Source organism: Salmo salar, chromosome ssa20 (assembly GCF_905237065.1).
Source record: "Salmo salar chromosome ssa20, Ssal_v3.1, whole genome shotgun sequence".
Lineage (NCBI taxonomy): Eukaryota > Metazoa > Chordata > Actinopteri > Salmoniformes > Salmonidae > Salmo > Salmo salar.
Genome location: NC_059461.1, coordinates 10,493,929 through 10,638,107, shown reverse-complemented (window position 1 = coordinate 10,638,107; position 144,179 = coordinate 10,493,929). Strand labels below are relative to the sequence as shown.

Here is a 144,179-nt window from a genome sequence, read left to right as displayed (position 1 = left end):
CAGTCGCGGCTCCAACATCACTCTACCATGCCGGCTCCACCGCCAGCATGGGATGTCCTTCGGCCGCGTGGGCATGAGGATCAAGTGGACCAAGCTGTCTGCGGATGAGTCACTGGAGGAAGATGTGCTGGTGTCCATGGGCTTCCACAAGAAGAGCTACGGCAGCTTCCTGGGCCGTGTCCGCCTGCTGGAGGCCGACGATGATGATGCCTCACTGCTCATCAGTGACGTGTCCCTGGACGACATGGGAAAGTTCCGTTGTGAGGTCATTGATGGCATGGAGGATGTCCTTCATGAGGTTACCTTGGAGGTGCAAGGTAGTGTAGGCTACAGTGATGGTAAATCTTTATCTTTTTACTTCCTTCTCCGGCTCAGCGATGGCCATCTCATCTCATCATCCCGCACATCACGTCACCACCCTCCATTTAATTTTGTCTTCACTGTTGTGTCTTTATGGTGTTGTTGTACTTTTGTTACCCTGTCAATAAGGACAGGAGGTTTTCATGACCCTACCCATAAACTACTGTTTGGTAGAAATGAATGGTTTCAAGACCAGAGCCAAGAAATAATGGTTTCAAGACCAGAGCCTGTTTCCTTATTTTCAACACCTCACCACCATTATATTGATTTATGTGTAGAAAGACAAAAGACAAAAAAGAAGACAGCTTTTGTTCATTTTTCAGAGTTTGTGCTGGTTATATTCACACAGCCTTACACTGCAGTACATGAAAACACATTTTCCATCTGAATTAATCCCACTCCGCATCGATCCAAACATCCTCCTTGCTGATACAGTACTATTTGCATAATCGTGAAAGGAGTCCTGTTCTTCCTTTTCATATGTGGCACAAATACGACCTTTTTTTACATTCTATTCATAAAACTGAGTCCGCCTGAATGTATTGAATACTATTACACGGTCATAGTTCCCATCTGGGCCAAGACCGCCTGAGCAGATTTTGCCCCAGTTTAAGAAAAGGGATCTTTATCAGAGAAAAGCTAGCAAGCTGGCCATAATGAAAGCAGGCTGGAATGACTGTCTATTGTTAACATTGGAACAAAGTCATGCCCAATGAAAAGCCTCAGTGCTGGTTGTGATTTTCCCTCATAGTAATCCAATTAAATGTTATCTTGTTTGCAGCTGTATATATCTGACAGTCAAGCACTCAGCTACTTAGGCTACCATGGGGTGCAGGCTTGTGTAAAAGATGAAACTACAGATGCAACAATCTAATGTGTTACAGGGGATTGTTTTTGCTTTATCGACTCTTAGTTGTTTCTTAACCACCAAGGGCCAAATGCCACCCTCTCTGTTAGCTAGCAGTGACACAAAGTACATTAACAAGAGATGAAGAAGTGCTGTTGAAGTCCAATTCAGTGCTTTTTTATTTTTACCTTTATTTAACAAGGCAAGTCCGTTAAGAACAAATTCTTATTTTCAATGATGGCCTAGGAACAGTAGGTTAAGTGTCTTGTTCAGGGGCAGAAGGACAAATTTTTACCTTGTCAGCTCGGGGATTCAATCTTGCAACCTTTCAGTTACTAGTCCAACACTCTAACCACTAGGCTACCTGCCGCTTTCCAAGAACATTGCATCTCCTAAACAGTATGTCAACAACAGCCACCTTTCCCTCACAGAATTTTACATTTTAGGCATTTAGCAGACTCTTACCCAGAGTGAGTCACAGTAGTGAGTCAATACATATTCATACTGGTTCCCCGTGGGAATTGAACCCACAACCCTGGCATTGCAAGTGCCATGCTCTACCAACTGAGCCAGACTGGACAAAATTTCACATGTACAAGGGATTACATTTGCTTGGAGGCCGGACACATAAAATACTGGTCAGGACAATAGAGGAGTGGACCAGCAAAGTCTGAGTTAAGGGAATTAATTCAATTACATAACCATAATACCTAAGAGGCTGTTTTACAGCTGTAAAATCACATAACTGGACCACCAAATGATTGACACCAGAGGTTCCATTTGCTGGACACAGTTGATGATTGTACTTTGTATTATAGTGCTTTGGAGTCTTGTGCTGGCCTAACGTATTTGCTAGCTTGGCTGTTACAGCCTAATTAAAACGTAAACAGAGTGAGATGAATCTTCCTTCCCTGCTGAGGGGCAGAATACCACAAAATGAATCAGTTAGCGAAGTCTGAATCCTCTCTGAAGGCGGCTGCTCTTTTATCACTCACCAGGAGCTGCAGGACCAAGAACAGCAATAGCTTACACTCACTAACATATACTATCAGAAAGTATGTCAGAAACCCCCAATCCCTCATGACTGGTCCAGTCTAGACCCAAGGACCACACACATTCTTCATCCTACTGGCTGGCTGGGTCTGCAAACCCACAGGAGGATGAGTGTGTAAAACATAAATCCAAATGTATCTGTATTCAGATGTGTTGTGTGTTATGTTGTGTTAGAGTAATATTCCTCTCCTAGAGTATGCTGTGATATACCGTGTTTTATGTGTGTCTGTATGTTTTAATTTACGGTAGATTTCCATGAACTGTATTAATATAACATGCATAACTATGCAATGGGTTTCTATCCACTGTGGTGATTCAATTAAGAAACATTCACATAAGGACACATTTTAAAAAGTACATGTCATAAAAAGGATAACAATTGATTCCGACTCGCTAATAGTTGTCTTACAATAAATAGTGAGTTCAGTTGGCATTTTCCTGAATGGGTGCTCCATTTAGCCTAAGAGCCAAATTAACTATGATATTAACCCCAGCTCCTTGCTCATTCGCAGGTGTGGTGTTCCCTTACTCCCCACGGCTGGGCCGATACAACCTCAACTTCCACGATGCTGAGCAGGCTTGCCTGGACCAGGACTCTGTGGTGGCCTCCTTCGATCAGCTCTACGGGGCCTGGAGGAGTGGCCTTGACTGGTGCAATGCCGGTTGGCTGAACGACGGCTCCGTGCAGTACCCCATAACCAACCCCAGACGGGCCTGTGGAGGAGTCAACTCCGGTGCGGGCCTGAGGAGCTACGGCCAGCGTGACAAGTCCAAGAGCCGTTATGATGTCTTCTGCTTCACCTCTGCCGTCAACGGTGAGTTTGTGTCTGCTTTATATGGTTGTTTTTTAGGTAGACATTGGACATGCAGTATCTATTATTTGAACAAAAGTAGTAGAAATAGATAGACATACATTACATTAGGGAAGAGTTCATCAGCATATCTAATTGACCTCTCTTTAAAATGAGGCAACCCAACCAAAATCCTCTGTTTTCCTTTGGCCGTCTTCCCCTCTCTGACCTCAGGCCGCTTCTACTGGCTGGTGCAGCCCGACAAGCTAACGTTCAACGAGGCTGCTCAGGCATGCCAGGATGACGGAGCTGAGATTGCCAAGGTGGGCCAGATGTATGCTGCATGGAAGCTGAATGGCTATGACCGCTGCGACTCTGGCTGGCTGGCTGACGGCAGTGTCCGCTACCCCATCTCCAGACCCCGCAGGAACTGCAGCCCGACAGAGGCGGCTGTGCGCTTTGTGGGATTCCCCGACAAGAAGCAAAAGCTCTTTGGCGTCTACTGCTTCAAGGGCCAGCAGTGAAGAGGAAAGGGCTTAGCCCTGAGCACCAAACCCATATAACCATAAATGAAAAACAACAATGACAACAACAATTCCACCAATAAACAAAAGATCCATGTCAGGACTTAATTTGCATGAAGTAGCATCAGCTTACCAATACTGTGATAATTGTTTTTTAATGAATACTGTAAAATCTCATTTTTCATACTGCAACGATCCAAAACTATTTTGTAAGCTGAAACAAGTGTTATTCCTTAACATTTTCAGTCATGTAATATGTTGCCCATATAATATAACAATAGCATTTTTAGTTATACAAAATGTTGGTCATATAATAACACGGCACTATGGTTGAAATGGACTGAATGAGTTACATCTTCTAAGGGCTAGATTCAATCAGATCCGCTTTAGCCAACATCTATATAGCGGTTGTTTTGGCGGTGTTGGAGGTGGAACTGCATTAGAGCTGTCAAATCGGTGAGCAGCTGGTCTTGATCATTGTTGCAAAGCTACAACCGTCCCACTCGCATTAAAATTGTAGGCTACATAGAAATAATGTTCTAACTGAAAATCATTCAATGAAATGAGGATTTCTATCACCCTAATCAAGGTGTCGATTACGTCTCACATTCCAGTGTTTGAACCCGGAAACAAGACTACAAAGGATTTCTCTTAATTCTACTCCGTGCAGCCAATGGCAACATCCGCTTTAGGTATAATGCCAGGAGCCACTTGTGGATTTGACAGCTCTAACACAGTTCCACCCACAACACCGCAAAAACAACTGCTGTTCGGATGTCGGCTAAAGCAGATCTGATTGAATAGAGGCCTTACTAACATGTACTGTGGCCTATCTAGCAGCTTATGAGCTAAATTGCATGAACATAATGACCACTGTTTGACTATGGCAGAAGTCTATTTTGATTCCAGTAACACTTGCACAGTAATGCTACCACAAAAAAATGTAAATATATATTTCAATCCGAATCTGAAGTGAATATTCATCTGAGCAGAGGGGCATTTCACAAAGGAGATTCAAGCTAGCAAGCTAACTTTCCTGAAACAGTAAACTAGGATATTGTTCCAAAGTTTCAGAATTTCAGAATTTCAGAAAAGTCTGCTATTAATTTACAGACCCTAATCTCTGAAAAACACCTTGCATTTTTGCTTTTATTTTAATGATAGCTTTCTCTCATCTGTGTCTAAAGACTTCCCCCTTACACCTCTACTAACAATCCTTTGGGGTACTTTTCAACTTTATGAACTGTGATCCGACATTAAAGTTTGTTTAATTTCTGTTTAAGGCATAAAATATATGTATGCGTGCCGAACTGTCACTCACTCGCCATAGCTAGTTTAAATCAATAGCCATACTGAGCAATTAGTGTTACTAATATACCTTTTTTGTTCTTTAAAAAAAAGTGTTTTCATTATATTTTTCTAATGATCATTTTATGTCACTATGTGTAGCATATTGCTTTGTCAAATTGTTTTGAATTGTACTTTTTAGCATCTCTTTTGAGAGAAAGACATACTCCACATACCTGCCCCTCACCCAAATTTCAGCTAAAAGTCAGTGAAGGAAAAATCTCAGCGTACTATAGGCCTAGTGTTTAAATACAATGACCTAGCCATCCATTCACAGCCAAGTGCATATCAGGATTGCAATACAATTGGAGTGAATCCTTGCAAACTAAGAGGAACTCTGATATTGGTATTTAACAGCAGTACAGAAACAGCTGTATGTCTGTAACACTGGAATGGCAGCCAAATAGGGATCCACATTGACAAACTGCTACTGTTGCAAAGGACTTGGGTTGATTGTACATCATCACCGAAGTTACGAGCTGCAAACAAAGGGCTTACATTACACTTCTCAGGGCATGCAACCCTCTTTAAGACCCCGTTGCTAGTGTCCAACAGTGCTTTAAGACAGTGCCTTAAACCAGGTGACCATTTTGGGTGATCCATCCAGGCCACCCAAGACCTGCTTTGAGAACTGCCAAATGTATAATTCTGGCAAAACGATGTTGAGCAGCTTTTATCTTCACACACAAATAAAAACGCAGGGTCTGACTTAAATCCTGACTTGAAGAGGTTGGTCCAGTCCAGACTCGAAGATAAAAAGAGTCAAAGTATTTCAAAACAAATACAAAGTGGGAAAAAAGAGAGACTAAAAATATTGCATCTGACTTGTGGTCTATATATGTTATTGCTTTGTATTCTCTTAGCATTAGAATACTAATGGTCCCCTAGGACATGCAGGAGGTCGACAACTGAGATCTGTGTTGACTGAAATCACAACCACTAGCCTATTGAAGCCAATATCTGCCAATAAAACTGATCATACAAATTATGGTGGTCATCTTTCTTTTTTTGCGTGTTGTATTTCGGCTTACCTTTTTCTCTTTCCTAGTTCTGGCATTGACATAGGTAGCATGTGGTTATTTGGTTGAACCTGGTTTACTAACTGCAGTTAGATAAAATGCACTGTTAAATAGATGGATACACATTACTCGGTGGAGGTATTATTTCTATTCTAATAGCTAGTACCTTTTTAAACAAAAGAACAAACTGAAAATAAAAACTTGGTAATAGATTTTTGATGCTGTGACTTTTTACCCTCCATGTAAAGGTCGTTTTTCTCTGTATTTCTGTTTTTGTTGGACCTGAACCAACAAGCATGAATTATGTTTCTATAAATGCTGAGGTTGCCCTTGGTGCAGTAGAAAGCTGTTTGCAGAGCATAGGAGTTCGCATATGAAGGAAATTCTCTCCTGTCTCCATTTTCAGTGTATCATGCAATTTTTGAATGAAAGTACATATCCTACATAATCCTCTAATACTGTGTGTATCGACCACTAGGATATAAACTCAGCAAAACTCAGCAAAAAAGGACCCTGTCTTTCAAAGATAAATTGAAACAATCAAAATAACTTCACAGATCTTCATTGTAAAGGGTTTAAACACTGTTTCCCATCCTTGTTCAATGAACCATAAACAATTAATGAACATGCACCTGTGGAACGGTTGTTAAGACACTAACAGCTTACAGACGGTAGGCAATTAAGGTCACAGTTATAAAAACTTAGGACACTAAAGAGGCCTTTCTACTGACTCTGAAAAACACCAAAAGAAAGATGCCCGGGGTCCCTGTTCATCTGTGTGAACGTGCCTTAAGCATGCTGCAAGGAGGCATAAGGACTTCAGATGTGGCCAGGGCAAAAAATTACAATGTCCGTACTGTGAGATGCCTAAGACAGCGCTACAGGGAGACAGGACGGACAGCTGATCATCCTTGCAGTGGCAGACCACGTGTAACAACACCTGCACAGGATCGGTACATCCGAACATCACACCTGTGGGATAGGTACAGGATGGCAACAACAACTGTCCAAGGTACACCAGGAACGCACAATCCCTCCATCAGTGTTCAGACTGTCCGCAATAGGCTGAGAGAGGCTGGACTGAGGGCTTATAGGTCTGTTGTAAAGCAGATCCTCACCAGACATCACCGGCAACAACGTCGCCTATGGGCACAAACCCACCGTCGCTGGACCAGACAGGACTGGCAAAAGTACTCCTCACTGACGAGTCGCGGTTTTGTCTCACCAGGGGTGATGGTCGGATTCGCGTTCATCATCGAAGGAATGAGCATTACACCGAGACCTGTACTCTGGAGCGGGATCGATTTGGAGGTGGAGGGTCCGTCATGGTCTGGGGCGGTGTGTCACAGCATCATCGGACTGAGCTTGTTGTCATTGCAGACAATCTCAACGCTGTGCGTTACAGGGAAGACATCCTCCTCCCTTATGTGGTACCCTTCCTGCAGGCTCATCCTGACATGACCCTCCAGCATGACAATGCCACCAGCCATACTGCTCATTCTGTGCATGATTTCCTGCAAGACAGAAATGTCAGTGTTCTGCCATGGCCAGCGAAGAGCCCAGATCTCAATCCCATTCAGCACATCTGGGACCTGTTGGATCGGAGGGTGAGAGTTAGGGCCATTCCCCCCCAGAAATGTCCGGGAACTTGCACGTACCTTGGTGGAAGAGTGGGGTAACATCTCACAGCAAGAACTGGCAAATCTGGTGCAGTCCATGAGGAGGAGATGCACTGCAGTACTTAATGCAGCTGGTGGCCACACCAGATACTGACTGTTACTTTTGATTCCCCCCCCCCCCCTCCCATTGTTCAGAGACACATTATTCCATTTCTGTTATTCCAGTCACATGTCTGTGGAACGTGTTCAATGTATGTCTGTTGTGAGAGGACATTTCTTTTTATGCTGAGTTTACAATAGAGAATGATATACATTGCCTTTGAAAAATATTCTGACCCCTTGACTTTTTCAACATTTTGTTACATTACAGCCTTATTCTAAAATGGATTAAATACAAACAAATCATCAGCAATCTACACACAATACCCCGTAATGACAAAGTGAAAACAGTTTAGAAATTTTAAAAAATACAATAAATAAATTCTTTATTTACATAAGTATTCAGACCCTTAGCTATGAGACTCGATATTGAGCTCAGGTGCATCTTGTTTCCACTGATAATCCTTGAGATGTTTCTACAACTTGATTGTAGTCCACCATTGGTAAATTCAATTGATTGGACATGATTTGGAAAGGCACACACCTGTCTATATAAGGTCCAACAGTTGTCAGTGAATGTCAGAGCAAAAACCAGGCCATGAGGTCGAAGAAATTGTCCGTAGAGCTCTGAGACAGGATTGTGTAATGGCACAGATCTGGGGAAGAGTCACCCCCCAAAAAATTGGCATCATTGAAGGTCCCCAAGAAAACAGTGGCCTCCATCATTCTTAAATGGAAAAAGTTTGGAACCACCAAGACTCTTCCTAGAGCTTGACGCCCGGCCAAACTGAGCAATCGGGGGAGAAGGTCCTTGGTCAGGGAGGTGACCAACAACCCGATGGTCACTCTGACAGAGCTCTAGAATACCTCTGTGGAGATGGGAGAAATTTCCAGAATGACAACCATATCTGCAGCACTCCACCAATCAGGCCTTTATGGTAGAGCGGCCAGACGGAAGCCACTCCTCAGTAAAAGACACATGACAGCCAGCTTTGAGTTTGACCAAAGGCACCTAAAGGACTCTCAGACCATGAGAAGCAAGATTCTCTGGTCTGATGAAATCAAGATTGAACACTTTGGCATGAATGCCAAGCATCCCGTCTGGAGAAAACCTGGCACCATCCCTACGGTGAAGCATGGTGGCAGCATCATGCTGTGGGGATGTTTTTCAGCGGCAGGGACTAGGAGACTAGTCAGGACCGAAGCAAAGATGAACAGAGCAAATTAGAGAGATCCTTGATGAAAACCTGCTCCAGAGCGATCAGGACCTCAGACTGGGGCAAAGGTTCACCTTCCAACAGGACAACTACCCTAAGAACACAGCCAAGACAACGAAGGAGTGGATCAAACATCTCTGGAGAGAACTGGAAATAGCTGTGCACAACACTCCCCATACAAACTGACAGATCTTGATTGGATCTGCAAAGAAGAATGGGAGAAACTCCCCAAATACAGGTGTTTCAAGCTTGTAGCATCCCACCCAAGAAGACAATGCAATTGCTGCCAAAGGTGCTTCAACAAAGTACTGAGTAAAGGTTCTGAATACTTATGTAAATGTGATATTTCAGCTTATTTGTAATACATTTGCAAAAATGTACAACATCCTGTTTTTGTTTGGTCATTATGGGTTATTGTGTGTAGATTGATGAGGGGAAAAAAAACAATTTAATACATTTTATAAAAGGCTGTAACGTATCAAAATGTGGAAAAAATAAAGTGGTCTGAATACTTTCCCGAAGGCACTGTAAAAGAAGGCTCTACTTTGTGCAACCCTGGCATGGATTTGACATAAAACACTTAAATTGTGGAGGAGGTTAGTGTGATCCATAATAAACTTGAAAAAATACAAAAGTTATAAACAGGGACATCTACTTACTATCAAGACCAAACCTATAGGAAATATGTGTATTTCCCCTTTATCTGCTCTGGCTGTTAATACTTCTCCATGGGAGACATGCCAGCTGTCCTTCAATTTACTCTTGTCATGTCCTGACCATAGTAAGTTGTTCTTTTCTATGGTAGAGTAGGTCAGGGCGTGTTTGTCTGTTTTTGTATTTCTATGTTCAGTTTCTAGTTTTGTATTTCTATGTTGGTGTTGTTTGGGTTGATCTCCAATTGGAGGCAGCTGATCCTCGTTACCTCTAATTGGAGGTCATATTTAAGTTGATGTTTGTCCCACCTGTTTTTGTGGGTGATTATCTTTTGAATAGTGTGTTTTCCTCTCTGCGTCACAATTTGTTGTTTTTTGTGTTTCAAGTAAATGTATGTATTGCATTTAGTTTCACGGAATAAATAAATATGTGGAACTACGAACACGCTGCATTTTGGTCCGATCCTTCAAACAGCCGTGACAAGGGAGAAAGCAGGACAGACTACACTTCTACTTTCATTGCTTTGGTATGCTTAGTGTCCCCTAGCCTACCAAGTAGAATAAAGGGAGCTTTATCTCCAAGTGGTTCTAACTGTAGTGAAATTGAATGGGGATACATGTGTTAGTGAAAAGAAAACCCAGAAGAATATAAGGGTGTTAATTACCATCCCATGAACCGATTGACATTCCACTTTAAGAGGTCGTGTGACAGCCTCTTCCAAGACTACTTAACGCACTGCAACCGCCAGGGAGATGGCTAGAAATAGCATTAAGGCCATAAAAAACAATGTAGAGGTAAATAGGGACAGTGCTTTTTACAAAACAGTCATGAGTATACAGACTGTGTGTGTGTCAGGGGTTTACATTTTTTTAGCATATTTTTTTAAACTAGGCAAGTCAGGTAAGAACAGATTCTTATTTACAATGGTGGCCTACCCCAGCCAAACCCAGACAACGCTGGGCCAATTGTGTGCTGCTCTATGGGACTCCCAATCACCGGATTTGATACAGCCTGGAATCGAACCAGGGACTGTAGTGACACCTCTTGCACTCAGATGCAGTGCCTTGCACCACTCGGGAGCCCATGTTTCATGCTCATCACTGAAATCCAGATTAAGGATGAGGAGATGCCACAGAAATGAATGAACAATTTACATGGCGCGCGGGTGATCTTAAGATGGCGCCGACAGATATGGCAGCTCTGCTTCTAGTTCATAAGCAACTTCAAAGTATTTTGTTTTTTTGTGTGTTCACAAGCATTTCGCTACACCCGCAATAACATCTACTAAATATATGTATGTGACCAATAGAATTTGATTAGACGCAGACGACCAGGAAACCAGAGAACGCCAGATCACATTTCCTTTCCAAAACAGAAGAGGTCCCAGAAAGCATCCGATATCCCAAAGAAACCGTGTGAGAGTCTTGTTTTCCGGAGCTTAGCAGCGGGACATCTGCGTTTCATGAGGAAGATTGAAGGATTTATTTCCCTGGGACATCCAGCGAGAGGCCTGTAATCACAAATCAAGTCTGCTCTAATGACAGAGCAGCAGTCTACACAATGAGAACTTAACAAGCACCTTGTCATGGAGCGCATGTCCATGACTTGTAGACAATGACACTGAAACAAATTATTGGTTGAAGAAAGACTCTTTATTGTATATCTTCAAGGTATAGCCAAGAATCCTGAAACAAAAGAGAATGTTGGATTGAGTAATGCATTCCGTTTACCAACAATACTTTGACAAAAGGTGCCAAAGTCGAGTGCTTGCTGTGCGTGCCATGTATAAACCTGCCCATTTAAACGTACATGATCTAGCAATGTGAAATATATTACTAGAATAACGATTGAAGTGTTGGTAGAGTATAATCACATAATTTAACCTACCTCGTGTGTTCGTCTGAAGTGCGACGCTGTTTCCTTGTTGAAGTGCGGGTGTGCATGAGGCACATTAGTCAACTTCTTCATCTGTGGGATTTATCGGCGGTTGGCATCCAACGTTATGGTGCATTACCGACACTTTCTGTACTGGAGTGTGGGCCAGAGACAGGGGGAAAAATAATCCTACCTGACAGCCCCGTTGCTCTTAAAAAAGATAAAATATTTGAGACTATATCTAATGATGTCCTACTCAATATACTCTTTAAACACATTTCCTGTATCCCTTATACTAGACCTCAACCTCTCTCTTTCTGTAACGACTGCCTTTAGAGAGAGTGGACCAAAACGCAGCGGAGTTAGTGTTCAACATATTTAATTATGGCCGTAACACTATTCAAACAAAACAAGGAACTGACAGCCAACACAGTCCTGTCAGGTGAAACACACTAAACAGAAACAATTACCCACAAAACCCCAACGGAAAAACATGCACTTATGTGTGACTCCCAATCAACAGCAACGAACTTCAGCTGTGCCTGATTTGGGAGCCACACACGGCCCAAAACAAAGAAATACAAACACATAGAAACAGAACATAGAACGCCCACCCAATGTAACACCCTGGCCTAACCAAAATAAAGAACAAAAAACCCCTCTCTATGGCCAGGGCGTTACACTTTCCCTCTGATACTGCCCATACTGTAGCAATACCTGCTCCACGGTCTCTGTTTCCTGGCAAAATCACAACATTTCCTGTTGGATGCTTTCCTATCACATTTAAGGACTTATTCAACTGGCTGTGTCCCACCATTAATCTTGTAAAAATAGCCTCCTCTCTTCTGTCCCTTCCTGCCGTCCTCCCCTCCTCGACTTTCCTCTGTACTTGAAATAAATGCCTGCACTTAGTATCTCTATTCCACTGCTCCTGCCATCTCTGCACCACCACTGTCCACATCAGGCTTTTTGCCTCTGCCCTGCTCATTGAAACTATAACATCAACATCCGCACTTCTAAGTGCTTGTTTAGCCAGTACATCAACTGCCTCGTTCCCCTCCAACCCCACATGGGCTAGGACCAAAGTAAATCTTATCTGTATATCCATCTGTCGAATCCTGCCATGGGGTTGTAGCACCTCATAAAGCAGGTCTTGTCTGCTACGTGACCTAAAGGACTGGAGACTCATTAACACTGCACATGAATCAGAGCAAATAACTATTCTGTCTGGCTTGACTTCCTCCACCCACTGCAAAGCCAACCGTAGGGCCATCAGTTCCGCCATATATACAGCCAGATGATCTGTAATACGTTTCCTGACGTCCACCCCACATTCCTGCGCTACAAATGCTTACCCAGTACGTGTCCTTGGATCTTTTGAACCATCTGTGTAAATGGCCACAAAATCCTCCCTCCATATCTTTCTATAGTCTCTCCAACACTTCTAGATCAACTACTGGAGGCGGGAGTAGCCATGGTGGATTTACAGGAACAGCTACCGTTGGGTTAAACTCCCTTCCATATAGTCCCATCTCCTTTGCCTGGGTATTACCTACCCACCCAAAGCTCGTGTTCTGTCTTTGCTTATGTTCCCAGCATGCTTGTAAAATCCCTTTTGCAGGATGACACATCCCATGTCCCTGTAGGTTGACCCAATAATGAATTGCCAGCTGCTGTCTCCTAATATGCAATGGCATGGCCCCCATCTCCACCTGTAGTGCAGCCACTGGGGCCGTCCGAAATACCACACTACCGCTTGGTAAGGATGTCTGGGCTACTGAACCATACGCTATACTGCCATAGTCGATTACAGATCGGATCGATGCAACATACCTGATCCTCAATGAGGAACGCCCAGCCCCCAACTCCTTCCCCGTCAGACAGCGCATCACATTTAGCACCTTCTTACACTTTTCCACAACTCTCTCAATGTGTTCTGCCCAGGTCAGTCTAGTGTCAAAGTACACCCCAAGGAACCTGAAGGCCACCACCATCTCTTAGTCTCTCCCATATAACCTCAAGCATCCTGGTAAAGAACACTGTCTGAGTTTTCTCTACAGAGAACCTGAATCCCCACATTAATGCCCACTGTTCTACCTCATCAATTGCTTCATGTACCTTCCTGACTATGTATGGCACATTTCTTCCCCTCTTCCATAAGGCCCCATCATCTGCAAATAACGACCTCCCAATATCCGGTTGTACCTGAGAGTAAACATCATTGATCATGATTGAGAACAACAAAGGACTAATCAAGCTCGCCTATGGTGTACCGTTATCCACCAGGTAGCTGCCTGATAGTGACTTTACCACCCTCACCTGGATAGACCTTCCAAACCCTCTCCTGGATAGACCTTCCAAACAGGAAATCCTTTATCCAGTTGTAAGTTCTCCCTCCTATCCCCATAATATCAAGCTTGATTTACCTCGTTCCACATCATATCATACGCCTTCTCTACATCAAAAAAGACAGCTACAACAGTATCCTTGTTCACCTGAGCCTTCTTGACCTCTGTTTCTAAGCAGAGCACTAGGTTCCCTTCCTGAACCAACTCTGATGTGGCGATACTAGCCCCCCACTCTCCAGGAAGAAAGTTAGCCTCTCCGTAATCACACATTCCATAATCGTACATACATATGATGTTAAAGCTATTGGCCGATAGCTTGTTGGCCTCATTGGGTCCTTCCCTGGCTTCCAGATTGGTACCACTACTGCCTCCTTCCAACTGTCTGGTAGTTTCCCCTCCTCCCACACTGTGATGTACAACACCAAAACCTTATCCAGTGCCTCATCATGAAGATGGGCCATTATAACATAGCCCACCTGATCTTTCCCAGGTGAAGTTAACCCTGCCTTACCTATTGCCCTTTTCACCTCTGCCATGGTAAATGGTGCATTCAATGCATCTTCCCTCCTTTCCAGTACTTTATTTTACCTTTATTTAACTAGGCAAGTCAGCCTAGGAACACTGGGTTTAACTGCCTTGTTCAGGGACAGAACGACAGATTTTTACCTTGTCAGCTGGGGGATTCGATCTTGCAACCTTCCGGCTACTAGTCCAATGCTCTAACCACTAGGCTACCTGCCGCCCCACTGCACACACATATTTCAGGATGCTCCTCTCTCATTTTCTCTCTCCCCCTCTGCCCCTCCTCTGACAAATGTCTAGAGCTATGCACTTCTACAAACACGTTGGCCATCATCTCTGCCTTCTCCTCATCTGTTACTGCCACATCCTTCTCACTCGTGAACACATTGCCTGACATATGTTGGAAGTTATGCGTCTTTTTCAGTACTCTAAATGACCTGTCCCTACTCCTCACCATTTTCCCACACTCCTCCGTCCACCATGGGACTGCTTTCCTCCTCCTCCTCCCGGAACTCTTAGGTATAGCCTCAGTAGCTGCCCCCACTAATGCTGTTCTCACCCAGTTATTCATACTATCCAATACCCACTCCACCCGAGGCCTCACATGCTCACTCAGCTCCTGAAACTGATCCCACTTTGCCCACCTCCCTCCGGCCTACTGGGCATAATATGGGGTAATGATCACTCCCTACTGTCAACTCCTCCCATACCTCCAACTCACAGATTCCTGGCATCGCACTAGATACCAGAGTGAGTTCCAAGGCAAACTCTTTCCCTGTGGCTACATCAATCCTGGTCCCTCGGCCATCATTCAAGCACACCAGATCTTTAATTTCTATCAGATTATCTATCACTTGGCCATTTCCCTCCATCTGTTTCCTACCCAGATCTTATTGTGGGCATTAAAATCCCCACACCATATTACCTTACTTCTATCCTGGCCCTCCACCCTCTCCAGCACTTCCAGGTCCAATATCTGACAAGGATTATAGTAGTTCACTACCACCCCTCCTCTCAACCACACCTCCACCACAACATACAGTAGTCCTGTTCGATACCTCCACCCAGCATCCTGCAGGGAAGTCCTTACTTTATGAAGGTGGCACCCCCCCTCCCCCTACAGCTCTGTCCCTACCAACCACTACATATCCCTGGATGATAAGCTCCATATTTGGTTTGAGCAATGTTTCCTGCACACATATCACAGGCTTAGCTGGCATATCTACAATTAACTGCTTGAATTCCTGCCCATTACCGAACAGTCTTCGAGCATTCTATTGCAGTACTACCACTATAACTATAACTATGACTCCACCCTCGGCTGATTGATGTGCATAAAAGTGGTACATGCATATATATTCACCCCCTTTGCTATGAAGCCCCTAAATAAGATATGGTGCAACTAATTACCTTCAGAAGTCACATAGTGAGTTAAATAAAGTCCACCTGTGTGCAATCTAAGTGTCACATGATCTGTCACATGATCTCAGTACATATACACCTGTTCTGAGTCTGCAACACCACTAAGCAAGAGGCACCACCAAGCAAGCGGCACCATGAAGACCAAGGAGCTCTCCGAACAGGTCAGGGACAAAGTTGCGGAGAAGTACAGATCAGGGTTGCGATATAAAAAAATATCCAAAACTTTGAACATCCCATGGAGCACCATTAAATCCATTATTAAAAAATTGAAATAATATGGCACTACAACATACCTGCCAAGACTCACGGACCAAGCAAGGAGGGCATTAATCAGAGAGACAACAAAGAGACCAAATATAACCTTGAAGGAGCTGCAAAGCTCCACAGCAGAGATTGGAGTATCTGTCCATAGGACCATTTTAAGCCGTACACTCCACAAAGCTGGGCTTTACAAAAGAGTGGCCAGAAAAAAGCCATTGCGTGGGTTAACTGCCTTGTTCAGGGGCAGAACAACAGATTTTTACCTTGTCAGCTCAGGGATTTGATCTTGCAACCTTTCGGTTACTAGTCCAACACTCTAAACACAAGGCTACCCTGCCAGCCATCAAGGAAAAAGCTATGTCTGGCGCAATCCCAACATCTCTCATCACCCCGAGAACACCATCTCCACAGTGAAGTTTGGTGGCAGCATCATGCTGTGGGTATGTTTTTCATCAGCAGGGACTGGGAAACTGGTCAGAATTGAAGGAATGATGGATGGTGCTAAATACAGGGAAATTCTTGAGGGAAACCTGTTTCAGTCTTCCAGAGATTTGAGACTGGGACGGAGGTTCACCTTCTAGCAGGACAATGACCATAAGCATGCTGCTAAAGTTTAAGGTTGAACTTTTATATGTCTTGGAATGGCCTAGGCAAAGCCCAGACCTCAATCCAATTGAGAATTTGTGGCATGACTTAAAGATTTCTGTACACCAGTGGAAGCCATCCAACTTGAAGGAGGCCGAGCAGTTTTGCCTTGAAGAATGGGAAAATATCCCAGTGGCTAGATGTGCCAAGCTTATAGAGACATACCCCAAGAGAATTGCAGCTGTAATTGCTGCAAAAGATGGCTCTACAAAGTATTGACTTTGGGGGGGGGGGTGTGAATAGTTATGCACGCTCAAGTTCTGTTATTTTTGTCTTATTTCTTGTTTCTTTCACAATAAAAACATGTTTTGTATCTTCAAAGTGGTAGGCATGTTGCGTATATCAAAATACAAACCCCCCTACAATATACTTTAATTCCAGGTTGTAAGGCAACAAAATAGAAAAATGCCAAGAGGGGTGAATACTTTCGCAAGCTACTGTATATTGGTGAACATATCGGAATTGGACAATACTAGCTAAAAATGGCAACAACGGTATCGGCCCGATGTCTAGATACCGTGCAAACCTATATAAGGTACATGACGTAATAACGGCAAAATGTTGCACTACACGTGCAACACAGCATTCCTAACCTAGCCCACAGTCATTTGAAAGAGTAAGAAAACTACAGCGAGACAACTCAAAGGCAAAATCCATTAAAGCCAAGATTATGGAATTCGTTGCCCTTGACAATCAACCATTCTCTGTCGTGGGTGATGTTAGCTTTCGCCGACTGGTCGAGCACCGGTACAAACTACCAGGTGCGCTATTTTTCAGATGTTGCCCTACCGGAGATACACAGTAATAGCGTCACTGCTATTAGTTTCACAACATACAGCTGAAGTCGGAAGTTTACATACACCTTAGCCAAACACATTTAAACTCAGTTTTTCACAATTCCTGACATATAACCCTAGTAAAAACTCCCTGTCTGAGGTCAGTCAGGATCACCACTTTATTTTAAGAATGTGAAATGTCAAAATAGCCTTCCACAAGCTTCCCACAATAAGTTGGGTGAATTTTGGCCCATTCCTCCTGACAGAGCTGGTGCAACTGAGTAAGGTTTGTAGGCCTCCTTTCTCGCACACGCTTTTTCAGTTCTGCCCACAAATGTTCTATAGGATGAGGTCAGGCCTTTGAGATGGCTACTCACATACCTTGACTTTGTTGTCCTTAAGCCATTTTGCCATAACTTTGGAAGTATGCTCGGGGTCATTGTCCATTTGGAAGACCCATTTGCGACCAAGCTTTAACTTCCTGACTGATGTCTTGAGATGTTGCTTCAAAATATCCACATAATTTTCCTTTCCTCATGATGCCATCAATTTAGTAAAGTGCACCAGTCCCTCCTGCAGCAAAACACCCCCACAACATGATGCTGTCACCACCATGCTTCACGGTTGGGATGGTGTTCTTCGACTTGCAAGCCTCCCCCTTTTTCCTCCAAACATAACGATGGTCATTATTGCCAAATATTTCAATTTTTGTTTAATCAGACCAGAGGACATTTCTCCAAAAATTACGACCTTTGTCCCCATGTGTAGTTGCAAACCGACATTATGTCGACATAGGACTCGTTTTACTGTGGATATAGATTTTTTTGTTCCTGTTTCCTCCAGCATCTTCACAAGGTCCTTTGCTGTTGATCTGGGATTGACTTGAATTTTTCGCACCAAAGTACGTTCATCTCTAGGAGACAGAACCCGTCTCCTTCCTGAGCGGTATGACGGCTGCGTGGTTCCATGGTGTTTATACTTACGTACTATTGTTTGTAAAGATGAACGTGGTACCTTCAGGCTTTTGGAAATTGCTCCCAAGGATGAACCAGACTTGGGGGAGGTCTACAATTTTTTTCTGAGGTCTTGGCTGATTTCTTTGGATTTTCCCATGATGTCAAGCAAAGAGGCACTAAGTTTGAAGGTAGGCCTTGAAATACATCCACAGGTACACCTCCAATTGACTCAAATTATGTCAATTAGCCTATCAGAAGCTTCTAAAGCCATGACATCATTTTCAGGAATTTTCCAAGCTGTTTAAAGGCAAAGTCAACTTAGTGTATGTAAACTTCTGACCCACTGGAATTGTGATACAGTGAATTATAAGTGAAATAATCTGTCTGTAAACAATTGTTGGAAAAATTACTTGTGTCATGCACAAAGTAGGTGTCTTAACAGACTTGCCAAAACTATAGTTGTTAACAAGACATTTGTGGAGTGGTTGAAAAACTATTTTTAATGACTCCAACCTAAGTGTATGTAAACTTCCGACTTCAACTGCACATACTAAAGATACAGTAGCACTGTCAAAGCTGTACAAAAAAGTCTGCAATCAAGCAAACACCGGTCACAAGCAATGTGTTTACAATACCGCATTGGTCATAAAGCATAATTTGTTAAACCGCAACTTCTGGAGTAGCTAGCTTTAGCTTGGTAACTGGTTAGCACCAATACAACCAGCCTGAAAACATTGACCAGTAGAAACTGCAGTCATTTTTATTATTCTTAGCAATGATTTAGGAATTCTAGTGAACAAGTATCAGCTAGGTTGCCACTTGTTGTTCGCCTATTGAAATTGAACTTCAGTTCATGAAAATAAATAGCTAGCGAGCTACTTAAACCTGTTGCCCAAAGCTAACGTTATAAGCAGCCAGCTAGCGTTATCTGGCTAGTGACGCTAGACCGGACCGGGTTATGTGGTGTGAAGCTATCCACAATAACGATTAGGCACAGTAGTGGAATTTGCATTTTGCCTTCAAAATAAAAGTGTGTCATTGACAGTGATGCAAATGAATTCAAATATTAGAATTATGCTGTACTTTTATTTTGAAGGCTAACCGCAAAGTCCACTATTGTGGCTAATCCTTATTGTGGCTATCTTCACATTGATGGGTCTGACCACCATTAATTAAAATAAGAACTGTCTTATAAATTTGGGTTATTTTAGATGATGACACCTAGCTATATAAATCCTGTTACAGCTCCGATCCCGTTAGCGGGATCAACAGCCAGTGAAAAACCAGAGCGCCATATTCAAAACCAAATCTAATAATTTCTATTTCTCAAACATAGGACTATTTTACACCATTTTATAGATACACTTCTCCTGAATCGAACCTCGTTGTCCGATTTCAAAAAGGCTTTACAGCGAAAACAAAACATTAGATTATGTTAGGAGAGTACAAAAATAACCACACAGCCATTTTCCAAGCAACTAGCATGCATCACAAATACCCAAAACACAGCTAAATGCAGCACTAACCTTGGACGATCTTCATCAGATGACACTCCTAGGACATCATGTTACACAATACATGCATTTTTTGTTAGATAAAATTCATATTTATATATAAAAACAGCATTTTACATCGGCGCATGACGTTCAGAAAATATTTTCCCTCAAATAGTGCCGGTGAATCAACAATCTACAAAAATACTTGTCATAAAAGTTGATACAAAATTAAACTGTCATTCAAGGAATTATAGATGAACATCTCCTTTATGCAAACGCTATGAAAGATTTCAAAAAAGCTTCACGAGGAAAGCACTCAATTCAATAATCTAAATACTGAGCTCAGAAAAATACACTAGGCTATACAGATAGCCGCCATCTTGGAGTCATCTAAAATCATAAATTGCATTAGAAATATTCCCTTACCTTTGATGATCTTCATCAGAAGGCACTTCCAGGTATCCCAGGTCCACAACAAATGTTGTTTTGTTCGATAAAGTCCATAATTTATGTTGAAATAACTCCTTGTTGTTCGCACGTTCAGTAAGCTACTCCAAATGTTGGAAGCGCGCGGACAATGTCACGACGAAAAGTAAGGAGTCAGCTAACCTGGAGTAAGTAAGGAGTCCAATAAAGTTGTATTTACATTCGTTCAAACATGTCAAACATTGTAAAACATCAATCTTTAGGGCCTTTAGAATGTGAAGATTCAGTAATTTTTCAACCGGACAGTTCCTGTGTCTTGAAAAAGGTTTTGGAATGGAGGATCCACTCTCTAGAACGCGCGCCAAGAAGTGATGTCATTCCCTGCCTCACCAACTTCCCCACCTTCTCATTCGGTCTCTGTTCATCGTAGACGACTCAAACAACTTTGTAAAGACTGTTGACATCTAGTGGAAGCCGTAGGAAGCATTATTACGTCACTGTGTATTCAATAGGAAACGACTTGAAGAGAGCCCATGCATCCAGATTTCCACTTCCTGGTAGGATTTCTCTCAGGTTTTTCCTTGCCAAATGAGTTCTGTTATACTCACAGACACCATTCAAACGGTTTTAGAAACTTCAGAGTGTTTTCTATCCAAATCTACTAATAATATGCATATCCTAACTTCTGAGTTTGAGTAGGATGCAGTTTAATATGGGCACATATTTTTTCCGAAATTGTCAATACTGCCCCCTATCCTTAACCTGTTGGGGGTAGGGGGCAGTATTTACACGGCCGGATAAAAAACGTACCCGATTTAATCTGGTTATTACTACTGCCCAGAAACTAGAATATGCATATAATTATTGGCTTTGGATAGAAAACACCCTAACGTTTCTAAAACTGTTTGAATGGTGTCTGTGAGTATAACAGAACTCATATGGCAGGCAAAAACCTGAGAAGATTCCTTACAGGAAGTGCCCTCTCTGACCATTCCTTGAGCTTCTTGACTCTGTTTATTGAAGACTGAGGATCTTTGCTGTAACGTGACACTTCCTACGGCTCCCGTAGGCTCTCAGAAGACGGGAAAAAGCTGAATGATATAATTCCAGCCCCAGGCTGCAACACATTAGCGCTTTTGGCAAGTGCTCTATCAGAGGACAATGGGCTGAGGCGCATGCACGAGTCGACCCCATGTTTTTATTTTCTATCGTCTTTGAACCTAAACACAGATTCCCGGTCGGAATATTATCGCTTTTTTACGAGAAAAATTGCATAAAAATTGATTTTAAACAGCGGTTGACATGCTTCGAAGTACGGTAATGGAATATTTAGAATTTTTTTGTCACGAAATGCGTTGTGCGCGTGACCCTTATTTACACTTCGGATAGTGTCTTGAACGCACGAACAAAACGCCGCTATTTGGATATAACTATGGATTATTTTGAACCAAACGGCATTCTGACGAAGAACAGCAAAGGTAATAACATTTTTCTTATAGTAAATCTGATTTTGGTGAGTGCTAAACTTGGTGGGTGTCTAAATAGCTAGCCCTGTGATGCCGGGCTATCTACTGAGAATATTGCAAAATGTGCTTTCACCGAAAAGCTATTTTAAAATCGGACATATCGAGTGCATAGAGGAGTTCTGTATCTATAATTCTTAAAATAATTGTTATGTTTTTTGTGAACGTTTATCGTGAGTAATTTAGTAAATTCACCGGAAGTTTGCGGGGGGTATGCTAGTTCTGAACGTCACATGCTAATGTAAAAAGCTGGTTTTTGATATAAATATGAACTTGATTGAACAAAACATGCATGTATTGTATAACATAATGTCCTAGGGTTGTCATCTGATGAAGATCATCAAAGGTTAGTGCTGCATTTAGCTGTGGTTTGGGTTTCTGTGACATTATATGCTAGCTTGAAAAATGGGTGTCTGATTATTTCTGGCTGGGTACTCTGCTGACATAATCTAATGTTTTGCTTTCGTTGTAAATCCTTTTTGAAATCGGACAGTGTGGTTAGATTAACCTCTATGGGACCGGCGGGACGAATTCGTCCCACCTACGTAACAGCCACTGCCAGCCTGTGGCGCGATTTTCAAAATCTTCAAAATCCTATTACTTCAATTTCTCAAACATATGACTATTTTACAGCCATTTAAAGATAAGACTCTCGTTAATCTAACCACACTGTCCGATTTCAAAAAGGCTTTACAACGAAAGCAAAACATTAGATTATGTCAGCAGAGTACCAAGCCAGAAATAATCAGACACCCATTTTTCAAGCCAGCATATAATGTCACCAAAACCCAGAAGACAGCTAAATGCAGCACTCACCTTTGATGATCTTCATCAGATGACAACCCTAGGACATTATGTTATACAATACATGCATGTTTTGTTCAATCAAGTTCATATTTATATCAAAAACCAGCTTTTTACATTAGCATGTGACGTTCAGAACTAGCATACCCCCCGCAAACTTACGGTGAATTCGCTAACATTTTACTAAATTACTCACGATAAACGTTCACAAAAAGCATAACAATTATTTTAAGAATTATAGATACAGACCTCCTCTATGCACTCGATATGTCCGATTTTAAAATAGCTTTTGGTGAAAGCACATTTTGCAATATTCTAAGTACATAGCCCAGGCATCACGGGCTCGCTATTTAGACACCCGGCAAGTTTAGCACTCACCATAATCATATTTACTATTATAAAAATGTCATTACCTTTTGTTGTCTTCGTCAGAATGCACACCCAGGACGTCTACTTCAATAACAAATGTTGGTTTGGTCCAAAATAATCCATCGTTATATCCGAATAGCGGCGTTTTGTTCGATGCGTTCCAGACACTATCCGAAATAGTAAAGAAGTGTCGCGCTTGGCGCAATTCCTGACAATAAAATTCAAAGTATTCCATTGCCGTACGTCGAAGCATGTCAACCGCTGTTTAAAATCAATTTTTACGTCATTTTTCTCGTAGAAAAGCGATAATATTCCGACAGGGAATCTCCTTTTCGGCAAACAGAGGAAAAAATCCCAAAGGCGGGGGCGGTCGGGGTCACGCGCATAAGCTAGTGTCTCTTGATGGGCCACTTGAGAAAGGCGATAACGTGTTTCAGCCTGGGGCTGGAATGACGACATTCTCTTTTTTCCCGGGCTCTGAGAGCCTATGGAATACGTGGGAAGTGTCACGTTAGAGCAGAGATCCTTAGTAAATGATAGAGATGGCAAAGAAGTTCCAGAAATGGTCAGACAGGCCACTTCCTGTAAAGGAATCTCTCAGGTTTTGACCTGCCATTTGAGTTCTGTTATACTCACAGACACCATTCAAACAGTTTTAGAAAATTTAGGGTGTTTTCTATCCATATGTAATAAGTATATGCATATTCTAGTTACTGAGTAGGAGTGGTAACCAGATTAAATCGGGTATGTTTTTTATCCAGCCGTGTCAATGCTGCCCCCTAGCCCTAACAGGTTAACGAGAGTCTTGTCTTGAAATGGTGTAAAATAGTCATATGTTTGAGAAATTGAAGTAATAGCATTTCTAAGGTATTTGAATAACGCGCCACGGGATTCAACTGGCTGTTGAGTAGGTGGGACGATTTCGTCCCGCCGACCCTAGAGAGGTTAAGGAGCTGTAAGATGATAATTAGCTAGCTAACTATAGCTATTGAAACAGATTATGTCATGTTATTTGATGTGTATCTTTTTTGACACGCAAAGACACAAATGGTGTTCCATAGAAATCCTGGTTGCAAATAAAACGACTGAACAAATGAACAATGAAACAGCACAGCAAGTAAGTGAAATAAATAGGTTTTGCTTGTATTGGGTACATATGTAAATGCCAACAAAAAAAACGTTTTGGTGTGTGTGTGTGTGTGTGTGTGTGTGTGTGTGTGTGTGTGTGTGTGTGTGTGTGTGTGTGTGTGTGTGTGTGTGTGTGTGTGTGTGTGTGTGTGTGTGTGTGTGTGTGTGTAACCTTTTTTTAACTAGGGAAGTCAGTTAAGAACAAATTCTTATTTACAATGATGGCCCGGATGACGCTGGGCCAATTGTTCGACTCCCTATGGCACTCCCAGTCACGGCCGGATGTGATACAGCCTGAATATGAACCAGCCTGGATATGAACTGTAGTGACGCCTCTTGCACTGAGATGCAGTGCCTTAGACCGCTTTGTGCATGTGTGTGTGTTAATTATTTAACTGTACTAGAATGCTTAAAAGGCCTATAAAATATGTAATAACAGTTATCGGTATCATTATTTTTGGTTAAGGAAAATATCGGTATCGGACAAAAATGTCCTATCTATTTTAGACTACTTTATTTCAGTGGAAGGATGCAATTTTTCAATGTCCCAAGTGCTGCTCAATCATCTTCAACAAGAATAATTATGAATAAAATTAAACATAAAAAAAAATATTTTCAAATTTTCTTCATTAAATGTTATCTTATTTATCGTCTTTTTATGTTAAATGCTGCACTTTTTATGAGAATATTGACTATTTTCTATACTTCCTCAAAGTCGTTGTCCACCCTGTTACTGGCACTTTAAGAAAATATATATTTTCTACAATGACATCACAAACAGGAAATGATGTGACTTCCTTGGTTGGGAAAACAACTATGGTGAACCTGGTGAGTATCTAGATTTCATACTATTACATTTTCATCATTATATGTTGGTGAGGTTATGTGGGAAAGCATAACTTGTCCACATTGTTAAGCAAAAATACAAAAGACGTTAATCAAATTTCATAATTTCAAAATATATTTGTCAAACACTGCAAATTCCTTTTCAAGTGGCAACCATTATCCTAGCTTCATCACGATCAATTGGAGCATAGTTGCTAATTTTAGCTCAAAATGTCCACCCTGTTATTGTCCACCCTGTTATCTATGTACTGTACACTTAACAGGGTGGACATTCACTCAACAGGGTGGACAAATGGATATCTTGCATTAATGTGTTGCAAAATGTGTTTTTGTTCATAAATTGTATTTCATATTTAGAGTATACATATCAGGTATAGTATTTTAATAATAAATAAATATCAATTGAATCAGGTTTTTATGAAGGAATGGCACCTCCTCTTAGTGCAGTTGAAAGACAGCGGCAATACAGAGAACGACGTAATGCTGACCCAGAAAGAAGGAGAGAGTATCTAGAGAAAGAGAGGGAGAAATGGAGGAAAGATAGACAGGGAAGAAGAAGGCAATAGCTGAACTCAGTGACAGAGTGTAGTGTGCAGAAAGGAAGAAATGGAGAGATTCAAAAAGGATACTCAAGGCCAAGGCTAGTGCGTTGCTGCAGTCCCAAACACTGCCCTCAACTCCTGAAAATCAGCCTGGGCCTTCAAGGTTAGTATAAGCTTAAGATAAGGCATTTAAGATTATTAGTTGCTAAACTTTCTGGATGTAGAGGAACATAAGATTAAGGTGGCGTGCATGCACCGGAATGGCATCAACAAATTCTTCTGGCCATGTCCAAAGGAAGATACACTGACGGACAGATCATTTGTCTGATGCCATTAACATGCTGTTAATAAATGCTCTGTGTAGATGGAAAAATCCACCTGGAAGTATGTGGAAGAGCATTTGGGGTGAAAGGGGAGAGATGGAATGAGGGGGAGCGAGAGAGGGGGAGAGGAAGAGAGGGACAGGAATGTGTTTTAATGCTAATTCCAATGATTTTGTACCGGCAATGTATTTTTGTGTTGTTGTTTTTCACAATGAATATGTAACTAAATAGCAGTTCCAATGTTGTTACTACATGTATTACTATGTAGATGTATATTCAGTGTTCAGGGTTTCATTTATGTTCTGTCCCGTTATAGCTGTCCACCCTGTTATCTTGGCATCTTTTTCAAATTAATTCAGTTACATTGTCAAATATCAAGGATTTGTGTCATGTATTTTAAAGAGTAAGACACAGCCAACACCACACAACTATAAACTTGGATAAAATATCATTAATACCGGTCTCAATTTAGAAAGATATGGTGCAAATTAGATAAAATTCTGTATAAAACCACACATTGTATACAAAATCTGTTATTTCTTTATAATTTGACCAGAACAAATGGACAGGGTTGAAAAGGGGACACAATATCTTTATGAAAATGTAAATATTATTAAAATAGTCCAATGAAATTAATTAAAGACAGTTAAGTGCATGTCTGTAACAGGGTGGATGTTACGCTCGTTGTTGGAATGAGACCAAGGTGCAGCGTGGTAGGCGAACATTTTACTTTATTTTAAAATGAACACCGTCAAAACAACAAAATACAAAAACGAACGTAAAGTTCTGCAGGCTACACAGCAGCAATACAAAATCAAGATCCCACAAGTAAAGGTGGGAAAAAAAGGCTGCCTAAGTATGATCCCCAATCAGAGACAACGATAGACAGCTGCCTCTGATTGAGAACCATACCCGGCAAACAAAGAAATAGAAAACATAGATTGCCCACCCTAGTCACACCCTGACCTAACCAAATAGAGAATAAAAGGGATCTCTAAGGCTGATTCACTGAAAATGTGTTTATAATTATCTAACTCTTAAGTGCTGCAGCTTGGCCAACATGTTTTTCTACAAGTCTAATATTTCCTTTTTATAGTAAAACATGAATGGAATACAAATTCTGAAAAACAATTTTGAAATGTTGCATGGTCCAAATGGTACTGTTTTGTTAACTCCACCCCATGATGCTTGCAATCTTTGAACATTCACTAGAACGCCTCCTCTCAAATTGTCGCTTACCTCTTTAGTGCTGACACTCACAGGCACTACCTTTATCACCCCTTTAATCCACTGCTTCCCTGCTAGACGGTTGATCAGTCCAGTTGCTCGACACCACCTTACACTTTCCTATTTGTTTCACTCTGAGAGATTTTTCCCTCCGCGCCATGTCCTTACAGAACACCAACAAGTTCTCATCTCTTAACACTTTAGCAATGACAACTTCCCCAAACAACTCTTTTATCACAGCCGTCGACCTTATCGGACTCATTGCCCCAACTCCCCCTTCCGCCCTAAACTTCAGAATCACTTTATGCTCCTCCTCAACTCCATGCTCCCCTTGCGTCTTATCTTCCCCGTCCTCTGCACTTTCTACCTCCGAACTGCCGCTGCCGTTGTAAACTATGTTGCTCTCCTCAAACTTCCTTTTCTGCCTCTATAGACCTCTCGCTCCCCTTCAAACCTCTGCTCCTTTTCTGTGCTGCTTTCTTTTTCTCTTTCTTACTCCCACCATTATTTGCATCACTATGCTTCACTTTCTTCTCCATCTCTCTCTCCTACCATCTCTAACCCAGTCACAGCACAGTCGTGCCGAAACGCCACCACACCGAGTAAAGTTTGATTGTTTGTTAATCAATGATTGATCGCTAGCCACAGCTTTCCAAACAGTGGTCACTGCTCCACGAAAACAAACTTTCAATCAACCCGCCCGAAAATGATTACAAATCTTAAACTGTTGTTTATGATGTTATATGTCCATGGGAAATTAGGCATTTATGGTAGAAATGTGTTTTGGGGCTATCATGATGGAACATTCCTAGCTGAAGGGAGTTCCTGGAAAGAAGTACTTACAGTAGGTGCTTAGTTGGGTTTTACCTGGGGAAGAGCAGGCTGGGCAGGTAATATGTTGGCTAGGTTAGAGTTATACCTGAGTTTTGTTATAGGCAAAGAGTTGTTGCCGGAATAGTTTAAACTGAGTATATGTTTCAGTTCTTCAAGTCTTTGTTAACATCCTGTTTGTTATTTTCTGTACAAAGTGTATTGGCCATTTAGTCCTGCACTTGTCAATATTGTAAATAAAAGCCTCAGAGAGGTGAGCACCAGAACATCCTGTCTGTCTCCTACTGTCCGATCCGCCGCTTCGGTTTCTTCTTCACACACCGGAAACCACAATCTAGACAAAGACTACATTTTTCGACCTATGTTATTGCCTACTGTAAGTAATGGCACATTACTTCACACCATTGTAGTTTTGTAGAGTATAGACATAGCTGGCTTCTCAATAAGCAGGCATTGGTGACCATGGACCTCAACTAGCCTGTACCCCTGCACACTGACTCGGTACTGGTGCCCCCTGTATATTGCCTCGTTATTGTTATTCTTATTGTGTTACTTTATATTATTACTTTTTATTTAAGCATTTCACGGTAAAGTCTACACTTGTATTCGGCACATGTGGCAAATAAAGTTTGATTTGATCATGCTCGGTGGAACTGAAGAGGGCACACTAACATCAACCATTATTTGTTTTAATACTGTACCACAGCATTGTTTAATACACGTTGCTGATTGGCTAGAATGGCATTTTAGAATGGACATTAAAACCAGATCATGGGACATTTAAGATATCGGGACACCTTGCAATCATGACGCAATATGCGCCTATACATGCAAGCCGTGTTTGCTACAAAGTTACAGAAAGCTAAATCAACAACCACACAAACTGAAATTGGATACATTGTAAACGCAGGTCCAATGAGGAAAAAACTTAGCTAGCTAGCATTGATTTGTTTCTTGCAGAAACATATTTTTTGATGATGGCCTTATATGGTGAGTGATGAACATTAATTTCTCCTGTCCCCTCCAATGCTAAAGCTGTCAAATCCTCCCAAGTGTTTCTAGTTTGACCAGCTGTTTTCAGCAACTGATATTTTTGAATCTGGTTGTCCTATTGGCAGGTTTGCTAGCAACAAACTATTTAGCAAGCTTCTAGCCTAGTGTTTGATGTGCAATGTGATCTCTTCGTAATTAATACTTAGTGTTGAAGAGTGTCCTGATGAGAAGGCTAACTTTTCTAGCTATGCCCGACAAAATCGGGCATTATCAGCTCATTATTATGGATGTATCCAAATGACTGTCAATGAATGTCAAATGAATGCTGTTGTTCTGGCTAAAGAGGTTGTGACTGTGTTAACCGTAGCTAACTGGCTAGCTAGCAAGCAAGGGATAAGAAAGTTGCCAGCGAGCAAGGCAACGGAACATAAAGAACGAACGACTGGGTGGCGGCCATAAATATAGAACTAATCGATCAAACGACTGGGTCACATCTCTAGCAACCGAAAGATGATAAAGTATATATTCTCTCATATAAATGAAAATATCACCAGAAAAGTTTTATTTCTACGAATAAATATGTATAAATGTAAATGTATTCTTCTTACTGTTTTCTTTGGCAACTGTGGTATAAGCGGGAAAAATTGCTTAATGTGACACGTCAAAACAACCGCTATGCGGATGTCGGCTAAAGCTTTCTGATTTAATAGAGGCCTTAGTCTACAATTGCCTGGGGAGCCTGGCCCTGGGGGTAAGGCATGCTATGTAAGGCATGCTATACCACACCCCAAAACCTTGATCGGCTAGTTGCATAGTTTTCAGTGGTCCAATGTTATGACAAGGAATATATGTTTTCCTATGTCAATGGAACATGTCCACTCTGAAACTGGGAACCTCGTTACATTCTCATTTGGGATTTGGTTTGTTGCAACACTTATGTCAACAGTAGACAATACAGAACAGAGGTGGATGGATCACCTCCCTGTCGTCTCAACAGCATATGAACAAGCACATACGGTTCACTTTTAGGGGACTCTGATGGCCATAGTCAATGCCTTTAACAGAAGAGGTCAAAAGCACATCACTTATCGGGTACTGAGCTCAGTGTGGCTCACAATATTGGTATGGGTTGGAATACTCAATGCCTTAAAAATAATGAAGTAAGGTATCAACGCCGACGTGCTGTACATTACCTTGGAAATAATTGACAACGCAGCGGGATGAGGTGGCGCCGAGTCCCTTTACAGAGTTCATTTTTCCAAGGTAATGTACAGAAAGGAGGTGTTTATCCTGCTTATACCATAGTTGCCATAGAAAACAATAATGAATGCACACCTTTACTGTTATAAATACTTTTTTTACATTGATATTTGATATATAAGTGAATTCATTCTTTCTCATCTTTTGGTTGCGAGAGACATGACCCAGTCGTTCGTTCGATTAGTTCGATATTTACAGATGTGACCCAGTCGTTTGTTCTTTTTTTAACCGTTGCCATGAACAGTGGCAACATTCTTATCCCTTGCTTGCTGCTACTGTAGCTAGCCAACTAGCTACGGCTACACAGTCACTACCTCTGCAGCCAGAATAACAGCAAAGTTTATTTCCGTTGTGTTTGTTTAACAGAAATACCATGCAGCCTTGCTTACAAGTTCGAACACTGGAATGTGAGGTGTAATCTACACCTCGATTAGGCTGATAGAAATCCTCATTATTTTGTTGAATGATTTTCAATTTGAGTGTCATTTGGCCTACATCTTCTAATTCTGAATGTCTAACGCAAGTGGGACAGCTGTGGCTTAGTGACAATGATCAAGAGCAGCTACTCACCAATTTGACAGCTCCAACGCAGTTACACCGCCAAAGGCTACCGCCGATAAGCATGATCTGATTGAATCTGGACCCTACTGTACCAAGCCTGCTTTCTCTATGTTTCACAACACAGACCTGTGCTCCAGAGCCAAGAGGAACAATTTAACACGTTTATGAACTCTACTCTTTCTACAATGTAGTCCATTTGGGCATAAGTGTCATTTTCTCCCCCCTTCTCATCTCTCTGTTCCATATGCCAACCATAATTCACAATCAGTCTATCAATGACATCTCCATGAATGTATGTCTGTAGGTGGGTTTCTGGAGTAAGCGTAATACACTTTCCAGATTCACATGTATTGTTTCTCCCTGCAAGGAGGTGTGCACAAAAGCGCTGGATAAATTACTTATAGTGTGCTGTGCAGGGCTGAAATCCATTAGGGGGCTGTGTTCAAATGTGATAATGGAGAATGGCCCCGGGGGGATGGCTGCCGGTTCCTATCCAACTGTGCTATTTTGTTAGTTTTTTCACGCTGTTTGTAACTTATTTATTAACTTATTTTCTACATAATGTTGCTGCGAATGTCTTTTATGACCTTATAATTTCTTATAACACTTATAACTTCTGGACATCAAAACACCTCAAACAGCACAAAGATTTTTTCTTTAACGAGTCCAACGCAAAGGATGTACTGCTTTCTCTGGAACAGGCCGAAATCCCTGTCATTTGCATGAGGAAAAGACTGTGAAAAAGGGGGCGGAGTTCGGGCTGCCTTCTGAGAATTCGTAGGTGAGTTGTAAAACCTCCACTGCCATCTGTTCTATTGGCCAATGTGCAATAAATATCTAATTTTCACAGAGTCATGGCTGAACGACGACACAGATTGTATAGAGCTGGGACGGAAAAGATGCGTCTGGTAAGACGAGGGGCAGGGGTGTGTGTCTGTTTGTCAATAACAGCTGGTGCGCTATGTCTAATAATAAAGAAGTCTAGAGGTATTGCTCGCCTGAGGTAGAGTACCTTATGAGAAGCTGTAGACCACACTATCTACCAAGAGCTGTAGACCACACCATCTATATTATTCGGAGCCATCTATTTACCACCACAAACCGATAATGGCACTAAGACCACACTCAAGCTGTATAAGGCCATAAGCAAACAAGAAAATGTTCATCCAGAAGCGGCACTCCTCGTGGCCGGGGACTTTAATGCAGGCAAACTTAAATCTGTTTTACCTCATTTCTACCAGCATGTCACATGTGCAACCAGAGGGAAAAAAACTCTAGACCACCTTTACTCCACACACAGAGACGCATACAAAACTCTCCCTTGCCCTCCATTTAGCAAATCTGACCATAATTCTATCCTATTTCATGCTTACAAGCAAAAACTAAAGCAGGAAGTACTGGTGACTCACTCAATACGGGACTGTTTTGCTAGCACAAACTGGAATGTGTTCTGGGATTCATCCAATGGCATTGAGGAGTATACCATCTCAGTCATCGGCTTCATCTATTACTCCAGTGTTAATGCTAAATTATAATTATTTTGCCTCTATGGCCTATTTATTGCCTACCTCCCTACTCTTCTACATTTGCACACACTGTACATATATTTTTCATATTTTTTTTCTATTGTGTTATTGACTATGCATTTGTTTATGTGTAACTCTGTGTTGTTTTTGTCGCACTGCTTTGCTTTATCTTGGCCGGGTCGCAGTTGTAAATGAGAACTTGTTCTCAACTGGCCTACCTGGTTAAATAAAAAAATAAAAAAATCAATAAGTGCATCGACGACGTGGTCCCCACAGTGACCGTACGTACATATCACAACCAGATGCCATGGATTACAGGCAACATCCGCATCAAGCTAAAGGCTAGAGCTGCCGCTTTCAAGGAGCGGGACACTTACCCGGACGCTTGTAATAAATCCCGCTATGCCCTCAGACGAACCATCAAACAGGCAAAGCGTCAATACAGGATTAAGATTGCACCGGCTTTGATGCTCGTCGAATGTGGCAGGGCTTGAAAAATATTACGGACAACAAAAGGATATCCAGCCAAGAGCTGCCCAGTGACCCATCACCAGATCCTCAAAAAGATCTACAGCTTTACCATCGTGAGCATCCTGACCCGTTCCATCAACCGCCTGGTATGGAAACTGCTTGGCATCTGACTATAAGGCGCTACAGAGGGTAGTGGGTATGGCCCAGTACATCACTGGGCCAAGCTTCCTGCCTTCCAGGACCTATATACTAGGCGGTGTCTGAGGAAAGCCCAAAACATTTTCAAAGACTCCAGTCACCCAAGTCATAGACTGTTCTCTCTCTCAGAATGGAAAAAGTTCCAAGTCTAGGACCAAAAGGCTCCTTAACATCTTCTACCCCATGCCATAAGACTTCTGAACAATTAATCAAATGGCCACTCAGACTATTTACATTGACACCCCCCCATTTGTTTTTACACTGCTGCTACTCACTGATTATTATCTGTCCATAGTCACTTTACCCCTACCTATATGTACAAATGACCTCGTCAACCTGTACCCTCACACATTGACTCAGTAACGGTACCCCCTATATACAGCCTCATTATTGTTATTTCATTATGTTACTTTTTATAATTTTTTACTTTAGTTTATTTGGTAAAGATTTTCTTAACTCTTTCTTGAACTTCATTGTTAGTTAAGGGCTTGTAAGTAAGCATTTCAAGCATGTGACAAATAAGGCTTGATTTGATTTGATATGGAGATGACTTGTGCCTCAAAGTGTGAGTGGGTTGTTTTAGAATGTGAACTGTACAACAATACGGAGTCTTGCTTTGGTAGCCATTACATTTCCTCTAATTAATTTGTTCTGTCATATCACTCACATTTTAAAATACAATTTATTAGGTACACCTTTCTAGTACTGGGTTGGACCCACTTTTCCTCCAGAACAGCCTTAATTCTTTGGGGAATTCTACAAGGTGTTGGAAGCATTCCACAGGGATGATGGTCCATGCTGACGCGATGGCATCACACAGTTGCTACAGATTGGACGGCGGTACATTCATGCTGTGAACAGCCCGTTCCATCTCATCCCAAAGCTGCCCAATTGGGTTGAGGTCTGTGGACTGTACAGGCCACTCAAGTAAATTGGACTCGCTGTCATTACAGGCGATGTTTTTCCACTCCTTAATTGTCCAGAGTTGGTGATCGTGTGCCCACTGGATGCGCTTCTTCTTGTTTTTAGCTGATAGGATTGGAACCCAGTGTGGTTGTCTGTTGCAATAGCCCATCCATGACAAGGATCGTTGAGATGTGAGTTCTGAGATGCCGCTCTGCACATCAGTTGTACTGCGCCATTATTTGTCTGTTTGCGGCCCGCCTGTTAGCTTGCACGATTGTTGCCATTCTCCTTCGACCTCTCATCAATAAGCTGTTTTCACCCATACGACTGCATGTTTTTTGTGCACCGTTTTCTTTAAACACTGTTGTGCATTAAAACATTCAGGCAGGAATAGAGTACCTCCTGGATAAATGTTGCATTGTCGCACGGAAGCAATGTTCAGGAGTTACTCAAGATTTTCAAGTGAAAGTAACTATCCCAGTTCAATGTCATGTCTTGCAACTACTGTAGTGCAAATGTTGAACAGCGCCACCGGCTGGTAATAAGTCTGTACTACTAACACAGGGAGGTCATGTTGACCAACAGAATCATAAAAGTCTAAGCTTACTTCTGAACATGAATTCATGGTTTGGAATATGGTTTGAAACTTAGCCTCTACCAGACTGGCACTCAATGTAATGGTGGTGAGCTTACAAACAAAGAGGAGCCTAAGTAAAATGTACAAACATTTATTCTTTTTGGGGGGTGACAGAGAGCAGGTCTTGTTTTCTTTAAAAATAAAAACACAAACATCCCAGACATTCACATAGTAAAATAAAAAGTTATGCTATGAATATAAAACATTATTATGTGCACTTTAATGCTAAAACACAACTGGCAAAACGAGACAAACATACAAGACAAAAACGGTTTTAAAAAGCACAACTGCTGGCGACGACACAAATTGATGACAGTCTTCAATTGTGACACACAAAATCTCTACAAAGTGTTTGGTAATATTGTGATGAGGACAAGGCATAATCAGCTGATTGAAGCCCTACACTTTGGTCCATTGTTGACCCCTAAATGTCAAACTATAAGGTAAATTTAGTGTAGTGTGTAGTAAAGGAATATCTTCATCACATTGACTAATACTGTGATGATAGCTGTCTCCTGCAAAGCCTGTACAATACATGTACAAAGTATTGAGACTGTAGTCAGGCCAACTGATTGCATCATCAGAATATTTCACTGATGAAATAACAGCTTGAAAAAATAAATTATATCACATCTCTTGTTGAAAAAGGTTTTTGTTCAAGTCTTTTGGAGTGTTTCACGGAGCACATTCTCTCAATTGTCATTTTGCATTGACCTAAGAAAACGGCACCCATTATCAATGTATTATATATTCTTTAAATATCTATTCATATACAGTTCGGAAGTCATTAAAACTCATTTTTCAACCACTCCACAAATTACTTGTTAACAAACTATAGTTTTGGCAAGTCAGTTAGGACATCTACTTTGTGCATGACACATGCAAACACATGTAAACAAATGTTTACAGACAGAGTATTTCACTTCACTGTCTCACAATTCCAGTAGGTCAGAAGTTTACATACACTAAGTTTGACTGTGCCTTTAAACAACTTGGAAAATTCCAGAAAATTATGTCATGACAACAACGTCAAGGTATTGGAGTGACCATCACAAGGCCCTGACCTCAAACCTATAGAAAAGTTGTGGGCAGAACTGAAAAAGCGTGTGTGAGAAAGGAGGCTTACAAACCTGACTCAGTTACACCAGCTCTGTCTGGACGAATAGGCCAATATTCACCCAACTTATCGTGGGAAGCTTGTGGAAGGCTACCCGAAACGTTTGACCCAAGTTAAACAATTTAATGCCAATGCTACCAAATACTAATTGAGTGTATGTAAACTTCTGACCCACTGGGAATGTGATGAAAGAAATAAAAGCTGAAATAAATAATTCTCTCAACTATTATTCTGACATTTCACATTCTTAAAATAAAGTGGTGATCCTAACTGACCTAAATCTGAGAATTTTTACTAGGATTAAATATCAGGAATTGTGAAAAACTGAGTTTAAATATATTTGGCTAAGGTGTGTGTAAACTTCCGACTTCAACTGTAGGTGTTCCTTTTGTCGAGGTGGGAAAGGGCAGTGTGGAGTGCAAGAGACTGCATCGTCTGTGGATCTGTTTGGTTGGTATGCAAATTGGAGTGGGTCTAGGATTTCTGGGATCATGGTGTTGATGAGAGCCATGACCAGCCTTTCAAAGCACTTAATGGCGACAGACGTGAGTGCTGTGTCAGTAGTCATCTAGGCAGGTTACCTTAGTGTTCTTTTAAAACATGTTGGTATTACAGACTAGGATTAAATATCAGGAATTGTGAAAAACTGAGTTTAAATGTATTGGGCTATGTTGTATGTAAACTTCCGACTTCAACTGTATATTTATCTTTACAAGACACGTATGAGATGGGATGAAGGCTGCAGCTGAGGACAAGGTACTGGTTATTTGTTCAAAACTGCCGTCACAAGCACTCTAAATTGATTGGATCGGCCTCCCCCATGTTTCTTTTTTCTTTCGGTGATCTGATTGGTCAGTGACGTTTGCCATCCAATAGTCCCAGGGCCTGCTCAGTTCCTCTGGTAAAGATGAAATCTTGGATTAAAAACTGCATAAAATACATACAGTAATCATGTTTAACAACAAGACCTCTATTGATGATAAACCCAAGGATAGATCCTCTTTCTTTGAAATGGGAGATGTATTGGGTACTGTGGATTCATTTGAGCGTTAGGAGCTGCGTAGCACAGACTATTTGAAAATGTTTTGTATTCTTTTGCATAACACAAGCGCAATAATTTCACAAAAGCTAGCATTTGTCTGTATCTTTTTCAACATGTTAGAGTTGAACAATCTTCAGTCTGTGTAAAATAGAGAACTGTCTAATGAATGCACTATTTGGTTCAAAGTTCTTCCCCAGCACACTCATGAGAGGTTATTTTTCTTTATTTTCCAGTAGCCAGCGGAAGGTATCCACTTTGGCGTTGTTATAAATTAGTGTCCCTTTATCAGAATATTCTTTGAAAAGGCACTTCATTCCAAGATTCCATCATCAAAATGGTAAGAAAATTTCACATTTCCTTTGGGTTTGTTTTTTTTGTTCCTTTTTTGTTAAAATGTATTTTTCTTTTTTCATTTGTAAAAGAACCCATCTCCACATGAGTGACAGTCATGCATTCCTATTGTGTAGGTTCTGCAGATTGTGAGCAGGCGTAACCTAGCCTAACCATGGCGATCACTGTCTTCTGTTTCGCCTGTTCACCGATCTCCTCAATCTCCTTCCTCGATGGTGAGGACGGTGTCGGGCCTCCGCCTCGTCGGACCGCCACTTGTAGTTAGTACTGCTGAACAGGCTGTAGCTCTGGTGCGTCCTTGAGAATACCCTTTGGGAGTTTGATGCTGAGGAAGAAACAATAGCACTTTGTCAGAAAATGTGGACTGAAAACCAGTAAACAAAGGTATCCTCACTAGAATAAGTCAATTAATCATACTATTGTACTTACGACTCATGCAAGCAATTTTGGGGATGTCCCATCGGCCATCTCCACGGCAACGGATGGTTGGCACATGCCTCTGGATGAAGCCGTCCTTACACTGGTACCTCACCAGAGCATTGATTTCATAGCGTGACCTCTTCCTGCCGAAGGTCTGAGCATTCTGTACCAAAGGGGGCTGATTACAGGCCACTGAGGAGAACACACAGGGGTAGATGGAAGAATGGATGGCTGAATGGATGGCTGAATGGATGGCTGAATAGATTAATGGATGGATGGATGGATGGATTGATTGATGAATGGATGATTTAATAATGTACACAGTCAGTGGATTGAAATAGCTCTCAACAAGGCACTGCATGTTTTACATTGTGTAGTTGTGGTGAACACACTCCCTTTTTTAAAATATGGCAAAAAGTATTGTTTTCAAAGAAAATAATAAAAACAACAACAAAAAACAACTTTGTCTTACCTGTGCCTTTCTTGCAGGTGAAGGTGAGGTGATAATTACAGGGCACATCGTTCCACTGGCCGTCCTCGTGCCAGATCATCACCACACAGTCCTCTCCAGACGAGAAGAAACTGTCCGGTTGGTTGGGGCGCCAGTTTTCATATTGCTGATGGGGGGGGGAAAGAAAGAACAGAAACAAACTATTATGAAAGGATGTCATCATCATCATCATCAGTAGCAGCAGCAGCATCATAATCATCGTCGTCCTCATCAGCATCCACCTCAGCATCATCAGGTTTAGGATTATGTTTATTTCAATATCTTGGTAGATATGGAGAAACATATTTAAAATCTGATGCAATACAATATAAAACACAAGTAAAATATATGATCAGTGTATCATCAATGAATCACAATCACAATAGGATCAGACCAGGGTCTCCGTAAATACAACTTAGAGATTTTCCACTAGCAAGTGTCTCACGTTGTCCTACCCCATACAATACAGAAACACCTACTCTGTCTCTCTAAGAATGACAGCTAACAGCATGCTGACAACACTGCTTATCTCTGGGGTATAATTGGAACAGTAGATATGGTCAGTGATAGTCCAGTCTTAAGCCCCCTCTAGGGCAACGGCAACACAATCAGTACATTCACTATCACAGTAAATCCAAAATATTGCTTACCCCTAACATGACCCACCAGCTCCCCCTTGCTATTGCATGTAAGTGTACCAAGTTAGACTCAATTGATAATAAAGGAACTTGGGCTTTTACCAATAATGTGTAAGATGCATTGTTTGATGCAGCAGGAGGGAGCAACACTGCTGTTGAAAATATAAAACAAATGCCATTGGTTTCACATTTGCAGTCTGTGTTACCAACAGCCTTTCAGTATGTATACTGAACAAAAATATTGCAACAATTTCAAAGATTTTACTGAGTTACAGTTCATATGAAGAAATCAGTAAATTTAAATAAATTCATTAAACCCTAATCTATGGATTTCACATGACTGGGAATACAGATATGCATCTGTTGGACACAGATACCTTAAAAGAAATGGGCCTCACAATGGGACTCAGAATCTCTTCACGATATTTCTGTGCGTTGAAATTGCCATCAATAAAATGCAATTGTGTTTGTCGTCCGTAGATTATGCCTGCCCATACAATAACCCCACCGTCACCATGGGGCACTCTGTTCACAACGTTGACATCAGCAAACCGCTCGCCCACAGGACGCCATACACGTGGTCTGCGGTTGTGAGGCCAGTTGGACATAGTGCCAAATTCTCTAAAACGACATTTCAGGTGGCTTATGGTAGACATTAAATTATCTGGCAACAGCTCTGGTGGACATTCCTGCAGTCAGCATGCCAATTGCACACTCCCTCAAAACTTGAGACACCTGTGTCATTGTGTTGTGTGACAAAACTGCACATTTTAGAGTGGCCATTTATTGTCCCCAGCACAAGGTGCACTTGTGTAATGATCATGATGTTTAATCAGCTTCTTGATATGCCACACCTGTCAGGTGGATGGATTATTTTAGCAAAGGAGAAATGTTAACTAACAGTGATGTAAACAAATGTGTGCATTTGAGAGAAATACGATTTTTGTGTGTATGAAACATTTCTGGGATCTTTTATTTCAGGTTATTAGACATGGGACCAACACTTTGCATGTTGCGTTTATATTTTTGTTCAGTGTAGTTAGGTTGGTGAGGCAATTTCTGAATGTGACAGCTGTATGTGATTCTTAGATTCCCCACACGGGGGCACTATTTTCCTTTTTCCTGTTCAGATCAATACAGACTTTTGACACATCTGTAACTATTATAATGGTCATGTTGTGGCCCTATAGACATCACAACAAAAACATTTTTAAAATAATATTTCTTATTTAAAGACGTGTTTACTTACAAACAAGATCAGGCAAAGAGTTGTAAAATGTACTGTCACTTTGGGTAAGCTAAATACCTTTTAATTTTCTCCCACTTTCAAACTGACTCTCCTACCCCTCTGTCTCTCTGACCACCCTCTTAACCTCTATCCTAACCCCCTCCTCCTCTCTGTCCTCTATCCTTACCCCTCTCCACCCCTCTGTCCTCTATCCTCCACCCCTGTCCTTTATCCTCACCCTCTCCACCTCTCTGTCCTCACCCCATCCACCCCTCTGTCCTCTATCCTCACATCACCCCATCTACCCTGCTGCCTCAGAGACCCCAAAGGATACTGCAAGACCCGCTACACTATGACATAATTGTACAGAGTTTTCTGAGAGAGGCTTCACTTCAAAGGTCAAATAAATCATTCTCTCTACTATTATTCTGACACTTCACATTCTTAAAATAAAGTGGTGATCCTAACTGACCTAAGACAGGGAATTTTTACTAGGATTAAATGTCAGGAAATGTGAAAAACTGAGTTTGAATGTATTTGGCTAAGGTGTATGTAAACTTCTGACTTCAACTGTACATGTAGAGAATATTTTGACACAGAGCGCTTTACATAGAGCTGCTTGGAATGCACTGCAGCATTGATCAGAGCTACCATCTCTCAGCGAGGCTTTTTGTTCAAATAGTCTGTTCAAAGCTCTGACCCCACCCCCCTTCTCCCCATTCCTTCCCTAAGGCCCCATGCAGAGACCCTGTTATTACGGTTAGCAAACACATCAGCTTCCTGCTCAGCTGACTGACTCAACAAACACCCGCTTGGGCAACCCAACAACAGCCCCCTGCATCCTCCACAAAATAATCAAACAGCCTCTTCATCCCCCCCCATCCCCCCCCCACAGTAGGATTTATACATGTCCTGAATTAATTGAGAATCAAGGCTGTGCGTGTTACAGTTGAAGTCGGAAGTTTACATACACCTTAGCCAAATACATATGAACTCAGTTTTTCACAATTCCTGACATTTAATCCTAGTAAAAATTCCATGTCTTAGGTCAGGTAGGATCACCACCTTATTTTAAGAATGTGAAATGTCAGAATAATAGTAGAGAGAATGATTTATTTCAGCTTTTATTTCTAACATCACATTCCCAGAGGATCAGAAGTTTACATACACTCAATTAGTATTTGGTAGCATTGCCTTTAAATTGGGTCAAACATTTCGGGTAGCCTTCCACAAGCTTCCCTCAATAAGTTGGGTGAATTTTGGCCCATTCCTCCTGACAGAGCTGGTATAACTGAGTCCGGCTGGTAGGCCTCCTTGCTCGCACTTGCTTTTTCAGTTCTGCCCACAATTGTTCCATAGGATTGAGGTCAGGGCTTTGTGATGACCACTCCAATACCTTGACTTTGTTGTCCTTAAGCCATTTTGCCACAACTTTGGAAGTATGTTTGGGGTCATTGTCAATTTGGAAGAACCATTTGCGACCAACCTTTAACTTCCTGAATGATGTCTTGAGATGTTGCTTCAAAATATCCACATAATTTAACTTTCTTCCTGATGCCATCTATGTTATGAAGTGCATCAGTCCCTCCTGCAGCAAAGCACCCCCTCAACATGATGCTGCCATTCTGTGCTTCACGGTTGGGATGGTGTTTTTCGGCTTGCAAGCCTCCCTCTTTTTCCTCCAAACATAACGATGGTCATTACGGCCAAACATTTCTATTTTTGTTTCATCTGAACAGAGGACATTTCGCCAAAAAGTACAATCTTTGTCCCCATGTGCAGTTGCAAACCGTAGTCTGGCTTTTTTATGGCGGTCTTGGAGCAGTGGCATCTTCCTTGCTGAGCGGCCTTTCAGGTTATGGCGACATAGGACTCGTTTTTTACTGTGGATATAGATACTTTTGTACCTGTTTCCTCCAGCATCTTCACAAGGTCCTTTGCTGTTGTTCTGGGATTGATTTGCACTTTTCGCACCAAAGTACGTTCATCTCTAGGAGACAGAACCCGTCTCCTTCCTGAGCGGTACAGCGGCTGCGTGGTCCCATGGTGTTTATACTTGTGTACTATTGTTTTTACAGATGAACGTGGTACCTTCAGGCTTTTGGAAATTGCTCCCAAGGATGAACCAGACTTGGGGAGGTCTACAATTTATTTTCTGAGGTCTTGGCTGATTTCTTTGGATTTTCCCATGATGTCAAGCAAAGAGGCACTGAGTTTGAAGGTAAGCCTTGAAATACATCCACAGGTACACCTCCAATTGACTCAAATTATGTCAATTAGCCTATCAGAAGCTTCTAAAGCCATGACATCATTTTCTGGAATTTTCCAAGCTTTTTAAAAGCACAGTCAACTTAGTGTATGTAAACTTCTGACCCACTGGAATTATGATACAGTGAATTATAAGTGAAATAATCTGTCTGTTAACAATTGTTGGAAAAATGACTTGTGTCATGCACACAGTAGATGTCCTAACCGACTTGCCAAAACTATAGTTTGTTAATAAGAAATTTGTGGAGTGGTTGAAAAATAAGTTTTAATCACGCCAACCTAAGTGTATGTAAACTTCTGACTTCAACTGTATATGTACACTACTGTTCAAAAGTTTGTTGCCACTTACAAATGTCCTTGTTTCTGAAAGAAAAGCACATTCTTCCATTAAAATAACATAAAATTGATCAGAAATACCGTGTAGACATATTAATGTTATAAATCACTATTGTACCTGGAAACGGCTGATTTTAATGGTATATCTACATAGGCATACAGAGGCCCATTATCAGCAACAATGAAGAGGTGACTCAGGGATGCTGGCCTTCTAGGCAGAGCTCCTCTGTACAGTGTCTGTTCTTTTGCCCATGTTAATATTTTATTTTTATTGGCCAGTCTGAGATATGCATTTTTCTTTGCAACTCTGCCTAGAAGGCCATCATCCTGGAGTTGCCTCTTCACTGTTGACGTTGAGACTGGTGTTTCTCAAACTATACACTATAATGTACTTGTCCTCTTGCTCAGTTGTGCACCGGAGCCTCCCACTTCTCTTTCTATTCTGGTTAGAACCAGTTTGCACTGTTCTGTGAAGGGAGTAGTACACAGCGTTGTACGAGATCTTCAGTTTCTTGGCAATTTCTCGCATGGAATAGCCTTCATTTCTCAGAACAAGAATAGACTGACAGGTTTCAGAAGAAAGTTCTTTGTTTCTGGCCATTTTGAGCCTGTAATCGAACCCACAAATGCTGATGTTCCAGATACTCAACTAGTCTAAAGGCCAGTTTTATTGCCTCTTTAATCAGAACAACAGTTTTCAGCTGTGCAAACATAATTGCAAAAGGGTTTTCTAATGATCAATTAGCCTTTTAAAATTATAAACTTGGATTAGCTAACACATCGTGCCATTGGAACACATGAGTGATGGTTGCTGATAATGGGCCTCTGTACACCTACGTAGATATTCCATAAAAAAATCAGCCGTTTCGAGCTACAATAGTCATTTACAACATTAACAATGTCTACACTGTATTTCTGATCAATTTAATGTTATTTTAATGGCAAAATAATGTGCTTTTCTTTCAAAAACAAGGACATTTCTAAGTGACCCCAAACTTTTGAAATGTAGTGTACGTCTAATATGTTTTTTTTCTTCTTCTGTCCAGCTTCTTATGCAAGAGATGATTTAATACCAGTTCTGTTAATACACTCTCTGCTCCCAGATAAAGCCGAGATACATTAAAGCTGACCACCCACCCAGGCCCACTACCCCCCCCCTCTCCTTCTCTCTATCTGCTGCCGTGCACAGGTGTTGCCCATCTGTGTGTCTGGCTGCTGGTTGGTGGCCCTTCCACCGGGTGCCTGCTGTTCTTCCTGCGGAGAGGGAAGAGGGGGGGAGGCCTGTACCTGTCTGTGCCTGTCAGCTCCTCTCTATTCCGCATCACTGACACCTTCATTCCTATCTCTCCCAGCTGAGAAGGGATCCTGCTGCAAACGGACACATCTTATCTCCTGCTCCCCAGGCACTCTCTGTCCTTCCCCCTTCCACCCTCCCCCTCTCCCCTGGTGATGGTTGGCTCTTATCTTTGAAGTGAAGAGTTCATCAGTATAACGTAGCTGAAAGTAGTAATTAACCACTTTCCTGTTTAGTGAGGGGAATCTGCAGTAAGTTTAAACAACCATAAACAAACACACTTCCACTTGTGCAGACGCATAACGCTACATACTGAGGCAAACCTAGTGGCTCTTTTTTTATTATTGTTAAAGTTTGTGAATGACAGAGATTGTTGTCAATGAGTGGCACCCAATCTCACTGGACATGTAGTGTAGCGTGACACCAAGCCAGTGCGCTCGTCCAACAGGGTGTTGAGGACAAAGTAGTGTACGTCATGAGAAAGTGACCACAGTGAGTTTATTTTTTCACTACTTCAGGATCATTTTTTAAAATGTAACCTTTCTTTAACTAGGCAAGTCAGTTGAGAACAAATTCTTATTCACAATGACGGCGTACGCCGGACAATCCCGGACAATGCTGGGCCAATTGTACGCCACCCTATGGGACTCCCAATCACGGCCGGTTGTGATAAAGCCTGGATTCGAACCAGGGTGTCTGTAGTGATGCTGAATTGCAGTGCCTTAGACCACTGCGCCACTCAGGTGATGGCCACCCAGATGATGGTGTCAGCAACATATTTAACAGGATTCAACACTGTTTATTGAGGCTAAAAAGTGTGAGAATCCCTTCTTACCATGGGCATGCTGTCGGTCCAGCGGAAGTCATTATCATACATCTTATCGTTCAGGCCGATCCATTGGTAGTCCTGTCCAAGACCTGGCGTGCATGGCACAATGAAACACAGGAGGTCAATGAATTGATTCCACTGCCTTATTAGGTGTCTTTCAGTCCCTCCATAAACAGGGAGAGGCGTTTTTAAATACATGCATCACTCTTCCTGTTCCAACTGCCTGCCTGCATTCTCTCTCTCTCTCAGTTGTGACGTTTGTCGTCTACTCTGCTGGCGCTGCCAACCAGCCAGAAAACTACTTTAGTCATCCACTATGCCTCTTTAACTATTGCTCCACAGCCCATATACACTGATGAGATGAGCAAATACTGACTTTAAGGCGAGCATCATGGGGATGCATGTGTTGGGAATCCCCTGGTGTTTCTGGAAATCCGTTCCAGATGTAGGATAATCCTACTATTGGCTGCTACCCTGCAGGGGTTGTGCCTTAAGAGGTATACTGTCTTTGACATGCCATAGAAGTAACTTACAGATTGTTCATACTGTGTTATTGAGCATTCTTCTCTGCAAGAGTGTCTGTCTGCTTGCCTGTCTGGTAATGCAAATGCTTTGAACTATTAGTTGGTTGTGTCTTGTGTGCAACTAATAGTGTTGTTTGCGTGTCGTGTACGTGCATGTGTGACATCACACTTACGGTTGACAAACTGCTGCTCATCATGGGAGAGAATGCTGGTGAGGTGTGCCCCCTGTACCCGACACTCCTTCTCCGCTGTATCCCAGTTCCTCCTCTGGGGGATGTACTTGTAGCAGTGTCCGTGGAACTTATGCCAGCCGTAGTCACATGTCTGAGTGTCTGAGAGAGAGAGAGAGAGAGAGAGAGAGAGAGAGAGAGAGAGAGAGGTAATATGATTAATAGATATAAAGGTTACACATATTCCAATAACCTTTCACTATTATTTCACTGAAAAATAGAATCTGCCCTAAGAATGTCCAATCTGTTCAACACCTGTAGGAGCCTGGTCCTATCTGCATGTTTATCTTTGTTTGTTACTAATCCTCCAGTGCATAACAAATAGATTAAGGAGATATTTGGGAGAAAGACAGAGAGCAGGGTACTGTGTGTCTGGCCTTGCTGCTATCTCGGACACACTAATTAGAGCTCTCGCTCGCTCTCTCTCACTGTATTTCTCTCTCAGGGTCAGGATATGGCTGCTGCCTCCTTTACCCCCCAGCACCACTAAACGAGTGGGGAGGTCAAACAAAGAAAGACACTTAGGGTCTACAACAGCAGGAGTGTCACACTAACATCCTGGATAGCTACGTGTACTGTCTACTGGATCTTCCCCAAATCAATTTAAGGTTATTATTCTTATGATAACTAATTAAAAGTGAAATACTGTAAGACTACGATTTTGGAATGTATTTTATATAGCTCTGCAAGGTGAATAGTTACAGGGGTTGGCAGGTCACATTCTGCATTTACTGCAGATATGGATAATTATGTTGGAAAACCCCTGACCTGGTACCAATTAATATTAAATAATATAGTTGAGCATCAGCTGGCAATTCCTACAGCAGTTACTGTAATTGGAACCAAGCCAAGGGTTTCCCAACGTAAGAATCTAAGTATGAAGCATTACACATTATTCAGCTATCAATCCCCTTAGTTTCTAATAGACACACAGGAAGAATAACATCTCCTAACCTCGTTACATAAGGGCTGCATTTACACAGGCAGCCCAATTCTGATATTTTTTTTTTTACTTATTAGTCATTTGGTCAGCTCTGAAAAAGATCTGATGTGATTGGTCCCAAAAATATTTGTGGAAAAAAATATCAGAATTGGATTGCCTGTGTAAGCACAGCCCTTTGGTAGCCTACACTAGTGGTTATCGATGTATCTTTTTTCAATATCAGATTTCATTAACCATTTTGATTGTAACCCTGTCATGATGCAATCGTGTGTGTGTGTGTTGTGTGTACTACTGTGACACGTATATTTACTATTTTCACTCTCTCTCTTGTCGTGGTTACTCCCTCAATACAGTTGTACAACCCGTTTGGATTAATCGTGGCCTTTTCTCTTTTTGTCCACTCTTACTGTTTCTCCTCTGGCACGAGACCCTTAGAAAACAGCTGGGTCTTAGCACACAGGATCTGCAGAGAAGCTATAGACTCAAATAAGATGCTATGAGTTGGTCTGGATGACATCCTTAGTCATTACACCCGTCAATGTCAACGAGTGTCCCGACCCAGGTTCTGTTGAACAAATCCAGTAATGTCTACTGATTCCTTTCACATTCCCTGCTTAAGGCCAGTGAATGATTGCATCATTGTTGAGCTGATTAAGACTTGCACACCTGTACTGGTAAATTCCTTTACAACTTGACTGGGTGGGTATCAACCAAATGTCTGATTTATTTATTAGGCCATTGTGTTTCCAGTCATGTGGAATTTGTAGAGACTGTAGCCCCTGGCAATGTGTTTAGTAACACTACCATATATCTTAATAGTATGAGTGCCTGAGGCTGACACTAAGGCCGGTAAAATGTGGATGTCCTGAAGACATAAATAAAGATGTTTATGACTCAGAGACTGTCTGTGAGTGGAAGCAGCAGGTGTTATGGAGAAGGCACTGAACAGAGCTGTACTGTGAGGTGACCATCACATTTCTACTCTTACGCCAGTGTTTTAATGACTCAGTCTCATCGTCTCACTGTATTTCCCAAGGGCTCAGGTAACTGATCACATATTAAGATAGATCACAAACACTATCTGGAGATATGTCACTTTTCTCCAACAATGCCAAATGTCTTTCCTCTGTTATCCTGTTGAGGACAGACGTTCCGCTAGCGGAACCCCTAGCCAACAGCCAATGGCATCGCACGGCGTGAAATACAAAACCAACTAAAATACCACAATTCAATTTTCTCAAACAATCAACTATTTTACCCCATTTTAAAGATAAGACTCTCGTTAATCTAACCACATTGTCCGATTTCAAAAAGGCTTTACAGCGAAAGCAAAACATTAGTTTATGTCAGGAGAGTACCCAGCCAAAAATAGTCACACAGCCATTTTCAAAGCAAGCATATATGTCGCAAAAACCCAAACCACAGCTAAATGCAGCGCTAACCTTTGATGATCTTCATCAGATGACACTCCTAGGACATTATGTTATACAATATATGCATGTTTTGTTCAATCAAGTTCATATTTATATCAAAAACCAGCCTTTTACATTAGCATGTGATGTTCAGAACTAACATACCCACCGAAAACTTCCTGTGAATTTACTAAATTACTCATGATAAACGTTGACAAAATACATAACAATTATTTTAAGAATTATAGATACAGAACTCCTTTATGCAATCGCTACGTCCGATTTTAAAATAGCTTTTCGGCGAAAGCACATTTTGCAATATTCTGAGTACATAGCTCGGCCATCAAGGCTAGCTATTCAGACCCGCCAACGTCGGGGCAGCCTAAACTCAGAATTACTATTAGAAAAATTGGATTACCTTTGCTGTTCTTCGTCAGAATGCACTCCCAGGACATATACTTCAACAACAAATGTTTTGGTTCCAAATAATCCATAGTTATATCCAAATACCTCCGTTTTGTTCATGCGTTCAGGTCACTATCCAAAGGGTAATGCGCATTTCGTGACCAAAAAATTCTAAATATTCCATTACCGTACTTAGAAGTATGTCAAACGCTGTTTAAAATCAATTTTTATGCTATTTTTCTCATAAAATAGCGATAATATTCTAACCGGGCAACGTTGTATTCATTCAAAGAGAAAGAAAACATGGCGAGTTCTCGTGACTGCGCATCTCCAGTCTCACTGTCCCCAGGCTGACCACTTACAAACTCTGCTCCTATACTTTGCCCAGAGACAGCAGACACCCCAATGGAAGCCTTAGAAAGTGTCACGTAACAGCTCAGATGCTGTAATTTTGATAGAGATGCAACAGAAGGACAACAAATTGTCAGACAGGGCACTTCCTGCATGGAATCTTCTCAGGTTTTTGCCTGCCATATGAGTTCTGTTATACTCACAGACACCATTCAAACAGTTAGAAACTTTAGAGTGTTTTCTATCCAAATCTACTAATTATATGCATATTCTAGTTTCTGGGCAGGAGTAGTAACCAGATTAAAATCGGGTACGTTTTTTATCCGGCCGTGAAAATACTGCCCCCTATCCCAAAGAAGTTATCTAAATTCAATGATCAGTGATTGTCACGATCGTCATAAAGGTCGGACCAAGGTGCAGCGTGTGTTGAGTTCCACATCTTTATTAGTAGTGACTTCTCCATCGCCTCCCTGACGGTCTCTGGCTCATCCCTCTGCTCAGCCGCTAGCTCCATGTGCCCCCCCCAAAAAAAAGAATCTTGGGGTTTCTGTGGCAGCGGACTGGTGACCTGCTCTTCCAAACGCCTGCGCTGCAGCATACTCCTAGCCAAAACCTCTCCCTGGTATCCCATTCGGGCTCTGGCACTCTCCACTGCTCAGCCGTCCGCCCCATGTGACCCCCCCAAAAGAATCTTGGTGTTTCTGTGGCCGCGGTCCCCGGCGTCGTCGCTGTCCCCCTATGCTCCTTGGCGACTCCCGCCAAGGAAGGTTCTCGTGTCCGACCAGGATCTCCTCCCATGTCCAACTCACTTCTTCCTCCAATGCACGCTGCTTGGTCCATTTGTGGTGGGATATTCTGTCACGATTGTCATAAAGGTGGGACCAAGGCGCAGCGTGTGTTGGGTTCCATATCTTTATTAGTAGTGAAACTTCCAGAAAAACAATAAACCAACAACGAAATGTGAAAGCAGTGGTGCAATATGCACAACACAAAAACAATATCCCACAAAGCAGGTGGGAACAGGGACCCTTAAGCATGATCCCCAATTAGAGACAAAAAAAACCATCAGCTGCCTCTAATTGGGAACCATACTAAGAGCACCAACATAGAAATGGAAAGACTAGAATACACCCTAGTCACGCCCTGACCTACAACACCATAGAGAACCAAGGGCTCTCTATGGTCAGGGCGTGACAGTGATGTATTTTTGTGTGAAATAGAAACCAGCACTGGAGCACCTCACACCATTGCTACGAACAATGACATAGTTTATTTTACTATGTCATATTCTCCCTTGTATGTACAAGTGATCTAATGTGTGGATACACTGTAGGTTGGACATAAAAAAAAAAATGAAAGGTTAGCTGGAATCCTGGAACAACCTAAAACCAATATCTGATCAAATTATTTGATTCAGCTGATATGTTCGACAGGGAGAGGCTCATACTGACAGATCCCATGGAAATTGTAACAAACATACCTTCATCACAGTACAATCCAGCATAGCTTGGGAGGCAAACACAGGTGATGGAATTCCGGCCGTCAATGCAGGTACCTCCATTGCGACAGGGGTTGGATTGACATTCATCAATGTCTGAAAATAATTTTGAAATAACATGGGTAGATTACACTGCATAGGAAAACAAAAAGAATGGGGGGGGGGGGCAAATCATATTTCTGAAGAACTCTATGAATTCAAATATTATGCAGATCCTACCATTTGTCAAATTTTGGCACATGGCTAATGCACCCAACCCTACACCAGTAAGCCACCAAAATGTGTCTTCTTTAAAATTCATTTCATTAGCATATTGAGAACTGATCATCACACTCTAAAACGCTTAGTCCACCACTGACTAAAAAAGATTCTTGGCATACCTGTTTCACAACGATCTCCACTGTAGCCAGGGGCACAGCTGCAAGATTGGTAACTTCCGCTTCTGTAGCAAGAGCCCCCATTCAGACAAATGTTCTCAGCACAGGAGTGGATGCCTGTGGTTTAGATTAGAAGTAAAACGAGAAAAACAAACATTCAATTGATTTCACATTCTAGAAAAGACAAATGTTAAATGACAAACGTTAAAAAGTATAATATGATGATATTATTTCCATAACACACAATAGCATTGTATTATTGACAACCATTTTTTAAATGACATACCTGCAATCTCAACTGTCTCACCAACAGTCATGTGGCCCAAATCCATTCTAGTCTCAGCTGAAGTGATAGTTTCCACTACCTTGATGGGGGGTTCACCCTCAACTAATGTAGGTCCTGATACATTATCATAGTCCACACTTTCCTCCTCCTCAGACACAGATGAAGGAGTGCTTTGGATCATAGAGACGGATTCTGTCTGGCTCTGTGTTTCAGCTGGCGATACAGTTGTGTACTCTGGCATTTCCCACATTGGCATCTTAGTGGCAGGAGTAACAACTTCAGAAGCCGTCTTTCCTTCGGGACTGCTCTCAGAACCCGCTGACTCAATTTCAGCCCTTGGATGCGTGAGAGAGGGTGAACCAGTGATGGCGGTTGCAAGTTCTGTCTGAGTAACAGAGAGGGATGGGGTGGTCTCCTCTGTTGTGTCACTCTCTGGCTTCATAGTGGAAACTATGGTCACCTTTTTCTCCAAGCTGCTTCCTGAGCTGCTTTCTGAGCTGGAGGAGGCCAATACTGACTGAGTCACAGATGGGTTTGACTCTTCCTCTGAGCTGCTCGATGAACTGCTCTCTGAACTTGATGATGCACTCTCAATCTTCTGAGTCTTTGTTGGGACAGTGCTGAGCATGGTTGCTTCTACCTCAGGTGTTGTGGTGGTTTCAATGAGGGAAGGTTTAGACTCAACCTGTAAGGGCTCTGTAATACTTTCATAGTCCACTTCTTCATCAATGTCTATCATTGGTGTTCTATACACTTTAGTTTCTAACACTTTCTCAGTTAGAAGAGAGACAATGGCAGGAAAGGCTGTTACTTTGACCTCAGCCTCTTGTTCGGAGCTGCCCTCTGCACTAGGAGAAGCATCCTCTGTTGTAGGTACCTGGCTTGAAGCTTCAACTTGTTCTTCTTCCTCTGATGTAGATAGTACAGCATCAGTCTTCGCTGGAGAGGCAGTGGAGACTAAATTTGACTCTGAGCTCTGTGCGGGTGTTGTTATAGAGTCAACAGACTGGCTTGGATCTTCCTCAGGCAGCATGGGACTGGTTGTGGGCATTGCCGTTTCCTCAGAAAATATGTCAGGTTGGGAACGATGGGTAAATGCGATCTCAGACAGGGCCTCTTGGAGCAAAGCCTCAGGTGTTGTCAGGTCTGGTTTGGGGGAAAATGTTGTGACAAACTGGATCATCACATTGGCCTCCGTTGTCACCTTAGTGGAATGGACAGAGACAATTGGAGGGGCTGTACTAGCCAGGAGAGGAGCTTCTGTGGCAAAACCGTCTGTGGTGAAACCCTCACTTGTCTGGTCCCCTGAGCTCTTGTCATCTGTAGAAGGTAAGATGGAGCTGGTTTCAGTATCATCAATAACTGATGGTTTGTCAGAGCCTGCTGGTCTCTCTGTTTGCTCAGTGACTTCACTCTCTTCTGCTGTTACAGTTTCCTGTGAAGATGTTGTAGCTTTCTCAGTGCTATACAGAGAATAAACTGTAGTAGTTGGTGAGTCTTTGGTAAACATATGAGGTGTCTGGTCACCTGAGCTCTCATCATCTGTATCAGGTAGGACTGAGCTCACAGTGCTTTCCATTGAACTGGAAACACCCGATGGCTGTTCCATGCTTGTTGATTCCATCTGTTTTGTTTCTTCACAATCAGCAGTTATTTCAGCAGAGGCGAGGTTACTCATTGAGTCGGTATTCTCTGTGCTGTACAGAGAAGACACTTTTGTAGTTGCCATCTTTTCACTATCTGCTTTTGTGGCCATTACGTGTGGCATTGCTGTGGTTGTTACTTGTTCAGTGGCAGACTCTTTGGTAGACATATCAGGGGTTTGATCACCTGAACTATTTTTGTCTGTAGAGGAGAGGACTGGGCTTGTCTCTGTCTCATCAATAACAGGAGTAGATGATGGCTGTTTTGAGCCTGATGGCCTCTCTGTTTCTTCTGTGACTTCAGTCTCTGCTGTTACAGTTGCATGTGAAGATACAGTAGGTTTCCCAGTGCTATACAGAGATGAAGCTAACGTTGTGACAGACTTTTTGGTAAACATATCAGGAGACTGGTCATCTGAACTCTCCTCATCTGTATCAGGTAGGACTGAGTTCACAGTGCTTTTCATTGAACTGGGAATGTCTGATGGTTGTTCTGTGCTGGTTGATTCCGTCTGTTCTGTTTCTTCAATATCACCAGTTATTTTAGCATATTCAGAGACTGGTGATGTGGATGTCTGCAATGGCTTGGCTGTGCTACTGTGCAAATGAGCTTCTGTTTCAAGAGACTCCTGGGTGGTCATTGGAGTTGTCTCATCTACAAAACTATCTTCATCTGTAGAACCTGTTTCTGTGTCATCAACACTTGGAGTAAAAGACTCCTCAGAGTCGGATGGTTTTTCGGTATGATCAATAGCAGCACTCGCTTCTGGTGATTTTGTTGTTGTCATTACATGTAGGACTGGGCTCGTCTCTGCCTCATCAATAACAGGAGTAACTGCTGGTCCCTCGGTTTGGTCTGTGCCTTCAGTCTCTGTTGTTCCAGATTCCTGTAATAATGTTGTTAGTTTCTCTGTGCTAAACAGAGAAAAAACTGTAGTTGTTGTAGTTGCATACTCTTTGGTAAACATAGCAGGTGTCTGATCACCTGAGATCTCTTCATCGATGGAGGTGAGGACTGAACTTGTGTCAGGGGCAGTGCTGACAGCTGTAGGTTCTCCCTCTGGTTTTGTGGTTGTTTGAAGAGCAGGTTCAGATTCAACCTGTGACAGATCTGGAATATTTTCATAGTCCGCCTCTTCCTCAATGTCTGGCAAAGCAGATGTGACCGCAGCGGAAGGAGGTGTACTGTACACTGCAGTGGCAATGTCCGTGACTAGAGAAGTAACAATATACCCGGTCGCTTCTTCCTTTATAGAGATACTGGTGGGAGTGCAAGTCCTGTTGACCTCACTGTCTTGTTCTGAGCTGACGTCTATATCAGTAGAAACTCTCTCTGTTGTAAGTCCCTGGCTTGAAGATTCAACTTCTGATTTAAATGGTATTGCTGTAGAAGCTGTGGCAACAAAAGGTGATTCTGAGCCCTGTGCAGGTGTGGTTACAGTGTCAATGGAGTCCCTTGAATCTACCTCAAGCAACATGGGACTCGTGGTGTCCTCTGCAGTTTTTTCAGATGAGAGGTCAGTGAGAGGATGTTGGGTAAATGCAATCTCAGACCTGGCCTGATGGAAAGATTTCCCAGGCTTTGTCATGTCCACCTCGGGGACAAAGGTTGTGACAAACTGGACCACCACATCAGGCATTACAGATGGCTCAACAGTGGAATGGACAGACAAACTCAGCTGGGAGTAATCTTTCTCTGTGTTCTCAGTGCTAAACAGAGACAACACTGTGGTAGATGTAGTCTTTTCACTCTCTGCTATTGCTTTTTCAGGTGACATTGTTGTGGCTGTTACCTGCTCCATTTTGACAGTACTGTCAAATGGAGAAACTGTGGAAGTTGCAGACTCTTTGGCAAATATATCAGGGGTCAGCTCACCTGAGCTCTCTTCACGCACGGAGGTTATTTCTGAAATGGACACAACTGATGGTTTCTCTGTGCTATATAGAGAAGACGCTGAAGTTGTAGCAGTCCTTGCAGTCTCATCTGTTACAGTTTCATGTGACATTGTTGTTACTTGTAATGCTTTCTCAGTGCTAAACAGAGAAGAAGCTGTAGCTGTAGCAGTCTTTTCACTCTCTGCTGTTGCAGTTTCCTGTGACGCGGTGGTAGGTTTCTTAGTGCTATCCAGAGAAGAACCTGAAGTTACAGAGTCTTTGGTAAACATATCAGGGGCCTGGTCACCAGAGCTTTCTTCATCTGTGGAGGTTAAATCGGAAATGGAAGCTACTGATGATTTATCTGTGCTATACAGAGAGGATGTGGTTTCAGAGGGTTTGGGTGTCCAAGTTGTCATTTCCTCCCCAGAGATGCCCTCCTCTGAGAATGAAGGTACTGGAGTTGTAACCTCTGTCACTTCACCCTTCTTAGTAGCTGTTGAGCTCGTGTCTGGGGTGGGAGTTGTGGTTTGGTAGGTCTCCACTACAGAGGCGGAGGTTCCAGAGCCTTCAAAGTCGTCATCTCCTGAAAACTCATCAACAGGCAGAGGACTGGTTGATTTCACAGTCTCTCTATCTTCCTCAGTGGACACTGACATCTGTTGTGTAGCAACAGCAGACACCACGGTGGCTTGCATGGAACTAGATAAAGTTGTTGTGTTCTCCACTTCAGAATGCTCATCAGATGGGCCTTCTCCTGCAGATGCAATAGTAGTAGGAGAAGGGGTGGTTGATAATTCCATCTCATCTGTCAGGAATTCATCATCCTCACTGCTAACTGTGGTCTGTGTGCTTGCATCTATGGGTTGAGTTGATGCATGGGATGATACAGGGGCAGAAGGAGTAGTCTCTGTATTGGACTCCTCTTCAGTGACACCATCTCTGGACAACTCATTAACAAATATATATGGTGTGGTGAAGGCCGTCTGAGAGCTGGACTCTGTGAAAACAGTTTTGGCTTGAGTGGTTTGAGCTACAGTGGACATGACCTCTGAATCTTCAACTTTTGTAGAGCTGCTTGTCGTCTCAGCACTTGCCTCTGCAGATATATTTACGGAGGTGACTGAAGGGATTTGTGATGTAGCCAGACTCGGTGGGTCAATTGTGGAAGACAAGTAGTAATCGGTCCCAGACCCTTCAGGTTCCTCTGTCATTGCAATTGAGGAGTGTGATGTCATGGTAAGGGCTGTGACTCCCCCTGCTTCCTCAGCAAAGATGGTGGGGTGGAATTGTGAGGAGGGGTCCACCATTGTCACAGTATCAGCGTCAATTATTGTGTCATCTTTAGCGATAATCTCAGGGGTTGTGGTCATGCTGTCCACAACAGTGGAGAACAGTTCGTCCTCATCTTTGGCCTCTTCTGTAAATATGATAACTGGGCTTTTCGATGGTTTTGTACCATGCAGCACCATGGTGGGGGTCTGGTTAGTTTTGGTTTGGCTGCTGGTTGAGGTGATGATCATAACCTGCTGGTCAGTAACACCCTGATAGATAATAGAGGGGATGGCAGTGGATATGGCTGACTGTGAACCAAAAGTCACTGTTGTATGGTCTCTAACAGTTGTGTGGTCCCTTGCTACAGTGTGGTCTCCAGTGGTTAAATGATCACTCATTGTATGGACTCTCATAGTTGTACGATCACTCACAGTAACAGTAACAGGGGGCTGTGTAGCCTCAGGAAAGATGGTGGTTTCTGTGTCTGGGCTGATTTGACCTTCGTCATCTGGGCCTGGTGTGCTTGACACAATGGATTCAGTTTGGCCTGTTGCCTCGCTGAATGTGTCTCTCTCAGTTGATGGTTGTTGTTTGGTTGTGAATACCATCCGTTTTGTTATGACATCGACACCGGTTGTCTTGGGAGTGGTGTAGTCAGAGTGAGGTAATATGGAAGTCTGAGAAGCTTGCATTATTGTTGACATTGGTGTGGTCATTACTTGTTCTGTTTTGACAGTACTGTCAAGAGAGGACAATGTTGCTGTGACAGACTCTTTGGTAAACATATCATGGGTCTGATCACCTGAGCTTTCTTCATCTGTAGAGGAGACTACTAAGCTTGTCTCTGTGCTAGGGAAAACTCTGAATATGGTAGCTTCTCCCTCAGGTTTTGTGGTAGTTTGAACAGGTGAAGGTAAATTGTCCACCATTTCATCAATATCTGGCAAAGTGGATGGTGTGAAAGTGACGGTAGTAACAAGTTGTTCTGAGCCTGATGTTTTCTCTGTAACTTCGCTCTCTCCTGTGGTCATTACAAATGGCAGTGCTGTGGTTGTCACTTGTTCTGCTTTGACAGTGCTGTACAATGAAGTAACAGTTGCAGTGACAGACTCTTGCGTAAACATATCAAGGGTAAGGTCACCAGAGCTCTCTTCATCCTTGGAGGTTAAATCTGAAATGGAATCAACTGATGTTTTTTCAGTGCTACACAGAGAAGAAGGTAAAGTTGGAGCAGATCCTGCAGTCTCAGCTGTTGTTTCATGTGATGCTGTGGTCAGTATTTGTGTTGGCTTGTCAGTGCTGAACATTGAAGTTGCTGTAGCTCTAGTAGTCTTTTCACTCTCTTCTGTTGCAGTTTCCTGTGACGCGGTGGTAGGTTTCTTAGTGCTATCCAGAGAAGAAGCTGTAGTTACATTGTCTTTGGTAAACATATCAGGGGTCTGTTCACCAGAGCTTTCTTCATCTGTGGAGGTTAAATCTGAAATGGAAGCAGTTGATGGTTTATCTGTGCTGTATAGAGAAGAAACAGAAGTTGTAGCAGTCCTTGCAGTATCATATATTGCAATTTTATGTGACTTTATTGTCAATACTTTTCCTGGTTGCTCAGTGCTGAACAGAGAAGAAACTCTAGTCATGGATGTGACATGTTCTGTTTTGTCTGTGCTGTATACAGAATACACTTTTGCAGTGACAGACTCTTTGGTAAACATATCCGGAGTCTGGTCACCAGAGCTTTCTTTGTCTGTGAGTGTTACGTCTGAAATGGAAGCAACTGATGGTTTATCTGTCACATCACTTTCCAGGGCCTGAGCTTTGCTAGAAGTAACCTCAAGCTCAACATCTGTTTCTTGGATTGTTTCAATGCTGAAAGAAAATGTGTTAAAATCCTTCTTTGCTGTTGCTGTACTAGACAGGGCAGGAGAAGTTGTGCTTGCAGGTTGCTGAGTAGACACGTCAGAGATGTCTTCACCTGAACTCTCGTCAGCCTCAGCTGTAGAGTCTATTGTCAAGTCCCCACTACCCTGCTCTGTGAAAGAGGCTGTGGAAGCCTCTGTTGTTTTATCTGTGCTTGACATGAAAGGAGATTGGATTAATGTGGATTTCTGGGACTGTGTGAACTCTGTTGAAGATTCAACACAAGGTGTTTCAGATGTGCTTTCAGTCTCTCTGATTTCAGTCCCATTGGTTGCAACAGTGAACTGGTTCTGTGGTTCAGTGGTGGTCTGCACTTGTGCCTCCTCACCTGACCCTTCTGCTTGGATTTTCTCCATGGCATCATCTGTTGGTGAGACTTCAGAGACCTCCATGTCTACATAAATGAAGGAAGTGACAAAGGGTTTTGATGTGCTTGCTAGTCCACTTGTTTGGTCCACATAAAGCTCCAGAGTTTCAATGTCTGCAGTGGGAGTGTATAAGGGTGTTTCATCTATTTCTTCTGTGGGTGTGATGACTGTTCCTACAGTTGTGCTTTGGAAGGGATCACTGCTGATTATTGGGGAGGAAGATTTGGTCATCACAGCTTCTGACCCGAGTGATGTTGCTGTAGCAAATTCCTTGTTAAACATATCAGGTTTCAGGTCGCCAGAGCTCTCTTCATCTGTGAATGTGACCACTGAGGCCGCCACATGTGAGTCAGAGCCAGCTGAATGTCCCTCGGTGCCTGTTAGTTCTTCTGTCTGTTCAACCTCCTTGGTTCCATCAGTTACCTCTGTGCTTACTGATTTTGTAACCATTGAGTCTGTTGAAGATGATGTATGCATTGGGGCTGTTGTAACAGCAGATGTGTCATCACCTGAACTCTCATCCTCTTTGCCCTCACTTTCTGAAATAGAGGGTTCTGTTAAGTCTCCACTTCCCTGCTCAGACAATGAAGCAGTGGCTGATTCTATTGTCTCAGCTGTGCTAGTGGAGACAGGATATTGGGTTGACATAGATGCTTGGCTGATCTGTGTTGACCGTGTTGAGGATGCAAAACTTGGAGCATCAGATGTACTCTCTGTCTCGTTGATTTCTGTCTCATCTGTGGCTACAGTGAACTGGTCCTGTGGATTATTGGAGGTCTCCACTGGTACCTCCTCACCTGAACCCTCTGTCTGAGTTGTCTCTTGGTCATCCTCTGTAGTTGAGATTCCAGATCTCTCCATGTCTATGGGTGTAGAGGTGCTGTGAGTAACCTGTGTTGAGGCCCCGGTTTGTACTGTCACCTGTCCAGTTGATGTATGAGGAGTGGTATAACTACTGACAAACTCAATTATCGTAGCTTGCACCTTGCTAAACATATCAGGGGTCTGGTCACCAGAACTGTCTTCTTCTGTACGGGTCACGATTGAACTTGATATCACTGTTGGTCTTGATGTAGTGTACGCACTAACTGACTCTGATGGGAATGCAGTTGTTGCAACAGATTCCTTGGTGAAAATCTCAGTTGTTGCACCACTTGAGATTATATCCTCTTCTGAAGTGAGGACGGCTATTGTCTCTGTTTCATCAATAATGAGAGCAGCTGATGACATTTCTGAGCCTGTTGGTTCTTCTGGCTGTTGTGTTCCAACTGTACTATACACTGGAAGAAGAGGTGTTGCATCTGACTTTGTAGTAAACATATCAGGAGTCTGAACTCCTGAGATCTCTTCTGGGATGGTACTCTCAACATGAGCAATGGTATCTGTGCTATGTAGAGAAGAAACTGTAGTAGCAGTAGCAATCATTTTACATTCTGCTGTTGCAGTTTCCTGTGATGCTGAAGTCATTACATGTCCTGGTTTCTCAGTGCTGAAGAAAGAAGTTGCAGATGTCTTTTCAATCTCTGCTGATGCAGTTCCCTTTGACGCTGTTGTAGGTTTCTCAGTGCTATACAGGGAAGAAGCTGCAACGATTGTAATCTTTGAAGTCTCAGCTGTTGCAGTTTCAAGTGATACTGTTGTCACTACTTGTCCTGGTTTCTCAGTGACGAACAGAGAAGTTGCTGTAGTTGTAGCAGTCTTTTCACTCTCTGCTGATGCAGTTCCCTGTGACGCTGTGGTAGGTTTCTCAGTGCTAAACAGAGAAGAAGCTGTGATGATTGTATTCTTTGAAGTCTCAGAGGTTGCAGTTTCATGTAATGCTGTAGTTACTAATTTTCCTGGTTTCTCAGTGCTGAATAGAGAGGACACTGTGGTGGTTGCAGTGTCTTTGGTAAAAATATCAGGATTCTGGTCACCTGAGCTCTCTTCGTCTTTGGAAATGAGGACTGAACTTGTGTTATCAGAAACAGGATAAACTGGAAGTTTTTCTGTGACTGTACTTTCTGCAATTCTTTCTGTGCTGTACTGAGAAGTTGCTGTGGTTGTAGTTTTTTCTGATATTGTTGAAGGTTTCTCAGTGTTATACAGAAAAGAAGTTACAGAGATTGTAATATTTGAAATCTCAGCTGTTGCAGTTTCATTTGATACTGAAGTCGTTACATGTCCTGGTTTCTCAGTGCTGAACAGAGAATAAACTGTGGTGTCTTTGGTAAACATACCAGGTGTCTGATCACCTGAGCTCTCTTCTATAGAGGTGAGGACTGAACTTGTAACAGGGGCGGTGCTGATGGTTGTAGGTTCTCCCTCAGGTTTTGTGGTTGTTTGAACAGCGGAAGGTATAGATTCAAGAAGTGAAAGCTCTTCACTAGTGTCATAGTCCACCACTTCAATAATATCTGGCAACGTCGATGATGTGACAGTAATGGAAACTAAACTTGTTGCTTCTGTTCTGTACAAAAAAGACACAGGTGTCACGGAAGAAGTCTTTGTAAAAATCTCACTTGTTTGGTCACCTGAACTCTCTTCATCTGTAGTGGTATATGAGGAAGTTGTTTCTGTGCCATCAGAAACAGAAGTAACTGAAGGTTTATCTGTGGCTGTACTTTCTGCAGTTTTCTCTGTGCTGTAGAGAGATGTTGCTTTAGATGTAGTGGTCTTTCCACTCTCTGATGTTGCAGTTGCTTGTGACATTGTTGTAGGTTTCTCAGCGCTATAGAAAGAATATGCTGCAGATATTGTCATCTTTGATGTCTCAGCTGTTGCAGTTTCATGTGACAATGTAATCCCTACATGCCCTAGTTTCTCTGTACTGAACAGAGATAATACTTTGGTGGTTGCAGTGTCTTTGGTAAACATATCAAGGATTGAGCTTGACTCTGTGTCATCAATAATGGGAACACCTGATATCCTTCCTGTTTCTTTGGTTGGTTCAGATTCTGTTATCTCAGTTAATACTTCCTGTGATATGTCAATCACTGTAGCTGATGTCCCCATCGGTTCCCAAGTCTGATCTATGAATGTAACTACGGGACTCATAGATGATTCTTGGGATGATTCAACTGTTGCAGATTCATATGACGCTGTAGTCCCTACAAGCCCTAGTTTTTCTGTACTGAATAGAGAGGACACTGTGGTAGTTGCAGTGTCTTTGGTAAACATATCAGGGGTCTGATCACCTGAGCTCTCCCCATCTGTAATGGTAAGTACTGATGCAATTGTCTGAACATCAGCACTCTCCTCACCAGTAGAGAAGATGACTGAGCTTGTCTCTGTGTAACTAGTAACATGGGTACCTGAAGGTTTTTCTGTGTTTGTGTGCCTCTCTGTGACTTCTGTGACATTCTCCACTGTTGCAGTCTCATGTGTCATTGTTGTTTTCTTTGTGCTATACACAGAACTAATTGTAGTAGTAGCAGTCTTAGTGTCAGCTGTTGCAGTTTCATGTGATGCTGTAGTCACGGCATGTTTTGGTTTCTCAGTGGTAAACAGAGAATATGCTGTGGTTGTTGTAGTTAGAGAGTCTGTGGTATCACTTGTCTGGTCACCTGAGCTCTCTACAAATGTAGAAGAGATAACTGTGCTCATCACTGCATCATCAATGATAGGTGTAACTGATGGTTTCTCAGTCTGATCTGTAACTTCACTTTCTCCTTTTGTGATCGTTACATCTGGCATTGCAGTGGTTGTCATTTGCTCTGCTTTGACTGTGCTATAAACAGAAGAAACAGTTGCAATGACAGGCTCTTTGGTAAACATATCAGAGGGCTGATCACCTGAGCTCTTTTCATCTGTTGCAGAGAGGATTGAGCTGGTCTCTGTATCAGTAGCAGAAGTTTCTGTGGCTTTACTCTCCTCTGTTTCATGTGACGTTGGAGATATTACATCTTTTGGTTTCTCAGTGCTCAACAGATAGGAGACTGTGCTGGTTGGAGTGTGTTTGGTAGACATATCAGGCATCTGGTCACCCAAGCTCTCTTCATCTGTAGAAGAGAGGACTGAGCTTGTCTCTGTTTCATCAATTATGTGGACAGTGGAGGGCTTTTCTGTGACTGATGTGTCTTCATTTGCAGCATTTCCGACTGTAATATCAACAGGTTGCTTAGTGGTAGTCATCTCAATCTCCTTTTTGATTGAGCTGAACAATGTAGGGCCACTTGTGGCTGTAGGCTCGGTGGGGAACATATCAGGAGTCTGATCACCTGAGCTCTCTTCGTCTGTGGAATCAAGGACTGAGCTTTTCTCTGTAACATGAAAAGATGAAGGTTTTTCTGAGCCTACCAGTTTCTCAGTCTGCTCTGTGACTGCACTCTCTGCAGTTTTATGTGACACTGTTGTAGTAATTACTGGTTTATCAGGGCTAAACAGAGAAGACAGTGCGTCAGTTGCAGTGTCTTCGGTGAAAACCTCACTTGCCTGGTCACCCGAGGTCACCTCGTCTGTAGAGGATAAGGTTGAGCTTATATCTGTTACCTCAGTATCCATTGCAGCACCACTAGAAAAAGCTGTGCTGATAGTTACAGAAGGTGAGACTGTTGATGATACATCAAACATTTCACTGGGTTCAATCCTTGATGATACTGTTGATCTATCATCCTCCTTTCTGCCCGTGCTAAACATAGGAAATGCTGTTGTCACAGGAGACTCCTTATTGGACATCTGAGTTGTCTTTTCTCCAGAACTATCTTCATCTTTGGTTGTGCTAGTCTCTGTGTCATCAATAACAGGAGTAGCTGATGGTTTCTCTGTTTGCTCTGTAGCCTCACTGGTTGCTGTTGAGGTTGTGGTCACATCCTCTTCTGTTTTGACTATACTATAAAGAGGAGAGAGATGTGTTTCCGTAGCTATGCTAGTAGACATATCAGGATCACCTGAACTTTCCTCCTGCATAAGATTTAGGGTAAGTGAAGGTTTACCTTTGCTTATGGTGTCTTCTAGTTTAGGTACCTCACTTGTCACAATTGTGCCCTGTGTGGTGTATCGGCTAACTAAGTTTAAGTGAGATGCCATGGTTGTCTTAACCATCTGAATAGTACTATATATTGGAGAGACAGTTGTTGCAGGAGATTCTTTGGTTGGCATTGGAGATGTCACTGGACTCTTAGAACTGTCTTTATCTGTGGAAGTGGAGACTGAGCTTGTCTCAGTCTCATCAATGATAGTAACAACTGATGGTTTTTCTGTGCTTCTTGTGCCTTTGGTGAATGCTGTTACCTCTCTTTCCATTGTTTCTCGTTGTGTAGTTTCTGCTGAACTTGTTCTTGGTGATGTTTTTGTGGATCCTAACAAAATCTGTTCTGTGCTGGATAATGGAGAGCTGGTCGTGAACATTTCAAGTGTTTGGTCTCCTGAACTCTCCTCCCCTGGTACAGAAATGACATGTGTTGCAGTAGTGTATTTCACTGTGGGAGACACTGAAGGCAGGCTAATCGTTGTTCCCTCTTGCTGGCTTGTCAAAGATTCAGCTGTGGTAGAGATCATTGAAGGTGATTCCGTGCTGCCTGCCTCTTTGGATTGCATCACCTCAGTCTTGATTGTTTCTACTAAATGTGCCTGGACACTTGTCATTGAGGGAGGCAGAGCGATGCTAGCTGGTTCCTGAGGAGTGTGTGTGGCCTGTGCTGATCCTTTCTCCTCGCCTGAGGTGGTGCCCTCAATGTCACTTATGGTCACTGGCACTGATACATCTTCAACATCTCCAGAAGAGGGTGTAGAGACAGACAGCAGAGGGGTTTGAATGGAGATTTCAAAATCTGGAAGAGCAGAGGTGCTCTTTGTTACGTCTGCAGTGTCAGTGTCATCAGTGGCCACGTGTATTTCTTTTGTAGGAGAAACAGAGGGACTCTTCCCCTTCTGGCTGAGTCACCTCAGCATGCCTGTCATCATCTTGGGGCTGTGTCCCTGACCCCTCCACCTCTTTGCCATACACAGAGGTGCTGATTTGTTGGCTTCCCTCAGGAGCCTTGGGTGCATACGCTGTTTGGCTTTGGGTTTGTTCTGAAGTTTTGCTCACTGCTGTGCCAGATGGTGAAACAGTGGACACTGCTTCAGTGGATGCAGTTATGACGTCACTTGGTCCCCCTGTGGTCTCTGAAACAGATGATAGACCCTCAGCTCTTTGCTCCGTTTTGGATGGAGTGGTTGCCACCGTTGTTGTGACAGGTGCAGAGGTTGCAGTCACATCTGTTTGCACAGCACGGCCTTGTGTGGTTCCCTCAACCTGCTCTGGGCTTGTGGTAGGAGTTGACTCCACATGAACCACCTCAGGCCCATAGTCATGAAAAAAATGATCCAGAGTGGACATCGACAAAGGCAGTGGGGTACGTGAGAATGGGTCCCCCGTGGACTCCAAAGAGGTCTCCTCATGATCAGGCTTATCTGGTATAGTATCAGGTGTCTCTATCAGAGAGTAATCAAACACAGTGGGGGTCACCTCCTCCTCACTGCCCCCCAGCGCAGTCACATTCTCCTCAAACTGGTCACCTCTTCCTCTCCCTGCTTCCTCCTCTACCTGTCTTCTCTCTTGCTCCAGGGTCACCTCGTGTTTGCCATTGATGAAGAACAGCGTTGGAGTCATGGTGACGGCAGCAGAGGAGAAGAAGTCAGGTTCTCCACTGCCCGGGATAGGTTCACCGTCCACCAGGGAGGGTGTGGCCCGGTCAGGAACAACAGGAATGACAGGGAACTGACCCAGGTCAGGCACCTCTGAGAACACAGGGAACTGACTCAGAGTGTCTAAAATCGGCAGAGTCATATCCACTGAAAAGAGAGAGGAAAATGGAGAGAAAAGTTGAGAGAGTGTTTGAAATACATGACAATGACACTATGATGAGCAATAGTGTGGCTAGCATTAGTTAATGCATTCGTTTACTCCTATTTACTAAATGAAAGTGATTGATACTGTGCACAAAATTAAGAAATGTGACATTTTTCTTTAACTTTGATTTGATTTCTTCCCTCATTCTCAACTATTTAAACACTCGGAGCGCTCAAATTCCATAACTACTGGAATGGCAATGACGGTCAATCTGACCGTTGATGTGTAAATATTACATAATAAATAAATGATTGCTGAATTAATGGATTTATTCTGTTACAAATGGTGATAAGAAACCTTAGGACACCAAATGTAAATTGCAATCAGTCAGAAAATATATTAATTGATGCAGAAGAGCATAGACTGTAAATACTCAATTAAGACGATAGTGTATTTTCTGACTGTAAGAAAACAGTTGCCTACCGAGCTGGCCTGTCTTAACTACACCTAAACTATATTGAAACTAATTTCACACATATAATAATAGATGTGGCTTAATAAAGCCAGTATTAAATTCACAATAGTCTGATGGGTGACAATAGTATAAATTGTCAAATAGAGAATGAAGAGACCGATGACCAGTGCAGCTTGCATTGAGAAAAAAAGGGAACAGAGATTATAAATAGCACTTCTTCCATAATCATCCTACAGAGGTCCATGCAGGTCAGACATGTTGATTGCTATACGCTTGCAGAAAGAGCATATTCCAAGATTTATAATGACGTTTTTTATGTAAAAAAAAATTGACAGATTAACTGATCGTCTCCGTTTCAATATATCACTTTTTCCTAGAATAACTGTGGCTCCTTTGAATGTTTGTCATCTGAGTAAACTACTGGTGACAATCAGTAATAGCCATTTGGGAAGAAATATCCTTTCCATTTTCTTCTGTTACATTCCATTATATTCTTACTGTAAAATATATGTGTGTTGACTGTGTTAGGGCAGGGCCTGTGATGTCTGCTAAATGATCAAGATGATTTCATTGGCATGGAGCAGCCATAGATTGGCATGACGCAGCCATAGCCTTGGCTACTAAGCACATATAAATACTACTCAATGTGCTATTCTGTTCTTTTGAAATAAATTGACTTGTATCATGTTTTTTATGACCTTCCTAAACAAAATATGAATGGATTTCTTTGTGATTGTGTATATTAACACTAGAAAGTCAGAGAGCATCATCATGATTTAAAACTAATTTAAATGTTTAATATAGCATGGATTATCTAAAGATTAATACATTTGATTTTGTGAGATGACATTCCTGCGATTACATGAATTGAAAAGCATTTTCCCAACCTCCACAGTTCTTCTGTCAGCGTTCAATGCCCTGAAGCTGTATTTAGTGGTAATTCAAATAAAACAATCCCATGTTTGTCCTACCTCCTGCAGTTTAATTAACTCTAGTCAGCTCAATGCTTTACAAAAACAATGAACCTGCATTCCTGTATGATAACATAGGCCTAGGGCATAACTGGGGGGTGGGGGGTAAAAAAGTGGCTAAATTCTGCACTAAGTAGAGCTCAACATCTTATCCCTGTTATGTGGATATGACTTAATGATTTTAGATGGTCACAGCATCTTCATGACCAAGACAGCACGAGAGGACTAGTGAATTTAATTGTCCAAGTAGAAAGTGTCTTACAATAAAGGTCAGCCTACAAATAATCAAAACATGAATCTTTGTTTTATGATTTAGACTTTTCCTAATCTTGAAAAATGTTGCCAATTTAACAGTGACACTAGATCTTCGTGGAACATCGCTGGCTGTTCTGGGTTTAGTGTTGCTTCACAGGTCTTATAAAAACTCTGTATTTCTGGTGGCCTGCCTTGGTTTGGAAAGCACACTGAGTGACATGCTTCACAAATTAACGTGATGTCATCTGGCCAACCTCACATTGTTTGGCACTGATGCTTCAATCAGGCTCTTACGGGGAGCATTATTAATCCATATACACTGAGTGTACAAATCATTAGGAACACCTAATGATTTGCTCTTTTAATGACAGACTGACCAGGTGAATCCAGGTGAAAGTGATGATCCCTTATTGATTTCACTTGTTAAATCCCCTTTCATTAGTGTAGATGAAGGGGGGGGAGACAAGAAGGATTTTTAAGCCTTGAGACAATTGAGACATGGATTGTGGATGTGAACCATTCAGAGGGTGAATGGGCAAGACAAAAGATTTAAGTGCCTTTGAACGGGGTATGGTAGTAGGTGTCAGGTGCACCGATTTGAGTGTGTCAAAAACTACAATCCTGCTGGGTTTTTCATGCTCAACAGTTTCCCGTAATTATCAAGAATGATCCACAACCCAAAGGACATCCAGGCAACTTGACACAACTGTAGGAAGTATTGGAGTCAACATGGGCCAGCATCCCTCTGGAGTGCTTTCGAGACCTTGTAGAGTCCATGGCCCTATGAAGTGAGGTTGTTCTGAGGGCAAAAGGGGGTGCAACTTAATTATAGGTAGGTGTTCCTAATGTTTTGAACACTGATTGTATACGGAGCATTGGGAAAGTATTCAGACACCTTCCATTTTTACACATTTTGTTATGTTACAGCCTTATTCTAAAATCGATTAAATGACAAAAAAAATCCTCACACACAATACCCCATAATGACAAAGCGAAAACAGTCTTTTACACATCTTTGCGAAAATAAATACTCAGACCCTTTGCTATGAGACTCGAAATTGAGCTCAGGTGCACTCTGTTTCCATTGATCATCCTAGAGATGTTCCTACAACTTGATTGGAGTCCACCTGTGGAAAAATCTATTGATTGGACATGATTTGGAAAGGAACACACCTGTCTATATAAGGTCTCACAGTTGACAATGCATGTCAGAGCAAAAACCAAGCCACAAGGTCGAAGGAATTGTCCGTAGAGCTCCGAGACAGAACTGTGTCGAGGCACAGATTTGGGGAAGGGTACCAAAAAATGTCTGCAGCATTGAAGGTCCCCAAGAAAACAGTGGCCTCCATCATTCTTAAATGGAAGAAGTTTGGAACCACCAATACCATTTCTAGAGCTGGCCGCCCGGCGTAACTGAGCAATTGGGGGAGATGGGCCTTGGTCAGGGAGCTCCAGAGTTCCTCTGTGGAGATGGGAGAACCTTCCAGAAGGACAACCATCTCTGCAGCACTCCACCATTCAGGCCTTTATGGTACAGTGGCCAGACGGAATGACACCCCACTTGGAGTTTGCCAAAAGGCACCTAAAGGACTCTTAGACCATGAGAAACAAGATTCTCTGGTCTGATGAAACCAAGATTGAACTCTTTGGCCTGAATGCCAAGCGTCATGTTTGGAGGAAACCTGGTACCATCCCTACGGTGAAGCATGGTGGTGGCAGCATCATGAACGGAGCAAAGTACAGAGAGATCCTTGATGAAAACCTGCTCCAGAGCACTCAAGACCTCAGACTGAGGTGAAGGTTCACCTTCCAACAGGACAACGACCCTAAGCACAAAGCCAAGACAATCCAGGAGTGGTTTCGGGACAAGTCTCTTAATGTCTTTGAGTGGCCGAGCCAGAGCCCGGACTTGAACCCAATCGAACATCTCTGGAGAGACCTGAAAATAGCTGTGCATTAACGCTCCCCATCCATCCTGACAGAGCTTGGGAGGATCTGCAGAGGTGTGCCAAGCTTGTAGCGTCATACCCAAGCTGACTCGAGGTTGTAACCGCTGCCGAAGGTGATTCAACAAAGTACACTGAGTAAAGTGTCTGAATTCTTATGTAAATGTGATATTTCAGTTTTTTTTATACTTTTGCAAAAATGTATAAAAAACAGTTTTTGCTTTGTCTTTATGGGGTAGTGTGTAGATTGATGAGGGGGAAAAAAAACAATTAAAATCATTTTAGAATAAGGCTATAACGTAGCAAAATGTGGAAAAAAATCAAGGGGTCTGAATACTTTCCGAATGTGCTGTATGCTCGGTGTAACACTGACCTTATTAAGCCCCTGCCCTTTGGGCTGAAGGTCCCTCTCAGACCCCAAGTCAGCTTAGGCCCTGAGCAAAGATAGACATCCTGTTCCTGCCCTGAGCAGATCCACTGGTTGTCAGTGTCTCCCCGGAGAGGAACGTGAGCAACATCCGTAGATCGGCCCACACAACTGCCTAAAGCCTTTGGAAAAGAAGTGCTCACGTGTCCCCTCGAGGCGCACACTCCCGTTTTTTTTTCTTCTTCTCCAAAATTTTTAACAAACTTTTTGTGCTTCACTCCCTGATCTGACAACACTAAAACTAGCTATAAAGCAGGTGGCAAATGGCTTAACACAGAGCAGTGTTGTGGTCTCTCTGTTATAGTGAACAGCTCTGCATTCTTTGGCTTGTGACTTGCAATCCAACCAACGCCAGTGTAGGGGATAATGGTTATTCATTCACTATTCACTCCTCCTCCATCCATCTCTCTCTCCCCCATCTGAAAAGTGGAGTTTCCCACAAGCTGTGGCTCAGCTAGATTAGTGGCTGGGAGAGAGAACACCTGCAGGAGTCTGACACCTGTTTAAGGCCAGTGGAGCCTGGGAACACAAGAGAGCAATAACCCAACCCCTCACACACACACACACACACACACACACACACACACACACACACACACACACACACACACACACACACACACACAACCCCCCTATTTAATCACCGCACCTTACCTCACTCGACAGCCCCAACTCACAACCACTCCCCTCCCCTTTCTGCTCCCCACTACCACAATTGCCATGGCTCCCCGTTTCCCTCCTGTCCCTTCCAGCCTCAGTTGCTCAGTGGCCGGTGCCCAAGCTCCTGGTGCCGTATTACGAATCTGTTCAAATAAAACCAGACGCCCACATAAACGCAGGCCAGCGGTGGCTCTGGAGGAAGAGCAGTGCTCCATGCTGAGGACAGGCACAAACGCTCTGTTGTGTGCAAATCATGAACTCAGCAACACAACTCACCAGCCCCACAGGGCCTTGTGTATCTCATTACTGCAATTCAATGGGCAGGTAGATAATGTGGTTGCTTTGAAGGAATCATTTTGTACTGGACAGCACATAATAAGGTTGGACCACACACTAAAACTTGAAGATCAAATTATAAGTGGACAAATACCAATGTGCGCTTATGGGATCTGTTTGTTCTTTCTGATCTGGGAGATGTGAATGATTATTCTAACTTCTCAAGCCCTTTGTTTACTATGACTCCAGTGAGTGCACAAAACAATATCTTTCAGAGGCCAATTTCCATAAACCAGGGGTTTCTTCTGTGAATGTCCTGGTTGCACCAAACAATACGGCACTAAAACACCCACTCTCTAGTCAGGTCACCACAACACCAGCTTGTTAGCTGTCCTTACAGAGCAACTAACTTTCACAGTCCCGTGTCAGAATTAGACATTCATCCATGGTTCTCAAATTTAAAAGTTGTTGCAAACATCAAATTGTTTAATGTTAAGTTCGGCATTAACTCTAAAATCTTAAGGTTAGGCATTAACTCCGAATGGTTAAGGTAAGAGTTAAGCTTTGGGATACACTTAAAACAAAAATCTCAAACAAACTTCCTATCGCTGGATTCAAACATGCAACCTTTGGCACCTGAGGCAGATGTTCATCCACATTTCTCAGACATCAAATGTCGAACCTTTGGAATCAGAGGCAGATGCTTACGCCCATCCGCCATCCCTGTCCACAGTGCCCTAACAAAACTGAATCCTACTTGAAGGTAACAGCACTCACTGTTGCCCCTAGTGGCCAGTTTCCACATCATCTCCCGACGCCCTCAGATATGGATGGATGTCGAATACTGACTTGTATCACAGGTGGCCTGGCTGCACAGAGAGGGGAGACTTTGCCTTAAATGTTTATCATAGTACAAATGTGTACGAGTACACACAGCAGTGTTCGAGAATATTGAACCGTTGGCTTGCACACTTTTCAAATTCTCAGCGCAGCTCAAGCAATTTCTCCAACTGTCAACATGTTCAAATAAATAGAAGACGTGTACCGGAGCGGCGTTGGTTGGGAATTGTGGGGAGGTGCGTCTTCGGGTGTGCATCAGACTATTGAGTCTCAGCATCTGTGGACTATGCTTTACGCTTTAGTGGTGACATCACCCCTGAGTTGGTGTTCAGGCTGCAGTGTGATGACAGGCATCTGTGCTTAGACAGGTAGGCTGCCAAGCCTCCTCCTTTGCTGCCAGGCTGGCAGAGGGAGTTACACACACACACACACACACACACACACACACACACACACACACACACACACACACACACACACACACACACACACACACACACACACACACACACACACACACACACACACACACACACACACACAGAGGGTGTGGCCTTGATCCTTGGTGTGGCTCATCTGCACACAGCTTTGGCTCTCTCCCCAGGTTGCACCAGCAGGCCTGCACTCAGAGGGAGAGGGAGTCCAGATCACCAGTACCCAGGCTCCATGGCAGCCATCCGCCCATGGCAGTCCCAAACCATATGTGTCTTGTACCACCGTGCCAGAACACCAGACTCATTTACAATTAGTGTAGCACCACATTAGGTCAGGGACGCTTGAGTGCATAGCTCTGGTTGGATGCTTAGAGTCACAACATTATTGCCATGCAGGAAACCATGTGTGTGCATGTATTCCTTCTCTCCTCATCTTTCTCTGCCTCAACTTTTTTCAAGACCAGCCATATCCTCCTTCTGACTTAAGGGCAAAAGTATAAAACATTCCCATATACTGTAATGTGAAGTGGGTGAGGTAATGTTAGACACATGTTAAAAGGCCACTTCAGGAGAAACTACTTGCCAATTTGCTTATGACACATAATAAGGATTGTATTGCCTTACACTGAACAGTGAGTGGCATTATGACTCATGGTAAAATATTATAATTATGCTATCCTAACTATACCCCAGCATTACTCAACAATTATGAGTGATTTAGCCTGAGACACACTGCCACTCTGTGCAACCATCATCCAACCAATAACCTGCCTACTAAGTCGTAAGACACTCCTGTTCAGTAATCTCTCCACTGGCCGATTGACTGTGAGGTGAGTTGTGGAACTCAATACACCGCATTCCGTTGTCTTACACCATTGCGGCTGCCTCCATGAAGGAGAATACCAGAGATAGCGAAAAAGAAAAGTGGGGGGAGTAAGCCTAAGCCAGAATTTACATAACTGAGGTTCCGGAGGCCTCACTGTTATGCTGACCACAAGACCTGTTAATACAATAAACAGCTGCATGCCGAGAGATTGTGGCCTTTTTCATTTTTCATTCAGTGTTTATTTCCCATTGACCCCCATGTCTGTCTGAACATCTGTTCAGCTGGACTGACTGACCGAGTTGAGGTGGTCCAGGCACTAAGCTGCAGTCTGTCAACAGATGTGGGAGAGAGGACCCACAGAGGAATTCGCTAGCTCGCTAGGGGGGATAGGAAAACAATAACAAAAAAACGGGTTTTGCAAGAGGTCCCTTGATAGGTCTAGAAGGGTGGACATGGAATATATACCTGTTTACTATTATTTAATCCAACGAGTTGATTGGAAGGCATGTTATTTATTTGTTTTTTGCGCTTTGTAACTACAGCGTATGATCATGTAAAAATCTGACAATAGGCTGATACTCAGGGCCTTTTCTTCTGTCATTTTCAAAGGGACTTTTTAAGTAGCCTACATGATTCTTTGCTTGGTCTAAGGTATTAAAAAAAATATGCTAAAGTGGCCTATATAGAGTAAAATGTTGTGATGATTTCAATTAAGGCCAGACAAGACACCCTAGTAAGGGTAATTTTTTCTCCCTTAATCATATCACAACTAACCTTTACCAGTTGAATGTGGACACAAATGTTTAACTTTTTTGTATTACAATTCGTTTTAAATATTGTACAGAAATATGCAAATGATGTGATACCTCATTAAATATGTGCATATTTGTATATCACAAAAAAAAACATTCTAGATACTGGATGAAGTCAGCCTAAATATGTTGGTTTCTTTTTGTTACGATACTCCAGGACTGAATGTATACATAGCTGTTTGTGGATAAAGACTTTTTTCATCTTTCCAGCAGTAAAATACTAAAGAAAGGTATGTAAAATGCATTTTTGGCTTATCTTATAGAAGAAAAATGTCATCCCCAAAATGTTTTGGACAACATATCAACAATTCTCTATGCATGTCTGGAGATGATGTCTAAGGATAACCACACACAATTTGGTGAATGCAGATGCTTCTGAGGCCGAGAACAATTTGTTGGCATGTGGGGAGAGTGAGTGGGAAGAGACTTTCGGAAAATGACAAAGACAAGTACACTGATTTTAAACTACCAAACACTTATTTAGACCCAATCACCATCTCTTCAAAGTAATTCTCTACATACAGTATAGTCCAGTTTGTAAAATTCTCTATGAAATGTGTTTTTGAATTGTGTGATTCAATTATGGAAATGATGGATGTCCAGTGGTGCCTGAAATGATTAACATCCTTGATAAAGATGAGCAATAATGACTGTATAAAATAAATAGCTAACATACTGAGCTACATGTGTATTGTTTGCTACAAAAAATAGGGAAATTATATGACATGAATACAATTGTTCAGAGATTTTGTTTAACAATTAATACATTTTCCTCCAAATTATTGACACCCCTAAAGATTCTTATAAATAGATTAGTCAAAATTGGTATTTGGTCCGATATTGCTAGCACGCAATCACTACATCAAGCTTGTGACTACAAATTTGTTGGATGCATTGCAGTTAGTTTTGGTTGTGTTTCGGATCATTTTGTGCCCAATATAAATAAAGTTAAATAAGGTATTGTGTCATTTTGAAGTCACTTTTATTGTAAATAAGAATATGATATGCTTCTAAACACTTCTACATTGATGTGGATGCTACGATGATTATGGATAATCCTGAATGAATCGTTAATATTGATTAGTGAGAAAGTTACAGAGGTTCAATAATCATACCCCCAAGACATGCTGACCTCTCACTATTACCAATAACAAGCATTTCTTGGCTGTAAGATGTTTGACCCTCTGTAACTTTCTCACTCATCATTATTCACGATTCATTCAGGATTATCTGTAATCATTTTTGAGAAAATTAGCCAACCCAGCGATTAATTTCCTCATCCTCGTTGGGCAGTAAGGGTGCTATGAAAAAACATGAACAAACACTCTAAATGTATTTAATAGTTTTTTCCCTCATCAATCTACACCCATAATGACAAAGCAAAATCTATATAAAAGTATATTCAATTTTTTTACTGATATATAACATTTACATAAGTATTCAGACCCTTTACTCAGTACTTTGTTGAAGCACCTTTGGCAGTGATTACAGTCTTGAGTTGTCTTGGGTATGACGCTACAAGTGTCGCACACCTGCATTTGGGGAGTTTCTCCCATTCTTCTCTACTGATCCTCTCAAGCTCTTGGCATTCAGGCCAAAGAGCTCAATTTTGGTTTCATCAGACCAGAGAATCTTGATTATCATGGTCTGAGAGTCCTTTAGGTGCCTTTTGACAAACTTCAAGCAGGCTGTCATGTGCCTTTTACTGAGGAGTGGCTTCCGTCTGACCAATCTACCATAAAGGCCTGATTGGTGCAGTGCTGCAGAGATGGTTGTCCTTCTGTAAGTTTCTCCCATCTCCACAGAGGAACTCTAGAGCTCTGTCACCTCCCTGACCAAGGCCCTTCTCCCCCGACTGCTCAGTTTGGCCAGGCGGCCAGCTCTAGGAATGGTCTTTTTTATTATTTATACTTTTGCAAACATTTCTAAAAACCTGTTTTTGTTTTGTCATTATGGGGTATTGTGTGTAGATTGATGAGGACATTTCTTTTTATTTAATCAATTTTAGAATAAGGCTGTAATGTAACACAATGTGGAAAAAGTGAAGGGGTCTGAATACCTTCCAAATGCACTGTAACATTCCATTTACATAAAAGATAGAGATTTGGTTGTAAAAAGGCAAACTTTTTGTTCATGGCACATTAATTCTACTGTATTTTAATGTGTTTGTTTCGGTAATGACAATTATACCAGCTCTATTACTGTACTTTTAAAGTGATATATCTTGAAAACATGATTGCTGACATGCAAAACAATTTGGGTCTATATCAACAATTGACTAATGAAAAGCAAATACCAAAAGAACGTTTTTGGTCAGAGTTTTTCTTGAACCTTTTTAGATATTTTTGGGGGTGGGACTGCAATTTGCACCATGTCTGTAGAATCACCCATATATGTAGAGATGCATGATAAACTAGATAGCTAACTGTGTTGTCACCCATGAAGGTGTGTTCAATCATCTAGCATAGTTAGCACCCATGCTAAATTAGAATGCTGTTAGCGTATTCCAAAAGAGGACAGCTTCACCATTTGCAAAGCCAAAAAACTATAAACATTATAGCTCCAATTATGGTTGGTGTAAGCTTTGAAGGTAGTAAAATCCTGATGAGAGATGTTCCATAAAGGTACTGAAATGAACAACAACCAAACCAGATGCTGATGTAGCAACGCCTCTATGCGTATGTCTGTGTGTGTGTGAGAGAGAGAGAGAGAGAGACAGCAGCACATGCATTCTCCTTGGCTGAGAGTCCAAACCCCCACTTCAGGACCCTGGACAGCACATGGTCTTACTGTATCTGCTCAAAAACCCTCTACTGTACATTCATGTGCATTGACAGAGAGCAGCAGCACAGTATGCTATAAGTGTTAACACATGCCTATGTTACAGACAACCACTCTCTGTCACATAGGGCCTAGGCCAAAACATTAAGAGCTGTTCTCCACAGTAAAACCTAAACATGTACGGTGCTTATGTTTTCAATAAGCTTTTTAGCAAGTCAACAGTTTGAAAGTGATCAAGTTGAAGTCACACCCCAGTAACAGTAGCCTAACACATCTGACCTCCTACCAGAGCAGACATAAAGGATTCCAGACAGGGGCTGATCTGAAGAACTAGTCCTTATGCACCACATTACTATGTAGTAGGTCTAATCCTATTACAGGAAGTACTGGTCTTTCCAGCAAACTTTATCTACCACAATTAACTCATGCAGACAACATTACTGTCAGGAAAAGAGACATCATCTGGAGAGCTACTTGGAGTTTGACCTTTATATAACAAACTTTATATAGGTCACTGAACTCTGAATTGTTACAGAGCAACGTTTACCTCAAGTGTCTAACCTATATCATATAACCATAACATTGCACTTAATGGAATATAGTGAACAAGAGGTATTCTTCTTACCTGACTCGTTTTGCTTCTGCTCGTCAGCATTGATGTTGATGACTTGGATGGGGAATCCATCTGGGCCCACAGTGGCTGGAGCGCTGGTGGTCAAGGGAGTAAATGTGAAGTACTCTGTATCGATATCTGTGGTGGTGTCTTGGCCTTCAGTCAAGGATTCACTAGGGGACTCAGGAAAGTGAGTGGTGGACTCTTCAATGACCTGATCACCTGAGCTCACATCCTCAACTGACGTCTCACTGTCGATGAGAATGGCGGCTGCTGTTGGGTTCACTGAGGAAGATTCCTTAGAGGTCACGGTTGCATGTGAAGTGGTGGTAGTGGGATCACTTGGTGGGTTCTGTGTTTGACTCGCATCCTCCTTGTACAGAATGGCTGGTGTCTCTACATCCTGAGGAAGAGGTTTCTGTGTGGGCTCAGCTTTAGAAGCGCCTTCTGTCTCAGCCGGGTGAGTGACAACTTGTATGATTGAGTATTGGGATGAGGGTGTGGTCGTGGCATCAGTTGCTGAGCCATCTAAAGGATTTGATGATGACTTTATTGGTATTGCTGATCTCGTAGTTCCTGATTGTGTTGGGGTGGTGGTCTCCATGCCGGTGTTGGGCTCTGTATCACACACGATGGTGGTAATCATGGTTGTTTCATCCATGACAGTGGTGGGAGAGGTGCTTGTTGAGGGATCGTCATGCACCGCTTGGGTTGGCGGAACGGGTGGGGTACCTTCTACAAATCCTGCAGTTCCAATCTCACCAACATAGTCTGGGGAGGGGGTCATTGAATGAAGGCCCTCCTCAGAGTATGGCTCTCTTTCTGGGTACACTGTCGTGCCAGCGGGACTGGATGAATCAGTGTGGGGGCTAAGTGTGCTTCTGTCCTCAGTGTTTACTGTCACTGTAGATGATGCCCTTGGTGTAGGTGACAAGGTGACCGCAGCAGTGGAGCCCAGGTCAACGATGGTTTCGGGACCCATTCCAGTGCCCTCCACATCTTCAGTGAATAAGGTCACAACCATACTGGGAGTGACAGTGGATATTGTGGGTGGGGTAGTTTCAGTGATGACTGCATTAGGGGATCCCTCAAGGACCTCTGCTGTTGTGGGCGGGGCAGTGGCCTCGACTTCCCTATGATCAATGAGTTGAGAAGAAGTTCCACTTACAGACGCATCTGGAGTGGCGGAGGCCATCACCATTGTGGAATCGTCTGTGGTTTCAAGAGTGGAGGGCTGTTTAGTTACATGTAGACTGGACTCATATGTAGTGTTCTCAGTACTAACAGGTTCATCTTTAGTTTTCTCAGTGGTGATTGGTTCAGTTGGTTCGGTTGTCGAAACTGATTGGGTGTCTATCAGGTCAGAGGTAATCTCTGCAGTGATCCCTTCCAGGGTGGTTTCCTCTGTGTTTCCGTGAGCAAACATGGGTTCTGTGCTTGGAGAGGCCTCTAGAAGAATGTCAGGCTGAACTGTGCCCACTTCGATCACATAGTGATTTTCTGGTTCTTCTGTGGGCTCAACCAATCTCTCCCCAGACCCTGTGCTCGATGGCTGGGCCAAGGCGGTATCTACGGACACTTCAGGCGTGGCATCTTCTACCTGGACGACTGCAGTGGCCTGAGGGGGAGCAGGGAAGGTAGAATCACCAGGATGTGGACTTCCTGTTGTGGATGGAGCTTGGAACGTGTCTCCACGGGGAGGGACCGACTCCACATGGCTTGGACTTTCCTCAAAGTTATCAACGTTGTAATCGGGGAAGGATGTTGTTGTGAAAATGTCACCATCTTGTTTTGCAGCGGCAGTGATGTGTGGTGAGGTCACCTCCTCAAGATCGCCTTCATGTGTTACCGGGGTGGGGCGAGGCGATACCATGCTGGTTGAGAAGATAGACGAATGGGCTGCTGTTTCGTCTGATTCTCCGGTCTCTGAAACAAATTCAAAACTTGGGGTCTGAGTAATGCTGCCTCTGTCCAGGGGAGAGAGAGCTGTGGTGGGACCAATGGCGGATGTGGCCAGCATGGGGGGGGACGTGGTAGCACCCTCCACAGACACTTCCACCCAGGTCATCTGATTTATCAGCTTCTTCCTAGCTGAGGATAGAGAAAGATAAAGTGTATTACTGTCAAATAAATCCCCAGACAAAAAAAACAGCAGACCAAAATAACCAATGACCAGCATTGGAACATTTTACCAGGCCCAAAAATACTTTGTTACTTAAGATCAGAGTGATAAATAGACAGTAAATGAATATCCCAGCGTTTTATTTTTGGACCACATAACTATTTAATCTGGGATCTTTCATTCTATTTTCAAACTATCCAGTTCCTGTCTGAGGCTCCTTGGCTGGCACCAGAATGGCACGTTTGTCTTGGCTATACCTTGCCAACTCACTCAGTCCACCAGGTTTCACACAGCACTACCCACTCACAATGCAGCACACACACTGTTACATGGCACAACGCCAGTGTAGACTTCAGTATGAACCCTACAGTTAGAAGTAGTCTTTAGAAATAACATGACACTTAGAGAGACATCATTGTCTTGTGGGACTTACCCACAAAGCTTTGACAGCTACTGTTTCTACCCCTGGTCCAATAATAAATTCACCCTTACTCTCTAAGAAATAATGATATCATTCTGAAATGGTATGGAGGAGACTCTGGAGAATCGGCTTTGGAAGGAGTTTCACAGCATCCACCCCAGAGACTTGTGATCATAACAAGGGTGGACATTACCAAGCAATGGTTGTAAACTGTATCTTGAAGTCCAATATTATCATGTTGAGCCACTCTGAATGTTCTTTTCCCCCATTCCCACCACTAACACGGGCTAATTTACCTCGCTAAGGCAGATAATGTAGGTGAGGTCATTTTCAAAGCTTTCTATTTCAGTGCACACTTTGAACATTCATTTTACATTTCCTATTGTGTCTATGGGCATTCGTGGGGCCATTTAAGAGTAAATTAAACAGCATATAAACTTTTCGGCATCTTCTGTTGTGGTTTCGTGGAGTGGCCCTGAGTCTTGTCTTCTGGTCTCTTCCATGCCTGTCCTCCCACAGTCTCTGTGTTTACTAGTGTTTCCCTCCCTGTGGTCCAGCTCCTGATTTTTATATTTATTTGTAGTCACTTGGTCTGCTACTCCAGTATTCATAATAAATAGACTAATCATAATTATGATCCCTCCCTATAAGTTACAGCACCGTTTGAATAATAGAGGTTAAGCTGCTAAGAGACTGAGTTCCTCCCAGACTGCTTTGTGACTGGATCAAAGCTTGATTGTTCAGAAGGCACATCCTTGCTTGTTATCACCCTGTCCCAATGTCTGACCCCCTCACACTCTTCACTCATACTCTTTCTCTCTCTCTCTCTCTCTCTCACTCTCTCGCTCTCTCTCTCTCATATACTGTACAGACACAGGCACAGACAGTGTGACAGTTTCAGTATTCTCTCCTCAGTGGCGCGACACAGACTGTGTAAAGCAGACAGCAACTGTTCAGCATTACGTACTTGCCCTCCTTCTCCACACAGCTATCTCTAATGTAAGGTTTGAGAAACTTTTTTCACTAACAGGAGAAATAGACCCTGGTCTATAAGAAAGCAGAGGGATTGCATTATCTCACTGATGTTTGTGTGCGGTCACTTTTACTGGGGCCTTTGTTTTCTCCAGTCCAGGGACCAATTATCCCTCCATTTTCATCCTCTGCCACTCTTTCATCTAACTGACTAATGTTTATACAACATCTTCTTTGGTGTTTTTGTGTTCCTGCAAAGGGAAATTGTGAAGAATTCCAGCCAATGGAAAAGGGGTTACTTGAAAAGCACTTAGGTGAGAACAAAACCAAAAAAGCACTGAGAGCGCTAAAATGGAATACACAAAGCGGGAGGTCAGGGTGCCCTGTTTGTGTGACCTCCTAACCCTGTGGGGACTTATCACACAGAGAGCTAGCGTCTCTCAGGGAGACCCAATAGCCTGGTAGGGGGCAGCTTATCTCGCTGACCCTCTTTTAAAAAGATGGAAAGGCCAGGTCAGAGGTCACCGAGGCTGACTGGCTTTAGAAGTCCGGCCAGGAGCTTCGTCCATTAACCTAACGTCTGTTCCGATAACTACCAAGTGAGAGCGATGGAAAAGGGGCAACTCTGACAGCTGAAACAATCTGAAAGAGGAAGAAAGAGAGAGATAGGCTGACAGGTGCTGTATCTGCACTTTTCGTCACACGGATATAGTCATGTTTAGATGCAGTTGATCTAACTTCGATCAAATAAGTACAGTGCCTTCAGAAAGTAATCATACCCCTTGACGTTTACATTTTTTTGGGGGGGTGGATCAGCTTTAATGGATTGTGGCTTCTATCAATGTAATTGTCTGCATCATTTCTAATCCCCTTTATATAATGTTTTTTATTTGTAAATTATTATTTCCATCTTTACTATTTTCCCCCTTAACCTACCACTCTAATTGGAGTAAACTAATTAAATATATGTTCCTTCTTTATTTTGTTGTGTTACACTCTGAATTCAAAATGGATTAAATCAAAACATTCTCACCCATCTACACACAATACCAGATAATTACAAAGTGAAAACCCATTTTTAGACATTTTTGCCATTTATTGATGTATTCACACCCCTGTGTCCCGACTTTGCAGAAGCAATTTTGGCAGTGATTACTGCTGTAAGTTTTTCTGGGTAAGTCTTTAAGAGTTTTCCACACCTGGATTGTGCACGATTTGCCCATTATTATTTTCAAAATTGTCCAAGCTCTGTCAAATTGGTTGTTGATCAACCATTTTCAGGTCTTGCCATAGATTTTCAAGTAGATTTAAGTCAAAACTGTAAGTCGGCCACTTAGGAACATTAATTGTCTTCTTGGTAAGTAACTCCAGTGTAGATGTGGCCTTGTGTTTTAGGTTATGGTCCTGCTGAAAGGTGAATTAATCTGCCAGTGTCTGGTGGAAAGCAGATTGAAACAGGTTTTCCATTAGGATTTTGCCTGTGTTTAGTTCCATTCCATTTCTTATTTATTCGGAAAAATTCCCCAGTCCTTAACGATTACAAGCATACACATAACATGGTGCAGCCACCACTATGCTTGAAAATATGAAGAGTGGTATTAGGAAATGTGTTGTATTGGATTTGCCTCAAACATAACACTTTGTATTCAGGACAACAAGTTAATTGCAAGTTAATTGCTTTGCCACATTTTTTGTTGTAAATAGGATGCATGATTAGGATTATTCTTTTTTTTTACCAGGCAAGTCAGTTAAGAACTAATTCTTATTTTCAATGACAGCCTAGGAACAGTGGGTTAATTGCCTTGTTCAGGGGCAGAATGACAGATTTGTACCTTGTCAGCTCAGGGATTTGAACTTGCAACCTTTCGGTTACTAGCCCAATGCTCTAACCACTAGGCTACCCTGCCGCCCAGGCTTCCTACTTTTTCCTCTGTCAATTGGGTTAGTATAGTGGAGAAACTACAGTGGCTTGCGAAAGTATTCACCCCCCTTGGCATTTTTCCTATGTTGTTGCCTTACAACCTGGAATTAAAACAGATCTTTGGGGGGGTTTGCATCATTTGATTTACACAACATGCCTACCACTTTGAAGATGCAAAATATTTTTTATTGTGAAACAAACAAGAAATAAGACAAAAAAACTGAAACCTCCCCAAAGTCAATACTTTGTAGAGCCCCCTTTTGCAGCAATTACAGCTGCAAGTATCTTGGGGTATGTCTCTATAAGCTTGGCACATCTAGCCACTGGGATTTTTGTCCAATCTTCAAGGCAAAACTGCTCCAGCTCCTTCAAGTTGGATGGGTTCCGCTGGTGTACAGCAATCTTTAAGTCATACCACAGCTTTTCAATTGGATTGAGGTCTAGGCTTTGACTAGGCCATTCCAAGACATTTAAATGTTTCTCCTTAAACCACTCGAGTGTTGCTTTTTGCAGTATGCTTCGGTTCATTGTCCTGCTGGAAGTTGAACCTCTGTCCAGTCTCAAATCTCTGGAAGACTGAAACAGGTTTCCCTCAAGAATTTCCCTGTATTTAGCGCCATCCATCATTCCTTCAATTCTGACCAGTTTCCCAGTCCCTGCTGATGAAAAACCTACCCTACAGCATGATGCTGCCACTACCATGCTTCATTGTGGGGATGGTGTTCTTCATTGTGGGGGGGTGATGAGAGGTGTTGGGTTTGCGCCAGACGTAGCATTTTCCTTGATGGCCAAAAAGCTCAATTTTAGTCTCATCTGACCAGAGTACTTCTTCCATATGTTTGGGGAGTTGCCATGTTTCTGGCCACTCTTCCGTAAAGCCCAGCTCTGTGGAGTGTACTGTTTAAAGTGGTCCTATGGAATGATACACTAATCTCTGCTGTGGAGCTTTGCAGCTCCTTCAGGTTTATATCTGATTAATGCCTTTCTTGCCTGGTCCATGAGTTTTGGCTGGTGGCCCTCTCTTGGCAGCTTTGTTATGGTGCTATATTCATTCAATTTTTTAATAATGGATTTAATGGTGCTCCGTTAGATGTTCAAAGTTTCTGATATTTTTTAACAACCCAACCCTGATCTGTACTTCTCCACAACTTTGTCCCTGACCTGTTTGGAGAGCTCCTTGGTCTTCATGGTGCCCCTTGCTTAGTGGTGTTGCAGACTCTGGGGCCTTTCAGAACAGGTTTATATATACTGAGATCATGTGACACTTAGATTGCACACAGGTGGACTTTATTTAACTAATTATGTGACTTCTGAAGGTAATTGGTTGCACCAGATCTTTTTTAGGGGCTTTATAGCAAAGGGGGTGAATACACATGCACGCACCACTTTTCCATTTTTTGTTTTTTTGAATTATTTGAAACAAGTAATTTTTTTTTCATTTCACTTCATCAATATTGGACTATTTTGTGTATGTCCGTTACATGAAATCCAAATAAAAATACATTTAAATTACAGGTTGTAACACAACAAAATAGGAAAAATGCCAAGGGGGATGAATACTTTTGCAAGGCACTGTACAATGTTGTTGATCCATCCTTAGTTTTCTCATATCACAGCCATTAAACTCTGTAACTGTTTTAGAGTCACCATTGGCCTCATGGTGAAATCCCTGAGCGGTTTCCTTCCTCTATGGCAACTGAGTAATTAAGAACGCCTTTATCTTTGTAGTGACTGAGTTTATTTATACATCATCCAAAGTGTCATTAATAATTTCATCATGCTCAAAGGGATATTTAATGTAAAAAAATATATATTTTTACCCATCTACCAATAGGTGCCCTTCTATATGAGGCATTGAAAAACCTCCCGTGGTCTTTGTGGTTGAATCCGTGTTTGAAATTCACTGCTCGAATGAGGGACCTTACAAATAATTGTGTTGGGTACAGAGATGCGGTAGTCATTCATGCAACTTATTATGTTACTTGTTAAGCACATTTTTACTCCTGAACTTATTTAAGCTTGCCATAACAAAGAGGTTGAATAGGTATTGACTCAAGACATTTCAGCTTTTCATTTTTTATTAATTTGTAAATATCTGAAAAACACTTTGGAATTGGGGTGTTGTGTGTAGACCAGTGACCAAAAAAAATCTAAATTTTATCCATTTGAAATTCAGACTTTAACACAACAAAATGTGGAAAAAGTCAAGGGGTGTGAATACTTTCTAAAGGGACCGTATATTATGAAGTATTTTTACAGCTTATATTTGTATATTTTATGAAGGAGTATGTGAGTGTTTTCTCTGCTCAACTGCACCAATGTGGTTATCCAAGGCTAGCCACAGAGAAAGAAAACAAAACCTTTGTCCTGCCTTGAAGTACAGTAATACAGGTAATAAAGCCGGACAGATAATGATTGTGTAGGACTCTCCAATAAACTATTGTTAAATAAATCATTAGTATCAGATTGGGCAATGCATCGAGTTCAAAGGCAGCATGAGTTTAGAATGATGATTTCACACTCCTGTTAGCCAATCCCAATTTGGTTCCAGAGGTAATGGGTGGTAACCCAAAAGGACATGCAGTGAGGTCAGTAATTCACTGAACAGGGCTACACAGTCTAGCTCTAGCACAAAACGCACAACGCTCTACATAGGGGTCCGTTTCATCTGTTTTGTTGAAGGTATCTTCTATCAACAAACAAAAGAAACATGAAAGTGATCATGCAAATAAACCTAACAATTGATTCAAGATGAGTTATAGACATTACATTGCAAGAAGACTGTTTTGTAGATATTTCATTATTTGTGTCAGAGAGCGTGCTGAAAATATGAGGATTGGGGAGGGGTGCAGGAGCTACACCCTAAGAGCGTAACATCACAATTACTCACAGCGCTGGCCTTGAGCAAAAACACTCAACTCTATGAGTAGTGTGCTCATAGAGTGCTCTTTCAAATCCAAAATGTAACATTTGCACATAGATGAGAATATAACAGTAAAATGCCTATGTATGTTTACCTTTGAAGCAGTATGCTCCCAGCTGGGTGATGGGTTCTGGGAAGCCTGTCTGGTTCCTGTAGCGGTACAAGGTCCTGACGCCCAGCAGACCACCGCCACACTGCATTCTGGGTACCGCGACGGGGTGGCGAGCGCTGCCGTCGGCCAGCCAGCCATAGTCACACCTGTCCAGACCCTGTCTCCAGGCGGAGTGGAGCTGACCCGGCGACGCCAGGACAGCGTTCCTGTTCTCACACTCCTCCTTTGCCTCCTCAAACGTCATCTTATGGGTCACAGGTGCGTAGTACACCTCACCTGAGACAAATAGGGATTACATGTAAAAGGCAACTTTCTAGTGACTGAGCATCAGGATGTTTTAATAAAAAGTCTATGTTTGCCATGACTGATTTAGTGTGCTAAAATACTGAACTGTAACTGCTAACACTAACCATAGTGTTATCACTAAGTTATACCTACATTTGAGTTCAGTCCTCACTATTATAAGCATTTGGATTTACCTTTTCATAAACTTCTATGTGACAGTAATATATCCAGTCGATATGGATATGGGGGAATGACTTATCCTTCCAATTTGACCATGGTAGCAGTTGCATAGAGATATAGACCCATAATTACAACCCAGTGTCAATGCTGTGGAGGGCTCTGGGCCCAAACGTTCTCCCACTAATTCATTTGGGACTACAGTACAGCATTCATTCCATTATCCTGAGGTGGGCTAGCAATGCTGACTATGTGTTTGCACTCACAAAGACAGTCTGTCTATCATGCCATTAGGTCCCCCACAGTGGGTGTGGCAGTCCATAGTTAATGTAGTCAAATTAATTTATCAAAATGTAGGCCCAAATATCTTTAGTCTCACGCCTGCACTCTTAGAAAACAAGGGTTCCAGAAGGGTTTTTCAGCTGTCCCCATAGGAGAACCCTTTTTGGTTCAAGGTAGAACCCTTTTCCAAAGAGGGTTCTACCTGGAACCAAAAGGGTTCTTCTACCTAGTACCAACAAGGCTCCCACCAAGGTTTCTCCTATCGAGACCTACGAAGAACCCTTTTCGGTTCTAGAAAGCGCTTTTCTTTCTAAAAGTGTGCCTTCAGTTTAGTGGCGTGAGGAGCGATGTAAGAGCTTATAAACGAGCAATGGGGCACGCTGCAACTGAGGTTCAATTTGTCATCAGGCTCAGCATGGAGGATACACAAAGAGATGATAAAGTGTACTGGCAGCTCTGAAGCTTTTCCTTTATGGTGCCAGCAGCATTTAAAGCTCCCATTATCACATAGTTTCTGGTGTCTTTTTTTGTTGTTGAGCCTTTTAGAGCCTGGTCCAATGTTGAGACTGACAGCTTGTCTCTGTTGATCGCTGTGATTGTCGGGGAAAAAACATTTGGCACTTTGCTGCTTGTCAAAGTTACATAGAGTTACTGTACCTTTCACTCATTTCTATTTACATACCCCAAAATATGTTATTAACAGTCAACAAAACAAGAAATAGCCCAGTAAATATTTGGAGAGGAAATGCCTCACCAGGTATATTTACTTGCTTACATTAAAATACCAGACAAAGACCTAAATTGTACATTGTCACCTCTTTCCATCTTCAGGTGTAGAGAAACTCACTTCTCCCCTAACTAGCATCAGTGTACTCAGCACCTGTGCGTGGTTCCATTGGATGTGCTGATCCTGCATAGGTTTTCATTGTATGTATCACTAGGCCACTATGTACCACATTTTGCTCTCTCACCATTCAGCTTGTCCACATAACAGTACACATCATAGGTCTCTGTGGCCTTTCGGGGTCCATATGTCCTCACCCCAGGCTTCCCCTGCAGGTTTCCATAGCAGCCAGGTCTCGGTCTAGTGATTGGGTATCTAAACATGAAAAGAAAAGATAAGATAATGTAATTGATCTGCAACTGGAAATGTCATTGTGTCAGTCAACCTATAACCTCACACCATAAAATTATGACAAAGACAAAAGGGACTGGCAGGTGAGTTAGAATACAGCTGGAACTGTCACTGGCTTGAACAAGCTCAGTATATGTGCAGTTCACATTCAGGCCAATGACAACTATAGCAGTGTGTAAACCAAGCAGTTTTATACTTTAGGCCCTGTAAAAACCAGTTACCAGTAGCCTGGGAGCCAGTCCTTTTCTGATTAAACCAAAGATGTCTACTTTGTCTTTGACACAAAATGGACTAGAATATACACTGCTCAAAAAAATTAAGGTAACACTAAAATAACACATCCTAGATCTGAATGAATGAAATAATCTTATTAAATACTTCTTTCTTTACATAGTTGAATGTGCTGACAACAAAATCACACAAAAATAATCAATGGAAATCCAATTTATCAACCCATGGAGTTCTGGATTTGGAGTCACACTCAAAATTAAAGTGGAAAACCACACTACAGGCTGATCCAACTTTGATGTAATGTCCTTAAAACAAGTCAAAATGAGGCTCAGTAGTGTGTGTGGCCTCCACGTGCCTGTATGACCTCCCTACAACGCCTGGGCATGCTCCTGATGAGGTGGCGGATGGTCTCCTGAGGGATCTCCTCCCAGATCTGGACTAAAGCATCCGCTAACTCCTGGACAGTCGGTGGTGCAACGTGGCGTTGGTGGATGGAGCGAGACATGATGTCCCAGATGTGCTCAATTGGATTCAGGTCTGGGGAACGGGCGGGCCAGTCCATAGCATCAATGCTTTCCTCTTGCAGGAACCGCTGACACACTCCAGCCACATGAGGTCTAGCATTGTCTTGCATTAGGAGGAACCCAGGGCCAACCGCACCAGCATATGGTCTCACAAGGGGTCTGAGGATCTCATCTCGGTACCTAATGGCAGTCAGGCTACTCTGGCGAGCACATGGAGGGCTGTGCGGCCCCCCAAACAAATGCCACCCCACACCATGACTGACCCACCGCCAAACTGGTCATGCTGGAGGATGTTGCAGGCAGCAGAACGTTCTCCATGGCGTCTCCAGACTCTGTCACGTCTGTCACATGTGCTCAGTGCGAACCTGCTTTCATCTGTGAAGAGCACAGGGCACCAGTGGCGAATTTGCCAATCTTGGTGTTCTCTGGCAAATGCCAAACGTCCTGCACGGTGTTGGGCTTTAAGCACATCCCCCACCTGTGGACGTCGGGCCCTCATACCACCCTCATGGAGTCTGTTTCTGACCGTTTGAGCAGACACATGCACATTTGTGGCTGCTGGAGGTCATTTTGCAGGGCTCTGGCAGTGCTCCTCCTGCTCCTCCTTGCACAAAGGCGGAGGTAGTGGTCCTGCTGCTGGGTTGATGCCCTCCTACGGCCTCCTCCACGTCTCCTGATGTACTGGCCTGTCTCCTGGTAGCGCCTCCATGCTCTGGACACTACACTGACAGACACAGCAAACCTTCTTGCCACAGCTCGCATTAATGTGCCATCCTGGATGAGCTGCACTACCTGAGCCACTTGTGTGGGTTGTAGACTCCGTCTCATGCTACCACTAGAGTGAAAGCACCGCCAGCATTCAAAAGTGACCAAAACATCAGCCAGGAAGCATAGGAACTGAGAAGTGGTCTGTGGTCACCACCTGCAGAACCACTCCTTTATTAGGGGTGTCTTGCTAATTGCCTATAATTTCCACCTGTTGTCTATTCCATTTGCACAACAGCATGTGAAATGTATTGTCAATCAGTGTTGCTTCCTAAGTGGACAGTTTGATTTCACAGAAGAGTGATTGACTTGGAGTTACATTGTGTTGTTTAAGTGTTCCCTTTATTTTTTTGAGCAGTGTATAATTGATGGTCATCTTTTTTTTTAGGGGGTAGATTAGCTTAGTACTGCAGATATATTGTAGCTTCCATCAATTGAATTGTCTACATCATTTCCAATCCCTAATATAACAAAATATATTTATATACCTGTTGGGGCTCGGGGGCAGTATTGAGACATTTAAAAAAAATATGTGCCCATTTTTAACTGCCTCCTACACCAACTCAGAAGCTAGGATATGCATATTATTAACACATTCGGATAGAAAACACTCTGAATTTTCTAAAACAGTTTGAATGGTGTCTGTAAGTATAACAAAACTCATATTGCAGGCAAAAACCTGTGAAAAATAGATCCAAAAAAATGTGAATTTTGTGACTGTACTATTTAGTGTCATTGTTTTATAGATACCATAGTGAGAAAGGATTCATTTCGCAACACCTACGGCTTCCACTAGATGTCAACGATCTTTATAAAGTTGTTTGAAGCGTCTATGATAAACAGAGAGCAAATTAGAATCCAAGGAAGTTGACATGTCATCACTTCATTTTTTTGCGCCTGCGCATAAATCTGAGAAACGTGAGTTTGTCATCATTTTTATCTAGACATAGGATAGGTTGTGTGAAAATATTACTGATGTTTAACATTAAAAATGGACCAAAAGATTAATGCTAAACAACATTTGACATGTTTGAACGAACATAAATAGATTATTTACTAGTTTTTTTTTAGCTTTTCGGCGTGATTTTACCAGCCCCCCACCACGTTTTGTGGGAGCATAATGAACGCTAAGTACTTGGTGTTATTTGGACATAAATTATGAACTTTGTCAAAAGAAACCACATTTGTTCCGGACCTGGAATGCCTTCCGGACGTGGGATCCTGCCTTCTGATGGAGATAATCAAAGGTAAGGGGGTATTTACAATGTTATTATCGATTTTAGATGATGCTAACTGTATAGCATAGCCTGTTGTTCTTAGCATAGCACCCCGTTTATTGCAAAATGTGATTTCCCAGTAAAGTTATTTTGAGATCTGGCCATTCGGTAGCAATTACGAGATGATAATATATTATTCTTTGAATGACAATATTATAATTTACCAATGTTTTCGAATAGTAATTTTGTTATGTTCACCGGAAGCATTTCAGAGAAGAAAAAAATTTGAATTTCACGCTACTGTAAAATGCTGTTTTTGGATATAAATATGATCTTGATGGAACAAAAAATGCATGTATTGTATAACATAATGTCCTAGGAGTGTCATCTGATGGAGATTGACAAAAGTTAGTGCATAATTCAAGCTGGTTTCTGCTTTTGGTGACGCCTGACCTTGAATTGAAAATGGATGTTTGTACTTTTGTGGCTATGTACTGTCCTAACATAATCTAACTTTATGCTTTTGCCGTAAAGCCTCTTTGAAAATCGAACAATGTGGTTAGATTAAGGAGATGTTTATCATTTAAATTGTGTAAAATAGTTGATTGTTTGAGAAATTGAAATTATTAGATTTTTGATGTTTTGAATTTCCAGCCTTGTTAGCAATCCCGGCTCGGGGTTCATTGCTAACCTGTAGCCCCAACAGGTTAAAATATATTTTTGTTTATTATTTTCCCTTAACCCTACCACCCCTCCGCTAATTGGAGTAAACGAATGGACAATAACACTTCAGCTTCTATTTCCAGCTTAAACATACTATATACATTATACAGACACAATGTATTTTACAATAGTTATCTTTTGTTTGTTTTTAAATCCCATCCTTCAGCTACCATCAACCCCTCCAATCTATCTCTGAAGACCATCTAGTATTTCTATTTTGCCATATATTTTTAACTGTGCTGTTCATAAAAAATTCTGAACCTATATACATTTTATGGACACAGTATATTTTACATTAGCTATCTTCTTGTTTTTAATCCCACCCTTCAGCTCCACACACAACCCCTCCCATCTATCTCTTAACACCATCCATTTTTTATTTATATTTGACATATATTTTTCAGCTGTGATGTTTCACAAATGTTCTGAGCCTTTCTATTCTCAAAGTTTCTACATATTGTAAATTAAAGATAAAAATATTTGCTAAAAGTTTTATTATATTACTGATCGATTGACTATGACTTTTCTGTCACGTCCTGACCATATACTTAGGTTTTTTTGTATTGTATTTGGTCAGGACGTGGCAGTTATGTTTGGTTATGGTATAGTGGGGTTGTGAGTGTTGGGGTAGGTTCTAGGTTAGGTATTTCTATGTGGAGTTTAGTGAGTGTATGTTTGTTTGGTTAATTGGGGTTGGGACTCTCAGTTGAAGGCAGGTGTTGTCTATCTGCCTTTGATTGAGAGTCCCATATAGTGGGGTGTGTTTGTTTGATTTTTGTGGGTAATTGTAATTTTGCACTGTGTTTCGTTTCACCTGTGAAACTGTCACCTTTCTCCTCTGAGTGTTTATTTTGTTTTGTCGTTTCCATCTAAAATAAATATGATGTGGAACAGTCAACCTGCTGCGTATTGGTCATCGAGTGATTTCGACATATCTTCCGATGAGGGAGAATACGAGGAACGTGACAGAATTACCCACCGACAACGGACCAAGCAGCAGAGGAAGGAGCAGCACAAGGAGAGGCACCAGGAGAAAGGCTATCTGGAGTCATGGACTTGGGAGGAAATCCTGGACGGGAAAGGACCATGGACTCAAGCTGGGGATTATCGCCGCCCACAGTGGGAGATCGAGGCGGCGAGAGCTGAGAGGCGCTGGTATGAGGAGAGGGAGCGCAACGGACACGGGAGGCAGCCCCACAATTTTTTTGGGGGGGCACACGGGGAGATTGGCGGAGTCAGGTGGTAGACCTAAGCCAACTCCCCGTGCTTACCGGAAGCAGCGTGGTACTGGTAAGACACCGTGTTATGCTGTGGAGCGCACGGTGTCCCCAGTGCACGTTCAAAGCCCGGTGCGCTACATACCAGCCCCCGCAAGTGCCATGCGAGTGCAGGCATCGAGCCAGGGCGGATGGTGCCAGCTCAGCGCGTCTGGTCTCCAGTGCGCCTCCTCGGTCCAGGGTATCCTGCGCCGGCGTTGCGCACTGTGTCTCCAGAGCGCTGGGAGGGTCCAGTTCGCCCAATGCCTGCTCTCCGCCCGTGCCGGGCCAAAGTGGGCATTCAGCCTGGAGTGTGGGTAAAGAGTGTCCGTACCAGAACTCCAGTGCTCCCCCACAGCCCGGTTTATCCTGTGCCTCCTCCTCGGACCAGGCCTCCAGTGGGTCTCCCCATCCTGGTTCATCCTGTGCCACCTCCCAGGACCAGGCCTTCAGTGGGTCTCCCCATCCTGGTTCATCCTGTGCCACCTCCCAGGACCAGGCCTTCAGTGGGTCTCCCCAGCCTGGTGAGTCCTGTGCCACCTCCCAGGACCAGGCCTTCAGTGGGTCTCCCCATCCTGGTTCATCCTGTGCCACCTCCCAGGACCAGGCCTCCAGTGGGTCTCCCCATCCTGGTCCGTCCTGTGCCACCTCCTCGGACCAGGCCTCCAGTGGGTCTCCCCATCCTGGTCCGTCCTGTGCCACCTCCTCGGACCAGGCCTCCAGTGGGTCTCCCCATCCTGGTTCATCCTGTGCCACCTCCCAGGACCAGGCCTCCAGTGGGTCTCCCCATCCTGGTCCGTCCTGTGCCACCTCCTCGGACCAGGCCTCCAGTGGGTCTCCCCATCCTGGTTCATCCTGTGCCACCTCCCAGGACCAGGCCTTCAGTGGGTCTCCCCAGCCTGGTGAGTCCTGTGCCTGTGCCCAGGGCCAGGCATCCATCATGTCTCCCCAGCCTGGTGAATCCTGGGTCAGGGCCGTCGGAGGATCCGACACCGGGGTGCGGCCCAGAGGATCCGACACCGGGGTGCGGACCAGAGTATCCGACAACCTCTTGCGACCCGGGACTGAGGGGAGCTGCCTGTGACCCAGAACCGGGTGAGTCTGGTCACAATTCTAAAATAAAGTTGATTAACTATGACTGTGATGATTCTGCCTACAACCCAGAACCGAAGGAGTCTGCTTACAGCCTGGGACCGACGGAGTCGGCCCACGAACCAGAACCAAAGAAGTCTGCCTACTGTCCTAAGCCCAACAGGTCTGTCTACGGTCTGTTGGACAGTAGGCCAGAACCGGAGCCACCTCCAATAGAGGTGGGTTGGGGAGGGGGGGGTGTAGCACTGTGCCGTCGTTGACGGCAGCCACCCTCCCTTCCCTCCCTTTAGTTAGGAGGTTAATTGTGTGTTGTTTTTTTTTTGTTTTGTTTTTTTCTGTTGGTCTTGTGCATTCAGTGTATGCACCTTTAGGGGGGGGTAATGTCACGTCCTGACCATATACTTAGGTTTTTTTGTATTGTATTTGGTCAGGACGTGGCAGTTATGTTTGGTTATGGTATAGTGGGGTTGTGAGTGTTGGGGTAGGTTCTAGGTTAGGTATTTCTATGTGGAGTTTAGTGAGTGTATGTTTGTTTGGTTAATTGGGGTTGGGACTCTCAGTTGAAGGCAGGTGTTGTCTATCTGCCTTTGATTGAGAGTCCCATATAGTGGGGTGTGTTTGTTTGATTTTTGTGGGTAATTGTAATTTTGCACTGTGTTTCGTTTCACCTGTGAAACTGTCACCTTTCTCCTCTGAGTGTTTATTTTGTTTTGTCGTTTCCATCTAAAATAAATATGATGTGGAACAGTCAACCTGCTGCGTATTGGTCATCGAGTGATTTCGACATATCTTCCGATGAGGGAGAATACGAGGAACGTGACATTTTCAAATCAACCAGTAGTGTTATCTGCAGAGTTAGCTCCAGGTAAATGTTGCACTTCTTCAGCCATTCCTGGACCTGTGACCAAAAACAAGCTACATATGGACAGTACCAAAACAAAAGATCTAATCATTTTGTCTCTTCGCAGCGACATCTGCAAAGCTGGGATGGTTGTGTCCCCCATATATATATATATATATATATATATATATATATATATATATATAAAACATTCTATTGGTTCCAAGAATTTAGCATAATCATTTAAATTGAAAAATTATACGTTTTGAATCTGGCGTTGTTTTGCCTATCAGTTCATAAACCATGTGGCATGGAATCGGTACATCGAAAATCTCTTCCCAACTATTTTGCAATATATATGGCACAGCTGTCAATTTTTTGGTCCTTAAATGAAACTGGTATACTTTTTTATTTGTCACAATTTTCTTTCACCAATTTTGGTCTTTAATGCAGGGCCAAAAGACAAGTTCCATACTTTTTCCCCTTTCTACTTGCCTCTTCTATTTTTGCAGTAATGCTGCAATTAGTTGGTTGTAATTTTGGGTAGAACAGACATTTCCATATATTTTTGTTAGCTGCGTGTGTGACATAACTCCACCAGTCCTATTTATGATATAATTGAATGTTTCTTTATCAATTAGTATATTTGAGTTTAACCACAGTATTTGTTTTACTATTTGTTCTGTCTTTTCTGGTGGATTAAACAGACCAACTTTCTATTTCTTGTTTTAGAAATAGCGATATTTTGGAGATTATTTCATTTTCTTACCTAACTGACAGATCTGCGATCCAACCTGCATCACAGTGGTCAAAGCCGTCCTCATACGCTGATTTCAGCTGGTCAGGCGTGGCAATGGAGGCTCCTACGGTTTGGCAGGCCTGGACAGCGCTCTCATAGTTCATGGTGTACCTGCTGGTGCTTGCCCGGTAGTGAAACACAACACCTGGGAATAAACACATAAAGACAAATTAGGTCCTGTGTAAAAAAAGTAAAAGAGTACAATTGAATCAGGGGTAATGTCTAAAGCCTTGGTCACATTGCCTGTTTGAAGTGACTCAAATCAAAATTGTTGCATATCCAATTCGAATCTGTTCTTTTTCCTGCAGTCTGAACAGCCAAAAAGCACATGGAATCGGATATTTCAAGCCACATTTCAAACCACCTTCGTAGATGGTTTGAAGACAGATACAAATCTGATTCCATCTATGGCAGGCATTGTTGTCACCTTAGCTTGCTACATAACTTCTGAGATATCAGCCTGCACTACTGCCCACTCACCCGTCATTACAATGAGAACTAGCGTAGCCATGTCAGCAAATTACTTCTGTCTGAACACACACATCCGATTTGGCCACTTGTAACTTGCCGATTGTAGAGTCAGCATTCCCAAACGGATTTGAAAAACTAAAACAATTTGAGCATTAAGGCCTGCATTGTGAACAAGGCTAAATAGCACAAGTGTGAAATAAATCAGGGTCTACGTTTCTTGTGATGATACAGTATATTACAATTTAGTGGAAGATTACTAGAATCCTCTGCAATGACCACAAGATAACTCTGGATGATTTATAGACGATGCCATGGCCCTGACTTCCCATATTTGCGTAAGTAGACTGACTGATGCCTTGATTATAATTGAAGCGAGTTGGAGAGATGGGCAGTTGGGTCTCTGTGAAAGCCAAAGCTATCCCATATCAACCCATACCTGTTTTCAACATATCCCAAATTTGAGCTATGTCTCCCAGATAAAGTAACTCCCAAAATAAAGATGGGGGAATAGAGGCTTATTAAGTTAAGATTTACACCACAGTTCGCTACACAGTTAAATGATAGTGCAGCGGTAATCAGCGGTAATCAGTCTGGTAATATGAGGCTATGGTGCAGATGGCATAGCTTTGGAACTGTTCTATCCAACTTGGAACATAGACTACAAACAACAAGATTCTACTTTTATGGTAACACCTTATTGATGACTGACCGCAACGTGTTTGTCTTTACTCTGATCATGCAGTTTTCCTGATGAGAAGACTCAACGAGCCTATCCACTACCCACTGTTTACAATCAGAAACTGTCTTTAAGAAAACCCATATGAGATACATCTCTAGTGAGAATGTGTGCCTATTGCACAAAATGCAGGAAACCCCTAGTCTACAGTCAACACATGTGCTCCTTCATTTCATCTTTACTGATTGGCACACTGAGGGAAAGTGCTTTGATTTGTCACTAAAACGTATCCGCCACCGCCCAATACATTCAAAGCTTGGCTCATTAACTTCAGAAGTATTAATATTTCTCCAACATGAACTTACCAGGGTGTCAATGTGCCTAGAAGATTTTTGCTCCAGCATAACGGAATGAGCAGAGAAACTGACTATACTTATAACTGTAAATGTTTTGAGTGTGGATTAAGTAAGCATCAGCAAAACCGTTATGCCAAATATAAGCGTCATACCAACAACAACAAAAATTCCATAGCACACAAGACTGAACTGGGCATACTATTATAAGGTTAACCTTCACTTGACCTCTTATACATTTTAGAGAGGTGTAAATAACAGTGGTGAAAAGAGAGAAAAAAACAGATGACACCAACCGTTGACATTGAGGTTGACCGTGTCCTGCGTGTCCTCGATGCCGTACATGACCTCACAGCGGTAGGTGCCGGCATCGCTGGCTCGGAGCTTCACCATGGTCAGAGAAGAATCCCCCACATCCTCTGGGTGGCTGGGCACCGACACGCGGTTCCTGTAGGTGGAGCCTATTTTAATCTTGCCATTTTGGGCCACCAGCACTGTGGATTCCTTTTCCCCATCCATTTTGGTCCATTTGATGCGCAGGTAGTCGGTGCTGGGGGTGGTGCCATTGGCGTTGATGGTGGGCATGGTAGTGGGTATGGTGGAGAAGTGGCACGGCAAAACTACCTTCCCCGAGAGGGAGCCACTCACGGGCCTCGTCATGGTTAATGTGTTGGAGACTGGGAAACAAAGTACAAAAAGTCTAGGTAAGGCAGTCAAAATAGATGATTGTCAAGCAAATAACTGTCAGTCTCACGGTAATTGACCGTTAATTAACATGAACACAATTAGCATCTCCTGGCTTCCACACATAGCCTACAAGCTACTGATGCAGACTTTTGGAACATCTACATTTTAAAAAGTCTAATAAATCCCTGTAATATAGCCTACACCATCACAATAAATCCATTATTTATTTTAGACAGGTCTAAAGAAGCATGATATGAAGAAAATGTAGTCTATTTCAGAAGAACCTAATAGCATATTTTGAGTTGTCCTTATGTTAGGTCCTGATCTGGCTATGCCAAATTGCTGTGGGCTACACTAGTTCATTTAGCAGACAAGATTTGCTTAAAATTCCGTGGCATTATTTTGTATTATTTTATAGTATGAAGAATACAATTGAACAAAGCTGAATAAAATATAAATATTTTCTCTAAATTATTTAAGGAGGGGGCACATGTGGTTATACTGTGTTGAGTGGTTAACATAAATAGGTGCTCCTATTTGCTTAATTTAACGTTATTAATGTAACTTTAGTTGTTCTACAAACGTTGGGCTGTATGTTTAGATGTTTAATACATTGTAAGGCTGCATGATGCGACTCGAATGATGATTTGAAAAAGTTACTTGAAAGGCGTGAGCTCTGCTTTGTTTTTTTGCGCAGGCTGTACACACTACATGTCTTTCATTCACAATTTGACAAGAACTTGATAGTGCCTCGAATTTCACGGTAGCATCCCCTTTGTGGCCGTACAGCACAAAAATCCATGCCTTTTGCAGCCAGTGGCCGTTGTGCACTTGGCCCGGAGTGCTGCGTTGCGCCCTTCTTCCTGAGTGCTGCACGCTCCTAAGCACCTCTCACTCACATGGCTCTCCATCACGTGATCGGGTCTTTCTCATAGGCTACAAGTGAAGACAGACACATTGGGGACGCAACTGCGCTCATCCTTATCCAATTCCGAGGTGCATATTGAAGATATTGGAAGAACTGTCCACATTTACTTTTTGTCAGCCAACAAGATGAGTAGGCCTAACGAACAGCAAAATCACTAGCCTATATCAATCTATTATCCCCATAGTACAAAAGTTTACCTATTCTATTCCGTGCAAGAAATACATATTCCTAACATAGTCTGGGACATTTGTGGGATCCCAAATTAATACAAACACTAGCATCAAAATACCTTTTTAATGTTTTAGTTCTAGTTTTTCTATTTCTATGTTGTTTTTTGGGGGTTGATCTCCGATTGGAGGCAGCTGGTCCTCGTTGTCTCTAATTGGAGATCATATTTAAGTAGGAGTTTTTCTTCCTGGGGTTTGTGGGTTATTATATTTTGAGTAGTGTTTGTTTCTCTCTGCGTCACGTTTTGTTGTTTTGTCATTTTCAGTTATTTGTGTATTGCAAAGTTTCACGGATTTAATAAAATGTGGAACTATAACCACACTGCACTTTGGTCCGCTCCTTTCGACAGCCGAGGCAACAACAAGAGAGACAACACAACACTACATAAAGAGAGACCTAAGACGACAACATAGCATGGCAGCTGCACATGACAACACAGCATGGTAGCAACACGTGTTGCTATGATTTGAAAAAGTCACAAAAGGCAGTTTATGTTGGGCATCATTCTCAAGTGATAATATATAAGTGATAGGCTAATATTGTCACCCATCAGACTATTCTTGATTTAATCTTGTCTTTATACATACTAAATAATATACAGTACCAGTCAAAAGTTTGGACACACCTACTCATTTAAGGGTTTTTCTTTATTTTTACTATTTTATACATTGTAGAATAATAGTGAAGACGCCAAAACTAGGAAATAACACATATGGAATCATGTAGTAACCAAAAAAGTGTTAAACAAATCAAAATATTTTTTAGATTCTTCAAAGTAGCCACCCTTTGCCTTGATGACAGCTTTGCACACTTGTGAGTATCTCAACCAGCTTCATGAGGTAGTCGCCTGGAATGCTTTTCCAACAGTCTTGAAGGAGTTCCCACATATGCTGAGCACTTGTTGGCTGCATTTCCTTCACTCTGCAGTCCAACTCATCCCAAACCATCTCAATTGGGTTGAGGTCGGGGTGATTGTGGAGGAGTTTCCAAACTTTTGACTGGTACTGCATGTGTGAAATGTGTTTTGACTTGGAATGGGCCATTATCATGCACCTATCTCGAAACAGGGACAACGGGAAGAAATACATATCATCTAGGTACTAAAATAGCGAATGGAGGACGCTTTTCCCGTGGTTCATTTTCATACCAGTCAGGTAGGCTATACTCCTGTTGTAAAGATAAACTATGTGCTTAATATTAGGAAAGTTGAGAAAAAAATATAGTAGGCCTTGCCCATAGAAAGCTGATGGGATGCACCTCTTTTTAGTACAGGCCATCACTTTGTTTTTGCATAGCCAATAGAAATGTTGCGCAACATGAGCTCATGGGCTCTCATAAAGTGTTTGATTCAATTTTCGAACACATTTTCTTTGAAGTCAAAGTGATTAGAGGGTAAATAGAGTGCTGAATACCAGGCAGTTAGCAAGTTTGGTAGGCTACTGAAGACCATCAGCAGCATCAGAGCTTGGAGAAGCCGAATTACCATGAATGAAGGGTCACATGCAATTTGACTGCCTTCATGACTCGTGGCCGCCTGTGTGGCAGTAATACGGTCACCGCAACAGCCCTAGTCATGTGTTTTTGTTCTACCTTAAGATATTTTTAGTACTACATTGATTTTGATTACTGCATTGTTGGGTTTAGAGCTTGCAAGAATGAAATTTCACTGTACTTGTGTGCATGACATTAAAACTTAATACCAGGGTTGATAAATAGGCTAGGACCTGGCAACAACAATTGTAACATGTCATTAATTACCGGTCATTTTCTATTTGTTTATTTCTATGTTATGACCTGGCTCAAAGGCTATACCAAATCAAGTATAATGTAAGGACATTGTAGTAACATACTTGTATCTATTACGTCCATGTACCTACCCAGGAGCAAGCAAGCAACTTAATGTAAAGTGGTTCACCTTTATGATGACTACGTAGTTACAATGTAACAACCTTTGCAGATAATACGCTGACCAGGCGAAATTAGGAAACTGGAGAAAAATATGTATAACTATTTTTAATGACATTGTACTTACAATGTAACAATCTTGACTAGTGACTAGGTGACAGGATAGATAATGAACAGTAGCAGCAAAGTACAGTATGTGATGAGTCAAAATAGTGGAACAAGATTTTTCTGTAATTACATGGTAATAAAGTTGTAGCGCTATCAGTAATTACACATGTGGAATAGCCTTTGGATGTGTAATTACACATTCCCTGTTCCAATTGTGTGATAACTGATAGAGGCACAACCTTATTACATGTAATTACATAGAGACTGATGTAACTACTATGTTGTTACTACAGTTATTACTGTGTAGTTAAATAATAATAGGGGCAACTTAATGTAAAGTGGTACTGTCAAGGGCATTGCTATTTTGCTATGAACTTTTCATTCAATAACATACAAAGAGAGTGTTACATTTACTCCAAGACTATGTAGAAAAACATGGATCATTGCACCAAACTGGCCCTTGGAAAGTCAATCATCATCCTAAAAATGATGGGTGGGGAGCCTTCCAGTGATACACTGTATATACAGAATGTGCTGTATAGAAAAAGTTTATTACATAAAATAGTGTTCCCCACAAACAAAATAGAGGTCAAACAGGAAAGGCCTGTCTGCATCCTTGAAAGTTTTTCCACAACTATACAACTTGTCCTGAACCATAAGACCAACTGATTAATTGATCTTCCTGGGTATCAGCGCTAAAAAGATTGGCTGGTTTCCCAAACACAGATTATGCCTAGTCAGACTAAGAAGCACTTTCAATGGAGAATGTAGGGTAAATGTAGAGGACGTGAGTCAGGTACATGGTTGCTCATAGTCTCGTGATGGGTAGCCATGCCTGCGACTTCAAAATTATTGTTGGCCCTCTGCCCAAAGTCTAACGGTCAAGAAATTGGATTCTCCTGTGTGAGACCCGGGTTCAGATAATGCCTGTGAAATTAGCATCGCATCTGGTCATTCTAGACCAATGTTTCCCAACTCCAGTCCTCGATTACCCCCAACAGCACACATTTGTTGTGTTTCCCCAGACAAGCACACCTGATTCAACTTGTCAACTAATCATTAAGCCCTCAATGAGTTGAATTAGGTGAGTTTGTCTGGGGCAACAAAAATGTGTGCTTTTTGGGGTACTCGAGTACTGGAGTTGGGAAAACACTTTCAGGCAGCAGGTCAGACAGGCAAACAGTCCTCTGGAGCAAGGTTATTCACAACTCCCTATCTTTATTCCTTTGTATAAAGTTATCCACACAGTGACTCCTAGTCTCGGTCGATGTGCCAGTTAGAGCCACACTACACACAGTGCACACCCTCACAATGCCAGACACAATGTCAGAGCAACAGGCTGAATCACCCTAGGCCACCGGAACAGGATTATCCCATTGGAGGGAATCGACGAACGCACCGAGCAATAGTGTTCAGAATGTTGTGGTAGTGGTGTAGGACAGCCCCTAAGGCATGAGCCAGGGCTCTAGACAGAGGGACTTATTAGAGCTGAGAGGTGAATCCAGCTGTTTTAGCTGAATCTAGACTGGGACCTGGGCTTGAAAGGTGTCCTGTCTGTACCCAGAGATAGGGCCAAGGACCTGAGGCTCTAACTGCCAACTGTTGCCTAGCACAGGGCTGACCTTACCCTGCTAGGCTAGCAGGGCTGAGGGCTTAGGGTCACGGACTTGGTGCAGTATGCGTTACTTGAAGACTGGGGTGAATACTTACTGCTGTGAGACATGGAGTTGTAACAGCAATAATTACAGAATTTGAAACCAGTACAACACAATAGTTTGCAATTGACTGGGGGTCAAAAAGTTGTGTCTGACCACTTGCAAAACACCCAGAGAGAGAGAGGGAGAAAGAAAAAGTAGTAGTAGTAGTAGTAGTAGTCAACACTTACCAAGCCCAGATACAGTTTGACACAGGCAGTATAACCACAGGATATGTTTTACATTCAGTATCATCTTGAGCCTGAAGGTGGGATGAAAACACAATGCATTAATTGATAGTTATAATGAGACATACCACCGTCTGCTATAAGGTCTAACAAGACCCAAGTGGGCAAAATACACATTCAATACAGTGATGATTCCATAAAATTGCCATGTCAGCATATTCAAAGGTGAGTGGTGAAGCTAACTGGATGATAAGGGAATCCTGATAGGGGGAAATTGGATGCGGTGTCATTCTACAGCCCAGAACGAGCGTCCATGGTCTCTACTGCTATTATCATGCCCCAAAGGTGCTCTAAGGGTAATTTGTCAGTCTGGTCACTTCCCCCGAATGCATGGGTGGTGAGATTGAGAACCCCATGGAGGTATCCTCCTGTGGAGTCAAGTCACAAACGTGTGGGATAAAGGGGCACGCTGAAGAGTGCCTGTGAGTGGCCTCATTTGCACCGAGGCTATGTAAACACGATTGAAAAGGTTAAGGTTACACATTTATCTGATATCACGCGGTTCTTTGAGTGGATCGTGGGAGAGTTCAGGGCGGGTAAACTCTACGTGACATGTTATTTAGTGATACGAGTCTAGAGGTGAATCAATACACTCAACCCTAAAAATAACAGTCATTGAAAGAAACAGGCGACTTGCGTCTCTTTATTTATTTTTTTAGAGGGGAGGGGGTAGTCAGTGAGCTGTAGCCTATGTATTAATCTGTAATTTGTCTGTCTGTGGCGCGGCATCGCGTTCTGTCATCGATTTCTCGATATCATTAGCCTCATTCCAAGGCAAAATTGCTAGAGAGAGCCGGCTGGGTGGACGAGATTATGCCTACTGTCTCATTAACCAGTGTATAGCGCGCCATAATTTGGATAGGCTTGTTTTACAAATTAACTATTTTTTCGATAACCATTTAAACTGTGCATGAATTCACAAATAGGCTTACATTGTGTGTTTTATTCGTTCTCTGCTTGTGCATAAAAGCGCAAATGGGCAAACATGTAGTTTATACAATTGTTGAAATCCTCAATACATTTCTCAGTATTTGGGGAAATGAAATGCAGTCATGCTGGGTGAATAATATAAGAATACTCCATTAGCGTCACTCGACGGGTGTATAATTGGTTACAGGTGTTTGTCGCATATGAGGATAAGAGAGGGGTTGCCATTAAGCAGCTATTGCTGCACCTTGCTACGAGTTTGAACTGTGAAACAGAGATTATTTTAATTGTCACCCTTTCCCACTACGCTATATATGAAAACAGCTGTGGGCTACCCTATGTCAATGTTGCTTACTTTTAAGGACTTGATATGACCAATATCATTAGAATATAAACTTTCAGAAAGGTGGCGCGTAATTGAGTGGAACGGTTTCACCTATCAGGCTACACAGTCTACAGAATAATACAACATTTAGTCTTCAAATGTGGACAAACTGTGAGTTAGTCTACACGGACAAGGCAACGTTGCCTACAAAGCTGCACGTACTTAACTGTGTTGCCCAATGAGGCTATCATCCGCAAACGATGCTCAAATAAAACATCTGAAAATGTAACTTGTCGCTCTAGATTATATTTGTATCTCTGTTCCAAGACAATATATAGGCAAATAGAGAAATACAATATGATAAGCCTTGGAAAGGTCATTATAAAGGCTCATTAATGTTTATAACACATTCTAAATCATAGTACCTGGATGTTTTAAGTAAATTTAAACTTCTTGAGGATTTCAACAATTTCAACAAAGCCTAATACAAATCCTAATTAAATAATTCAAATTATAATAATAACAATACAAAACATTACCTTAAACAAGGTTTTAACTCCATGAAATAGAAAAAGAATCAGTTAATATCCTTACAATTCCAGTTACTACCATGCGTAAAAAAAGTGACCAAGAATATGTTATCCGCAAGTCCGGCGCTTAGCACTTATTTCCCGGGCGCGCGGTTCCTCTCCAATCACTGCTGCTGTGTTAATTTGTCAGTGTTTGAGAGGAGGAGCGCACTGCCCATCCGAAAATTGAGTGGACACTTTAGGGAGGGAGAAAAAAACATAATTTGACCCTCTGTCCAACAAGAACATCCTCATCCGATAAGATTGTTGCTACATCACACACATCACTTGCACTGGTCGGACCGTTCTCAATGGAACAGTTTGGACCCCAGACGTACTCATCGTTACATTTAAGAAATACAAAATAATGATGTACCGAGTGTACAAAACATTAGGAACACTTGCCCTGTCCATGACATAGACTGACCAGCTGAATCCAGATTAAAGTTGTGATCCCTAATTGATGTCCCCTGTTAAATCCACTTCAATCAGTGTAGATGAAGGAGAGGAATCAGGTTAAAGAAGGATTTTTAAGCCTTGAGACAAATGAGACATGGATTGTGTGCAATTCAACGGGGTATGGTAGTAGGTGCCAGGCGCACCGGTTTTATTGTGTCAAGAACTGTAACGCTGCTGGGTTTTTCACGCTTAATAGTTTTGACGACTGTGGGAAGCATAGGCGTCAACATGAGCCAGCATCCCTGTGGAACGCGTTCGACACCTTGTAGAGTCCATGTCCCGACAAATTGAGGCTGTTTTGAGGGCAAAGGGGGTGCAACTCAATATTAGGAAGGTGTTCCTAATGTTTTGTACACTCAGTGTATGTTTCAATTAAATATTAAAATGATCAACCAGAGCCATTATATTTTTGTCCATACCTTGATCCAAGATATTCCGTAGATGATTAACGAATTCCTTTGGAATAAAAGGGTGTCCAAAATGATGTTCGGCGGAGAGCGATGCTACCTAAGGCCGTACGCAAAGGAACAAAGCCTGAACGCCTTATAGGAGCAGCTGTGCAGATTCAACTGTCCCAATATAAACTTACTTGTGCTAGCTAACAGGTTGGACACCACACTCACAACTGTAGAGGGAGAAGGTCGCCCACTAGACAACATTTATATACAGCCCTATCGAACCAACTGGGCTACAAATGATGCAAAAACATCAACATTTGCGCAACAGTTTATTCCTGCCAACCATGCGGTCCGGGGAATTGGTGATAAATAAAACGAAATCTCATGTTCTGTACAGAAATATAATAAGTTAGTAAATTCACTAATAACTATTGCAGTATTTCATTAAGTTCACAATGGACAACGCAAATAAAATGCCAGCGTTTATATTTGGGGCATTATGGTTATCTAACTACAACTGTAGGTTAGGCAAATTTACAGCTCTGATGTGGTCTGGTAACTGAGACAGACCACTGACATGACCCGACAGAGCCAGTGAGTGATCTGACAGTAAGTGAATTGCCCTTTCCCTGTGCTTCTACACAGTGGAGAGGCCGGAGCACACTTAGTTACCTCCTGTCTGATAATCCCGTTCATTGGCTACTGCCAGATAAAGAGGCTGGATGGACCTCTGGGGAGGTGTGTGACCAAAACGGTTAAAAACATTGCGAAATCATTGTCAGAGGAGCCTGTTCATTCTAACATCCCCAATAGATTTGATTTCACATGCAGTCCTTCTCATGTAGCCTGTCGACGATTTAACATTTCCTAAAATAGTTGCCGATATGTGCACTGTACTTTTTTTTGTTTGGGATAAATCATATATTTCTCAGGTGTAATATCCCACATCTCCATAAAATATTTCATAATGAAGAAATGCGTGGCCAGGTTGATGATCATGTTTATCAAAAATAGTTCAAAGTTCTTGTTTTTGAACCAATGACTGTCAACTAAAAAATAATAAAGGTGATTTAATATAACATGAATGTAATGATGTTTCACCTACTTTTGCATGACAACATGTTTACATGGGAAAAAATGGGACCACCACACCTGTTATGTGCTTAGATATGCAATTAGACTTGAATTTGGTAAATGATCATTCATTAAATAAAACTGACATTTCACTATCATTATAGTGGATACACGGTGGGAATGTGTGTGTTCCTTCGCTGTAAAAAGTATGTGAATGATGTTGCCTACTTTTGCACTGTATTTGCCTAGTCAGTTCTAGTGTGCTGACCGATGTCTGAACATGCAAGGTTACATCTGTCTGGCATTGGAATGCCGATTTCCCCTTGCATGACATCTCAAACAAGCTGATTTGTCTCGAAACCTTTGACACTTTATGTGTTGTGTGAGACCTGCTTAAGTCAGACATAGAAGACATACACGCCATAGTGAATTTCTTACTAACATACACTTTATTTAAGTAGTTTATATGAGATACACTTTTTTTTTTTAATAAAAAGAGTTTGATCTGTATTATAATTAACTAACAAATCAAGTGTTTCTGTTATAAAAACAGTGACATTTTTTATGGGGTGAGCATTTCACAAATATTAACTTCCTCTTCCAAATTGTACAGTGGTATTCCCCTTGACAAGAAACAATAAATCAAATTAAATCAACTGGTTTTGTAGAATCTCTCTCAAAATCAATGCACTGCATTGACAGTGGTAAATCACTAGCTAAATTTCCATCTGATTGGCGACAGATTTTCATGAATATATTTGAAAATCTCCATAAAACAATATGCACATTTTCCCACCAAATATTTGTTTCAATCAAATATACTTGTTGCGGATAAAAGGCTGTGTGCGTAATAACATAGCACATAAAATACCTTTTGTGCTTATCATGTTTCAAGGTAAGACCCAGATGCAGACAACGTTGAATTAACAACAGTTTATTAATCAAACAGGGGCAGGCAAAAGACAGGTCAAGGGCAGGCAGGGGTCAGTAATCCAGATAGGTGGGGCAAAGGTACAGGACGGCAGGCAGGCTCAGTGTCAGGGCAGGCAGAAAAGGTCAAAACCGGGAAAACTAGAAAACAAGAACAATCAAGAGACAGGAACAGAGGGGAAAACGCTGGTAGGCTTGACGAAACCAAACAAACTGGCAACAGACAAACAGAGAATACAGGTATAAATACACAGGGGATCATGGGGAAGATGGGCAACACCTGGAAGGGGGTGGAGACAATCACAAAGACAGGTGAAACAGATCAGGGAGTGACAGTATCCACCGGGGTGTCGGCGTTGGAAATCCACGATGAGGCCTGGGTTCAGGATGTCCCTGGCGGGGACCCATCACCTCTCCTCCGGGCCATAACCCTCCCAGTCAACCAGGAACTGGAAACCCCTGCCCCGAGGTCGAACCTTCAGGAGACGCCTCACCATGTATGCTGGTTGGCCGTCAATGAGACAAGGGAGAGGGGTGAGCCTGGAAACAGGAGACAAAGTGCTGTGAGACATGGGTTTAACACATGACAAGTGAAAAGTGGGGTGTATACGAAGGGTACGGGGCAACAGAAGACAAACATCAGAGGGGCTAATTTTTAGAGATGGGAAATGGGCAGATAAACCGGGGGGAAAGTTTGCGGGATTCCACCCGGAGAGGCAGATCCCGGGTGGATATACCTTCTGCCATACCTTCTGCCCAAGATGATACCGGGGAGCTGGGGTCTGATGGCTGATACCCCAGGGAACACTCAAATGGCAATAGGCCTGTGGCAGAGCAGGGAAGGGTGTTGCAGGTGTATGCCACCCGCACAAGCTGCTAGCTCCAGGTAGTGGGGTTGGCGGAGACCAGGCAGCGCAGAGTAGTCTCGTGGTCCTTGTTGGCTCGCTCCGATTGGCCATTGGACTGGGGGTGGAACCCAGAGGACAGGCTGGCCGACGACCCAATGAGGGTGCAGAACCCCTTCCAGAACCGGGACGAGAACTGAGGAACCCGGTCAGAGACCATGTCCACGGGCAGTCCATGGATCCGAAAGAGGTGCTGCACCATGAGCTGGGCCATCTCCTTGGCTGCGGGGTAGTTTGGGGAGAGGAATGAAGTGGGTGCTGCGCCTCCCAGACCTGTTTCCCTATACCCCAGCTGAGTGCCATCACCAGGTACGAGGTGGGAAGGATGGTCTCGGGCTCCAGGGTGGTAACCGTGGGGCTATAATGGCAAGACTGGGCATCCAGCTTGACGTTCTTGGACTCCGGCCAGTAAGAGAGGTAAAAGTTGAACCAGGTAAACAGCAGGGCCCATCTCGCTAGCCTGGAGTTGAGGTGCCTGGCAGTGCGGGGATATTACAGGTTTTTGTGGTCGGTCCACACAATGAACGGATGTTCTGCCCCTTCAGCCAGTGCCTCCATTCCTCCAACGCCATCTTCACCGCGAGAAGATCTCAATTCCCCACATCGTAGCTCCTCTCCGTGGCGTTGAGGCGGTGGGAGAAGAAGAAGTAGTGATGCAGCTTAAGGTCCAGGGCAGAATGTTGTGACAGGACAGCCCCCACTCCAACATACAAAGCATCGGCCTCCACCACAAACTGACGGGAAGGGTCAGGATGAACCAAGACAAGAGCAGTGGTGAAGCTGTGTTTGAGGTCCCGGAACACCTGGTCAGCAGCAGAGGACCACATGAACCGAACCTTGGTAGAGGTGAGTGCAGACAGGGAGGAAACTGTAACCCAGAAAGGGGATGGTGGAGCGATGGAACTCACACTTCTCCTCCTTCACAAACAGCTGATTGTCCAGAAGGCGTTGAAGAACCTGCCGGACGTGGAACACATGTTCTTGGGGGGAGTGGACAAAGATGAGGATGTCATCAATGTAGACAAAGACGAACCGGCTCAACATGTCATGGAGAACATCATTTACCAGAACCTGGAAAACAGCAGGGCGTTGGTGAGGCCAAAAGGCATGACTAGATAGTCATAGTGGCCGCTGGCCATGTTGAAGGCGGTCTTCCACTCGTCCCCCTCTCGTATTCGCACCAGGTGGTAGGCGTTGAGTAGATCCAGCTTGGAAAACACAGTGGCCCCCTGGAGCGGCTCGAAGGCCGAGGAAATGTGTGGTAGCGGGTAACGGTTCTTAACAGTAATGTCATTGAGTCCCCGGTAGTGAATGCACGGGCGCAGGGTCTTGTCCTTTTTCTCCACGAAGAAGAATCCTGCGCCAGTGGGAGAGGAAGAGGGACGGATAAATCCTGCTGCTAAGGAGTCCCCAATGTTGGTCTCCATAGCCTTGGTCTCCGGTCCCGACAGAGCATACAGACGTCGCTGGGGCAGCGTGGTGCTAGGGAGAAGGTCAATCCCGTATTCATAAGGTCGGTGCAGTGAAAGCGAAGTGGTCCTTGCCTTGCTGAACACCTTCCAGAGGTCCTGGTACTCCGTGGAGATGGCGGAGAGGTCCGGGGCACCTTCCGAGCCCCAAGGAAGATGTCCAGGGGCAGGTTGTGCAGACTTCAGACAATGGGCGTGGCAGAACGGACTCCAGTATATGATGGCACCCGTAGACCAGTTGAAGAGGGGATTGTATCACTGTAGCCAGGAGAATCCCAAAACCACGGGAATCTGAGGAGACTTGATGAGTGGAAATTGAATAGTCTCGCTGTGATTCCCTGACACCCGTAGGGGCGGCAGGTAGCCTAGTGGTTAGAGCATTGAACTAGTAACCGAAAGGTTGCAAGATGGAATCCCCGAGCTGACATGGTAAAAATATGTCATTCTGCCCCTGAACAAGGCAGTTAACCCACTGTTCTTAGGCCGTCATTGAAAATAAAAATAAAAAAGGTTGATGGGAGTGGTATTATCAGTGACCCAGTCTATCTAGTGCCTGTCTAGTGCTCTAACATCCATGGGAATGGAGAGGGGCTGAGTGGGGATGTTCAGCTCGGAAGCCAGGGTAGAGTCCAAAAAGCTGTCATCGTCCCCAGAGTCAATGAGGACCTGGTGGATTTAGACTGGTTTCTCCACAGCAGAATGACATGAAAAGGGGTGTGAGCAAGGGAAGCAGAAAAGTTCTCCATATGGCACACCAGAGTACTCACTTTTACCGGTGAGCCTGGTCTTTTTAAGGACAAGAGGGCACAAAATGACCAAGAGTCCAGCAATACAGACAACTCTTCGTGTTGATCCTGTATTGCCGTTCCGCTGGCGACAGCCCAGCTCTGCCTAGTTGCATAGGCTCGGGAAGTGGTGACTCAGCCGTCTTCGTCGACTCTTGGGGGAGGTCAGGAAGCCTCGGGTTCTCTCGGCAATGAGACCATTGGGGACTTCCGGGGTGACTCGGAGGCCAGGTGGAATCCCTGGACGTGCGGGCGAACATGAATTTCCTCTCCCTCCGTCGTTCCCGTAATTGCCCATCGATGCGGATGGTCAACGCGATGAGGAAATCGAGATCTGTAGGTAACTCCCGAGCAGCAATCTTGTCCTTAACCTCCTCCGAGATGCCATGCAGAAACATATCGAACAGCGCTTCCTGGTTCCAAGCCCTCTCCGCTGCCAACGTGCACAGTCTGCCACACTGCGGGAGTCCTGCCGAAGCTGGATTTGCTTCTGGGCAGCTTCTCTCCTGGAGAACGGGGCATCAAAAACCTTCTTCACCTCTCCCACAAACTCCTCCAGACTAACGCATATGGACGGCTGTTGTTCCCATACAGCAGTAGCCCAGGTGAGAGCCCTCCCGGACATCAGCGTGATGAGGTAGGCTATCTTGGAGCGATCTGAGGGGAAGGAGGACAGCTGAAGCTCGAAGACGAGGGCACACTGAGCTGTCTGCCACACTTGGCTCTCTATTGAAGCATTTCGGTGGAGGTAAGCAGGGCTCCCGAGAAGGTGGAGAGACCGATGAGACAGCGTTGCTAACAGCTGAGTTACTGAAGGTCTGTGGGGTTACCACCGTGGTATATATATATATATATATATATATATATATATATATATACACTGCTCAAAAAAATAAAGGGAACACTTAAACAACACAATGTAACTCCAAGTCAATCACACTTCTGTGAAATAAAACTGTCCACTTAGGAAGCAACACTGATTGACTACATTTCACATGCTGTTGTGCAAATGGAATGGACAACAGGTGGAAATTATAGGCAATTAGCAAGACACCCCCAATAAAGGAGTGGTTCTGCAGGTGGGGACCACAGACCACTTCTCAGTTCCTATGCTTCCTGGCTGATGTTTTGGTCACTTTTGAATGCTGGCGGTGCTTTCACTCTAGTGGTAGCATGAGACGGAGTCTACAACCCACACAAGTGGCTCAGGTAGTGCAGCTCATCCAGGATGGCACACCAATGCGAGCTGTGGCAAGAAGGTTTGCTGTGTCTGTCAGCGTAGTGTCCAGAGCATGGAGGCGCTACCAGGAGACAGGCCAGTACATCAGGAGACGTGGAGGAGGCCGTAGGAGGGCAACAGCCCAGCAGCAGGACCGCTACCTCCGCCTTTGTGCAAGGAGGAGCAGGAGAAGCACTGCCAGAGCCCTGCAAAATGACCTCCAGCAGGCCACAAATGTGCATGTGTCTGCTCAAACGGTCAGAAACAGACTCCATGAGGGTGGTATGAGGGCCCGACGTCCACAGGTGGGGGTTGTGCTTACAGCCCAACACCGTGCAGGACGTTTGGCATTTGCCAGAGAACACCAAGATTGGCAAATTCACCACTGGCGCCCTGTGCTCTTCACAGATGAAAGCCGGTTCACACTGAGCACGTGACAGACGTGACAGAGTCTGGAGACGCCGTGGAGAACGTTCTGCTGCCTGCAACATCCTCCAGCATGACCGGTTTGGCAGTGGGTCAGTCATGGTGTGGGGTGGCATTTCTTTGGGGGGCCGCACAGCCCTCCATGTGCTCGCCAGATAAAGCCTGACTGCCATTAGGTACCGAGATGAGATCCTCAGACCCCTTGTGAGACCGTATGCTGGTGCGGTTGGCCCTGGGTTCCTCCTAATGCAAGACAATGCTAGACCTCATGTGGCTGGAATGTGTCAGCAGTTCCTGCAAGAGGAAAGCATTGATGCTATGGACTGGCCCGCCCGTTCCCCAGACCTGAATCCAATTGAGCACATCTGGGACATCATGTCTCGCTCCATCCACCAACGCCACGTTGCACCACAGACTGTCCAGGAGTTGGCGGATGCTTTAGTCCAGGTCTGGGAGGAGTTCCCTCAGGAGACCATCCACCACCTCATCAGGAGCATGCCCAGGCATTGTAGGGAGGTCATACAGGCATGTGGAGGCCACACACACTTCTGAGCCTCATTTTGACTTGTTTTAAGGACATTACATCAAAGTTGGATCAGCCTGTGGTGTGGTTTTCCACTTTAATTTTGAGTGTGACTCCAAATCCAGACCTCCATGGGTTGATAAATTGGATTTCCACTGATTATTCTTGTGTGATTTTGTTGTCAGCACATTCAACTATGTAAAGAAAAAAGTATTTAATAAGATTATTTCTTTCATTCAGATCTAGGATGTGTTGTTTAAGTGTTCCCTTTATTTTTTTGAGCAGTATATATATATATATATATATACCCTATATTTACCCTATCTCAGCTCACTGGTCACCATAACAACACCCACCCGTAGCACACACTCCAGCAGGTATATCTCACTGGTCATCCCCAAAACCAACACCTCCTTTGGCCTCCATTCCTTCCAGTTCTCTGCTGCTAATGACTAGAACGAATTGCAAAAATCGCTGAAGTTGGAGACATATCTCCCTCACTAACTTTAAGCATCAGCTATCTGAGCAGCTTACCGATCGCTGCAGCTGTACACAGCCCATCTGTAAATAGCCCATCCAATCTACCTACCTCATCCCCATATTGCTTTTATTTACTTTTGCTCTTTTGCACACCAGTATTTCCACTTGCACATCATCATCTGCACATCTATCACTCCAGTGTTAATTTTCTAAATTGTAATTACTTCGCTACTATGGCCTATTTATTGCCTTACCTCCTCACGCCATTTGCACACACTGTATATAGAGTTTTTCTACTGTGTTATTGACTGTACATTTGTTTATTCCATGTGTAACTCTGTGTTGTTGTTTGTGTAGCACTGCTTTGCTTTATCTTGGCCAGGTCACAGTTGTAAATGAGAACCAACTGGCCTACCTGGTTAAATAAAGGTGAAATAAAAAATTAAAATGAAATATATAGTGAACGTGCCCACTATGTTATTGGCATGTGCGCTCTAGCCAACAGTTTAGATACATGTAGGTCTAGACTACATGATGAGATTATTATGAACAAAAGAGCAAGATCATTTTTATTTGTCAAAAGGCAGCCAAGCATCGATGATCATGCCACCAGAAGCAGACCCTCGATATTTATTGGAAAAGAGCATCAAGATCACTCTGCACTTCCATAAATTATTTAATCTGTTCATTAGTTATTTAATCAGTAGCCTAATAAACTGCAAGAATTCCCAAGTCGTAGTGGCAGGACCACTCACCATATCATCACGTTACTCCAAGTTTACTTCGATATGATGGTTATTATAACAATATTTGGGCATAAAATCGTATCCAACAACATTTCTCACACAATATATTTTACCAAAACTAAAATATCCCATCATTTCTAGCTATTTTGTTTTGTCTACATTTGTAAAGTTTGCCGATACATATTCTGTTACCACCAGGCCATTTTTTATTCGACATGTACGTTACTCAGATAAAACGGTTGGAAGAAAACCAGGTTATAGACAAAACAGTCTGTCTTCCTTCAGTTTGGCTGTGATGCTGCGAACAACCTCGAAAGCGCATCCAGATTGGCTGTCCACTACTGCAAATACGAAAGTCATATATCGTTTAGTTTCCTTGTGCAAAGTTAACACTAATGACAGCCCTTAAAAGCAGTCATTGAAAAGGGGCCTCTGTTAATCAAAGCTGACAGGCAGGTCTGGTTGGCAGGCTAGCTGTGCAGGCTAATTGTGTGAAAGCACTGCCTTGTCTCAGGGACTCCTCAGACCAGATGAGAGCTGGAGCAGAAGTTATCGGCCTGTTGGAGGGAAGATGGTCCTAGCCCCCTGGGGGCACTTTTAAAAGTGTTATGTGTCTTTTGCATGCATGTCTGCACTGTAATCATCCCTGGGCTCACCGCCAGTTACCTACTATACCCCCTCCCTACAGCTTGCTGGCCTAGACTAGTAAACCATGAAAACAGATGACGGTAGTTTGTGTGTGTGGTTTTTGTGGGGAGGGGGGATGGGGAATGAGGCAGGGGAGATGCAAATTTCTGATCTGCTAGAGCTGCCCCGGTCAAGTGTAAGTGCTGTTATTGTGAAGTGGAAATGTCTAGGAGCAACAACGGCTCAGCCACGAATTGATCGGTCACACAAGATCACAGAACGGGACCGTAGCGTAGCGCGTAAAAATTGTCTGTCCTCGGTTGCAACTCTCACTACCGAGTTCCAAACTGCCTCTGGAAGCAACGTCAGCATAATTACTGTTCAACGTCAGCACAATGAAATGGGTTTCCATGGCCGAGCAGCCGCACACAAACCTAAGATCACCATGGCAATGCTAAGCATCGGCTGAAGTGGTGTAAAGCTCGCAGCCATTAGACTCTGGACCAGTGGAAACGTGTTCTCTGCAGTGATGAATCACGCTTCACCATCTGGCAGTCCGACGGACGAATCTGGGTTTGGCGGATGCCAGGAGAACGCCACCTGCCCCAATGCATAGTGCCAACTGTAAAGTTTGGTGGAGGAGGAATAATGGTCAGGGCAGTTTTTCATGGTTCGAGCTAGGCCCCTTAGTTCCATTGAAGGGAAATCTTAACACTACAGCATGCAATGACATTCTAGATGATTCTGTCATTCTAACTTTGTGGCAACAGTTTGGGGAAAGCCCTTTCCTGTTTCTGCATGACAATGTCCCCTGCACAAAGCGAGGTCCGTAAAGAAATGGTTTGTCGAGATCGGTGTGGAAGAACTTGATTGGCCTTCACTGAGCCCTGACCTCAACCCTATCGAACCCTTTTGGGATGAAGTGGAACGCCGACCGCAAGACAGGCCTAATCGCCCAACATCAGTGCCCAATCTCACTAATGCTATTGTATCTGAATGGAAGCAAGTCCCTGTAGCAATGTTCCAACAACTAGAGGAACGCCTTCCCAGAAGAGTGGAGACTGTTATAGCAGCAAAGGGGGAACAAATTCCATATTAATGCCCATGATTTTGGATTGAGATGTTCGACGAGCAGGTGTCCACATACTTTTGGTCATGTAGTGTATATTGTTTGTAAACAGTATATTGCAAATATATTATTAATCATCACCCACATATGTAATTGTTTAATAATCAATCTCCTCTTGCACTCTAAAAATAAAAGTTTCCCGGTGTATCCCTTAGGGGTTCTTCAAACTGAAACTGTGGGGGAACCCCTATACGTTTTTGAAAAGCCATTTAAAAGGGTTCTTTAAAGAACTGCTTTTAATGGATCTTCGAACAACCTTTTGGGGTTGATTTTTGAACTACCCCCCTCCTATTATTAATAATAATAATACTAATAATAATAATACGCTTAACAACACAAAAAAACAAACTTTTAGTTGTCAGTTGTTTATTATGATTTTAGTGGCAAAGCAGAAGAAGAAACTATTCCAAATATGAGGTAAACACCCAGCAGAGCCCAATGTCCAATGGGTATACCCTCTAGTGTGTTGATGTTCTCCGTATCCATAGACATCATTATTTTGAGGGGCATGGTTATCGTACAGGTTTCTTGTTATATTCATCAGAGGTGTAGGGAGGATGAAGTCTGTGAATCCCAAAAATAGTAATTATACAGATAATTAACAAAACATGCACATGACAGTATTCATACCTTGGTTTTTGTGGTAAAATGTGAATGAATAAAACTTTTGATAATGGTTTTCATACACATACCTTGTCCATAATGTGGAGGCCTATGGGATTTTCATTGAAGAGGTAAGGGACAGACGCCTCACAAGTCCTCAACTGGCAGCTTCATTAAAAAGTACCTGCAAAACACCAGTCTCAACGTCAACAGTGAAGAGGCGACTCCGGGATGCTGGCCTTCTAGGCAGAGTTCCTCTGTCCAGAGTCTGTGTTCTTTTGCCCATCTTAATCTTTTATTTTTATTGGCCAGTCAGAGATATGGCTTTTCCTTTGCAACTCTGCCTAGAAGGCCAACTTCCCGGAGTCGCCACTTCACTGTTGACATTGAGACAGGTGTTTTGCCGGTACTATTTAATGAAGCTGTCAGTTGAGGACTTGTGAGGAGTCTGTTTCTCAAACTAGACACTCTAATGTACTTGTCCTCTTTCTCAGATGTGTACCGGGGCCTCCCACTCCTCTTTATATTCTTGTTAGAGCCAGTTAGCGCTGTTCTGTGAAGGGAGTAGTACACAGCGTTGTACGAGATCTTTAGTTTCTTGGCAATTTCTCGCATGTAATAGCCTTTATTTCTCAGAACAAGAATAGACTGACAATTTTCTGAAGAATGATCTTTGTTCCTGGCCATTTTGAGCCTGTAATCGAACCCACAATTGCTGATGCTCCAGATACTGAACTAGTCTAAAGAAGGCCAGTTTTATTGCTTCTTTAATCAGTACAACAGTTTTCAGCTGTGCTAACATAATTGCAAAAGGGTTTTCTAATCATCAATTATGCTTTTAAAATGATAAACTTGGATTAGCTAACCCAGCGTGCCATTGGAACACAGGAGTGATGGTTGCTGATAATGGGCCTCTGCACCCCTATGTAGATATTCCATAAAAAAATCAGCCGTTTCTAGCTACAACAGTCATTTTCAACATTAACAGTGTCTACACTGTCTTTCTGATCAATTTGATGTTATTTTAATGGACAAAAAATGTGCTTCCCTCTCAAAAACAAGGACATTTCTAAGTAACCCCAAACTTTTGAATGATAGTGTATGTAAATGAGATATTTCTGTATTTCATTATCAATGTGATGTAAGTGCCTTAATGTGTTTGGACCCCAGGAAGAGTAGCTAATAGGAATCCTTGATAAATACAAATACATGTGAAAAAAATTGCATTCAGGTGCTTAGTCTTCTAACCAAAAACAACATGCCTGGTATCATAGAAGTATATTTCCTAGGGTAAAAATAAATTAAGGATGATACTTGTCTACTACAAATGTGACTTTGGCTCCAGCAGCAAATAGCAAAACGTGTCAGCAAGCATTCAGAAACGTACACAGCTGGTTGGATAGTAACAGTGTCAACGTCACCGGCCTGAATCAATTCTGTAGCTACAGTCCCTCTTTTAGCATATAAATTACTTCCAAACTAGAGAAAGTTATTTTTATCGCTATATGTGTATTGAGATGATGAAACTTTGAAACTAAGTTCCAAGCTACCTTGGTAGCACGGTGATGTAGAACGAGTGTCTTATGAAAAACATTCCAGACGCTGTCTCCTGCAATCTTGCCATAACTTATTTGATGGAGAAATATCAGCTAGATAGGCTACACATATGCAGCTGTCCCCAAGCTATGCCAGCTAGCTGCTGTTAGCTTGGCTAAACACAAGGTCAGCGCACAGAGAACTGAATCTGCTGACCATCGTGAGATGGCGAGTCAGTCAGGAGGGGAGAAGTCTCTTAACTTTGTTCTCTCCAAAGCAAAGTTAGCTGTACTCACTTCTGCCCTAGTTGGTTGTGATTGAATGGCAAAGATACACAGAAGAAACACCCACATCAAACCACACCCACCAAGACAACTCTCGTTTTGTTTCAGTCATGGCCGCTAGTATTTCTTAATGACCAAGTTTCAACACAAGGGCAAATCTGGAAGTTCAGTCCTCCTTCAAAAATATTTCAAAGGAGGGAGAAAGAAAAGAGAAGGCGCTAGCAATTGCATACAGGCGCTCAGAGGATGAGGGGAGCACGGCACAACTGTCTTGTGTCAATACCAGGTGTCAGTCATAAGCGGAGGGTAGGCACCAGGGGTCAATCATAGGATAGGTGTTAATCACCTTTGGACAGCCAGTCAGTCATCAGTAGTAACACAGAGGAGTTCCAGAGATGTTCAACAAAACCAATGACATGGGGCTTGGACTTCTGAAGTTTGAAACTTTGATTTTGGTAGTGAATGATCACTACCAACAAGGTTAGGATTTGGGTAAGCTGATCCTAGATCTGTGCCTGAGGTTAAATTGTAACCAGAGCTCCTTGCTTATAGTGCTTTGCCATTGACCAATGGCAAAGCAGTCAACAGACCACATGACTAGACAGGGGCTCACAAGGATTTTACAAGGGAGGCCCCTCTCTTTCCTCCCCCCTAATGTGATGCAGAGACAGTGTCCAAACCCACCAGGGAGGGTTGTAACAGGGGAGGGAGATAAGGGCCTTTCTCAGACAGCTGCTCCAGGTTAGTGTGCTTCATGTTCAGACAGGCTGGACAACACGTCACCTCAGCAGAGATCAGGTACAGATCATGCAACTTAAACAGGAAATGACCAAGGAAATGTACTTTTCTTCCAAAATACTGCACCCCTAAAGAGATGATTAAATAAGAATTTATTAATTTGAGTGATGGATACAATACATGTTTGGAAATGTTGGTATACTGAATACCGGTATACCTGTAAATTGTCCCTATATAGTACGTCATTGATGCTCAGTAGTTAACTGAAGAGTAAAATTAAGTGTTTACTGTAAATGTCTGATTAGTTCCTGAATAGTATCCCACAGGGATGACTAACCACCAAACCTGCATAGCTGCACACAGTCACACACACTTTTGTACCTTCCGATGAATCCTAGTGATTCCCAGTGTAATCCAATGCGATTGAGTTTATCAATAATTTTACCCCCTACCAAGCTTTTGACATTTTCCTCTGAGTCATAGACTTGAGTCAATTACGGTCAATAGTTTGTAAAAGTGTGGGAACCATTTCATTCCCTACCCCCTTGCTGTAAATAATTGAATTAGTGCATACTGCTCCATAGGGGATTCAGAATCAAGTTTATTTGTCATGTGCACAGGATACAGCAGGTGAACAACAGTAAAGTGAAATACTTACTTGTGAGCTCTTTGCCAACAATGCAGTGAAAAAAGTTATAATATAGATTAGAAAAACAATAAGAAAACAAAAACACGACAATACAAGTTAGAGTGCCGTAAAAAAGTATTTGCCCCCTTTCTGATTTTCTATATTTTTCTATGGTTTGGGGATGCTTTGCTACCTCAGGACCTGGACGACTTGCCTTAATAGAAGGAACCATTTGTATCAGAGAATTATACAGAAGAATGTCAGGCCATCCGTCTGTGAGCTGACGCTGAAGCACAGCTGGGTAACCATAACCTTAGCAATTAGTTGCTTATCAACAGATAGTTTTGTTAATAGTATGATCCTATGTAGAGCATCTACAGATGGACTATCCAAATAAAGTGTTTCCAAAACATTTAACACCAACCGATTTGGACTACCCATTTTGAAAGCCTGAGGTGTCAAAGCTTCAAATGCTTTGAATTTATAATAGGGACAATAAATATCTAGCAATGCTTTTTTCTCATTCTCATTGAAGATGTTCTGTCAGTTGGTGTGTGAGAAACTCGGAGCACAAATAAAATCCTGCTCAAGGCCACTCTGCAGCAAGGTTGCCATTAGCACACTTACTGGTCAAAAAGACAGCACTAGAGTAAACCACAGAGCTCAGCTTCATTCACATAATTAGAGCAATTAGTTTACACTAGTGCCTCAGTGAAAATCAAGCCATTACTGGAAGTGAACGAACAAACTGTTTAAATGATGGGTTGAAACTAGAAGTAGAAACCTTTTTGTCTCAGAAAATATATAATGACTGTCCTCTATACTCATATATGAGCAAGAAAAGGACAGGGGATCTTGGGATCTTCATTTGGTTCTAATCGTGGGGAGAGTTGACAAACTTCTGGTTTTATAAGGTCAGCTTTCCTATAAGAATGTTTCACACAAGAGGAAAATTTATGACATTGTTACTAATAAGCATGCACCCATTAAGAAAAATGATTTTAGAAACTGAGGCAAAAGGAATGGCAAATAAGTCTGCCTAGACAACCGATTGGCAAAAGTACTGAAAATTCAGAAATCATGTGTCTAACTGAATACAAATAATAAACTATACTATGCAACAAAGATAAACTATATGAGATAAATTATATCAAGAGAGTAAAAAGCTATGGAGCACATTAAATGAAATTTTGGACAAAAAGGAAAACTCAGCTACATCATTCATTGAATCAGATGGCTCATTCATTACAATACCCACAACTACTTTAATAATTTTTTTATTGGCAAGATTAGCAAACTTAGGCGCAACATGCCAGCAACAAACGCCAACCCTACACATCCAAGTATAACTGACCAAATTATGAAAGAATTGTCATTTTGAATTCGTAAAGTGAGTGTGGAAAAGGTGAAAAAAGTATTGCTGTCTATCAACAATGACAAGCCACCTGGGTTTGACAAATTGGATGTAAAATTACTGAGGCTAATAGTGGACGATATTGCCACTCCTATTTTACATATCTTCAATCTAAGCCTAGAAGAAAGTGTGTGCCCTTAGGCCTGGAGGGAAGCAACAGTCATTAAGCTACCGGATAATTGTAAAACCCCCTTTACTGGCTCAAATAGCCAACCAATCAGCCTGTTACCAACCCTTAGTAAACCTTTGAAAAATATGTCGTTTGACGAGATACACTGCTATTTTACAGTAAACAAATTAACAACAGACTTTCAGCACGCTTATAGGGAAGGGCATTCAACATGCCTTACACAAATGACATACACAAATACAAATATTTTGGGAGCTGGTTTATTAGACTTCATTGCAGCTTTTGACATTATTGATCATACTCTGCTGCTGGAAAAACTTAGCTGTTATGTCTTTACACCCACGGATATATTGTGCATGAAGAGTTACCGGTCTAGCAGAAGACAGAGGGTGTTATTTAATGTAAGCCTCTCCAACATAATCCAGGTAGAATCAGGCATTCCCCAGGGCAGCTGTCTAGGCCCCTTACTTTTTTCAATCTTTGCAAATGACATGCCACTGGCTTTTTTTTTGTGTGTGTGTGTCTATGCATTCAGACAATTCAACACTATACACAACAGCTACTGTACTACAGTGAGTGGAAACACTGCAACACTTAACAAAAAGCTGCATTCAGTTTCAGAATGGGTGGCAAGATATAGACAGCTGCCTCTGATTAGGAACCCTACTCGGCCCAAAACAAAGAAATACAAAAACATAGAAAAAGGAACATAGAACGCCCACCCAATGTAACACCCTGGCCTAACCAAAATAAAAAACAAAAACCCCTCTCTATGGCCAGGGCGTTACAGTACCCCCCCAAAGGTGCGGACTCCAGCCGCAAAACCTGACTCTGAAGGGGAGGGTCCGGGTGGGCCTTCCTACGGCGGTGGCTCGGTGCGGGACGTGGACCCCGCTCCACTCTTGGCTTCGGCCACTTAGGTGGCGCCCCTAGCTGCGCCGGAGGACTGGTAGGCGACCCTGGCTGCGCTCGGCTGGCGGGCGATTCTGGCTGCGCCCGGCTGGCGACCCTGGCTGCGCCCGGCTGGCGGGTGAAACTGGCTGCGCCCGGCTGGCGGGCGACCCTGGCCGCGCCCGGCTGGCGGGCGACCCTGGCGGCTTCGGGCGGCTCCGGGCTGGCGGGCGGCTCCGGGCTGGCAGGCGGCCCTGGCGGCTCCGGGCTGGCGGGCAGCTCTGGCGGCTCCGGGCTGGCGGGCGGCTCTGGGGGCTCTGGGCTGGCGGGCGGCTCTGGCGGCTCCGGGCTGGCGGGCGGCTCTGGTGGCTCTGGCCTAGGATTCACCAGGCTGGGGAGATATGAAGGAGGTCTGGCCCTGGGCGCAGGCACAGGACTCACCAGGCTGGCGGGCGGCTCTGGCGGCTCCGGACAGGCGGGCGGCTCTGGCGGCTCCGGACAGGCGGGCGGCTCTGGCGGCTCCGGACTGGCGGGCGGCTCTGGCGGCTCCAGACTGGCCGGTGGCTTTGGCGGCTCCGGACAGGCGGGCGGTTCTGGCGGCTCCGGACAGGCGGGCGGCTCTGGCGGCTCCGGACAGGCGGGCGGCTCCAGACTGGCGGGCGGCTCTGGCCCAGCATTCACCAGGCTGGGGAGACATGAAGGAGGCCTGGCTCTGGGCGCAGGCACAGGACTCACCAGGCTGGGGAGACCCACTGGAGGCCTGGTCCTGGGAGGAGGCACTACAAGGCTAGTGCGAAGAGCAGGAACAGGACGTACTGGAGAGAGAGTGCGAGAGGCAGGCACCTGAAAAGCATGGGTAGTTGACTCAGGCCTCACCCCTGGTCCAGCCGAACTACCCGTGTGCCCCCCCAAAAAAAAATTGGGGGGCTGCCTCTCGTTCTTCCCAGGTAGGCTCCGATATCTGTCGATCACCTGGCCCCAAGTCCAGTCTCTCCTCCCAATCCACTCCTGATGAGACCAGGTGTCCATCTCCTCCCGAGCACGCTGCTTGATCCAGTTGTGGTGGGTAGTTCTGTATTGAATTTTAATAATACAAAACACTTGAACATAAGACACAAACGAACGCCAACAGTTTTGTCGGTGCAAACCACACAACAGAAACAACTACCCACAAAACCCCAAAGGAAAACAGGCTGCCTAAGTATGATTCCTAATCAGAGACAATGATAGACAGCTGCCTCTGATTAGGAACCCTACTCGGCCCAAAACAAAGAAATACAAAAACATAGAAAAAGGAACATAGAACGCCCACCCAATGTACAACCTGGCCTAACCAAAATAAAGAACAAAAAAACCCTCTCTATGGCCAGGGCGTTACAAGCTTCAACAAATTGGGACTTAGGGAAATTACAATTGGCTCAGAACAGGGCAGCACGGCTGGCCCTTAAATGTACACGAGAGCTAACATTAATAACATGCATGTCAATCTCTCATGGCTCAAAGTAGAGGAGATATTGACTTCATCACTGCTTTTGCACTAGTATGCACTAATTCACTGCTTTTGTAAGAAGTATTAACCTCTATGGGCTAGGTGGGGACGCTAGCGTGCCACCCGTGGTGCACTCCATCAACAGCAGGTGCATTTCAAGAGCGGCAAATTTGAATCCAAATAAATGTCAAAATTCAAATTTTTCAAAAATACAACTATTTTACACCATTTGAAAGATAAACATCTCCTTAATCTAACCACGTTTTACGATTTCAAAAAGGTTTTACGGCGAAAGCATAAATTTAGAGTATGTTAGGACAGTACATTTACAAGAGTTGTGTGTAATGTTTTGTCAAGTCAAAGACAGGGTCACCAAAACCATAAAACCAGCTAAAATGATGCACTAACCTTTTACAATCTCCATCAGATGACACTCCTAGGACATTATGTTAGACAATGCATGCATTTTTAGTTCTATCAAGTTCATATTTATATCCAAAAACAGCGTTTTACTATGGCATTGATGTTGAGGAAATCGTTTCCCTCCAATAACCGGCAGTCAAGTCAGCGTGACAAATTAAATAATTAAAATTAGAAAACATTGGTAAAATATTATATTGTCATTTAAAGAATTATAGATTTACATCTCTTGAACGCAATCAACTTGCCAGATTTAAAAATAACCTTACTGGGAAATCACACTTTGCAATAATCTGAGCACTGCGCCCAGAAAAATACGCGTTGCGATACAGACTAGACGTCATGTTGGGGAGATCTAAAATCGAAAATACTATGTAAATAATCCATTACCTTTGAGTCTCTTCATCAGATGTCACTTCCAGGTATCACAGGTCCATAACGAATGTAGTTTTGTTCAAAAAAGCTCATCATTTATGTCCAAAAATCTCCGTCTTGTTAGCACATGATCTAAGCCAGCCGGACTTCTCGTCATGAACGAGGGGAAAAAATATATTTCCGTTCGTTCAAACATGTCAAACGTTGTATAGCATAAATCATTAGGGCCTTTTTTAACCAGAACATGAATAATATTCAAGGTGGACGAATGCATACTCTTTTATAACGTATTGGAACGAGGGTACCCAACATGAACTCGCGCGCCAGGTGTCTAATGGGACATCATCGTTCCATGGCTCTTGTTCGGTCAGATCTCCCTCCAGAAGACTCAAAACACTTTGTAAAGGCTGGTGACATCTAGTGGAAGCAATAGGAAGTGCCAAAATATTCCTCAGCCCCTGTGTTTTTCAATGGGATAGGTTTAAAGTCAATACAACACATCAGGTATCCACTTCCTGTCAGAAAATGTCTCAGGGTTTTGCCTGCCAAATGAGTTCTGTTATACTCACAGACACCATTCAAACAGTTTTAGAAACTTTAGAGTGTTTTCTATCCATATATAATAAGTATATGCATATTCTAGTTACTGGGTAGGATTAGTAACCAGATTAAATCGGGTACATTTTTTTTATCCAGACGTGCAAATGCTGCCCCCTAGCCCTAACAGGTTAACTTGCTGAATGCACCGAGTTGTCTGTTGGCATGTCTTGTGAGGTATGCATGGGTGTCCAAGATGTGTGTTAGTAGTTTAAACAGAGGTCTCTTCACAATCCCCAAGTCCAGAACAGACTATGGGAGGTGCAAAGTACTTCATACAGCCATGGCTACATGGAACTCTATTCCACATAGGGTCACTGATGCAAGCAGTAAAATCAGATAAAAAAAGAAAACTTATTTATATTCCATAAGGTATATAAAAATATACCTTATGGAACAGCGGGGACTGTGAAGAGACACACACACACAGGCACATTCACATGCATACACATTCTAGCACACGCACTCTACACACATGTATACATGGATTGTGTATTGTAGATATGTGGTAGTAGGGTAGTGGCCTGAGGGCACACTCTTAATGTGTTTTGAAAAGTGTTATGAATTGTAACGTCATGTAATATTTTTTATTGAATGTAACTGCCTTAACCTGTTATGGCTAGGGGGCAGTATTTTCACAGCCGGATAAAAAACGTACCCAATTTAATCTGATTATTACTCCTGCCCAGAAACTAGAATATGCATATAATTATTAGCTTTGGATAGAAAACACTCCTAAGTTTCTAAAACTGTTTGAATGGTGTCTGTGAGTATAACAGAACTCATTTGGCAGGCCAAAACCTGAGAAGATTCTGTACAGGAAGTACCCTGTCTGACCATTTCTTGGCCTTCTTGATTATCTCTATCCAATACAGGGGATCTCTGCTGTTACGTGACACTTTCTACGGCTCCCATGGGCTCTCAGAAGGCGGCAAAAAGCTGAATGATATCGAGGCAGCCCCTGGCTGAAAAACATTAGCGCGTTTGGATAGTGGCCAGTCACAGTACTATGAGACTCAGGCTCGTGCACGAGGGGATCCCATGCTTTTATTTTCTCTCTCTTTTGTACGTAAACACGCTTTCCCGGTCGGAATATTATCGCTTTTTTACGAGAAAAATGGCATAAAAATGTATTTTAAACAGCGGTTGACATGCTTCGAAGTACGGTAATGGAATATTTAGAAATGTTTTGTCACGAAATGTGTCGTGCGCGTGACCCTTATTTACACTTCGGATAGTGTCTTGAACGCACGAACAAAACGCCGCTATTTGGATATAACTATGGATTATTTTGAACCAAACCAACATTTGTTATTGAAGTAGCAGTCCTGGGAGTGCATTCTGACGAAGAACACCAAAGGTAATCAAACTTTTCTAATAGTAAATCGGAGTTTGGTCAGGGCTAAACTTGGTGGGTGTCTAAATAGCTAGCCGTGATGGCTGGGCTATCTACTCAGAATATTGCAAAATGTGCTTTCACCGAAAAGCTATTTTAAAATCGGACACCTCAATTGCACAAAGGAGTTCTGTATCTATAATTCTTAAAATAATTGTTATGTTTTTTGTGAACGTTTATCGTGAGTAATTTAGTAAATTCACCGGAGGTTTGCGGGGGGTATGCTAGTTCTGAACGTCACATGCTAATGTAAAAAGCTGTTTTTTGATATAAATATGAACTTGATTGAACAAAACATGCATGTATTGTATAACATAATGTCCTAGGTGTGTCATCTGATGAAGATCATCAAAGGTTAGTGCTGCATTTAGCTGTGGTTTTGTTTTTTGTGACATTATATGCTAGCTTGAAAAATGGGTGTCTGATTATTTCTGGCTGGGTACTCTGCTGACATAATCTAATGTTTTGCTTTCGCTGTAAAGCCTTTTTGAAATCGGACAGTGTGGTTAGATAAAGGAGAGTCTTGTCTTTAAAATGCTGTAAAATAGTCATATGTTTGAAAAATGGAAGTTTTTGTATTTTTGAGGAATTTGTAATTCGCGCCACGCCTATCATTGGATATTGGTGCAGGTGTTCTAGCGGAACATCTAGATGTAAGAGGATAATGTTGCTTGACCCCAGGAAGAGTAGCTGCTGCTTTGCGTTCATATATACAGATACACACACACACACACACACACACACACACACACACACACACACACACACACACACACACACACACACACACACACACACACACACACACACACACACACACACACACACACCTGAATTAATCTGGGAACCACAGGGCTCATTTGGTAACACTACATACCCACACACTCAGACTCTCATACACTCACCACGACAATGGAAAATATCTGCAAAATGAGTAAAAGTAGGCTGTTTGTAAAACTAGATTTTGACCAGCTAGTGTTCTGTTCATGTTAATCCATTCTGTAATGTTGGCCAATACACTAAACCTGTAACATAAATTATAAATACATCAGCTATAAATGAGTCGTTCCTAATCACTAGCTGGGAAGTTAACTCCATAAAATCTGCTTCAGGTTACACAGAGTATATATAAGATTAACAGTATCTATATTCTACCGCCAGCAGACAAAACATTAATTCACTGGTCCCCAATGCACTTGTGTTCTGATCTAGGCCAGTTTACCAAGACACACATTCAAAGCACTTGCACCATTGCATACAGCATCAAATCGGGAGTGGAGGGTCAATAGAAAAGATCTTCAAATAAAGACATCTCAATAAATCACAAATTCAAAAGAACACACACTGGGGGGCTACAGTAGCCACTGTCTGATCATGTGACATGGCAGCTGCTGTTTCCTTTTAGGCACTAAAGAGACTTACAGGCCTGAACCTCAGGACAGAAGATGGCCCTGTTTCTCACACACACGCACACCAATCAACGCTGGCACAGTCAGTTCAAAGAGGGGCAGCAGGAAGGCTTACTGCTGCGCATGTATTTCCCTGAAATGTATTCTTCCAGTTTCAAACGGTCTACCTCCTGCTTTACTTACATACCTGTACCACCCCTGGCGTGAAGAGCTGCAGTGCCCACTGTAAACCCCACGCCTGATGGGTAATGTGGTCTGATATTGCTGGGCCAACCAAACCAATTAGAGACAAGCATAATTCATGAGGCTAAGTTTTTGTAGCAAACTGAACCTTTGTATCTGCCAACACGTATCCAAATGCTTCTCAACAAAGGTCAAAATAGGGTATAATAAATAAATAAATCAAGCAAGGTCATTACTGTAGTTGTCTAAAAATACTGGATAACCGGACTGTCTGGGAAAAAGGAACCAGTTCACTCAGTACAATTGCTTCAGTGTCGGAAGATTGCAAAACCTGCCCTTCTCTGAATTATTGGTAGAACATGTTGTGTTTACTACTTGTTTAGCTCTCGCATTTCAGACACTCAGTCCAAGTTTCCAACCTGGTATCAAAGCAAATATATTATATTTTACTAAAACCGTGCCACTCCATTTAGTATGATATGTTACTTTACATTAGGTTACATTCAGGGGTGAAAGTAAGGCGGTATGGTCCGGTACGTCATCCTGGGAAATTAAATAGTGGGGGTACTGTCATGAACGTGATGAGAGACGTACCAAGGCGCAGCGTGATTAGAGTTCCACATCTTTTAATAAACAGTGAAACTTCTACAAAACAATAAACCAACAACGAAACGTGAAAGTAGTGGTGCTATATGCACATACACAAAACAATATCCCACAAAGCAGGTGGGAACAATGACACCTTAAGTATGATCCCCAATTAGAGACAACAAACATCAGCTGCCTCTAATTGAGAACCATACTAAGAGCACCAACATAGAAATGAAAAGACTAGAACACCCCCTAGTCACTCCCTGACCTACAACACCATAGAGAACCAAGGGCTGACAGGTACGCCGTACCAATAAAACATGAGCCTATCACAATAATTAAAACAACATTTCAAGAGAAATGTAGGCTGATACACTACTTTTTATCATTACCGCACGTCAGAGGCGTGACAAATTTGCGAATGGACTTGAAATCGTTGTGGTTTGGCGAAAACACAGAAATTTTGCAAAGGCAGAGATGAGTGACCGACACCGAGACTCATACATTCTGACCTAATGACAATCACCAAATGCCATTACACTTTTTGGTGTTTTGTGTATCAGTTGTGTCCTTCCATTCACCACTGTTTGGAGGCTGGAAATATGCTGCGAGTGGATGAACGGGCACAGGTAGGCTAATAAACAAGCCCTTTGAAGTGATAGTATGACAATCAGATGAAAACATCATGACTGGCTGTGTTTATGCCACAATAAAATGTAATACATTTTAAACATTAAATGACAAATCTTTACTACTAGGCAAGCGCTTGCACATATAGGATGTCCCGTACCAGGAAGACATTAATTGTACTTTCAAGGCTGGTTACATTACATTTGCCTACCAATGTAATAGTGGTCATACAACATAAAATGAACTGTAGGATGTATAGTATCCTACGTCTTGATCGTTTAGCATGATATATTATGTTCTAATGCTTTAGTATGATTTATTGCATTTGACTGCTTTGGTATGATATGCTACGTTAGGTTAGGGATTAAGGTTAGAGTTAAGGTTAGAAGTTAGGTGTCACGGTTGTCGTCGGTGAAGGAGGACCAATACGCAGCAGGTACGTGTATGCTCATCTTGATTTTTATTAACTACAAAAATGAACATACAAAATAACAAAACGAAACGAACGAACAACTACAAACAGTCTGGTAAAGCATACGGCTTACACACAGAACAATCACCCACAAATAACACATACAAACACACCCTAATATATGGGACTCTCAATCAAAGGCAGATAGACAACACCTGCCTTCAACTGAGAGTCCCAACCCCAATCAACCAAACATAGAAACACACACACTAGACTAACCATAGAATTAACTAAACATAAACCAAAACCCGGAAATACTAAATCAAACACCCTTTACACAAACACACCACCCCGAACCACATAAAACAAATACCCCCTGCCACGCCCTGACCAAACTACAAAACAATTAACCTTATATACTGGCCAGGACGTGACATTAGGTAAAAGGGTTAACCCTTTCAGCTGCCAGGAATACTCTGGCTTTGACACATTAGTCATAATAAAGTATTCCATGGAAGTCTAGAGTCTCTGGAAAAATCAAGGAAATCAAGTTCAAGTTCTCTCTTCCGATCTCTTTGTTATACTGTATATGTAGCAGCTACTCTATGAGGGAAGAAGAGTGTGACATTCCTGTGCGGATTAGGTTTAGGTTAGCCAGTGCATGGTGGGATTAGCAAAAGCATGGCCTCCTGCTGTCATTACCAGATGTGGGTATCATCAGGTCATAGAAAGCCAGTATTAGCGCTTGCGCTAGGGCTAGTATGAATGGTGACAGGTGCGTGAGAGAAATATACACTACCGTTCAAAGGTTTGGGGTCACTACCATCAACAACCATAAATAACATGAAATTGATCAGAAATGCAGTGTAGACATTGTTAGTGTTGTAAATGACTATTGTAGCTGGAAACGGCTGATTTTAATTGAAGATCTACATTGGCGTACAGTCAGCAACCTTCACTCCTGTGTTCCAATGGCACGTTGTCTTAACCTGTTGGGTCTAGGGGGCAGCATTTGCACGTCTGGATAAAAAAAATGTACCCGATTTAATCTGGTTACTAATCCTACCCAGTAACTAGAATATGCATATACTTATTATATATGGATAGAAAACACTCTAAAGTTTCCAAAACTGTTTGAATGGTGTCTGTGAGTATAACAGAACTCATTTGGCAGGCAAAACCCTGAGACATTTTCTGACAGGAAGTGGATACCTGATGTGTTGTATTGACTTTAAACCTATCCCATTGAAAAACACAGGGGTTTAGGAATATTTTGGCACTTCCTATTGCTTCCACTAGATGTCACCAACCTTTACAAAGTGTTTTGAGTCTTCTGGAGGGAGATCTGACCGAACAAGAGCCATGGAACGATGATGTCCCATTAGACACCTGGCGCGCGAGTTCATGTTGGGTACCCTCGTTCCAATACGTTATAAAAGAGTATGCATTCGTCCACCTTGAATATTATTCATGTTCTGGTTAAAAAGGCCCTAATGATTTATGCTATACAACGTTTGACATGTTTGAACGAACGGAAATATATTTTTTCCCCTCGTTCATGACGAGAAGTCCGGCTGGCTTACATCATGTGCTAACGAGACGGAGATTTTTGGACATAAATGATGAGCTTTTTTGAACAAAACTACATTCGTTATGGACCTGTGATACCTGGAAGTGACATCTGATGAAGAGAATCAAAGGTAATGGATTATTTATATAGTATTTTCGATTTTAGATCTCCCCAACACGACGTTTAAATCTGGCAAGTTGATTGCGTTCAAGAGATGTAAATCTATAATTCTTTAAATGACAATATAATATTTTACCAATGTTTTCTAATTTTAATTATTTAATTTGTTACGCTGACTTGACTGCCGGTTATTGGAGGGAAACGATTTCCTCAACATCAATGCCATAGTAAAACGCTGTTTTTGGATATAAATATGAACTTGATAGAACTAAAAATGCATGCATTGTCTAACATAATGTCCTAGGAGTGTCATCTGATGGAGATTGTAAAAGGTTAGTGCATCATTTTAGCTGGTTTTATGGTTTTGGTGACCCTGTCTTTGACTTGACAAAACATTACACACAACTCTTGTAAATGTACTGTCCTAACATACTCTAAATTTATGCTTTCGCCGTAAAACCTTTTTGAAATCGTAAAACGTGGTTAGATTAAGGAGATGTTTATCTTTCAAATGGTGTAAAATAGTTGTATTTTTGAAAAATTTGAATTTTGACATTTATTTGGATTCAAATTTGCCGCTCTTGAAATGCACCTGCTGTTGATGGAGTGCACCACGGGTGGCACGCTAGCGTCCCACCTAGCCCCAAGAGGTTAACTAATCAAATGTTATCATTTTAAAATGATCTTCCCTGTGGCTCAGTTGGTAGAGCATGGTGTTTGCAATGCCAGCATGGTGTGTGCAACGCCAGGGTTGTGGGTTCGATTCCCACGGGGGGCCAGTACAAACAAATGCATAAAATTAAATGTATGAAATGTATGTATTCACTACTGTAAGTCGCTCTGGATAAGAGCGTCTGCTAAATGACTAAAATGTAAAATGTAAAAGGCTAATTGATCATATAGTTTGATTAACAGATGCCTCACAAGTCCTCAACTGGCAGCTTCATTAAATAGTACCTGCAAAACACCAGTCTCAACGTCAACAGTGAATTGGCGACTCCGGGATGCTGGCCTTCTATGCAGAGTTGCAAAGAAAAAGCCATATCTCAGACTGGCCAATAAAAATAAAAGATTATGATGGGCGAAAGAACACAGACACTGGACAGAGGAACTCTGCCTAGAAGGCCAGTATCCCGGAGTCGCCTCTTCACTGTTGACGTTGAGACTGGTGTTTTTCAGGTACTATTTAATGAAGCTGCCAGTTGAGGACTTGTGAGGCGTCTGTTTCTCAAACTAGACACGCTAATGTACTTGTCCTCTTGCTCAGTTGTGCACCGGGGCCTCCCACTCCTCTTTCTATTCTGGTTAGGGCCAGTTTGCCCTGTTCTGTGAAGGGAGTAGTACACAGCATTGTATGAGATCGTCAGTTTCTTGGCAATTTCTCGCATGGAATAGCCTTCATTTCTCAGAACAAAAATAGACTGATGAGTTTTAGAAGAAAGTCTATGTTTCTGGCCATTTTGAGCCTGTAATCGAACCAACAAATGCTGATGCCCCAGATACTCAACTAGTCTAAAGAGGGCCAGGTTTATTACTTCTTTAGTACAACAGTTTTCAGTTGTGCAAACATAATTGCGAAAGGATTTTCTAATGATCAATTAGCCTTTTAAAATGATAAACTTGGATTAGCTAACCCAACGTGGCATTGGAACACAGGAGTGATGGTTGCTGATAATGGGCCTCTGTACGCCTACGTAGATATTCCATTAAAAAAAATCAGCCATTTCCAGCTACAATAGTCATTTACAACATTAACAATGTCTACACTGTATTTCTAATCAATTTGATGTTATTTTAATGGCCCCAAAAAAAGTGCTTTTCTTTCAAAAACAAGGACATTGCTAGGTGACCCCAAACTTTTGAATGGTAGTGTACTGTATGTAGAGTTCAAAAGTACTCACACTCAAATCATGAAAAGGAATAACCCAAGGAGGCCAACATGCAAAAATAATATAGTTAATTGTATCCATGCTCGAAAGAATACACATTAAGTATTGTATGAAGTATTTATTATTTTTGTTTCTCTGTCTCCTTGGGTTATTCCTTTGTATGGTTTGAGTGTGAGTATGATCAGGTCGCAACGCATTGCAGGGGAGACAGGGGTCAGATGTCAGACTGGCTCCTCAGGCACAGGCTCCAAGTCCAAGTTGCTGGCATGCACAGGTCTGGGATCAGATTACTCTCCCCAAATCTTAGCCATTAAACCCGAGACTTTGATCTGTGTCTAGTTGCATCATCATCTACTCTGCAGGGGGGCGAGGGATAAAAGTTCTGACTGACACATAGCTTTACAGCCTGTGTAAAGACATCTTGTGATGACCCTCTGGGAGGAGTGGTGCTAAGAGGTATACAAACTCAGACTCCATCTGGGGCATGCTGACCTCTTGGTAGCCCAGGCCGCCGAGGCAACATGGAGAAAGATAGAGGGGGATTGGACATCATGGCAGGTTTAGCACATCATGACAGCCTTGTCATGAACTCGTCAGTGGATTAGATACATACAAAATGTTACTTTTTCTGAGACACACAACATTTGGTAGGTGACTAACACACAGACCACAAGATATGCACATGTTGCTGGAACAACATATCACTTGTAGAGATGTATCAATATTTCCAAATCAAAAACGTGCAAGCCCCTCCCCACCCTGTGGCAAAAAATAATCATTAAAATAAGCAAGGCAATTGTCTTTTGAAATATTGACATCTGTGCCACATGATGCTGTTCAATTTTAAGTTTAGTCTCAGTGTTGTGACTAGATGGAGTACAGCTATGTCCGAAAGTGACTATTCGTAACAGGTTTGGAGAGCAATTTAGCTTACCCTAACCCCTTTCTTAACCTTAACGTCAATCTCCTAACTTGCTAAATTATTTTCTTGTTATTTATTTTGAAAACTTACCAAGAAAAGCCCATTGAGACCCAGGGTCTCTTTTTCAAGGGAGACTTGGCCAAGAAGTCAGCCACAATTAATACATTACAGAATGAAAACATACAACAATACAATTCAACAACATGATCCAGCCTAAAGGAAGCATTTACACTCCTCTGTAACAGAGTCTCCCATCAAAAAATGTCAATGAATTCAGTGGCCCTAACATATCTTAACTTGCTGCGTAAGTTATCCTAAACTGCTACGAAAAAGGCACTTCTGGTCGTAGCTGTATTACACCTAGTCAGAACCAAGTCTTAGGGCTCCTAGTAAACACGTCTATTTGATGTGTCACTATCTCTATGCGTGTGTACAGTGCAAATGTAGATGGTTCTGGTTTTGTAATCAAAATACCCTTTACTGAAGCACCCAAGACCCTTTATTGTATGCTCATGGTTTCTCTCTGTGTCATGTGTATGTCAGATTACTGTGGATCCTTTAAGATCATTCTTTTAAAGAGGGAAAAATGTGCAGCTTTTCAGTTGCTATATCAATTTTTGTATCTATAAATGAATTATATGTACCCATTTATTCTTGAAGTATATAACTTATAAATGCCTTACAAGCTTAGTTCAACTGTTGTGCCCCATCTATCAGGTATGAAGGTAAGACCCAGATGTAGACCACATCGAATAAACAATTGTTTAATATTCCAACAGGGGCAAGCAATAGACAGGTCAAGGCAGGCAGTGGTCAGTAAGCCAGAGGAGGGCAAGGTACAGGTCGGCAGGTAGGCTCAGGGTGGGTCAGGGGCAGGCAGAGTGGTCAGGCAGGCGGGCTCGGAGTCAGGACAGGCAAGGGTCAAAACCAGGAGGGCAAGAAAAGAGACTGGAAAAAGCAGGAGCTGAGACACAAAACACTGGTTGACTTGAACAAACAAGACGAACTGGCAACCAACAAACCGAGAACACAGGTATAAATACACAGCGGATAATTTGGAAGATGAGTGACACATAGAGGGGGGTGGAGAAAATCACAAAGACAGGTGAAACAGATCACGGTGTAACCCCATCAGAACCCAACATATACGTTTGTTTTACTCCAACGTTTGTAACCAAAGTAAAACATGTGGTTTCATTTTTTTTTTACTAAACTTTTTATATAGTCCTTTCATCCATAGCTCTGTTGATGAATTTGAGAGTGGTTACATTTCTTCAGCCCCATCCCTCATATTTCTACAGAAACAGGGGTGGGGAGAAGGCTTTGTTTTTGTTTCTACTGCTGATTGCCGCTTTAACAACAGTTCAGGTACAGCTGTTCATAATGTCTTTAAAACACTAGCATGTATGTTAAAACAGACCATGATGCAATAGATTACGACAATTAATGCAAAAAAAATATTGGTGTAAGTTTTAAGAAAATCACCCAAGCAACACATTCAGACCTTTCTTCACATCTGAAATGATGCCACCTAATTAGCCTTACCACTGGGGAAACACAGATGAAGCCAGAACAGTGGTGGCAGGTCTGAATGGCAGCAAATCATGTTAGCAGACTTGACAATACACCCTGTAAAGGGAGTGGTCTCCACGGTCTCTGACGTTCCTTCATGGGGTGCCTCTGCATGGTCTCACTCAAAACTCAGGCCTGGAAGCTTTTGAGAAATTGCTTCCATATCTTTGGCCTCGAATTGTGACGGCGCCTTTGAAGTGGTTAACTCCCAATGCCATTACCAGGGAAGCACTGGAGGAAGATAAGTCACTGTCATCATAAAACCATGTTTTCACTGCAGCACTGTGTGGAGAACACAGCTGGAGGCATTTACAGTACGTAAGAAAGACGGGATGCATCAAGTCAACCTTGTGACCTTTTTGATTGGATCAAGATGTACAAATTGCAGAAGGACAAGATGCAAGTTGTCAATACCACTGCCAGATAAAATTCTATTGAAAAATTAGGTATCAAAACTCTACAAGCAACAAAGATCGAACGGTAACAAACATGACCCGATGACATATCACTCAATATGAACGAATAATAAACTGAAAAGATGTGATCAAAATGGTGACGCAACTCCAGAAGACAGCTGCATAGTTGTGTATCTTGGTGTGCGGATTCACTGGCCAATAGTGACCTGTCTCTGGTTGGAGAGGTTTCATGGCCTACAGGGAGTCATCCGAGCTATGGCCTTTAACGCCTTGTTGGACATTCTGCTTCATGGAGTTCTGCTGCAGTCCTGCTGTTTGTTTATTTACAGACACCTTGAAGAGGAAGTGATGGGCTCTCAAAAACAAGGCGAGAGGAAGTAATGCGATACAAATTAATTATAGAATTAGAGGCGGCAAGCCTAGAAGATAAACAACCCAATTTATTATAAAAGCTTTAGAGTTGAGCAATTCACAGACTCATCTACAGTGGAAGACCAATAATAATCTGTAAGTTTATACTCACACACTCAAATGTAACGATATGCAGACATCAAACCATTACACATTTACATCCAGAAAGTGTGACTGACTCTACCAGTAGCTAAGGACCATGTTCAAGACCATTACAATGGTGCTCCTTGCCAGAGAGCAATGATTTGCAAGTGTCCACCCACCAACCACCAGACCACTCATTTGCTCTGCATGAAACCCCAAATTACTTGTCTTCCAGATCGTTTTAACCCAAATTGGGGAATGGATAGTAAACCTGATGTAGGGCAGTGGTCACCAAGCTTTTCTGAGTCAAGATCACTTTCTCAGTCAAAAATCAAGCCGAGATCTATCGCTCAGATTTTGTTTTGTTTGCATGACTTAAAAAATGTAACATTAATTTAAGGATCTGACGCTTTTCTTTTTCAATTTTCAAACTTTGCTGTGGCCAGGGTCAAGAACGGTGATTTCAGCTATCCGAGTGCGCAGGGCTTCTGAATCAAGTGCCTCTACCGACAACAGCGCAACACGGATAATAAAAAAAGGAGCACAAGACTTTATAGTTGTCTTTTCTGCAGAAATGTTTGATGATCGACTAGGAATGCCTTGAAGATTGGTGACCACCGGTTGGTGACCACTGGTGTAGGGAAACAGGATGCCAGTGGTTGACCATTTAGCCACCCATAACAAATTACACACAGGTGAAGGGGTCTGAAGAAAGGTTCTTTTCAAAGGTTCTGTAAAATGATTGAAATGGCCAAGCTACTAGTTTTGATGTAAGTTATCATTAAATGCCTTTCTGATAGATATTCATTTAGGCTGAATGTGCACGCTATTAGTATGAGTGTTCAGGTGCTGATTTTATAGACATGATTTTATACTGGCATAACCGGTTTTCAATTGCTAAAAACACTGGGCACTCACTTACCCCACATAACCTATTCATCATACATATTGTTAAATGTATGATGGCTGTCAATGATAACACATTTATAATAATATGAATTCAATATAATGTTGACATATCACATTTTGACAAACAATAATTCTGGTAGCACAGAGGTAATGAATATGATCATCCAACTACTGTAGAGATTCATTGGCTGCTCCACTAACCTGCAAGTTTACTTCTGGTCTGGAGAGGGTTTCTTGACTCGGGGCCTTTGCTGTCATTCACAGTGTCCTTCTTAGAGCTTGTCTGGCTGGAAATGTCTGGGTGACACACACAACCACACATAGTCTCAGTAAGCACCTACAAATTTCACACAAGATACCCTCTCAAATGTGTTGGTGGTGTCAGTAGTCAGAAGTGTATTAAGTGATTCATGCTGGAGTCCTTGGTAGTGAAACTGCCATGTCTGCTTGGGATATCACAACAAAAAAGAAGTTACTGCAAACAAACACTCCCACCCCCCTCGGACATCATTACACGAGGTAGAATAACAATATATGTACTACCATTTATTTACCACTCTATTCACCTCTGTTTGGATGCTGCTCAACTCTGTTTCGTAGACAAAATCAAAACAACAACAAAACGGGTGAACAGTGGCGCTGCTTACCCTAATGCAGATTCCATCTTTAAGGGTTCATTACGAAGTCATTCAGTTACAGGGCCATTCAGGGCCACATTCTGTCATGAGCTCATTCAAACACAATGGCAGAAATCGCACCAAGGTCATGAAAAGGTCTAAATTTGGTTGCACTGAGGCAGATTAAGTCTACTTGTGAACTGCACTTTGAGGTTGAATTCACATGTATCAGATGACATTTTATGGAGGATGACCTCAGGTAACCTCTTGACCGCTGATAACCAATCCAGACATCCACTGACCCAGATCCGGACTAAAGATCTAACATTCCAGATAAGCCCATGTACAGTGAGGGAAAAATGTATTTGATCCCCTGCTGATTTTGTACGTTTGCCCACTGAAAAATAAATGATAATCTATCATTTTAATGGTAGGTTTATTTGAACAGTGAGAGACAGATTATTAACAACAAAAAAATCCAGAAAAACGCTAGTCAAAAATGTTATAAAATGATTTGCATTTTAATGAGGGAAATACGTTTTTGACCCCTCTGCAAAACATGACTTAGTACTTGGTGGCAAAACCCTTGTTGGCAATCACAGAGGTCAGACGTTTCTTGTAGTTGGCCACCAGGTTTGCACACATTTCAGGAGGGATTTTGTCCCAATCCTCTTTGCAGATTTTCTCCAAGTCATTAAGGTTTCGAGGCTGACGTTTGGCAACTCGAACCTTTGGCTCCCTCCACAGATTTTCTATGGGATTTAGGTCTGGAGACTGGCTAGGCCACTCCAGGACCTTTATGTGCTTCTTCTTGAGCCACTCCTTTGTTGCCTTGGCCGTGTGTTTTGGGTCATTGTCATGCGTGAATACACATCCACGACCCATTTTCAATGCCCTGGCTGAGGGAAGGAGGTTCTCACCCAAGATTTGAAGGTACATGACCCCGTCCATCGTACCTTTGGTGCGGTGAAGTTGTCCTGTCCCCTTAGCAGAAAAGCACCCCCAAAGCATAATGTTTCCACCTCCATGTTTGACGGTGGGGATGGTCATCTTGGGGTCATAGGCAGCATTTCTCTTCCTCCAAACACGGCGAGTTGAGTTGATGCCAAAGAGCTCCATTTTGGTCTCATCTGACCACAACACTTTCACCCAGTTGTCCTCTGAATCATTCAGATATTCATTGGCAAACTTCAGACGGGCATGTATATGTGCTTTCTTGAGCAGGGGGACCTTGGGGGCGCTGCAGGATTTCAGTCCTTCACGGCGTAATGTGTTACCAATTGTTTTCTTGGTGACTATGGTCCCAGCTGCCTTGAGATCATTTACAAGATCCTCCCATGTAGTTCTGGGCTGATTCCTCACCGTTCTCATGATCATTGCAACTCCACGAGGTGAGATCTTGCATGGAGCCCCAGGCCGAGGGAGATTGACAGTACTTTTGTGTTTCTTCCATTTGCGAATAATCGTACCAACTGTTGTCACCTTCTCAACAAGCTGCTTGGCGATGGTCTTGTAGCCCATTCCAGCCTTGTGTAGGTCTACAATCTTGTCCCTGACATCATTGGAGAGCTCTTTGGTCTTGGTCATGGTGGAGAGTTTGGAATCTGATTGATTGATTGCTTCTGTGGACAGGTGACTTTTATACAGGTAACAAACTGAGATTAGGAGCACTCCCTTTAAGAGTGTGCTCCTAATCTCAGCTCGTTACCTGTATAAAAGACACCTGGGAGCCAGAAATCTTTCTGATTGAGAGGGGGTCAAATACTTATTTCCCTCATTAAAAGGCAAATCAATTTATAACATTTTTGACATGCGTTTTTCAGGAGTTTTTTGTTGTTATGCTGTCTCTCACTGTTCAAATAAACCTACCATTAAAATTATAGACTGATCATTTCTTTGCAGTGGGCAAACGTACAAAATCAGCAGGGGATCAAATACTTTTTCCCCTCACTGTATAGTTGAAGTCAGAAGTTTACATACACTTAGGTTGGAGTAATTAAAACTCATTTTTCAACCACTCCACAAATTTCTTGTTAACAATTTGTTTTTTGGCAAGACGGTTAGGACATCTACTTTGTGCATGACACAAGTAATTTTTCCAACCATTGTTAACAGACAGATTATTTCACTTATAATTCACTGTACCACAATTCCAGTGGGGCAGAAGATTACATACACTAAGTTGACTGTGCCTTTAAACAGCTTGGAAAATTCCAGAAAATTATGTCATGGCTTTAGAAGCTTCTGATAGGCTAATTGACATCATTTGAGTCAATTGGAGGTGTATCTGTGGATGTATATCAAGGCCTACCTTCAAACGCAGTGCCTCTTGCTTGACATCATGGGAAAATCAAAAGAAATCAGCCAAGACCACAGAAAAGAATTGTAGTCCTCTACAAGTCTGGTTCATCCTTGGGAGCAATTTCCAAACGCCTGAAGTTACCATGCTCATCTGTACAAACAATAGTATGCAAGTATAAACACCATGGGACCACGCAGCTGTCATACCGCTCAGGAAGAAGACACATTCTGTCTCCTAGAGATGAACGTACTTTGGTGCGAAAAGGGCAAATCAATCCAAGAACAACAGCAAAGGACCTTGTGAAGATGCTGGAGAAAACAGGTACAAAAGTATCTATATCCACAGTAAAACAAGTCCCATATCGTCATAACCTGAAAGGCCGCTCAGCAAGGAAGAAGCCACTGCTCCAAAACCGCCATAAAAAAGCCAGACTACCGGTTTGCAACTGCACATGAGGACAAAGATCGTACTTTTTGGAGAAATGTCCTCTGGTCTGATGAAACAAAAATAGAACTGTTTGGGCATAATGACCACCGTTATCTTTGGTGTAAAAAGGGGAGTCTTGCAAGCCGAAGAACACCATCCCAACCGTGAAGCACGGGGGTGGCAGCATCATGTTGAGGGGGTGGTTTTCTGCAGGAGGGACTGGCGCACTTTACTAAATAGATGGCAACATGAGGTAGACAGTTATGTGGATATATTGAAGCAACATCTCAAGACATCAGTCAGGAAGTTAAAGGTTGGTCACAAATGGGTCTTCCAAATGAACAATGACCCCAAGCGTACTTCCAAAGTTGTGGCGAAATGGCTTAAGGTCAACAAAGTCAAGGTATTGGAGTCGCCATCACAAAACCCTGAACTTAATCCTATTGAAAATTTGTGGACAGTACTGAAAAAGTGTGTGCGAGCAAGGAGGCCTACAAACCTGACTCAGTTACACCAGCTCTGTCAGGAGGAATGAGCCAAAATTCACCCATCTTATTGTGGGAAGCTTGTGGAAGGCTACCCAAAACGTTTGACCCAAGTTAAACAATTTAAAGGCAATGCTACCAAATACTAATTGAGTGTATGTAAACTTCTGACCCACTGGGAATGTGATGAAAGAAATAAAATCTGACATAAATCATTCTCTCTAGTATTATTCAGATTTTTCACATTCTTAAAATTAAGTGGTGATCCTAACTGACCTAAGACAGGGAATTTTTGCTTGGATTAAATGTCAGGGATTGTGAAAAACTGAGTTTAAATGTATTTGGCTAAGGTGTATGTGAACTTCCGGCTTCAACTGTATACACTAATAAACCAACACATTCAACAAGTTAACACTGACACCAACCTGGTCTTAGAGCAAAACATATTATATTTTAATAAAATTTGTACCACTCTATATATTATTATATGTTACTTTATGTTAAGTTACATTACATTACATTACATTGGCCTACCAATGTAATAGCAGTCACACAAAATAGGAATTGTAGGACATATACAGGAAAGCTTTCATTTCCCTCGACTTTTTACACATTTTGTTACGTTACAGCCTTATTCTAAAATTGATTAAAATACTTTTTTTGCTCATCAATCTACAAACAATACCCCATATTGACAAAACAGAAACAGGTTTTAGAAATGCTTGCAAATTTGTTAAAAATAAAAAACAGAAATGCATTACTTATGTAAGTATTCAGACCCTTTGCTATGATATTGAGCTCAGGTGCATCCTGTTTCCATTGTTCATCCTTGAGATGTTTCTACAACTTGACTGGAGTCCACCTGTGGTAAATTCAATTGATTGAACATGATTTGGAAAGGCACACAACTGTCTATATAAAGTCCCACAGTTGACAGTGCATATCAGAGCATAAACCAAGCGATGATGTCGAAAGAATTGTCCGTAGAATTCCGAGACAGATCTGGAGAAGGGTACCAAAAGATGTCAACAGCATTGAAGATCCCCAAAAACAAAGTGGCCTCCATCATTCTTAAATGGAAGAAGTGTACACAATTTAAACGACTTCCCAAGTCTCTGAATGTCCTTGAGTGGCCCAGCCAGACCCCGGACTTGAACCTGATCGAACATCTCTGTGGAGACACAAAAATAGCTGTGCAGCAACGTTCCCCATCCAACCTGACAGAGCTTAGGAGGATCTGCAGAGAATAATAGGAGAAACTTTCCAAATGCATGTGCGACAAGCTTGTAGCGTCATACCCAAGAAGACTCAAGGCTTTAATTGCAGCCAAAGGTGCTTCAATAAAGTACTGTGAAAAGGGTCTGAATACTTATGTAAATACTTATGTAAAAGTTTTTTATTTTTAATACATTTGCAAACATTCTAAAAACCAGTTTTTGCTTAGTCATTATGGGTTATTGTGTGGAGAATGAGAAATGATGAGAAACCCCCCCCAATTTAACCCATTTTAGAATAAGGCTGTAACTTAACAAATGTGGAAAAAGTCAAGAAATCTGAATCCTTTTCGAAAGTAGCTAGCTAGCTCAGATCAGGACAGCGTATCCAGTTTGTTTTTGTTGGTAATTATAATATGTCGATTTTAGAATATTTAGCAAGGATAATTTTACTGGTTAAATAGCAATCCTGCAACAGCACTCTCCTGCCTGGCTGCCTAGCTAGCTAGCTTCATATCTAATCACTAACTTTAGCCAGTTTGTTTTAGCTTGGTCTAGCTCATACCTAATGACAAATGCTCTTCAAATTGTCAACATGAGTATTGTATTTTGTACAGTTATCAACCAAAATATTAACATCAAAAGGCAAGAGAATAGCTAAATCAAGTAGACTACCTAGCTACCTTGTCACATTTTGGCTGATTGTCTACTCAGCTTGTAATCAAATTGTCATTACACAGACACATCTTATCAATCAGAAAAAACATACTCTAAAATGTACATATAATAATTACCAACATAGAAACAAATTGTATGTAGTTTCCTGATCTCAATGACAGAGCTGTCAAAGTTGTAAAAATAATTCAGGTCCAGTAGAGTTGAGGCACCTCCTGGTTTGGCAGCATTCATTTTCAGTCTCCATGCCAAAACTCACAATTTGCTCACTCCTACTGATGATGGATTGGCCTAAGGCATTACTATGGCAATTCAAGATAATTCTTCCCATACCTCTAAAAAAACATTGTTCAAGATCAAAACACAAAAAATAGAGATGTTTCTATATTACAAGCACATGTTTGGATTGAATACATCGCTTTGGCCAGCTTTACTTCCTTAAGTGTTTCCATTCCCCTTTAAGGTTAGGGTTAAGGTTAAGAGTTAGGTTAAAGGGTTAAGGTTAGGGGAAGGCTTAGCTGACATGCAAAATAATTGCAAAGTGGTTAAAATGTTAAAGTTGTCCGTGATGAGATTCAAACAAGCAACCTTTGGGTTGCTAGATGTTAACGTTATAAGCCCGCCCTTTTCCTCTCATCGCCCCCTCTCGCCATCCATCTTTATTTCTCTTAGGGAGATGGATAAGAGGACTTTTCCAGGGGGATGATGTAGTGCCTAATATAATGTAGCCTACATGCAGTATAAACACAATGGGTGTGCATAGCAATGGGCATAAAGCAGTTGCCTGGGTTCAGTTGCCTGGGTTCAGAGGCCTTTAATTGTCTAAGGGAGGTCCACACATCATCCCCACTTCCTTCTCTGCTCTCTCTACATTCCAATGCCTTTCAGACAATCATTCTCACACTCCTTTCCTTCCTCCCTTCCCACTCGTGTCTCTCATCCCTGACATGGTCTCCTTTGCTTAATCTCTGTAGATCTTTGGGTCCTAGACGTGCTTCCTGTGAGAGTGTCAGGGAGTCATATTTAGACTTTTACAGAGCACAAAACAACTACAAGAAGATTATAGGGTAGACTTCATCTTTCTCTGCAGCTTTTGTTTGTCATCCTACTCTCTCTTATCAGGCCCTAATCAAGAGGAAAACACAACCATGCCTTACACAGAGGGACATGGGTTAACTGGGGTCAAGTATGTCAAAACATCCACAAAAGCCTACTCTGGACTAGGCATGTTCACAGACAAACACAGAAGGAGCTGACTTAGAGACACATACAGTGTCTTCAGAAAGTATTCACACCCCTTGACTTTCTTTACATGTTGTTGTGTTACAGCCTGAATTTAAAATGGATTCAATTGAGATTTTTTGTCACTGGCCTAAACAATATTCCCCATAATGTCCACATGGAATAGTGTTTTTAGAAATGTTTATAAATTCATTAAAAAAAGAAAACCTGAAATGTCTTCTGTCAATAAGTTGTCAACCTCTTATGGTATGCCTAAATAAGTTCAGGAGTAAAAATGTGCTTAACAAGTCACATAAGTTGCATGGACTCAATAATAGTGTTTCATTTGATTTTTGAATGACTACCTCATCTCTTGAGCAGTGAATTTCAAGCACAGATTCAACCACAAAGACCAGGGAGGTTTTCCAATGCCCCGCAAAGAATGGCAGGTATTGGTAGATGGGTAAACATTTAAAAAGTAGACACTGAATGTCCCTTTGAGCATGGAAAAGTTATTAATGACACTTTGGATGACTGCAAAGATACAGGCATCACTACAGAGAGACAGGCGTCCTTCCTAACTCAGTTGTTGGAGAGGAAGGAAACAGCTCAGAGATTTCACCATGAGGCTAATGGTGACTTTAAACAGTTACAGAGTTTAATGGCTGTGATAGGAAAAAAAACTGAGGATGGATCAACAACCTTGTAGTTACTCCACAATACAAACCTAATTGACAGAGGGAAAAGAAAGAAGACGTTACGGAATAAAACTATTCCAAAACATGTTTTGTTTTGAAAAAAAGAAAGAAAGTGTCATTAATAACTTTTCCATGCTCAAAAGGATATTCAATGTCTACTTTTTACATTTTTACCCATCTACCAATAGGTGGCCTTCTTTGCGAGGCATTGAAAAACCTTCCTGATCTTTGTGGTTGAATCTGTGCTTGACATTCACTGCTCAACTGAGGGACCTTACAGATAATTGTATGTGTTGGGTAGAGAGATGATGTCGAATTAAATACTAATTTTGAGTCCATGACTTGTTAAGCGCATTTTTACTCCTGAACTTATTTTGGCATACCATAAGAGGTTGAAAAGGTATTGACAGAAGACATGTTTACTCCTGAACTTAAAAAACATACATTTAATCAATTTTGAATTCAGGCCGTAACAACAAAATGTGGAATAAGTCAAGGGGTATGAATACCTTCTGAAGGCATTGCATGTGTGTGCATGAACAAACACACAAACTGCATGAGCCTTTCTGCAGCTGTCAGTTAGAGAACATTGTGGAAACAATGCTTTCACACACACACACACACACACACACACACACACACACACACACACACACACACACACACAGACACACACACACACACACACACACCTTTCACAACGTCAAACACAGGCCTTTACACACATGCTTTAGTGCTCCTTCTCTACCAACTACAGTGATTTTATGGTCCACTAGAGTTTCAAGTTGCCTTCTTTGCATTGGCTCTCAATTACAGTAAGATTCACATAGCATTCGAGGCATTGGTGATAGTGCATGGTTTGCTTCCTACAGCTTGCAGCTCATAGCCAAGAGAGGAACGTGGATTAGTTGGACAGCTAAATTACTGTAAACACTGTTGCATTCGCGTTCATGCTCACACACACACACACACACACAGAATAGACTGACCCGTTGGACAGAGAGAGCCACCACAACTAAGTCTGATGCTACAGTACAGATGTCAGATCCATGATTGTGTTACGTTTCACAACCGCCTGCTCTGTCGCTCTGCTGGGTTTGGACCAAGCACAAGCAGCCATTGCGAAAGGAGGCCCTGGTTCCCCCCCATAGAGACGGGGGGTATGACTCACACCCTGTGTGGCATCACACGGTCTTTCCCTGACGCAGAAAGGGAGACCACCTCGTATGCGGCCATGCTGAGCCCCTCC

The 144,179-nt window shown here is 42.5% G+C and overlaps 2 protein-coding genes across 3 annotated transcripts in view; one reads left to right on the top strand and one right to left on the bottom strand.

The window, feature by feature from the left end:
• The window catches only part of LOC106580142 (hyaluronan and proteoglycan link protein 1-like), a 17,899-nt gene extending 11,991 nt beyond the window's left edge, over window positions 1–5,908 (top strand). The window contains exons 2-4 of one of the 2 annotated variants that reach the window (XM_014160863.2): window positions 1–317; window positions 2,773–3,075; window positions 3,286–5,908. The exon at window positions 1–317 is cut by the window's left edge and continues 34 nt beyond it. In XM_014160863.2, the coding sequence (XP_014016338.1) occupies window positions 1–317; window positions 2,773–3,075; window positions 3,286–3,575 (910 nt within the window). In that variant the 3' untranslated portion in view covers window positions 3,576–5,908. Of the gene's footprint in view, window positions 339–2,772; window positions 3,076–3,285 lie in introns of both variants that reach the window. The other variant, XM_014160862.2, reaches the window with a different exon arrangement.
• A 29,882-nt stretch (window positions 5,909–35,790) lies between these two features.
• Window positions 35,791–95,544, bottom strand: LOC106580143 (versican core protein). The gene is made up of 14 exons (XM_045704210.1): window positions 95,181–95,544; window positions 93,355–93,529; window positions 85,773–85,900; window positions 84,040–84,333; window positions 75,599–77,677; window positions 63,316–64,272; window positions 50,442–61,952; window positions 50,159–50,272; window positions 49,761–49,874; window positions 45,113–45,271; window positions 44,422–44,504; window positions 37,805–37,949; window positions 37,342–37,524; window positions 35,791–37,237 (listed from the first exon to the last, which is right to left on the bottom strand). Exons 1-14 carry the CDS (start codon window positions 95,542–95,544, stop codon window positions 37,074–37,076), a joined length of 16,470 nt encoding a protein of 5,489 aa, XP_045560166.1. The 3' UTR covers window positions 35,791–37,073.
• Window positions 95,545–144,179: the final 48,635 nt, after the last annotated feature.

Excerpts from the sequence above, each read along its gene's own strand:
- LOC106580143 (XM_045704210.1), bottom strand. The coding sequence starts at position 95,544 with ATGACGAGGCCCGTGAGTGGCTCCCTCTCGGGGAAGGTAGTTTTGCCG. Across the intron at positions 49,875-50,158 it reads TGGAGATCGTTGTGAAACAG|ACATTGATGAATGTCAATCC; the intron begins GTATGCCAAGAA and ends AATTATTTTCAG. Across the intron at positions 37,238-37,341 it reads CAAAATTGCTTGCATGAGTC|CATCAAACTCCCAAAGGGTA; the intron begins GTAAGTACAATA and ends TTTCTTCCTCAG.